The 144,179-nt window shown below is 46.2% G+C and overlaps 2 protein-coding genes across 4 annotated transcripts in view; both read left to right on the top strand.

Annotated features, from left to right (window-relative positions):
• SNRPF (small nuclear ribonucleoprotein polypeptide F) overlaps positions 1 to 13,208 on the top strand; it is a 15,476-nt gene extending 2,268 nt beyond the window's left edge. Inside the window, exons 2-4 of the mRNA XM_063927588.1 lie at positions 1 to 82; positions 12,700 to 12,764; positions 13,040 to 13,208. The exon at positions 1 to 82 is cut by the window's left edge and continues 44 nt beyond it. Coding sequence (XP_063783658.1) covers positions 1 to 82; positions 12,700 to 12,764; positions 13,040 to 13,106 — 214 coding nt within the window. The 3' untranslated portion in view covers positions 13,107 to 13,208. The remainder of the gene's footprint in view (positions 83 to 12,699; positions 12,765 to 13,039) is intronic.
• Positions 13,209 to 45,642: 32,434 nt separating this feature from the next.
• Positions 45,643 to 114,968, top strand: AMDHD1 (amidohydrolase domain containing 1). 3 transcript variants are annotated; one of them, XM_063927587.1, is made up of 10 exons: positions 45,643 to 45,925; positions 46,276 to 46,382; positions 50,680 to 50,744; positions 52,589 to 52,866; positions 55,019 to 55,244; positions 61,637 to 61,761; positions 65,994 to 66,087; positions 72,302 to 72,462; positions 113,539 to 113,594; positions 114,307 to 114,413. In XM_063927587.1, the coding sequence occupies exons 1-10, from the start codon at positions 45,789 to 45,791 to the stop codon at positions 114,318 to 114,320; spliced, it is 1,263 nt and encodes a 420-aa protein (XP_063783657.1). In that variant the 5' UTR covers positions 45,643 to 45,788; the 3' UTR covers positions 114,321 to 114,413. The 3 variants fall into 3 exon arrangements, with proteins under 3 accessions (XP_063783657.1, XP_063783656.1, XP_063783655.1); XM_063927586.1 differs by having other exon boundaries at positions 113,524 to 113,594; XM_063927585.1 differs by lacking the exon at positions 113,539 to 113,594 and having other exon boundaries at positions 45,651 to 45,925; positions 114,307 to 114,968.
• Positions 114,969 to 144,179: the final 29,211 nt, after the last annotated feature.

Here is a 144,179-nt window from a genome sequence, read left to right as displayed (position 1 = left end):
TAAACCGGTAATGGTAAAACTGAAGTGGGGTATGGAATATAAGGGTTACCTGGTCTCTGTGGATGGATACATGAACATGCAGGTAAGCCTTTTCCAAGTGTATGATGTGGTGCACCATATAACTATTGGTAATCCTATAACAGTGGTGAGCTGTTAGTACCCTATTCAAATGTAAGTCCAAAGTGGCATACAGCTGGTTCCTTAAAGATCTTATGATTTGTGTTAAGATTAATGTTGTACAATCCTGTAATTACAATTCTGTAGTGTTGGCTTGACCTAATGCTGGGTACACAATTGAAAATTATATACTTATTGTTTGAGTGATGAACGATTTTTCTCTGACGTCCTAAGTGGATGCTGGGGACTCCGTCAGGACCATGGGGAATAGCGGCTCCGCAGGAGACAGGGCACAAAAGTAAAAGCTTTAGGATCAGGTGGTGTGCACTGGCTCCTCCCCCTATGACCCTCCTCCAAGCCTCAGTTAGATTTTTGTGCCCGGCCGAGAAGGGTGCAATCTAGGTGGCTCTCCTAAAGAGCTGCTTAGAGTAAAAGTTTTGTTAGGTTTTTTTATTTTCAGTGAGTCCTGCTGGCAACAGGCTCACTGCATCGAGGGACTTAGGGGAGAGAAGTGAACTCACCTGCGTGCAGGATGGATTGGCTTCTTAGGCTACTGGACACCATTAGCTCCAGAGGGAGTCGGAACACAGGTCTCACCCTGGGGTTCGTCCCGGAGCCGCGCCGCCGACCCCCTTGCAGATGCCGAAAAGTGAAGAGGTCCAGAAACCGGCGGCAGAAGACTTTTCAGTCTTCATAAGGTAGCGCACAGCACTGCAGCTGTGCGCCATTGTTGTCAGCACACTTCATAGCAGCGGTCACTGAGGGTGCAGGGCGCTGGGGGGGGCGCCCTGGGCAGCAATGATAGTACCTTATTCTGGCTAAAAATACATCACATATAGCCCCTGGGGGCTATATGGATGTATTTAACCCCTGCCAGGTCTCAGAAAAACGGGAGAAGAAGCCCGCCGAAAAGGGGGCGGGGCCTATTCTCCTCAGCACACAGCGCCATTTTCCCTCACAGAAATGCTGGTGGGAAGGCTCCCAGGCTCTCCCCTGCACTGCACTACAGAAACAGGGTTAAAACAGAGAGGGGGGGCACTTATTTGGCGATATGTATATATATAATAAAATGCTATAAGGGAAAAACACTTATATAAAGGTTGTCCCTGTATAATTATAGCGTTTTTGGTGTGTGCTGGCAAACTCTCCCTCTGTCTCCCCAAAGGGCTAGTGGGGTCCTGTCCTCTATCAGAGCATTCCCTGTGTGTGTGCTGTGTGTCGGTACGTGTGTGTCGACATGTATGAGGACGATGTTGGTGAGGAGGCGGAGCAATTGCCTGTAATGGTGATGTCACTCTCTAGGGAGTCGACACCGGAATGGATGGCTTATTTAAGGAATTACGTGATAATGTCAACACGCTGCAAGGTCGGTTGACGACCTGAGACGGCCGGCAAACCAATTAGTACCTGTCCAGGCGTCTCAAACACCGTCAGGGGCGTTAAAACGTCCTTTTACCTCAGTCGGTCGACACGGACACTGACTCCAGTGTCGACGGTGAAGAAACAAACGTATTTTCCTTTAGGGCCACACGTTACTTGTTAAGGGCAATGAAGGAGATGTTACATATTTCTGATACTACAAGTACCACAAAAAAGGGTATTATGTGGAGTGTGAAAAAACTACATGTGGTTTTTCCTGAATCAGATAAATTAAATGAAGTGTGTGATGATGCGTGGGTTTCCCCCGATAGAAAATTATTGGTGGTATACCCTTTCCCGCCAGAAGTTATGGCGCGTTGGGAAACACCCCTTAGGGTGGATAAGGCGCTCACACGCTTATCAAAACAAGTGGCGTTACCGTCTCCAGATACGGCCGCCCTCAAGGAGCCAACTGATAGGAGGCTGGAAAATATCCTAAAAAGTATATACACACATACTGGTGTTATACTGCGACCAGCGATTGCCTCAGCCTGGATGGGCAGCGCTGGGGTGGCTTGGTCGAATTCCCTGACTGGAAATATTGATACCCTTGACAGGGACAGTATTTTATTGACTATAGAGCATTTAAAGGATGCATTTCTATATATGCGAGATGCACAGAGGGATATTTGCACTCTGGCATCAAGAGTAAGTGCGATGTCCATATCTGCCAGAAGATGTTTATGGACACGACAGTGGTCAGGTGATGCAAATTCCAAACGGCACATGGAAGTATTGCCGTATAAAGGGGAGGAGTTATTTGGGGTCGGTCCATCGGATCTGGTGGCCACGGCAACAGCTGGAAAATCCACCTTTTTACCCCAAGTCACATCTCAGCAGAAAAAGACATCGTCTTTTCAGCCTCAGTCCTTTCGTCCCCATAAGGGAAGAAGACTGCAGCAGGCAGCCCATTCCCAGGAACAGAAGCCTTCCACCGCTTCTGCCAAGTCCTCAGCATGACGCTGGGGCCGTACAAACAGGTGCGGTGGGGGGTCGTCTCAAGAGTTTCAGCACGCAGTGGGCTTACTCGCAAGTGGACCCCTGGATCCTACAAGTAGTATCCCAGGGGTACAGATTGGAAATTCGAGACGTCTCCCCCTCGCAGGTTCCTGAAGTTTGCTTTACCAACGTCTCCCTCCGACAGGGAGGCAGTATTGGAAACAATTCACAAGCTGTATTCCCAGCAGGTGATAATCAAAGTACCCCTCCTACAACAAGGAAAGGGGTATTATTCCACACTATATTGTGGTACTGAAGCCAGACGGCTCGGTGAGACCTATTCTAAATCTGAAATATTTGAACACTTACATACAAAGGTTCAAATCAAGATGGAGTCACTCAGAGCAGTGATAGCGAACCAGAAAGAAGGGGACTATATGTGTCCCTGGACATCAAGGATGCTTACCTCCATGTCCCAATTTGCCCTTCTCACCAAGGGTACCTCAGGTTCGTGGTACAAAACTGTCACTATCAGTTTCAGACGCTGCCGTTTGGATTGTCCACGGCACCCCGGGTCTTTACCAAGGTAATGGCCGAAATGATGATTCTTCTTCAAAGAAAAGGCGTCTTAATTATCCCTTACTTGGACGATCTCCTGATAAGGGCAAGGTCCAGAGAACAGTTGGAGGTCGGAGTAGCACTATCTCAAGTAGTTCTACGACAGCACGGGTGGATTCTAAATATTCCAAAATCGCAGCTGTCTCCGACGACACGTCTGCTGTTCCTAGGGATGATTCTGGACACAGTCCAGAAAAAGGTGTTTCTCCCGGAGGAGAAAGCCAGGGAGTTATCCGAGCTAGTCAGGAACCTCCTAAAACCAGGCCAAGTGTCAGTGCATCAATGCACAAGGATCCTGGGAAAAATGGTGGCTTCTTACGAAGCGATTCCATTCGGCAGATTCCACGCAAGAACTTTTCAGTGGGATCTGCTGGGAAAATGGTCCGGATCGCATCTTCAGATGCATCAGCGGATAATCCTGTCTCCAAGGACAAGGGTGTCTCTTCTGTGGTGGCTGCAGAGTGCTCATCTACTAAAGGGCCACAGATTCGGCATTCAGGACTGGGTCCTGGTGACCACGGATGCCAGCCTGAAAGGCTGGGGAGCAGTCACACAAGGAAAAAATTTCCAGGGAGTGTGATCAAGTCTGGAGACTTCTCTCCACATAAATATACTGGAGCTAAGAACAATTTACAATGCTCTAAGCTTAGCAAGACCTCTGCTTCAAGGTCAGCCGGTATTGATCCAGTGGGACAACATCACGGCGGTCGCCCACGTAAACAGACAGGGCGGCACAAGAAGCAGGAGGGCAATGGCAGAAACTGCAAGGATTCTTCGCTGGGCGGAAAATCATGTGATAGCACTGTCAGCAGTGTTCATTCCGGGAGTGGACAACTGGGAAGCAGACTTCCTCAGCACGACCTCCACCCAGGAGAGTGGGGACTTCATCGGGAAGTCTTCCACATGATTGTGAACCGTTGGGAAAGACCAAAGGTGGACATGATGGCGTCCCGCCTGAACAAAAAACTGGACAGGTATTGCGCCAGGTCAAGAGACCCTCAGGCAATAGCTGTGGACGTTCTGGTAACACCGTGGGTGTACCAGTCGGTGTATGTGTTCCCTCCTCTGCTTCTCATACCTAAGGTACTGAGAATTATAAGACGTAGAGGAGTAAGAACTATACTCGTGGCTCCGGATTGGCCAAGAAGGACTTGGTACCCGGAACTTCAAGAGATGCTCACAGAGGACTCATGGCCTCTGCCGCTAAGAAGGGACTTGCTTCAGCAAGTACCATGTCTGTTCCAAGACTTACCGCGGCTGCGTTTGACGGCATGGCGGTTGAACGCCGGATCCTAAGGGAAAAAGGCATTCCGGAAGAGGTCATTCCTACCCTGGTCAAAGCCAGGAAGGAGGTGACCGCACAACATTATCACCACATGTGGCGAAAATATGTTGCGTGGTGTGAGGCCAGGAAGGCCCCACGAAGAAATTTCAACTCGGTCGATTCCTGCATTTCCTGCAAACAGGAGTGTCTATGGGCCTCAAATTGGGGTCCATTAAGGTTCAAATTTCGGCCCTGTCGATTTTCTTCCAGAAAGAATTGGCTTCAGTTCCTGAAGTCCAGAAGTTTGTCAAGGGAGTACTGCATATACAACCCCCTTTTGTGCCTCCAGTGGCACTGTGGGATCTCAACGTAGTTCTGGGATTCCTCAAATCACATTGGTTTAAACCGCTCAAATCTGTGGATTTGAAATATCTCACATGGAAAGTGACCATGATGTTGGCCTTGGCCTCGGCCAGGCGAGTGTCAGAATTGGCGGCTTTGTCTCACAAAAGCCCATATCTGATTGTCCATTCGGACAGTGCAGAGCTGCGGACTCGTCCCCAGTTTCTCCCTAAAGTGGTGTCAGCGTTTCACCTGAACCAGCTTATTGTGGTACCTGCGGCTACTAGGGACTTGGAGGACTCCAAGTTGCTAGATGTTGTCAGGGCCCTGAAAATATAGGTTTCCAGGACGGCTGGAGTCAGGAAAACTGACTTGCTGTTATCCTGTATGCACCCAACAAACTGGGTGCTCTTGCTTCTAAGCAGACGATTGCTAGTTGGATGTGTAGTACAATTCAGCTTGCACATTCTGTGGCAGGTCTGCCACAGCCAAAATATGTAAATGCCCATTCCACAAGGAAGGTGGGCTCATCTTGGGCGGCTGCCCGAGGGGTCTCGGCTTTACAACTTTGCCGAGCTGCTACTTGGTCAGGGACACACCCTGGCTGAGGAGGACCTGGAGTTCTCTCACTCGGTGCTGCAGAGTCATCCGCACTCTCCCGCCCGTTTGGGAGCTTTGGTATAATCCCCATGGTCCTGACGGAGTCCCCAGCATCCACTTAGGACGTCAGAGAAAATAAGAATTTACTTACCGATAATTCTATTTCTCGTAGTCCGTAGTGGATGCTGGGCGCCCATCCCAAGTGCGGATTGTCTGCAATACTTGTACATAGTTATTGTTACAAAAATCGGGTTATTATTGTTGTGAGCCATCTTTTCAGAGGCTCTGCTGTTATCATGCTGTTACCTGGGTTCAGATCACAGGTTGTACAGTGATTGGTGTGGCTGGTATGAGTCTTACCTGGGATTCAAAATCCTTCCTTATTGTGTACGCTCGTCCGGGCACAGTATCCTAACTGAGGCTTGGAGGAGGGTCATAGGGGGAGGAGCCAGTGCACACCACCTGATCCTAAAGCTTTTACTTTTGTGCCCTGTCTCCTGCGGAGCCGCTATTCCCCATGGTCCTGACGGAGTCCCCAGCATCCACTACGGACTACGAGAAATAGAATTATCGGTAAGTAAATTCTTATTATTGGTCAGCAGGTGTGCACCAGATATGTCTGTGAACTATGTTGTTTAAACATAATGGGTATTATTCAATTATTTCTTTCCCAGTTCGCATCCGCCGGCAGCTATTCATTTGTTTCTGCCCATGGGCGCAATATCATAACGTCAGCTCGCTATCCCCAGGGATGGTGAGCTCAAATGCGTGAAAAGTGACCGTTTGGTTCCACAAGCATGACTTTTAGTGATATCGCCCATTAGTTTAGTCTATTTTAGCTGCTTTATGCAGCTAACCTGACTGCTATAGGCACAGTAACGGGGATCAACTGAATATCCTGTCACTTTAGATGGGAGATCAGGTGCGATATAACAATTGATTGACCAAAATATATATTTCTCTGACGTCCTAGTGGATGCTGGGGACTCCGTAAGGACCATGGGGAATAGACGGCTCCGCAGGAGACTGGGCACAATTAAAGAAAGATTCAGGACTATCTGGTGTGCACTGGCTCCTCCCCCTATGACCCTCCTCCAGACCTCAGTTAGATTTCTGTGCCCGGCCGAGCTGGATGCACACTAGGAGGCTCTCCTGAGCTAGAAAGAAAGTATATTTTAGGTTTTTTATTTTACAGTGAGACCTGCTGGCAACAGGCTCACTGCAACGAGGGACTAAGGGGAGAAGAAGCGAACCTACCTAACTGGTGGTAGCTTGGGCTTCTTAGGCTACTGGACACCATTAGCTCCAGAGGGATCGCACACAGGACCCGACCTCGTCGTCCGGTCCCGGAGCCGCGCCGCCGTCCCCCTTACAGAGCCAGAAGCAAGAAGTGTCCGGAAAATCGGCGGCTGAAGACTTCTGTCTTCTCCAAGGTAGCGCACAGCACTGCAGCTGTGCGCCATTGCTCCTCATGCGCACCACATACTCCGGTCACTGATGGGTGCAGGGCGCTGGGGGGGGCGCCCTGAGCAGCAATATTAACACCTTGGCTGGCAAAACTGACACCATATATAGCCCTAGAGGTTATATAGGTGTAAATTACCCCTGCCAGGTTTACACAAACAGCGGGAGAATGCCCGCCGAAAAAGGGGAGGAGCCATCTTCCTCAGCACACTGGCGCCATTTTCCCTCACAGCTCCGCTGGAAGGATCGATCCCTGGCTCTCCCCTGCAGTCCTGCACTACAGAGAGGGTAAAAAAGAGAGGGGGGGCAATAAATTTAGGCGCAGTATATATATAATACAAGCAGCTATAGGGGAAAACACTCTGTATAGTGATATCCCTGTGGTATATAGCGCTCTGGTGTGTGCTGGCATACTCTCCCTCTGTCTCCCCAAAGGGCTTTGTGGGGTCCTGTCCTCTGTCAGAGCATTCCCTGTGTGTGTGCTGTGTGTCGGTACTGCTGTGTCGACATGTATGATGAGGATAATGATGTGGAGGCAGAGCAAATGCCTGTGAATGTGATGTCACCCCCTGCGGGGTCGACACCTGTGTGGATGGACTTATGGAAGGAATTACGTGACAGTGTCAGCTCCTTACATAAAAGGTTTGACGACATAGGACAGCCGGCTACTCAGCTTGTGCCTGTCCAAGCATCTCAAATGTCATCAGGGGCTTTAAAACGCCCGCTACCTCAGATGGCAGACACAGATGTTGACACGGATACCGACTCCAGTGTCGACGACGATGAGACTAGTGTACCTTCCAATAGGGCCACCCGTTACATGATTGAGGCAATGAAAAATGTATTACACATTTCTGATAGTACCCCAGGTACCACAAAAAAGGGTATTATGTTTGGTGAGAAAAAACTACCAGTAGTTTTTCCTGCATCTGAGGAATTAAATGAGGTGTGTGAGGAAGCGTGGACTTCCCCTGATAAGAAATTGATAATTTCTAAACGGTTATTGGCAGCGTACCCTTTCCCGCCAGAGGATAGGTCACGTTGGGAAACACCCCCTAGGGTAGATAAAGCGCTTACACGTTTATCAAAAAAGGTGGCACTACCGTCTCCGGATACGGCCGCCCTAAAGGAACCTGCTGAGAGAAAGCAGGAGGCTACCCTATAAGCTATATATACACACACGGGCATTATATTGCGACCAGCGATTGCATCGGCATGGATGTGCAGTGCTGCTGCTGCGTGGTCAGATTCCCTGTCGGATAATATTGATACCCTGGATAGGGACAATATTTTGCTGACAATAGAGCATATAAAAGACGCTGTCTTATACATGCGTGATGCACAGAGGGATATTTGCCGGCTGGCATCAAAAATAAGCGCAATGTCCATTGCCGCCAGAAGGGGGTTATGGACTCGGCAGTGGTCAGGTGATGCCGATTCAAAAAGGCACATGGAAGTTTTGCCTTATAAGGGGGTGGAACTGTTTGGGGATGGTCTTTCAGATCTCGTTTTCCACAGCTACGGCTGGGAAATCGACATATTTGCCACAGGCTACGCCACAGCAAAAGAAGGCACCGTATTATCAAGTACAGTCCTTTCGGCCCCATAAAAACAAGAGGGCTAGAGGCGCATCCTTTCTGCCGAGAGGCAAAGGTAGAGGGAAAAAACCAGCATACAGCCAGTTCCCAAGAGCAGAAGTCCTCCCCCGCGTCCGGTAAGTCCACAGCATGACGCTGGGGCTTCACAGGCGGACCCGGGTACGGTGGGGGCCCGTCTCAGAAATTTCAGCGCACAGTGGGCTCTCTCACAGGTGGATCCCTGGATCCTTCAAGTAGTATCTCAGGGGTACAGGCTGGAATTCGAGGCGTCCCCCCCCCCCCCCCCCCTGCCGTTTCCTAAAATCTGCCTTACCAGCAACTCCCTCTGCCAGGGAGGCAGTGTTGGTGGCTATCCAAAAACTGTATTCACAGCAAGTGATTGTCAAGGTACCCCTCCTTCAGCAAGGAAGGGGTTACTATTCCACAATGTTTGTGGTACCGAAACCGGACGGTTCGGTGAGACCCATCTTAAATTTAAAATCCTTGAACACATATATCAAAAGATTCAAGTTCAAGATGGAATCGCTCAGGGCGGTTATTGCGAGCCTGGACGAGGGGGATTACATGGTCTCCCTGGACATCAAGGATGCCTACCTGCATGTCCCCATTTACCCTCCTCACCAGGAGTACCTCAGGTTTGTGGTACAGGACTGTCGCTATCAGTTCCAGACGCTGCCGTTTGGGTTATCCACGGCACCGAGGGTCTTTACCAAGGTAATGGCCGAAATGATGATACTCCTTCGGAAGAAGGGGGTTTTAATTATCCCGTACTTGGACGATCTCCTGATAAAGGCGAGGTCCAAGGAACAGTTGTTAGTGGGGGTAGCACTTTCTCGGGAAGTGCTGCAGCAGCACGGCTGGATTCTCAATATCCCAAAGTCACAGCTGGTCCCGACGACACGTCTTCTGTTCCTGGGAATGATTCTGGACACAGACCAGAAAAAAGTGTTTCTTCCAGTGGAAAAAGCCGAGGAGTTGTCATCTCTAGTCGGAAACCTCCTAAAACCAGGACAGGTGTCGGTACAACAATGCACGTGAGTCCTGGGAAAAATGGTAGCTTCGTACGAAGCAATTCCATTCGGAAGGTTCCACGCAAGGATTTTCCAGTGGGACCTGTTGGACCAATGGTCCGGGTCGCATCTCCAGATGCAGCAGCGGATAACCCTGTCGGCAAGGACCAGGGTGTCACTACTGTGGTGGCTGCAGAGGGCTCATCTACTAGAGGGCCGCAGATTCGGAATACAGGACTGGGTCCTGGTGACCACGGATGCCAGCCTTCGGGGCTGGGGAGCAGTCACACAGGGAAGAAATTTCCAAGGGCTGTGGTCAAATCAGGAGATTTCACTACACATAAATATCCTGGAGCTAAGAGCCATTTACAATGCCCTATGCCAAGCAAGTCCCCTGCTTCAAAACAAACCGGTTCTGATCCAATCAGACAACATCACGGCGGTCGCCCATGTAAACAGACAGGGCGGCACAAGAAGCAGGAGGGCAATGGCAGAAGCCACAAGGATTCTCCGATGGGCGGAAAATCACGTGCTAGCACTGTCAGCAGTGTTCATTCCGGGTGTGGACAACTGGGAAGCAGACTTCCTCAGCAGACACGACCTTCACCCGGGAGAGTGGGGGCTTCATCCAGAAGTCTTCCGATTGATTGTAAACCGTTGGGAAAGACCACAGGTGGATATGATGGCGTCCCGCCTCAACAAAAAGCTAAAAAGATATTGCGCCAGGTCAAGGGACCCTCAGGCGATAGCTGTGGACGCTCTAGTGACACCGTGGGTGTACCAGTCGGTTTACGTGTTTCCCCCTCTGCCTCTTATTCCCAAGGTGCTGAGAATAATACGAAGGGGAAGAGTGAGAACTATACTCGTGGTTCCGGATTGGCCAAGAAGAACTTGGTACCCGGAACTTCAAGAGATGCTCTCAGAGGACCCATGGCCTCTACCGCTAAGGCGGGACCTGCTGCAGCAGGGGCCCTGCCTGTTCCAAGACTTACTGCGGCTGCGTTTGACGGCATGGCGGTTGAACGCCGGATCCTGAAGGAAAAAGGTATTCCGGAGGAAGTCATTCCTACCCTGATCAAGGCCAGGAAGGATGTGACTGCAACCCACTATCACCGCATTTGGCGGAAATATGTGGCTTGGTGTGAGGCCAGGAAGGCCCCAACGGAGGAATTTCAACTGGGTCGTTTCCTGCATTTCCTGCAAGCAGGGGTGACGATGGGCCTCAAATTTGGGGTCCATTAAGGTCCAGATTTCGGCTCTGTCGATTTTCTTTCAAAAGGAACTGGCTTCGTTGCCTGAAGTTCAGACTTTTGTCAAGGGAGTTCTGCATATTCAGCCTCCTTACGTGCCTCCTGTGGCACCTTGGGATCTCAATGTGGTTTTGGGATTCCTGAGGTCACATTGGTTCGAGCCACTTAAAACCGTGGATTTGAAATATCTCACGTGGAAAGTGGTCATGTTGTTGGCCCTGGCTTCGGCCAGGCGTGTATCAGAATTGGCGGCTTTGTCGTGTAAAAGCCCTTATCTGATTTTCCATATGGATAGGGCAGAGTTGAGGACTCGTCCTCAGTTTCTCCCGAAGGTGGTATCAGCGTTTCACTTGAACCAACCTATTGTGGTGCCTGCGGCTACTAGGGACTTGGAGGATTCCAAGTTGCTGGACGTAGTCAGGGCCCTGAAAATTTATGTTTCCAGGACGGCTGGAGTCAGGAAAACTGATTCGCTGTTTATCCTGTATGCACCCAATAAGCTGGGTGCTCCTGCTTCTAAGCAGACCATTGCTCGCTGGATTTGTAACACTATTCAGCTTGCGCATTCTGCGGTAGGACTACCGCAGCCAAAATCCGTAAAAGCCCACTCCACAAGGAAGGTGGGCTCATCTTGGGCGGCTGCCCGAGGGGTCTCGGCACTGCAACTTTGCCGAGCGGCTACTTGGTCAGGGTCTAACACTTTTGCTAAATTTTACAAATTTGATACCCTGGCTGAGGAGGACCTTGAGTTTGCTCATTCGGTGCTGCAGTCATCCGCACTCTCCCGCCCGTTTGGGAGCTTTGGTATAATCCCCATGGTCCTTAAGGAGTCCCCAGCATCCACTAGGACGTCAGAGAAAATAAGATTTTACTCACCGGTAAATCTATTTCTCGTAGTCCGTAGTGGATGCTGGGCGCCCATCCCAAGTGCGGATTGTCTGCAATACTTGTAAATAGTTATTGTTCCACAAATCGGGTTGTTATTGCGAGCCATCTGTTCAGAGGCTCCGTTGTTATCATACTGTTAACCGGGGTTCATATCACGAGTTGTACGGTGTGATTGGTGTGGCTGGTATGAGTCTTACCCGGGATTCAAAATCCTTCCTTATTGTGTCAGCTCTTCCGGGCACAGTATCTTAACTGAGGTCTGGAGGAGGGTCATAGGGGGAGGATCCAGTGCACACCAGATAGTCCTGAATCTTTCTTTAATTGTGCCCAGTCTCCTGCGGAGCCGTCTATTCCCCCATGGTCCTTACGGAGTCCCCAGCATCCACTACGGACTACGAGAAATAGAATTACCGGTGAGTAAATTCTTATTTTTCTTTTTTGAGTCTATGTACAACACATGTAAAACAGTCTTTTACATGCAGCAATAGCAGAATTACAGGTGCTCTGTTAATTGGGTCCTAGATAATTCTATATAACACCAAAGGTAAAACACGCGTGTCTGTTTGCAAAGCTATAATATTGAATTCTACAGTTAAAGCCTTACATTAGTATGTAAAATGAAACACAAGGAGGCCTTATTATAAAGCCAGTTTTTCATTATGAGACAAACTTCAATGTATCCTGGCTATGTAACAGCAGTCTAATGCAGGAGATTTCTGCAGAAGGCTCATTAACGCTGCACACTATTATCAATGAGGACTACGATCTGACCCCTATGAAGCAAACTCAGGAGTTTGATCCTGCTGGCATATACCATTTTCAGGTGGTGTAAACTGCATTATGCGTGTTGAGGTATATTTAGAAGAAAGGGATCTTCCTCTGGAAAATGACACTAAGTGTGGTGTCAGTTTACAGGAGGTAACGTAACACCCCCCCCCCCCCCCCCCCCCCCCAAATGTGGGGGATGTAACTCACAGGGGAAGTGGTTACTGTACATAGCAGGGATATTCATGTAAAAAATGTAACCTCACTGCAATGTACAATGAAAATGTCACTTCTGTTAGATTTAGTACATAGGGCTTGGATATTTTATTAATGAAATGAATAAAGTGAGTATTGGTAAGCTGAGTGTTTTTAGGTATCAATGTTTCTTAGTGCAGAAATCTGACTCTTCCCCACCCCCCCTCTAGCTTGCAAATACAGAAGAGTATGTAGATGGTGCATTGTCTGGACATCTGGGAGAAGTTTTAATACGGTAAGATTTTGGTGTATTCTGTTCCTTGCATTGTGTATTTCTCATGTCCTTTGGAAAAAGCTCAGTTATAACAACTAGTTTTCTATGCAAAAAGATAGGTTTTACCTCTATTGTACAGTTAACTTGCTAGTAAATACTGGTAAGAATATATTGGGGTTGGTGAGTAAATTGTTTGTAATGCACTTTTAATATACATTTTATGTGAAGATGAGATTTGTCTATTGAACTGCATAGAAAAGAAGCATTTTATTGCATGTAACACTTTATCTTTACAGATGTAACAATGTGTTATATATACGCGGTGTAGAAGAGGAAGAAGAAGATGGTGAAATGAGAGAATAAAATTATTTGTACATTTTCATTTTTTTTTCTTTGTTTATTTTTTTATATTTTGTTGTTGGCCATGTTCTGTTGTGTGAACAATAAACAATGTTCTGTTTTTCACTTTAGGAGCCATTTGTCAGACTAACAATAAAATGGTAGAGATCCCCATTTCACTCCTTTTACATTATCCATTGGAAGATTACCCAGCAATACCTGGGCACATCCAAGTAAAGAAATATCACTGCATGTGTATCTTTGGAGCATTCTTGTCATTGTCCCTCTCCTGATGCCTTTGAGGCCCCATTCTCACACCCTAATGCATGGGATTAGGTGACTTCTCCAATGGTAAGTGTCAGGAGTGCTCTAGTTAAGGTGCGCCTGGCACTTGCGACCAGCCCCAGAACTCTCCTTTACTCAGATTTCTACTTGCATCTCGGGAGGATGCAAGCTGAAATCTGCAATAGGTGCATCCTCAGCACTTACTGCCCAAAACAGTTGGATTAGCTCCCAGCCACTTTAGATGATTCTTTTGTGCAATTAATTCGTATTTTATTTTATTGGGCCTCATTTAGAGCAGCCCACAAAATTGCAGCTTAATTTGTTTTGTGTTGTACATATGTTTGCAACATAAAATACAGTAAGCATAAGAAGGTTCAAGCAGGAGTTTGGGTACTTTAAGAAATCTGACATGTCTGAAAATCTATCCTGCAGCATGCTGGGATTCAGGGGGAGATGTATGAACAGTGGATAAGCTGCTCATGGCAACCAATCAGCTGCTATGTAGAACTATAGAAAGCACTTGGTAAATGTTACTTCGAAGCTGATTGCTTACTATGGGCAATTTCTCCACTAGCTCATTTCTCCACTCTTCTCACTGCTTCATACATGTCACCCTCAGTTATTTCTTAACCAAGCTCCATAACCCAAGTAACCAGGGCAAATAAAGAGAGCTTTCTGCTCCAAGATTTTTATTTTTTTTGTCTTATTATTGGAGTGTATACTGAGCAAGGCAATATGAAATCCTACATGTCCAGTCATTACCATATAGAGCCTAATTCATGTTTGTATGCAATTGTGATTTGCAAGGCCAGGGATGGGGGACCTTTGGCCCTCTAGCTGTTAAACTACACATCCCAGGATGCCCTGCAACAGTTTTAGCATGGCCAAATTGCAAAACTGTAGCAAGGCATTCTGGTATGTGTAGTTCAACAAATGCTGGAGCGCCGAAGGCTCCCCACCCCTGCTCTAGGCTGTGGAACTGCTAATATTAGCAAGTGAAGCTGCTGCCATGTATTTGCAAGTATGATCATGCAGCACTTAAAAGGTACACTCCCTGAAAACTGCCACAACACGCCTGCGTTTTCCCAACCCCCTACCCTTAATGGGAAGTTTAACACCTCCAAATGGCCACTTCCTGTCAATAACTGCAACAATGTTCTCAGTGTGACCGGGATCGCAGTAATACCCTTGCACATTGTGACTGCAGCACAAGTGCAGTTTGCTGATAATCACTCAGTTGCACGATAATTGCCCATTGTGTAGAAACATGAATTAGGCCCATGCAAACACAATGAATGCATAGCTACAATGTACATAAAGACCAAAGGGTAACAATGGATGCATAGGGACGCAGTAAATTTCCCGGTAGTCAAAATACCAACGCCGGAAACCCGACCCCCGCTACCCCCCTCTGAAATTGTGGAACCTCCACTTGGGTGGTGGTCCACACGACCCCCCAATGGGTATAGATTAGTGTGGAGACTGAAGCATGCGTGTTGGGATCCAGTGTCGTTATTTTGACTGCCAGGATTTTATACTGAATCCGGTACAGGTGGCCACAGCCATTTCAACAATAAAATAGCAGAAACTAATAACATAGGAGAATGAGGGTCAGGTGATAAAAGGTTAATGGTCAATAACCTGCCCCACCCAAAAAAAATAAAAAAAAAATACTAGTGCAGGTCCATAGAGAGTACAAAGTAAAGATTAATTAGGAAAAATGGTTGGGGGATTGCTCTTGGTTCCAAGACTGCAAGATGCATTTTCTCATAGCCACACAAAGAATTGGGTGTGGATTATTAGATCTACACTAAAAAGCTCTACAGTTAATGGGGGAGGGGAATGCAATTAGTTCCAATCGTTTCGAAGCTAGTGAATTTGCCCCACATGAGTATTCAATTAGGGTCGTTTGGAAGGTATTTTCGCCAATGCCTTTTCACCTTTTTTATTAAGTGAAAAGGTGTTGGAGAAAAATGCCTCAAAATCGGCAAAAATGGTTCACATTTTCGATGGGAAAATAAGTGGATTCGCCGATCGACGTATTGTTCGCCTAGGTGAAAATCCGGCCCTGCTGTTCCATAGGGCGAATCTCCATTCGAACTAAAAATAGTGAAAAAGCTCTGTTATACCCCCCAATAGGTCTACCACTAATGGTAGATATGCATTAGGTCAACAGTGTCAAAAGGTTGGCATGGAATAGGTAGACAGGGTCAAATGGTTGACACAATAAATGTAGATGCAGTTTTTTTGTTGGTTTTTTTTTTTTTGGGGGGGGGGGGGGGGGGGGTTGTTTTGTAATTTTTCTGCAACAAACAATCCCCATTAGTGTACTGAGTCCCCTTGGCTCGCTTCGCTTTGCCCCTGTCGACCTAATGCATGTCTGCCTTTAGTGGTGGACCTATTGACTGTACACCTTTTTAGTGTAGATTTATAGTCCAGATACCGAGAGTATTAAGGGCCCCATACACTACAACGATTCAGCATGATTTCATGCATTTCCGACCTTTTGGCCCGATATATCGTATGAAAACTGTCAAATCGTATGTGTTTTCGATCCGATGCGCGGTCCTGTGAGTGTCTGATCGGATCCCCTAGATTGCTAGTGCTGCACGATTGATTTATCAGAATCGGGTGGAAAATGGTGTTCTTTTTGTGCATGCGACATATCGCACATGTTTGACTGGCATTCTCCAGGACACTCCCAGACCCCCTACTTCTCTAATCCAGCCCATCAAATATATCTTATGGTACAGTTGTATGCCATACGATGTATTGCACGTGATTTATCGCATGCGATCTATCTTATACAAAAATAGCACAAAAGTACAAAACTGTATGCAATCACTCCTGGGAAGGTCCTGGGGGCGTTCAAGGGAAAGCGCATCTGACTTCCACCTCAGACATATTGTTGTAGTGTATGGGGCCTTTTAGAAGCTAGCAACTGCCAGTGTGTGAAACAGACCGACCAGCGACACACAGGATAACCCACTCTGCATACAGGACTGTAACAGCAGGTGAGTGGAAATATTTGGGGAGAAAAAGAACCCCTGTGAAAAATGAACATCTGATACGAGCTAGCAGGCAAGAATGGGAGATAATTTTGAGTATCTGTTTCAAAGATCGTGTGAGAAAACATCCAACCAATGAGAGAGGCCAGATTACAGAATCAAGACTAATCAAAATGGGAGAACATACAAATAACCAAGTAGGTTTAGTGGATAGCCTGATGGACAGCAAAGGAGTGTGTAGGTGGAAGATCAAGCATATCTACTATTTAACTGGCTACCATGGGATATGCTTACTGGGTGTGTTATAACAGATAGTGTCTAGTTAGACAGTCATTAGATAGGCACCACGTTTAGACAGTCGAAAAGTAGACTACAAAGGGTTGACGGTCAAAAGGTCGACATGAAAATGGTCAACAAAAAAATAGACGTTTTCTCTCTTACGTCCTAGACTTAGAGGATGCTGGGGTCCACATTAGTATCATAGGGTATAGACCGGTCCACCAGGAGCCATTGGCACTTTAAGAGTTTGACTGTGTGGGCTGGCTCTTCCCTCTATGCCCCTCCTACCAGACTCTGTTTAGAAAATGTGCCCAGAGGAGCCTGTCACAGCTAGGTGAGTTCTCCAGAGCTTTTCTTGTAAAAAGTTATTTTAGAGTTTTTTATTTTACAGGGAGGCTGCTTGCAACAGCATTCTGTGTGGGACTAAGGGGGGGGGGGGGGGGGAGTAGTGTCCACCCTGCGGGGTCTGAGCCTCTTACTCCGCTGACAGGACACTGAGCTCCTGAGGGGATAGATTGCTCCCCACCACAGGGGATCGCTCACCCCAGCAGCATGCCGCCAACCCCTTACAGAGCTGAAGATTGTGGCGAGTAAGACACCGACCCCCCTTGGAAGCGGGGGGCCGGTGTGAAGATGGCAGCAGGGTAGGAGCGCAGTATTAACCGCTCCCGGATGGCTCAGCGGTAAATAGTGAGGGGCGCCCTGGGCCAGCGCTTACATCCTGGTCACAAAGCCTGTCGGGGTCCCAGGATCTCAGCCAGCATCAATCCTCTGGCCAGTATGATCAGATGAAGAACGAGAAGACAGCGCCATTTTGAGGGCGGAGCTTCTCAGAGCGGACCCAGCAGCGTTCAGCACCATTTTCCTGCCTGCACAGCGCTGATCAGGAGAAAGAAGGTCCCTCCACAGCAACTCCAGCTATCTCTCATGGTACCAGGGGGTTGTAGAAGGGGAAGGGGGGGGGGCTGCAATAAGACTGTGTATCCTATTAAGGTGCACAGTCAGCGCTGACAAGGGGTCTCCCTTTTGTTAAAAGCGCTGTGTGTGGGTTGGCTCCAATCTCTGTCTCTCTTACCATTCTTGGTGGTGAAACTCTGTCTGCCCTCCCCTGTGTGTGTGGGGTGTTTTGTGGTCTCCTTTAGTTATGTCCAGGGACACTCATATGCTGCGGAGGATATGTCCTCCCAGGATGATCCCATTCCATGTAATCAGGATAGCACTGGTTTAGCACAGATTCCAGCAAGGGAACCTGAGTGGTTTTCCTCTATCAATTCTTGGATTTCTCAGATTTCAGATAGGGCTGCAAGTAATGAATCTACAACCCAGGTATTACAAAACTCTATGGCAGTGTGGCCCAATTCTGGTACCTCAGGACGCTCCGCTATATAGCCCCACAAACGTGCGCTTGTTCATGTCATGCAAGATGACACGGATACCGATTGTGATACCACAGACGCTACTGGGGATGTGTTGCGGGGGTCTGCCTCTCTTGCAAAGGGGGTGCAATTGATGATAGAGGCTATCAGGGATGTATTGAATATTAATGATACAACACCTGAGCAGGTTGAGGAGGCTTTTTTCGCTCAAAATAAGAAAGCCTCGCTAACCTTCCCTGCGTCAAAGGAATGAAATGCTATATTTGAGAAAGCATGGGAAAACCCTGAGAAAAAAATTCAGATCCCTAAAAAGGGTCCAGGTGGCGTTTCCTTTCCCTGAGGAGGATAGGAAAAAATGGGAAAGCCCGCCAATTGTTGACACATCTGTGTCCAGACTCTCAAAAAAAGGTGGTTTTACCTGTTCCGGGATCTACCGCCTTAAAGGAGCCAGCTGATCGAAAAATTGATAATACACTTAAATCAATGTACACTGCTTCGGGGGCCATGTTACGTCCCACTATTGCTAGTGCATGGCTTGCAAAAGCTATAGTAAAATGGTCAGGCACCTTACTTGAGGATTTGGATACAATGGATAAGGGTGATGTTGAATTGTTTTTGCATAACATTCACGATTCAGCAGGTTTTATGGTAGAATCCATGAAAGACCTGGGTTCCATGGCTGCGGGGATCTCTCCCATGTCTGTTTCAGCTCATCGGGGACTGTGGCTGCGCCAGTGGTCGGCCGACACGGAATCCAGGAAAAGTGTGGAGTCCCTACCTTACACAGGTCAGGCTCTCTTTGGGGAAGCTTTGGATGTGTGGCTATCCACGGCTACAGCGGGTAAGTCTCCGTTCCTTCCCTCAGCTGCACCTGCTCCGAAGAAATCCTTCTCTTCATCTGCAGCACAGTCCTTTCGGTCTAACAAGCCTAGAAAAGCCAAACCGTCCAATACCTTCTTTAGGGGAGGTCGAGCTAAATCCAAGAAATCTGCTGCGGCAGGTTCCCAGGAAACTAAGCCTGCTTCCAGTACGCCAAAGTCCTCCGCATGACGGTGGACCGCGCGGCCTGGAGGTGGGGCCAGTGGGAGTGAGGCTCAGACAGTTCAGTCACATCTGGGTATCGTCCGGCATGGATCCCTGGGTGATAGATATTGTGTCCCAGGGATACAGGTTGGAATTTCAAAATCTCCCTCCTCACCGATTTTTCAAATCAGGCTTGCCAGTTCTGCTGGCGGACAGGACTGTCCTACAAGCAGCGGTCCAGAAGTTGGTGGAGGCACAGGTCACTGTGCCAGTACCTCCTCATTTGAAAGCCTTTTCATGGTACCAAAACAGGATGGTTCGGTCAGGCCCTTTCTGAACCTAAAATCACTGAACCCTTTTCTGAAGGAGTTCAAGTTCAAAATGGAGTCTCTCAGGGTGGTGATATCAGGTCTGGAAGAGGGGGAATTCCTAGTATCTCTGGATATCAAGGATGCGTACCTCAACATTCCGATTTGGCTACAGCATCAGGCTCATCTCCGTTTTGCATTACTGGACTGTCATTTCCAGTTCCAGGCCCTGCCATTCGGCCTCTCTACAGCACCAAGGGTGTTCACCAAGGTGATGGCGGAGATGATGGTTCTACTCCGAAAACGGGGTAAACATTCCATCTCTGGACGATCTACTGATAAAGTCATCGTCCAAGGAGGAGCTGCTGCAGTCTATTGTACTCACAACCCGCCTACTCAGAGTCCACGGTTGGATTCTGAACCTTCCAAAATCTAATTTGGAACCAACCCGGAGGTTGTCTTTTCTGGGGATGATCCTCGACACGGAAGTGCAGAGGGTGTTTCTTCCGCAGGAAAAGGCGTTGGTGATACAAACAATGGTCCGGGATGTTCTGAAGCCAGCCAGGGTGTCTGTTCATCAATGCATTCGCCTTTTGGGGAAGATGGTGGCCTCTTACGAGGCTCTCCAGTACGGGAGGTTCCTACCAACTGGATCTCCTGGACAAGTGGTCAGGATCTCATCTACACATACACCAGAGAATTCGTCTGTCGCCAAAGGACAGGATTTCACTCCTTTGGTGGCTCCAATTGCCTCACCTTCTGGAGGGCCGCAGGGTTCGGGATTCAGGACTGGGTCCTTCTAACCACGGATGCGAGCCTTCGGGGCTGGGACGCAGTCACTCAAGGGGAAATCTTCCAAGGAAGGTGGTCAAGTCTGGAAGCCGGCCTGCCGATCAACATCCTGGAACTAACAGCCGCCTACAAGGGTCTTCTTCAGGCAGCCCATCTTCTAAGAAATCAGGCCATTCAAGTACAGTCGGACAATGTAACGACTGTGGCTTACATAAACCGACAGGGCGAATGAAGAGCAGAGTTGTGATGTCAGAGGTGACAAGAATCATCCTCTGGGCAGAAAAACACGCGTTGGCGCTCTCTGCAATCTTCATTCTCGGAGTGGACAACTGGGAAGCAGACTTCCTCAGCAGGCACTCCATCTGGGGGAGTGGGGTCTCCATCCGTAGGTGTTCAGGTAAATAATAGACCTTTGGGGGTTACCCCAAATAGACATGATGGCCTCTCGTCTCAACAAGAAGCTTCGACGCTATTGTTTCAGGTCGAGGGACCCACAAGCAGTGGCAGTGGACGCCCTGGTGTCTCCGTGGGTGTTCCAGTCTGTGTCCGTGTTTCCACCACTCCCAGTCATTCCAAGAGTTCTAAAGCTCGTAAGGAGAACAAGAGTTCAAGCAATCCTCATTGCTCCAGACTGGCCAAGGCAGGCTTGGAACGCGGACCTTCTGAATCTCTTGCAGGAAGAGCCGAGGCCTCTTCCTCTTCGGGAGGACCTGTTGCAGCAGGGGCCGCTCGCCTATCAAAACTTACCACAGCTACGTTTGACGGCATGGAGGTTGAACGCCTAATACTTGCTCAGAAGGGCATTCCGAAGAAGGTCATTCCTACCCTGATACAGGCTAGGAAAGGGGTAACGTCTAAACATTACCATCATATTTGGAAGAAATAGGTCTCTTGGTGTGAGTCCAAGAAGTTTCCTGCGGTGGAGTTTCAACTGGGACGTTTTCTCCTCTTCCTGCAAGCAGGTGTGGATATGGGCCTGAGGTTGGGATCTGTGAAGGTCCAGATTTCGGCCCTGTCCATTTTCTTCCAGAAACAATTGGCTGCCCTCTCTGAAGTTCAGACCTTTTTGAAGGGAGTTCTGCACATCCAACCTCCCTTTGTAACTCCTGTGGTGCCTTGGGACCTAAACGTGGTGTTGCAGTTTCTCCAGTCGGACTGGTTTGAGCCTCCACTGGAGGTTGAGGTCATATGTCTTACATGGAAGGCTGTCACGTTGTTGGCCTTAGCTTCTGCTAGACGTGTGTCAGAATTGGGGGCTTTGTCCTGTAAAAGCCCTTACTTGATATTCCACGAAGATAGAGCTGAGCTCCGGACACGTCAGCAGTTTCTTCCAAAGGTTGTGTTGGCATTTCATATCAACCAGCCTATTGTGGTGCCAGTGGCTACTGACTCCTCAATTTCGTCAAAGTCCTTGGATGTTGTGAGGGCTTTGAAAATCTATGTGAAGAGGACTGCTCGTCACAGGAAATTGGATTCTTTGTCCTGATCCCAAGAAAATTGGGTGTCCTGCTTCAAAGCAGGCTATATCTCGCTGGATTAGGTTCACTATCCAGCATGCTTATTCTACAGCAGGATTGCCGTGTCCAAAATCTCGGCGTTAAAATTTTGCCGAGCGGCAACTTGGTCTGGGTCGAACATGTTTGCTAAGTTCTACAAGTTCGATACTTTGGCCTCTCATGATATGAAGTTCAGTCAGTCAGTTCTACAGGAGCTCCCTCTCATTCTGGGAGCTTTGGTACATCCCTATGGTACTAATGTGGGGGTGTGGTTCGTTTTATCGGCAGTATCTAGGTCGACCATGTTTAGGTCGACCATGTTTAGGTCGACAGTCACTAGGTCGACATGGAAGGTCGACAGGGTTTCTAGGTCGACATGTGCTAGGTCGACAGGTCTAAAGGTCGACATGAGGATTCTTTTTTTTTTGGTGTCGTTTTCTTCATAAAGTGACCAGGATCCCAAATTAGTGCACTGCGTCCCCTCGCATGGCTCGCTTCGCTCGCCATGCTTCGGGCATGGTGCCTTCGCTCCGCTACCGCTTCGCTCGTCACACTTTACCGTTCCAATCGTAGTCCACGTGGATCGTTCAGTATGAAAAAATCCAAAAAAAAAAAAAAAATGTGAAAAACTCATGTCGACCTTTAGACCTGTCGACCTAGCACATGTCGACCTAGAAACCCTATCGACCTTCCATCCATGTCGACCTAGTGACTGTCGACCTAGACACTGTCGATCTTCAGACCGGATCCCCTAATGTGGACCCCAGCATCCTCTAGGAAGTAAGAGATAATAGGATTTTGGTTACCTACCGGTAAATCCTTTTCTCGTAGTCCGTAGAGGATGTTGGGCGCCCGCCCAGCGCTTCGTTTTCTTGCAATTGTTATCTGGTTCAGTACAACTTTGTTTAGTTATGTACTGCATTGTTACCTGGTAAGTAATGTTTCAGCAGTTGCTGAGTTTTTCAAGCTAGTTAGCTTGATGTGCCTTGTATGTGTGTGCTGGAATGAATCTCGCCACTATCTGTGTTAAATCCTTCTCTCGAAGATGTCCGTCTCCTCGGGCACAGTTTCTAGACTGAGTCTGGTAGGAGGGGCATAGAGGGAGCAGCCAGCCCACACACTCAAACTCTTAAAGTGCCAATGGCTCCTGGTGGACCCGTCTATACCCCATGGTACTAATGTGGACCCCAGCATCCTCTATGGACTACGAGAAAAGGATTTACCGGTAGGTAACCAAAATCTTATCTTTTTGCATTTTTGTTGGGTTTGTGTGGATAGTTTTGTCATCTGGGACCCCCAATTGTAGAAAGGCATCCGCTCGCCATGCTTCGGGTTAGGTGGTTCGCTGTTTATTACCAACTCTATGCCAACATGGATAGAGAAAGTATGAAAAAGTCCAAATACATGTGAAATTGGAAAAAATCATCTTGTCTACTATTTTCATGTCGACCTTTTGACCCTGTCGACATTTTGTACTATTTACCTTTTTCATGTTGACCTTCTGACCCCGTCGACCTAATGTCTGTCTAACATATGGTGTCTATCTATTGACTCTAACTAGACACTGTCTATCATCCGGATATCATGTTTACCAATGACTTTAGGTTGGTAGTCGCTGTTGCTCCTGTCTGTCTCACACCTCTGTCAGTTCTATCTCCCACATCTGTGTGTCCCCAACCCTTTTAGTCTCTCATCTCTGTCCCATACCCTTCATATTTATCTCTCATCTCAGTTCCCCACTCCCAATCTTGTTCATCCCTGTACCCCCTTCCTCTCACTAAGCCGGTAACAGATAAAGCAAAAAAGAAGTTAGTACACTACTGTCCACACCTAGCCACCCTACAGGAGAAGGTTGCGGAATAGGTGGGGTGTAAGGGTTTGTGGTGCTCTCAGAAGGGTACAGACCTCCATTCTCCGTTCATTGCTCCTGGTGCTCTGTCCTCCATTTACTGCTCTTGGTGCAAATTAGCGGGGTGGGTTGTCTTTCGCCTTCTGACCCTAGCAGCCAGAGAGTTGTGACAAGGCACACCAGTGCGCAGTACTAGACATACATTTAAGATTAGATTATAGATCATGGCCACTTTTATGAAGAAATTTGTATCCTTGTGCGTTCTCTTTCATTTGGATTTGCTATTTTTTCAACAATTCTAGTGCCTGAGACAGCTGCCAAAGTGTGTCATGATGAGGAAACCCCTACTTAAAACTACAGAGCTGGAACTATACCTTCCTTTCCATTATATTAATGGTATAACTGATGACATCATCACATTCCCCAATATTGTGTAGACTAGTCAGCAGTAATTGCCAGCTCCATTCACGGAACTAGAGCAGTTGGTTTTCTCCCTGCCAACAGGAAATATGCAGCTTGACTGCAGTGATGTCACAATTATCACTTTTTTGTAGCACCAGCATACTCCGTTGCGCTTTACATTGGAAAAACTAATAAAACAACAAGGTTGGGTAATAACAGATATGGTCAGTTGCATGTATTCACTATTATACCTGTCCGGAAAGTACGGGATACATCTGCATTCATATGTAACCTCATACATCTTTGCTGCAGTCACGCCAAACTGATACTCTTAGCATGCCAGGTCCCGTGAGGCTGCAGATTTTTTGCTGAAAGTATCTAAGTCACAATGCAATGCGACTAGGACAAACCAGGAGACTGTGCCATAATTGTCTACTTAATGGCTGCTCTCTCCGGGAGGGAGCAGCAGGTCGCACAGGAGGGGGTGGTGCATGGCCATTGAGATGAGATTGCGTCATCGCCCCGCCCACTTGCCCTGTGTGAGCGGATGGAGCCAGGGGTGAGTGGATGAAAATGGGTGTGCAGGAGACTTGCCCACTTTCCCAGGGGGGATTGGGAGTGGCACTGGCCGTTTCAAGAGTAGGCAAGTATGGACTGCTGATTAATTTGATATGCGACACTTGCATATCCGCATCCGACTGAAGCTATGAATCTATGTATGAAGTGGTACGATATAGCAGCCGTGGCTTTATTCCATGCCAAGTTCCGTTGTGCTCCATATACAGGGGGTAATTCAGATCTGATCGCTTGCTAGTGTTTTTCGCTGCGATCAGGTCAGAACTGCGCATGCATATGCACTGCAATGTGCAGGCGCGTCGCACAGGTACAAAGCGGATCGCCGCTCAGTGATGGGTTTGTGCGAAGAATCCATTTGCACGGGCGATCGCAAGGAGATTGACAGGAAGAAGCCGTTTGTGGGTGGTAACTGACCATTTTCTGGGAGTGGTTGGAAAAACGCAGGCGTGTCCATGCGCTTGCAGGGAGGGTACCTGACGTCAATTCTGCTCCCGGACAGGCTGAAGTGTTCGCAGCTGCTACTAGGCTACTCAGAGACAGCACAAGATCTGTTCGTACAGCTCTGCTACACATGCGTTCGCACACTAGCAAAGCTAAAATACACTCCCCTATGGGCGGAGACTACCTGTTCACAGCAGTGCAAAATACCCCTAGCGAGCGATCAGGTCTGAATTAGGCCCACAGACTCATGTACACGTGTTGCATATCAAATTAATTAGCACAGTCTTCCGGTGTGTGTTCGGCAGAAAAAAATGTCAGACATTAACAGAGTTGCACGGAACCTAGCGGCTCACGCTGGGTATCTCCTGCTGAGTGGCGTATCGAGGCTAGATGTATGAGAACACATTGTAGTAAGGGCAATTATAATAAAACACCAGAGCACACTAACATCATTGCTATTTCGGGAGTTGATGCTTTTATTTATTACCAGTTATTTATATAGCGCACACATACTCCACAGCGCTTTACAGAGAATATTTGCCCATTCACATCAGTCCCTGCCCCAGTGGAGCTTACAATCTATATTCCCTATCACATGTACACATTCGGGTTAATTTTGTTGGGAGCCAATTAATCTACCGGTATATTTTTGGATTGTGGGAGGAAATCGGAGTACCCGGAGAAAACCCACGCAAGTACGGGGAGAATATACAAACTCCACACAGTTAGGGCCATGGTGGGAATCGAACCCATAGCCTCAGTGCTGTGAGGCAGTAATGCTAACTATTACACCATCAGTAATGCTAACCATTACATCATCCGTACTGCCTTTTATTGCTGGAGCTACTGTTTGGGCCTGCAAAAAGGAGCCAGTGTGTTATTACAACTAGTTTAAACTTCCAGCGATTATCACTTTGAAACTGCGCTTTTACTGTACATTTTGGGTTTTTTATTTTCTTTTTTTTTATCGTTGACCATCTTTTTCTTACACTTGAAAATGAGTAGTAGAACGAGTATAACCGCATATAGAGGACCGTAGAATGTGAATATGTCAATATGGAAATCTTGGTAAGTGAAACATTTAGGGAAATAAAGCCAGTATAAGGATTTTCTTTCTAGAGCAGTTGTCTTTTGAGAGAGGAATTTACACAGTCATCTTAAGTTAAGGTGTGTACACACGGTGAGATTCGGGCTAAACCCTTATTCTCACTATGCGATAAGGACTAGGGGTGTCATTCAGACCCGATCGTACTAACTTTTTTTTGCAGCGATGCGATTGGGTCTGAACTGTGCATGCGTTGCTTCGCAATGCACAGGCGCGTCATACGACGGGTGTCGCCGGACAGCGATTGATTTAACCAAGAAAGCAATCGTACCGGCGATCACAAGAAGATTGACAGGAAGAGGCCGTTTGTGGGTGTCAACTGACCGTTTCTCGGGAGTGTCCAGAAAAACACAGGCGTGCCCAGCCGTTTGGAGGGAGGATTCCTAACGTCGGCTCCTGGCCGGAACATCGCAGCGGCTGAGTAAGTCCTGAGCTGTGCAGAGACTGCACAAACGTTCGCACCCTTACACATCAACTACCCCCTCCCCCAGTAGGCGGCAACTACCTGATCGCAGTACTGCAAAAAAAAACTGCGTGCGATCAGGTCTGAATCACCCCCTAGGTCGGTATCGCAAGCAAAGATAACTGTGCTTGCTATACTGGCTTTGTATGATTTTGGCTAAGTGTAAATTTTGACTATCTTTTATACTGGATAGTCAAAACTGACTTGCCTGCACAGTCTATCTGGGCTTGCGATACTGACCTCGCAGGCCCACACATCGGGATTGCAAGGTGACTTTTGTGCCCAAGATCAGAATAGATATGAATGTCAAATCGAAAAGAGTATAGTGACCATCAAGCTTGGCGTGGATTCATTCACTAGGTAGATATAGAAGACTTTTATGGTCAGTAAAGATAGTCTCAGGGAACCAAGCTCCTCCTAAAAGATGTATCACTCCTCTAAAGCTAGTTTCATAGCCAACACTGCGGCCTCCTGCGAGGGAGTCTTAAGAAATGGGGTTGCTGCGGCCGCAGAAGAGAAATTTCAGGCTGCTACCATCCTGCCAGAGCCGAAGTTCAACATAACTTTTATTATATACATGTAAATGCATTACATTAAAATTAGTGAAATAAAGAGATAGATGTCTATATGTACAACACTATGACATCTATCCTTTTATTTTGCTGATTTTAATATAATGTATTTACAATTCTTTCTCTCTGGGGGAGATGTATTAAGCCTTGGAGAGATGGGAATCCGAAAGCACGCTCTGGCGGGCAGAGCCGGCCATAACCAATATGATGCCCTAGGCAAGATTTTGGCTGGTGCCCCCTAGCACCACCGCTAGTTCCGCCTCTGACCCTGCATCCCTTTCCCAGCACCATCACCCCTTACCCATAGCAGTCCTCATTTTGGTGCTCCTACCCACTATATTTCAAATAGGAACACTGTGCACATTCGGTGCACAGCCCAAAAAGGGGTGTGTTCTTGCTGGGAACGGGCATGGCCACACAATATTACCCCCAATTCAAATTACGCCACACATTGGTGCAACTTTATTCACAGTTTATCATGCGATAGTGTCTTTAATTCACGATACATCACACAGTAGTACCACTTTGCCTTATATACATTACTCCTCACAGTAGTGCCCCTTATTCACATTATATAACACTGAATTGCTCCTTATTCACATTACACCACACCATATTGCACATTAGACCACACAGTAATGCCACTTTATATACGTTACTCCTTACAGAAGTGCCCCTTATTCACATTACACCACACTGAATTGCTCCTTATTCACATAACACCACACCATATTGCTCTTTATTCACATTAGACCACACAGTAGTGCCCTTTCTATACGTTATGCCACACAATAGAGCACCTTATACACATAATGCCACACATTAATAATGCCTTTATACACATAATACCACATAGTAATGCCCCTTACATCCATGACATACATTATTAATGTCCTTATAAAGATAATGGCCCTCATTCTGAGTTGTTCGCTCGTTCTTTTTCATCGCATCGCAGTGAAAATCCGCTTAGTACGCATGCGCAAAGTTCGCACTGCGACTGCGCCAAGTAACTTTACTATGAAGAAAGTATTTTTACTCACGGCTTTTTCTTCGCTCCGGCGATCGTAATGTGATTGACAGGAAATGGGTGTTACTGGGCGGAAACACGGCGTTTCAGGGGCGTGTGGCTGAAAACGCTACCGTTTCCGGAAAAAACGCAGGAGTGGCCGGGGAAACGGTGGGAGTGCCTGGGCGAACGCTGGGTGTGTTTGTGACGTCAACCAGGAACGACAAGCACTGAACTGATCGCAAAGGCAGAGTAAGTCTGGAGCTACTCCGAAACTGCTAAGTAGTTAGTAATCGCAATATTGCGCATACATCGGTCGCAATTTTAAGAAGCTAAGATTCACTCCCAGTAGGCGGCGGCTTAGCTTGTGTAACTCTGCTAAATTCGCCTTGCGACCGATCAACTCGGAATGAGGGCCAATGTGCCTAACATATTATGTCAATCTTTATTAATGCCCTTATACACATAATGTCCCTTACACATTTGCCGCACATTATAAATGCCCTTGTACACATAAGTACACACATAATGTCCCTTACACATTATGCCAACCTTTAGTAGTGCCCTTATACACATAATGCCCCTTACACATATGCCACACATAATGAATGCCCTTATACACATAAGTACACACATAATGTTCCTTACACATATGCCGCACATTATTAGTGCCCTTATACACATAATGACACACATAATGTCCCTTACACATATGCCGCACATTATTAATACCTTTATACACATATAATTACACACATACCTCCCCTTACACATATGCCTCACATTATTAATGCATTTATACACATGACACACATAATGCCCCTTACACATATGCTGAACACTACTGCACAACCGACCAACCCGCACACAGCACTCACATGGTTGCTAACACTGACCTCTGCCTCTGCTTGGATAGAGGTGTGTCCTCATATATCGCCTCAATACGCAATGTAGCAGGAGATACTCAAGGCCAGCTCTGCTAACGTCGGGCACCTTGTTTTGATGAAAATGCACCTTATTTGCATTACTATGTGGCTAGGATGCACAGGCAGCTTCTGCTGATTAAAATTATATGTGGCATGCCTATATTCTGTGTGCGACTGCGGCTGTATCTGCATATGAAATGCTACGTTACACTGATTTCCAGGAATACACTGTAATGTAGCATTTCGTATGCAGATACAGCCGCAGTCACACACAGAATATAGGCATGCAGCATATCATTTTAATCAGCAGAAGCTGCTTGTGCCCCTAGGCATACCAAATGCCCTAGGCATTTGCCTAGTTTGCCTATACCTAGGGGCGGCTCTGCTGGCGGGACTCTATCTGCACTCCGAACTGGATGAGGCTGTTAGACTGGAATGCTGAAGAGTGTCCGGGACTCTTACACATGCGCATGTCTGATTGCACTGAGACCAAATCCAATCTGCTAGGCTTGCAGACTTTGAGCCTAATTCAGACCTGATCGCTGTTGTGCAAAAACGCATAGCGTCTGATTATCGAATCGTATGCACCGCAATGCGCACGCACGAGCCCAAACAGCGACAGAATGGTGTGAATATTTTGATCGCTAGGTGTACGCAAGGTGATTGAAAGGAAGCGGATGTTTGTGGGTGGTAACTGCCCGTTTCCTGGGAGTGTCAGGAAAAAATAAGATTTTACTCACCGGTAAATCTATTTCTCGTAGTCCGTAGTGGATGCTGGGCACTCCGTAAGGACCATGGGGAATAGCGGCTCCGCAGGAGACTGGGCACAACTAAAGAAAGCTTTAGGACTACCTGGTGTGCACTGGCTCCTCCCTCTATGACCCTCCTCCAGACCTCAGTTAGGATACTGTGCCTGGAAGAGCTGACACAATAAGGAAAGGATTTGGAATCCCGGGTAAGACGCATACCAGCCACACCAATCACACCGTATAACTCGTGATATTATACCCAGTTAACAGTATGAAATATAACTGAGCCTCACTAACAGATGGCTCATAACAATAACCCTTTAGTTAGGCAATAACTATATACAAGTATTGCAGACAATCCGCACTTGGGACGGGCGCCCAGCATCCACTACGGACTACGAGAAATAGATTTACCGGTGAGTAAAATCTTATTTTCTCTGACGTCCTAGTGGATGCTGGGAACTCCGTAAGGACCATGGGGATTATACCAAAGCTCCCAAACGGGTGGGAGAGTGCGGATGACTCTGCAGTACCGAATGAGCAAACTCTAGGTCCTCCTCAGCCAGGGTATCAAACTTGTAGACTCTTGCAAAAGTGTTTGAACCCGACCAAGTAACAGCTCGGCAAATTTGTAAAGCCGAGACCCCTCGGGCAGCCGCCCAAGAAGAGCCCACTTTCCTCGTGGAATGGGCTTTTACAGATTGAGGGTGCGGCAGTCCAGCCGCAGAATATGCAAGTTGAATCGTGCTACAGATCCAGCGAGCAATAGTCTGCTTAGAAGCAGGAGCACCCAGCTTGTTGGGTGCATACAGGATAAATAGCGAGTCAGTTTTCCTGACACCAGCCGTCCTGGAAACATATATTTTCAGGGCCCTGACTACGTCCAGTAACTTGGAGTCCTCCAAGTCCCACGTAGCCGCAGGCACCACAATAGGTTGGTTCACATGAAAAGCTGATACCACCTTAGGAAGGAATTGGGAACGAGTCTTCAATTCCGCCCTATCCATATGAAAATCAGATAAGGGCTTTTGCATGACAAAACCGCCAATTCTGATACACGCCTTGCCGACGCCAAGGCCAACAGCATGACCACTTTCCACGTGAGGTATTTTAGCTCTACGGATTTAAGTGGCTCAACCCAATGCGACTTCAGGAAATCCAACACCACGTTGAGATCCCACGGTGCCACTAGAGGTACAAACGAGGGCTGAATATGCAGCACTCCCTTAACAAAAGTCTGAACTTCAGGCAGTGAAGCCAGTTCTTTTTGGAAGAAAATGTACAGAGCCGAAATCTGGACCTTAACGTAACCCAATTTTAGGCCCGTAGTCACTCCTGACTGTAGGAAGTGCAGAAATCGACCCAGTTGAAATTCCTCCGTTGGGGCCTTCCTGGCCTCACACCAAGCAACATATTTTTGCCATATGCGGTGATAATATTTTGCGATCACATCTTTCCTAGCCTTAATCAGCGTAGGAATGACTTCCTCCGGAATGCCTTTTTCCTTTAGGATCCGGTGTTCAACCGCCATGCCGTCAAACACAGCCGTGGTAAGTCTTGGAACAGGCAGGGCCCCTGCTGCAGCAGGTCCTGTCTGAGCGGCAGAGGCCATGGGTCCTCTGAGATCATTTCTTGAAGTTCTGGGTACCAAGCTCTTCTTGGCCAATCCGGAACCACGAGTATAGTCCTTACTCCTCTCCTTCTTAGTATTCTCAGTACCTTGGGTATGAGAGGCAAAGGAAGGAACACATACTTTCTTTTCTAGGAGCTCAGGAGAGCCCCTAGTGTGCATCCAGCTCAGCCGGGCACAAGATTCTAACTGAGGTCTGGAGGAGGGTCATAGAGGGAGGAGCCAGTGCACACCAGGTAGTCCTAAAGCTTTCTTTAGTTGTGCCCAGTCTCCTGCGGAGCCGCTATTCCCCATGGTCCTTACGGAGTGCCCAGCATCCACTAGGACGTCAGAGAAACACAGGCGTTCCCGAACGTTTTCAGGGTGGCTGTGTGACGTCAGTTCCGGCCCTGATCAGCCTGTTTCTTTTGCACTGTCGGAGTAAGTCCTGTGCTACGAACAGACTTCAAAGAATGGGAAAATCATTTGATGGTGAGTGAGTTGCGAACGGGTTTGCCGATGTCTGCTGTCTGGCAAAGTTTTCGCACGGCGTACGCATGCATTCGCACACTTGCATGGAGCGGGTTTTCATTCTCTATGGGCGCGGCTATCTGAACGCAGAGCAGCGATCAGGTCTGAATTAGGCCCTTTATAAAGAGGAGCCTTTCTTTATAATTTTTATGCTTTTTTAATGTTTTTATTAAACTTGTGAAACAGTATCACATTATGTGATTTTCTGTTATTGCCATGCATCTATGAATACTGTGCTATGGGGAATAAAATCTAAAAAGAAGACTGTGGTGTTGCTGTTTGCCCTGCATGGAATCTATTTATGCTGATTAAACCTCATTTATGAGGAATTTATAAAGGTAAGCCCCGTACAAACGGGAAGAGATGTGTGCTGAGCGATCTGTCACAGACCGCTCAGTGCACATCTCTTCCCCGCACAGCACACAACGCAATGTGTGCTGAGCGAGGGGGGGACACTAATTTCACTGGCGGTGAAATGAGCGACCTGCTAGATTGTGCCTGCATGCAGGCCAATCTAGTGTCAGTGATTGCGACGCGCGGGGCCGCACATCGCTATCGCTTTGGGGCGTACACATGGAGAGATTCGTACTTAACTTTTAAGCAATCTAGTCACAATGCTTAGAATTTAAGCACAGATCTCTCTGTGTGTACACCTGTAACCTCACTACAAGAGGGGCTTTTGAGAGGTGTTTTTTCTGAATACATTGTTTTGGTTTGGTTTGGGCTGTCCTATAAAAGCACTACTTCCAGGGATCATAGTATTTGGTACTAAGTGATTTAATCCTCTATGTTGAGGACAACTTAAAGGTAATCATAGTACCAATGGGGAGAATGATGTACGTTTTCCACTAATTATTCTGGGATCATTTCACCATCTTTAAAAGAGTGGTTCATATAAGGTGGGTATTCTAATTATCAAGCATTCTACACTGAGAAGTACTTCTGTTTCTCTCGAGGAATATTTGAACACCAAGAAAGCGCCATTCATCAAAGAATCTATTGTTTGGATAATCTGTAAACAGTCTCTGCTGCTCTGCTTCATGTGTGCAGTCATCTTGGACTGTATCACGACACTGAATAACCAGTCCCCGGCACACTTTGGTCACTTGACGCAGCCAGCCTATCAGTGTGCCCCATTTAAATCAGGAACAGCTGACTGCTCATTGCCAGAACAACTCTGGGATTGGTCTCCTGGTTCTGTTCCTGACTGCAGAATCTCCTAACAACAGTGGCGTAGCAAGTGGGGTGCAGGTGGAATACGTGTCAGTGGGCGCCATGGCAGGGCCAGCAAAGTGGGGTGCTGCCGGCCCATGCTTCTCCCCCCGGGTCATTTCTGTCCCTTTTTAAAAATATAAACAGAGAGCAGCGGCACAATGAAGGGGCCCGCATTAGCACTGTCAGGTAGCGCAATGGCAGCAAGAGGAGGTGGTCCAGCTGATCGAGCCCCTCCCCTTTCCTTCCCCTCTCTGACGCTGCTATTGCTAGGGCTTGACGTCACAAAGAAAGGACCTGGGGCCTAATTCAGACCTGATCGCAGCAGCAAAATTTTTCTCTAATGGGCAAAACCATGTGCACTGCAGGGGGGGCAGATATAACATGTGCAGAGAGAGTTAGATTTGGGTGGGGTGTGTTCAAACTGAAATCTAAATTGCAGTGTAAAAATAGAGCAGCCAGTATTTACCCTGCACAGAAACAATATAACCTATCCAAATCTAACTCTCTCTGCACATGTTAGATTTGCCCCACTTGCAGTGCACATAGGGGGTAATTCCAAGTTGATCGCAGCAGGATTTTTGATAGCAATTGGGCAAAACCATGTGCACTGCAGGGGGGGCAGATATAACATGTGCAGAGAGAGTTAGATTTGGGTGGGGTGTGTTCAATCTGCAATCTAATTTGCAGTGTAAAAATAAAGCAGCCAGTATTTACCCTGCACAGAAACAAAATAACCCACCCAAATATAACTCTCTCTGCAAATGTTATATCTGCCTCCCCTGCAGTGCACATGGTTTTGCCCAATTGCTATCAAAAATCCTGCTGCGATCAACTTGGAATTACCCCCATAGTTTTGCCCATTAGATATTTTGCTGCTGCAATCAGGTCTGAATTAGGCCCCTGGCTTGCTGCTGGCGCTTATGGAGAGGGGGATCTACCACTGCCGGAGGTACACAGTGCCACTTGTACTAAAGGGAAGGGGGGGGGGGGGTGTATTGGAGGAAAACAGTGAAGCTTGTACCAGGGGACAGAGTGAGGTACACAGTGGCACCTGTACTGGGCAGGGATTAGGAGGTACACAGTGATGCCTGTCTCAACCCTTTCACACATCCCTCTCTCTTGCTCTCTCCACTGCTCTCTCTCTCCCCCGCACTCCTCTCTCTGTCTCATCTCTCTTTCTCTTTGTCCCTGGTCTCTCTCTTTATCCTCCCTCTCTCCCCATGCTCCTCCCCTCTCCCAATGCTTCCACCCTCGCTCTTTTCTTCCTCTCCCTCTCTCCCCATGCTTCCCCTCCCCATGCCTACAAATGGAGCCACGTTTATCTTGGCCTCTCTGCTGCGCCTAGGCACACCATGGTTTATTAGCATAAACCCTTCATATATTGTTCTCCGCTACAATGCAATACAGAGAGAAAAATACATCAGGGGATTAAGTCATTACAGCAGGGAATTAAGTCTGACTGCCCTGGCTCAATTAATCTTATTAAAGATTAAGATAAAGATGGCTCCATCTGTATCTCTCTCACAGTTACTTACCAAAAAATTGAAACCACCCGCAGTAGACCACACCTCTTTTCCGGAAGCGCGCGCAGGGGTACTGGGTTTTATTTTTTGGGAGGGGGGGCGCCGTTCGTCATCTTGCCCAGGGAACCAAAGACCCTAGTTACACCTCTGCTTACCAGTATTACCAAGTGCTCTGTTCCTGACTGCAGTATCTCCTACCAGTATTACCAAGTGCCATGAAACTGACTGGAGTATATTCTGTGTGCATCACCAAGTGGCTCTAGTGCTGTCCATGGCATCATCGGCCTGTAGCCATCTCGCACACTCCATTGTGGGCTCAGGGCCTGATTCAGAGATTACGTAAATACATTCACAGCTAAGAATGTGTGAAATATGCAAATACCACAGTCCCAGTGCCTGTGTACAAAGGCTTGTTGCAGATCAGTCAATTATTGAACTGAGTAACCCTATGGTCACGCATCATGGCCACAGGATGTAATATGCTGGAGCCATTGCAGCTGCTTATGAGATCACAGGCTGAGGCATGGGCAGAAAGTGGTTGTGACATGCCTGCGCTTTTGTCACCACTATGCCTAACCTCCCCCAAATGGTCTCTCATTGTCAATTACTTTGTGAATAAATCCTCTCTTGCTTGACCAGGTCCCAGTTTTTGAGTCTCCTGTGGATCATTCCAGCTCTGAGTTTCCTGTAGTAAGTTCCAGGTCTGTGCATATACTGTATGTTCAGGTTTCAGCCCTGAGTGACCCATGACCAGTCGCAGTCCTTAATTTGCAGCTGCAGATTCCAGCCCTGAGTTCTCTGTGTCACAGTCCAGGCACGGCAGATATTATACTTACCCGTCCACCGTTCCATCTTGATCGTGATCGGGTTTGGAGCCTCCTGATTCTGTAATGGTGATGTCTCCCAGTCACTGGGCATCCTCCATGTGGCAGATCTCTGCCGGCTTCGGTCCATGGGTTCCGCCATCTTCCATGCAGGTCAGCTGACTAGTGTGACCAATGGCTGAGCTCCAGCTTGTCATGTGACTCGCATCACCAATGGCTCACAGGCGGCAGTTTTAAAAGCTAAATCTGCATGGCAAGCTGGCATCTGAACAACATCGCTTCCTGCAATGCTTCCAGGTTCCAGTTGTCCTGTCAGCGGCTCCAGAACAGCAACTGTCTATCCGTACGGCCAGCAGTTCGTTCCAATACCAGCAAGTCCAGCATAATTCCAGGTCTGGCCTGGTCAGCCTGTCCTGGTTCCAGCCAGTCCAGCATAACTCCAGGTCCAGCCTTTCAGTCTGTCTCAGATCCAGCCAGTCCAGCATAATTCCATGTCCAGCCTGGTCAGTCCATCCCAGTTCCAGCTGGTTTAGCATAACTCCAGGTCCAACCTGGTCAGTCTGTCCCAGTTCCAGCCGGTCCGGTATAACTCCAGGTCCAGCCTGGTCAAGTTTATCCTGATGCCAGCTGGTCCAGTATAATTCCAGGTCCAACCTAGTCAAGTCCGTCCCGGCTGGTCCAGTATAATTCCAAGTTAGCCTAGTCACAGACTCTCCATTACCAGACATTCCAGGCTCAACCTACATTCAGTCGTACCAGTACTGTCAGTCCAGCTCTATAAATCCAACCAGTCTCTCTTGTCAGCTAAGCTACATGGTGCAGTAATCGCCATTGTCTATGCGATAGACCTACATTCGTCCACCTCAGATCCTACCCTCCAGTTCCACAACTCCTGCTGCATTAGGAGAACGTTCGGGAACAGCAAATCCTAGTCCCATGACACTCTGGTTCAGACGCCAATTCTGAATTTCGAATGTCTCATGCTACCAGTACACACAGTAACCGTGTCACTGTACAGCAGGGGAAAGGCTTGATGATGAGCCCAGGAACTTCCTCAAGACTCCCGGCTTCAACTACTCTTTTTCTAAGCCAGCTAACCCCACAAAATTCAGACTGCATGCATTTCACCATAATCTGTATGTCTATCTTACTGTCTATCTTGCTGTCTATCTATCTATGGTAAGGGTAGTTAAATCTATTTTTGATTTCTTTTAAAAGGCAGAGAGGATAAAATGCACTCATTCGTCAAAATATAATAAGATGTGGCTTATGGCCCATACACACTATGCAATATCGTTTACAATCTGAACGATATTGTTCAGTCCTAAATGATGTTATATAATGTGTATGCTTGATCCGACGTACAATGCGTGCTCCCGCGGGTCGCATGCAACCTCGTACATCGGACTGCATGCAGTGTTGATGAGGCGATATTGTGTGGTTTTGAACTCCAGTGATGACTTTGTTTCTAGACTTCGTTTGACATCGTTTGTAGTGTGTACACACGATCCGATCTGATAAGATTTCTTTATACAATATCATACAATATTGTATCGTATGGGGTCGCATAATGTGTACAAAGCATTAGAGTCCTGTTTTTTTCCTGGTTTATATTTGTATATGATTTGTTCTCTGGTATAGTAAATATTTGCTGTAACACAATCTAGCAGCAGAGGGCGCAGCATGCAATCTTTTGAAGGTCTCATGTCTCGGAAATACAAGTTGATGTTGATAGTTATACACCACCATCATCATCATCATTATACATAGATAAATGTAATATAAATGCCTATACTAACATAATAACTCAAAGTGAACAAAGCTGAAGTTAGCTTCTTATTCGGCCAGCTTCTTTTCACTTCTTATTCTTGCTACAGCTTATTCACTTCTTACTCGAGCTCCAATTTCTTTTTCAGAGCATGGTAAACAATTAACAATTAAATCAAGTTAGATCACTCAGTTAACATTGTATTAACAAAAAAACATATGCCTTACAAAAATGTCAATTGTATTTTGCCTGTGCCAACAAAGTTTTGGGCATGAAATAAACTGGCAACGTCAGCACAGGTACCATATTTTACCATTTTGAATAAGTAGTTTTGCAATGGTTAAATAGGGGTGGTCTTCTGTTTGCCGGCGGTCGGGCTCCCGGCGCTCAGTATACCGGCGCCGGGAGCCCGACAGCCGGAATACCGACAATTATTTTCCCTCGTGGGGGTCCACGACCCCCATAGAGGGAGAATAAAATAGTGTGGCGAGCGTAGCGCGGCGAGCGCAGCGAGCCCGCAAGGGGCTCATTTGCGCTCGCCAAGCTGTCGGTAAGCCGGCGGTCGGGCTCCCGGCGCCGGGATGCTGGTCGCCGGGAGCCCGACCGCCGGCCAGCCGTAGTGAACCCGTTAAATAGACTTGGGCTACAAATTTGATACCTTAAACCAACAACAGAGGGCGGTCACTTACATATGGTCCACTTGTATTTTGCCTGGTCTAACACAGTTTTGGCATTTTGTTTCCCCCAGCACCCTGAATGATAACAGTAACCAGATTTAAATCCCACACAATATTAGAATTTAGAGATCTCGGTTACATATATTTGCGCAAATGTATGAATAGGCCCCAAAGCCTCATCAAGGTGTCTCTGTATATTTGGGGTCCCTATCGCTATATCTAGGTGCAGGGTGTGGCACCCCAAAACACCAGCATAAGCCAGAAAGCCCAGGGCAGCATACCAGTGAAAAAACTGGTGTATATATATATATATATATATATATATATATATATATTGTAACACTGTAGGGGTGCAAGGTGCCTTTTCCTGGGGAATATGGCAGCACGCAGCAGCTGAGGAACAACACAAGTCCAGTTTCTGGTACAACTGACCCCGGCCAGTTTTATTGAAACAGAAAATAAAACAAACCCCAAAATAAAAATACCTTGCCTGTCCGGCACTAACTAAACATAAGATATTCCTAACTGTCACTAAACAAAACACAGAGTTCTTCAGTACATACTGTATAGCTCACTTGCATCAGAAAGCGTGTCTCTCACACACAGATCCTGCAGCCTTCCCAGGCAGTCTGCCCATACTAATCAGGTTAGAAGCACTATATCACTCTTACACAGCTGAAACCCTGATTAGCCCTCTGTGAGGCCAAAGACCCGAACTGGGCCCAATGTCTAGAACTCGCCTTATCTCTCTCTCAGAGCCTTTACCCAGCTTTTACAGCAAACTGAAAAGGTTCAGACAAAACAAAAAGCATTTTTCCTAGAAGTTAACATTTTCTAAAACATGTAAGACAAGAACCTGGGACAAATATACCTGCCCTCAAACACTATCCCAGTGTTCTTGTCACATATCCCCCTCCCCTGTTTCGACCTAGGGGCCGGAACACTTGTAGCCCCCAAACAGAAGATGCGAGACAATGCATCTGCGTTGGCCAATTGTGTTCCCGGTCTATGTTCGACAGTAAACTTAAAGTCCTGCAACGCTAGAAACCATCTAGTTACACGAGCATTCTTGCCTCTATTTACATACATCCATTTTAAAGGGGCATGGTCTGTCACTAGTCTGAATTGTCTACCCAAGAGGTAATATCTCAAGGTATCTAGTGCCCACTTAATGGCCAAAGCCTCCTTTTCCACAATGGCATACCTTTTTTCATGCTCATTGAGTTTCCTACTCAAATAAATGATAGGGTGTTCGTCCCCATCTCTGGTTTGGGACAGCACAGCACCTATCCCTACCTCTGAGGCATCTGTCTGTACCACAAATTCTTTTGAAAAATCTGGTGTTATCAACACCGGTTGTGAACACAAAGCCACTTTTAACGCTTGGAACGCCTTTTCTGCATCAGGGTTCCATTTCACCACATTTGACTGCTTCCCTTTGGTAAGGTCTGACAACGGCACCGCTGTGGTCGCAAAATTAGGAATAAACCGTCTATAGTACCCAGTAATTCCCAAAAAAGCCCTTACCTGTTTTTTATTCACTGGACGAGGCCAGTTTTGAATAGCATCAACTTTATTCAATTGGGGCCTAATCAGACCTCTGCCTATGGTGAAGCCCAAGTATTTGACCTCCTCCATTGCGAGGCAGCACTTCTTTGGGTTAGCAGTTAACCCTGCCTCTCTGATTGAGTCCAGTACTGCTTGTACTTTAACCAAATGGGACCCCCAGTCTGTACTGTGAATTACCACATCATCCAAATAGGCAGCTGCATATTTTCTATGGGGCCTCAAAATTTTATCCATCGCCCGTTGAAAGGTTGCTGGAGCCCCATGCAACCCAAAGGGTAACATCTTATACTGGTACAGCCCCTCCGGAACCGAAAAGGCTGTTTTTTCTTTGGCGCTATCAGATAAAGGTATTTGCCAGTAACCTTTGGTCAAGTCCAATGTGGTGAGAAACCTGGCTGTTCCCAGCCTTTCTACAAGCTCATCCACACGGGGCATGGGGTATGCGTCAAACTTGGACACCTCATTTAACTTACGAAAGTCATTACAGAAGCGTATGCTACCGTCGGGCTTCGGGATGAGCACTATGGGACTGGACCACTCACTGTTAGACTCCTCTATGACTCCAAGTTCTAACATGGTTTTAACTTCCTTAGAAATAGCTTCTCGCTGAGCTTCAGGAATCCTATATGGCTTTAAATGAACCCTGACCCCTGGTTCTGTGACAATGTCATGTTTTATTATGGTCGTTCGGCCAGGCAGCTCTGAAAATACCTCCCTATTTTGGATGAGAAATTCTTTAACCTGATTGTTCTGATCAGCTGATAATGTCTCTGACACCTTCACTGCGGGAAGCAACCGGGGTGAAGACACCGAAGGGCAAGGCTCCGCTGACAGAGACAACATATCTTTCCAGGGTTTGATTAAGTTAACATGGTAGATCTGTTCGGGTTTTCTCTTTCCCGGCTGGTATACTTTGTAATTAACCTCATTCACTTTTTCCCTAATCTCAAATGGACCCTGCCATTTAGCTAGGAATTTGCTTTCCACAGTGGGTACCAAAACAAGAACTCTATCCCCAGGAGCAAATTCCCGTATCTTGGCACTCCGGTTATAGACCCTCTGTTGAGCACTTTGGGCCTGTTCCATGTGCTCTCTGACAACAGGTACCACGGCTGCAATCCTATCCTGCATTTGTGTTACATGCTCAATAACGCTTCTATAAGGAGTGGGCTGTCCTTCCCACGTCTCTTTGGCAATATCCAACAGCCCTCTGGGGTGTCTACCATACAACAAATCAAATGGAGAAAACCCCGTAGAGGACTGAGGAACTTCTCTGATGGCCATTAACAAGTAGGGCAACAAACAATCCCAGTTTTTCCCATCTCTCTCAACAACCTTTTTTAACATACTTTTTAATGTTTTATTAAACCTTTCCACCAACCCGTCAGTTTGGGGATGGTAGATGGACGTCCTGAGGTGAGTGACCTTAAATAACTTGCACAATTCTTTCATGATCCTTGACATAAATGGAGTACCTTGGTCAGTCAAAATTTCTTTTGGTATTCCCACTCTACTAAATACCTGCACCAGCTCCCTAGCTATCGCCTTGGTTGTGATAGTGCGTAAAGGGACAGCCTCAGGATATCGAGTGGCATAGTCCATAATTACCAGGATATACTGATGGCCCCGAGCAGACTTTAACAAGGGCCCCACGAGATCCATGGCTATTCTGTCAAACGGGACCTCTATAATAGGCATGGGAACTAGTGGGCTCCTGAAATGGGGTCTAGGGGAATGATACTGGCATTCAGGACAGGAAGAACAATATTCAGACACTTCTTTATAAACCCCTGGCCAAAAGAACCTTTGTAAAACTCTTTCAGTGGTTTTTTCTGCCCCTAAATGTCCTGCGGTAACGTGACTATGAGCTAAATCTAGTACCGTTCTAGCCCCATTGGCCTGTTTCCAGGGCCAGTGTTTACAGTCTCTCCAGCCTTGCGTTCTCTTAACCGCCCAGCAACGTTTTCCCACGGAACAGTCTTACCAGTCTTTACTGAAGGGCGCTGTCGAGGATCTATGGGTTGCTGGGTGGTCATCAGTAGTTCCTCTGCTGCCAAATACCTCTCTACCATGTCCACTAATTGGTCAGCAGTACCCGGGTTTCCATGGCTCACCCACTTGCGCAGGACCATGGGCAAAGATCTCAAGTAGCGGTCCATGACGACTCTTTCCACCATCTGGGGACCAGTTAATGTCTCTGGCTGTAGCCATTTTTTTGTTAGCTGAATAAGGTCGTGCATCTGGGAGCGCGGAGGCTTCTCCATGGCGTACAGCCAACGGTGCACCCGTTGTGCTCGTACTGACAGCGTGACTCCCAGGCGGGTCAGGATCTCAGTCTTTAGTTTATCATAGTCCCGAGCCTCAGCAGGGCTTAAATCAAAGTAAGCTTTTTGGGGCTCACCTGACAGGAAAGGTGCCAGCAGACTGGCCCACTGTGCTTTCGGCCAGTTCTCACGCTCTGCAGTCCTTTCAAACGTGGTCAGATAGGCCTCCACATCATCAGCCTCTGTCATTTTCTGCAGGAAGTGACTGGCTCGTATAGAACTAGAGCTGGTTGGAGCACTGACGGCCACATCTCCAACCCGAGCTGCAAGTCTCTGCACCACTTCTGCTAAGGCCTCTCTATCCTGACGCTGTTGCCTGTAAAGTTCATCAACAACTGCCTGCTGTTGTCTCTTATTTTCCTCCATTGCCACCTGCTGCTGTCTTATATTTTCCTCCATTGCCACCTGCTGCTGTCTGTTGGCCTCCTGCTGTAGTCTCCAATTTTCCTCCATTGCCACCTGCTGCTGTCGGTTGGCCTCCTGCTGAGCCGCTGTAGCTTGCAGCAAGGCTTTAAGCAGATCCTCCATGTCAACAGATTTTTCAGGCGGCTTTGTAGCTGCTTTCACCCAGGACATATATCAAACCCTCAGGGGTGAGTCTCAGTAACTTCACACTGGGCTGTATCTGCATAAACCACCGTTTTCTGCAGGCCTCACAAAGCTGCTGCTTTCACTTATGCGCAGAACGGCCTGCTCGCATTCTCCACCAAGTTGTAACACTGTAGGGGTGCAAGGTGCCTTTTCCTGGGGAATATGGCAGCACGCAGCAGCTGAGGAACAACACAAGTCCAGTTTCTGGTACAACTGACCCCGGCCAGTTTTATTGAAACAGAAAATAAAACAAACCCCAAAATAAAAATACCTTGCCTGTCCGGCACTAACTAAACATAAGATATTCCTAACTGTCACTAAACAAAACACAGAGTTCTTCAGTACATACTGTATAGCTCACTTGCATCAGAAAGCGTGTCTCTCACACACAGATCCTGCAGCCTTCCCAGGCAGTCTGCCCATACTAATCAGGTTAGAAGCACTATATCACTCTTACACAGCTGAAACCCTGATTAGCCCTCTGTGAGGCCAAAGACCCGAACTGGGCCCAATGTCTAGAACTCGCCTTATCTCTCTCTCAGAGCCTTTACCCAGCTTTTACAGCAAACTGAAAAGGTTCAGACAAAACAAAAAGCATTTTTCCTAGAAGTTAACATTTTCTAAAACATGTAAGACAAGAACCTGGGACAAATATACCTGCCCTCAAACACTATCCCAGTGTTCTTGTCACAATATATATGTTTATTGTGAGAGGCAGAGAGGTTTCTGCATTAGGAGGATTTGCAGGCCCTGACATGCCATATGGAGCATTATGGGGTTGCTCCAAGGTAGGTAGCTCTTAGCTTAGATATAATTAAATAAGGAGTCGTTATCATGTGGCTCCTTGCTGGTTAATCATAGACCCATGCCATCATGTCTTCTTGAGGAACTCCCCAAAGACTTGTCACCTCTGTGAAGACTTCTTGGTGGAGGCCCCACTCTCCTGGATGGAGATCGTGTCTGCTGAGGAAGTCTGCTTCCTATTTATCCACTCCTTGAATGAAAATTGATAACAGAGTTCTTACATGTCTTTCTGCCCAGAGGCGAATCCTTGTCACCTCTGCCATTGCCGCTCTGCTTTTCGTTCTGCCTTGCCTGTTTATGTACGCGACTGCTGTTACATCGTCCGACTGGATCTGCACGGGATGATCTTGAAGAAGATGTACCGCTTGTAGAAGGCCGTTGTAAATGGATCTCAATTCCAAAACGTTAATGCGAAGGTAGGCTTCCTGACTTGACCCTTTTCCTTGGAAGCTTTGCCCCTGTGACAGCTCCCCAGCCTTGGAGACTTGCATCCGTAATTACCAGGACCCAGTCCTGAATCCCGAACCTGCATCCCTCTAGTAGGTGAGAACTGTGTAGCTACCGCAGGAGCGAAATCCTGGCTTTGGAGGACAGGATTATCTTCCGGTGCATGTGTAGGTGGGATCCGGACTACTTGTCCAACAGGTCCCATTGAAATACTCTGGCATGAAATCGGCCAAACTGTATGGCCTCGAAGGCCGCTACCATTTTCCCCAACAACTGAATGCATTGATGGATCGACATGCTTGTTGGTTTCGGTAAGTCATACTGAACCCGTTTAAATTATCCTTACATTGTATGCACACAAAAATAGGACAGAATCAGAAACTCGATTTGGGATATTTTGTTACAACATTTTTACATTCTGGGGCATTCAGACTTGGCATCTGTGCTAAGGGTCATCAGTAGCACTTTAAATATGACCATAAACAATCTTATTTAAAGCAATACTGTCAACACAGTTAAAATACTTTAACGTTAGAACAATGGGGGTCATTACGACCAGTTCGCACGCAGCGGTTCTTTGCTGCGGGGTGAACAGGGCGGAACTGAGCATTGCGCATGTGCGTCATTGCCCTGCGACATCCATTGCCGGGCAACGATGTGCACAGTGAAAAAAGAAGACGCAGCGCCGATCGCATGAAGATTGACAGCGGAGAGGCGTTCCGGGGCGGATTCTCACCGTTGGATGTCGTTTTCGAGGAGTGGTCGTCCGAACGCAGGCGTGTCCAGGCAAACGGAGGGCAGATGTCTGACGTCAAAGCCGGGAGGAACGTCGCTGGATCCGTCGCACAGGGTAAGTAGCACCAGACTTACTCTTCAACTGCACAAAACTTTTTACGCTAAGCAGGGCTGCACAAGTGAACGCAGCCCTGCTGAGCTAAAATACACTCCCCCATAGGCAGAGATTAGTTGATCGCACCAGCAGCAAAAAGTTGCTGGCTGCGATCAACTCGGAATGACAAAAGAACTGGTGATACTGCGCTCTCTTTGTAACAAAGGTGACCTATAAGGGATATGCAGCTGGGGGCGTGGCTGCATTACATCAGCCCTCTTATGGTAACAAGGAAAATGGAAACTTGCTCCCTGCACATTACCAAAATAGGAAAAAATAAGTAGACTTAATAGTAATGATTTTCAAAGAAGGATTTTTACAATAGGGGAAAAAATAATAATAAAACACTGGGTAATAACAGACAAAGAAGTAGGAGGGTCCTACTCCCATGCTTACAATCTATAGATCTGCATCCATGCAATTTCTAAGGGATATTTTACACAACTGCTGAATCCCGGCTCACAGGGGCTACTCCCACTCGTGGGTGTCCGTGACACCCGTAGAGTGGGAATAGAACCTGTAGCGAGCGCAGCTAGCCCACAGCTAGGCCAGTGCTTGACGGCCGGCATCCTGACCGTCAGTAATACATACATACCCTCCCACTGTACATTTTTGGCAGGTACAGTACCTTTTTTTTTTATGGTCTGTACCGATTTTTGGCTCTCCAAACTTCCAATGAAAGTATAGGAAAAAGGCCACACCCCCTTTTGGAGTTTGTACCGATTTTTATGTGTAAATTGTTGGAGGGTACAATATATACTGATCCCCTTCCCCCCAATAGCCGCTGGGGATCCTTTCGGGATACAACCGCATTTTGAAGGGTTGCGCACTGTGGCCAGCCCCAAGTCCATTTAACCATTACAATACTACAGCTACGTATTCATATCAGTAAAATTAGTATATATGCCCACTTTGCTAGCCTATTTCATGCCCAAAAGCTTGTTGGCACTGGCAAAATACAATTCAAATTTTGATAGCATTTCCGTGTATACAATGCCGTAGAGATCCAACTTGATTGAATTGCTTTAATACGTGTTCTGAATAATAAGGGAATTCGGTGAAAGCCGGACCGGACACATAATAAGCTCGCTCGAATAAGAGGTGAATAAGAAGTTAGCCAAATAAGAAGCTAACGCACCAACATAAATATAAGGGAGGTTACACCTGCCCCTCGTTATCCGTCGCTGCTCTCCCTGCCTGCGTGTGAGCTGCTGCAGCTGCACAGTGAGAGGTCTGACTGCAAGGAGGGAGCACCACCGTCCGGGCTGCCGCTGTCACAATGTCGGCCACCTGTAAGCTCCTACTGGAGAACGCGGCGCAAATGGTTCTTGTCTGCAGCAAGGAAGAGGAGTTCCTGCTGCAGGAGGGAATGCGGCACTTGGCGGTACTGGAGAACGCCAGCCTGGTGGTCGGCAAGTAAGTCAGATTAAAGTTGTGGTTCCAGCTCTCCATGTAACACAATAACAAGCCTGAAGAACCTGTTGATGGGCAAACAAAATTGTCACTTATTGGTACTAATCACACACAGTATTTAATGAAATTATTGAAGTTTTGGATATTTTATCCTTATTATCATATGGTGCCACAGACTGTCACTAGCCACAGTAAATGAAAGTATCTGCCTCTCTAGGAATAAAATCAGTTCTAGTTATATACATGTGTATGCGCTGAGTGATCACAAACAAACATAAAAAGTAAAGTATTCTATTGCTCTTCTAGACCTCTAGTCAATGTCTAACATACTGTATTATCCATGTTGTTTATAGTGATGGCTATATAAAGGCTGTCGGACCCACGGAGGTCATCCGTAGTGAATTTTCTCACGTGTTATTTGAGACTGTAATTGACTGTTCTGGAAAGTGTGTTCTGCCAGGTAGGTGATGTTACACTAGGCCTACATTATTCTATATAAACCAGAGTGTTTTTCCTGAGGATCTGGGATAAAGGGCCTGACGCAGTGGATGGATAGTACAATTTGTAGTATCTGCACCCGCCTACGGTACTGCAGAACACTCAGAGTCCCACACATCCCTGCTGCATTTCCACATGTGGGTCAAAGGTGCATACACACTGAGCGCTTTTCAGCCCAGTGATGTCAGCAGGGCAGGACTCTATGGAAAGCCGCTCACCCCGCCGTTCATCTACTGGTAATAACAGTAGATGAACGCCGGCCGCCAGCGATGATGCGGGAGCGCCCATCAGTGCTCATCGTTTGGCCATACACACTGGGCGGCTTTGAGCTGTAAGCAGCTCAACACACCAAAAGTGATCTGCTTTCAGCTCAAAATCGCCCAGTGTGTATGGGCCTGGTGCCAACAGATGTTCACACATAGGATTTACATGAAGACAGCATTTCCAGGCATTCAGAAGTGTGTGTACTCTGAGTTCTGGTTGATTTCAGATGGATGTCCTGTGCCAAGAATAGGGTTGGTGCAAATGGTTGTGATAACTCCTACTTTCACAAGCAGATGTAGTGGGGCAGTGTATTAGCATAAACACAGCCAAACCTGAATACAGGGAATAATGGTATATTTTTCCATGAGTCTGCAATGTGGACACATTTGCGGTGAATCACGTGTGACTCTGAATCAGCCCCAAAGTGTGCAAAACATTGGTATTATTAATTATGCTATTTGCTTTTGTCCAAATTGTATCCGTATAAAGATTGTTTGACTTCATTCTTTCCATGTTCTTGATGAAGGGAAGAGTACTTATAGCTATTGACATGCGTCTAGGGTAGGGAGGCCAATCCCGGGCCTTTTTTTCAATCCCGGGTATCCGGATTGAAGAAAGGTCAATCCCGAGGATACCCAGGATTGGGTTGAACACCAGCCCGCACCACCCCAGCCTAGGTCACACGGTCACCACCCCAGCTCAAACAAATACCATCGTGGGTGGGAGCCGGGCTGCGGATGTCAAGGCGTGGGCGGCTGGCGTCAGACTGCGCAGCATGACCTCTGACATCATGTCACGCTGCGCAGTACATAATGCCGGGGGACTGGGAGGACTGAGCCGGGCAGCGTTTGAACCTCCTGAGGATGCTCAATGCTGCCCGGCATTAAAAAAACAAAACAAAAAAAAACAATGGGGTAGGTAAATACCGATTCCCCTGGATTGGAGCTTCCAATCCCGGGATTGAATCCTGGACGGTTTTTTTTTTTTTTTTTGTTTAAATCCAGGTATCCCACCGACCCCGGGATTGGCCTCCCTAGTCTAGGGCAGTATTTCCCTACCTCTGTGTATAAGGCACAACCACAGTGCAGGTTTTAAGGATAGCCATGCTTGAGACTTGGGGGGAGATGTGTGCAGCAGCAGTGGAGAATTGGACCAGTGGAGATGTTGGCCATGGCAACCAATCAGCTTTAAAGTAACATTTATCAAGTGCATCCTGTAAAATTATACGTAGCAGCTGATTGGTTGCCATGGGCATCTCCTTCACTGGCTCACTTCTCCGCTCTTTTCACTGCTCCTGACATCTACCTTTTGATCAATACCTCAATTATTTTAATTTAACCATGGATAGCCTTATAATCTGGATTGTTAATGTGCCTTGAGGACCGAGGTTGTCAAGGCAGCGGAAGAGTGCTTTATCTATATAGGAACTTTCTTCTAGCTCCAATGTTCCTGGCCCTCACTTTCAGATCTGTCAGTTCTCCTTACATGCAAAGGAAATATGTATTTAATGTAAAGACTTTATCATTATTTCCTTTGATACTAACATAAATAAAATGTTATCACAATACCTACCCAGTTAGTAGGGACAGCATGTAGCTCTGGTTAAGTGGGTAGACATTATGCAATTTTTAGCCCGACATGACTGGGTTCTATTCATGAAAAGTGAAAAGTGTGGAAAAGTTGCCCATGGCAACCAATCAGCATTGAAGTAACATTTATAATTTGCATACTATACAATTATACGGAGCAGCTGATTGGTTGCCATGGGTAACTTCTCCACAGGCCATAGACCTCTATATCTGACAGATAGGACCTATAATTGTGTAGTACTGGATACGCAGCACCAGAGCCCAACCGTTGGTCAAAAAGAGGTTGTTTCAGCTCCAGACATAATATAGTATGTTTTCATCATTTAGGTATCGTTCAGAAAATGCAGTGTGTATGAACCTCGGCCCAGTGTCAGCCAATAGTCTATCATGCACACATCTCGCTTGTGAGCGTTTCTATTTAAACCACCAATGACATGACTACCCTTGGCTTGTCAGTAGGCGAACATTATGGGCGGGATTCAATTCTTTTCACCCCTTTCCACACTCGCTCTGTTTCTGCCCTCAGGGACGTTGTATCATTATTTCAGCTCGCTACCCGTGGAGTAGTGAGGCACCCAACCCTTTACACAGTAAACCTGATTACCATGGGCGCAATATGCGCAATAACGGAGATCATTTTAGAAAGGAAATTGGGCGTGATATATCATTTGAATCTCGCCCTGTGTCTGTAGCCCAGGGGAAGGTAGTGTGCCACAGAACTACACATCTTAGCGTACACTGTAACATGGCAGGGCATGCTGGCATGTGTACAGTAGTTCCACAATAGCTGGAATGCAATTAGTTGACTACTCACCTTGCAGATGGCAGGAGTGGTAAGAACGGGCTGGGTTCGAAATGCCGGTGGTTGGGATGCCGGTGGTCAGAATACCGACCACAGCTTCAAGCCCCTCCCCGCAGCCTAACAATAACCCTTCCCACGCAGCTTAATCGTTCCTCGCACCAAGAGACCTATCTCCGCCAGATATGATGATACTGTTTTGACATCACAGGTTTTCTGGCTTGCACTATAGCGGCAATGACCTTTTTGGAAAGCCCTTTGTGAGCAAGGATGTTCTGCTCAACTTCCATGACGTCAAACGAAGGCGCTGAAAGTCCGGGTAGACAAACTGTCCTTGTTGAAGAAGATCCCTTCTTAGTGGTAGAGGCCAAGGGTCCTCTACGGACATGTCCAGGAGAGCCGCGTGCCACGCTCTTATGGGCCAATCCGAGGCAATGAAGATTGCTGCCACTCTTTGATGTCTGATCCGCTTAAGCACCCTTGGGATCAGCGGAATCGGAGGTAACGGGTAGACCAGCTGGTAAGACCAAGGCGATGTCAGCGCATCCACTGCGCTCGCCTGAGGGTCCCTGGTTAGTGAGCAATAGCAGCAAAGCTTCTTGTTGAGACGAGAGGCCATCAAGTCGATCTGTGGGCAACCCCACCTGTCGATCTGTTGAAACACCTGAGGGTGTAGTCCCCACTCCCCCGGGTGGTGGTCGTGGCGATTTAGGAAGTCCGCTTCCCAGTTGTCCACTCCCAGAATGAAGATTGCGGGCAGTGCTCTTGCATTTCGTTCTGCCCAGAGGAGTATTCTGGACACTTCTCGCATGCAGGCCCTGCTTTTTGTCCCTCCTTGTCGATTTGATGTACGCCACCACCGTGGCGTTGTCCGACTGTATTAGGTCACCTTCCTCAATGCCACCGCTACTTTAATCATAAGTGGGAAGGCATTGCTTCCCTTGTGTACAGTGGATTGCTCTGAGACCTTTTTGCTGCTTTGTGGTCTTTCTTTACTCCTATCTGTTCTATATTAATCTCTCCTGTTTACAGCCTTGAGAGCAGGTGTTCTAATCCAGTGGTAAGAACTAGAAGCCTTTCAGTGGCTCTGAGTCCCTGACCTACTTACACAGGCATAAAGGACTTGCTGGGAGGCAAGTTGGAGTTTGGTGCCCCCCTAAAAAAAAAAAAAAAAAACCCCACACACACTACTTACATAATTCTATAGCCAGTCTACAGGACCAGAGCTCATCGTGAATTGGCAGGGCTCCAGCTACGCTGTGCATCATGCAGAATCAGCGTTCACAGGTGGCTCACATCTCAACAGTCCAGCAGCAGTGGCGGGTGCACCATTGCTTGCTGCAGCGCAGGCTGAGCAGTACCAGACGGGGGCCATCTTGTCCCCTTTTGTAGGGCTCCTGGGATAGAACTGATTAACGCTCCTTCAGCAGCAGTGGGTGCGCCGCAGAGCTCCATTGGAAGAGCAACGGTCACACTTTGGATCCCGTTGTGACCCACGCAGATGCTGCTGTACATGCAGGTGCCCATTCAGGGCTTGGAGCCGAAGGCAGGCGTCTCCATTGCCTCTGGGAGTTATGCCCGTCTTTCATATTTTCTTTGTTTTCCAGGATTTGTAGATGCGCACACTCATCCTGTCTGGGCTGGTGATCGAGTGCATGAATTTGCTATGAAGGTAAGTTGGTAAATGGTGTATTATATTTTTTTTATTTTTTTTTTCTCTTTATTTGTAATGTCTGTGCCACAAAAGGGTTACTGTGGGGTATATTCAATTAGGGTCGGATCCATTCCAACATGCGTTTGTCGGAATGGATCCGACAACCCCTATTCAATCTCATCTCAATTCGACTTTTAAAAAGTCTAATTGAGATGAGGGACCCAGAGGAGGAGGGGACGCAGGGAGACCAGCGGGGATAGCCGCGGGCAGACGGAGGAGAGCAGCGCTACAGTAATGCTGCAGGAGGATGTCACACAGCCACCAGACTTCACGGCAGTGTCCACCCGGCTCCAGCAAGCGTGAGCTCACTTGCTGGAGCCGGGTTGACGCTGCCGTGAGCGGTGCGGCTGTGAGACATCCTGCTGCAGCGCTGTGCTGTAGCGCTGCTATCCCCTGTCTCCCTGCAGCTCCCCCCCCCCCCCCCCCTCTCCTCCGCTGGGTCCCTGCAGCTCTCCCCCCTCTCCTCCGCTGGGTCCCGCATCTCATTCCGACATTTTTTTATGTTAGACTGAGATGGTCGGAAACGGGGCCAAATCCTGTCGAATTTGGCCCCGTTTCACTCAAAAGTACATGAATCTGCAGCTATACCGCCGATTCACGTACTATTCGACAAGTCGAATTCCACGACTTGTCGAATAAAAACTGCCGGGACTGAATAGGTCGAATCACGATTCGACCTTAAAGTCGAAAACTGCCGTCTTTTCGACAGACGCCAGTTTTCAACACCAATTGATTATTCCCCTATATTTGAAAGCCCTAAGGTTGCCCATGGTTGGCAATAGGATTTGTGCAATCTGTGACAATTGGGTCCACTGAAAGGGATTTTAGTTGTGTATCTGCAGGGTTTCAAATTTTGCCAACAATATTATGGAATACTTGAAAGTAATGCGTTCTACTCCCCATTTCAGCACATTCTTGCTTGTCTCCTATTCACTAGTATGTATCTGTCTGCATCCCTCTATCCTGGCTGAACTTCGTGGCTGTGGAGGAGACCACATATTTCATTATATATCACAGAATTGGTTGTTTTCCCTTTGGGATTATTAAGAATAACTTGGCAGATCTCTACTAAGACCATCTATATTTCAGATAGGTTCATATCTCCTTTCCTTCCGTGTGTGGCAGCCCTTTATTTATGCTTTAAATTCATATTAAACTTCCATCAATCCCTCTTCCATATACTGCCCCTTATTACATAACTGTTCTGATCTCTAAATATAATTTTTCCAAAGCTTCGCATTCCAACAGTAATTTTGCGCTCTAATTTCCCACATGACTTCTTTCAATGCTCCAAGACCTTTCCTGCGGAGCACCCAACTTGCTGCTCTATACCGCACATTTAGCCACATCCCGAGATCTCCTTAAAGCCAAGCTCTGTAGAGAAGCTTATTCTATTCCTGACTTCTCCACCTCTTATACCCCTCATAGATCCAATTTTAAACTCTCTCCTACTCATCTAGGCCTTGTCGTATTAACTACCTCATAATATCTACCTAAACAGTCTTTTCTACCATGTTTTTACAAATGTATGTTATTTTGTAAGTGTATGTCCTTTACTATAGTCCCCTCAAATGTATAGGGTTACTGAATATGTCTGGTTCGTTTAAAATAAATGATAAGCTCTGCCTCTTTATACCGGTTGTTGTATTTCCCTGGCCTAATTTATATTGCTGTGTACGATTGGTTAGGAATTGTAGTTTCTATTGTATGTTTGACTTCTAAATAATACACTTAAAATATAGGAAACTGGTGTCCGTTGGATGTGTATGAGCACCCCCTTCACATGTGTTACATGTTACTAGCTTGCAGGTGCCACGTACATGGATATCCATCAGGCTGGAGGTGGGATCCATTTCACAGTAGAGCACACAGAAGCGGCTTCTGAGGAAGAGCTATTCTGCAGCTTTAGGCAGCGCCTGGACCGCATGCTGAGATGCGGAACCACTTTAGTTGAGTGCAAGAGTGGATATGGCTTGAAGCTGGAGACTGAACTGAAGATGCTGAGAGTGATTGAGCGAGCACAAAGAGAAATGGATATTGGCATCTCTCCTACATACTGCGGGGCACATTCTGTACCAAAGTAAGGAGGGTTGGATTTTCCATATCTGGGCACATCTTGTATACAATGGAAAATGAACACTTGGGTTCTTACTAAGTTTACACACTGACCTAATCCACTAACTGTACAGTGCAATATTATGCACCACATATACAGGTCCAAGTCAGGGCTGGAATACCTGCTAGTTTACTTAGGGCACAATGGTGCTTGAGGGGGGCCCAGACTGTAGGGACAGACCATCCAAAGTCTACCTTCAGGCCTCTATCTGCATATTTTAGTGGGCAGACCTAGCATCTAGACTTACAGCGGAGGGCTTTCCTTGCTGGCACTTCTGTTACTATATCAGAACTTGGAACATGTTTCTCTTAGGGCATGCTGCCTTGTGCTTGGGGCCCTGGCTCACAGTGAGCTGAGCACCAGGTCTTAATCCTGATCTGAGCTAAAGTGGAGCAAGTCTGCACACGATCTCTAGCAATGTAAGCAAAGCAGAACATTTATTAATGTTTTGCAATTGTAGTAATGGAGTGGAAAATAGTGCTTTATGCTGCAGTCATCCCACCTCAACTAAACTATCATCTGCTTTTCCGTAATTTCCTCATCTTATTTCTATTTGCTGATTTAAAAAAAGAATAGGTTTGTCATGTGGGTTATGTAAAGAAAAAAGTCCAACTGAATCAATTATTATGCTAAGTACTATCTAATATTTCTGCCTAGTGACCGGGATCAGTGCAAGGTTCCTTGGCACCCTAGGCAAGACTTCAGCCCACTGTAACCTGCCCCCCCAACCCACAAACCAGTATGCCTCTCAGACATTAGCGTATCTATAATGGGTGCAGGGTGTGACATGCACACAGGCCCCTGGGTACAGGGGGGCACACACTGCACCCATATAAATATATTTACCCTTCCGGAGTCCTTTAGCGGCCGGCACTGGTGACATAAATCACTTGACGGACAGTTTCCTGTTGATTCATGCATTCACTGTAGATATGTCCCCTGGAGTAATGCGCAGGTGCAATTTTCCATGAGTCCTGTACACGCACTGTCCACAAGGAGCCTGCACATGGGACCCCTCCTCTCTTCATCAGCCCCTGCCCTCAAATGAAAGTACTGTATGGAGGTGGCATCTTAGAAGTTTAACAACCGCCACCTCTATTAAGTTCAAGATGCCCAATAGTTTATCATGTCAGACTTATGAGGAAAGCATTGCAGACAGTCTCCATGTCCACTCCTCCTTCCTGTCACTATGGTTTCCCGTGTCTGATGGGTGCGTAGGAGTAGTGAGTAATGGTGACTCAGAACAACGCTGACATTTCAGTGCAATAACTAATTTATTACAATAGACTCAACTTGACTCGCAACCTTCTCTGAGCTGCTGTCCGGCATTTCTTTTTTTTTTTTTTTTTCTTTTTCTTTTTTTTTTCTTTAATTGTTAATTACTATGGTAATACTATGGTAATACATCTTTTATCACTGTAAACAGTGTCAATAACTGATAACAGGGAAAAATAAATGGATACCTTTCTACTAAAACTTTCTCTTGTAGTGTAATATTATTTTTCACATTATGTTGAGAAGATTGTGTGTGTTATCATGTAGGTTCTTTATCTTTAGTGTTAAATATATAGTGACTTTAAAGTAGTAAAGGTATGGTATTTTGAGGTTCTAAATAAACATGTTAAATAGTTTTCCTCTGTTGCTTAGAAAGAACCCTGAAGACACGGCCACATCCAGACCTGTTCTTTAAACATTTAGTGCCAAATGTAATAGAGTGAGAGTTTCAGAAAGTGAGAGATTTGGTAAGGGTTTTTCAGTTTTTGTTTTTTAAAAGTGGCAATCATTTACACTGCAAAACCCATGTTGATCTTGCTCTGTGTTTGATTGCCACTTTAAGAAAAACTGCAAAACCTTACCAAATCTCTCACTTTTTGAAACTCTCACTCTATTACATTTGGCCCATAGTGTCTGGTCACCGCCTACTTTATATATTGGGGTGCTTTCCATGGGAAACCCTGCTTATTACACAGAAGGAAATGTAGTACAGATAAAATAAAATAAATGTCTCTTGTAAATAGAAAACAGTTCTGTGCCTTGTATATTGCTGATGGATTTTGCATACGCTAAGGTAGTGACATAATCCCATTTATTACTGTACTGTTTCCATTATAATAAGGGGAAAGACAGTAGAAGAAGCCACCAATGACATCATTGAACATCATCTCCCTGCTCTGAAGCGAATGGCAGTGAATGGTGAAATTCATGTAGATAATATTGATGTGTTCTGTGAAAAAGGAGTCTTTGACTTGGAGTCCACAAGAAGGATTCTACAGGCTGGGCAAGCTATAGGTTTACATCTGAACTTTCATGGCGATGAACTGAACCCCATGAATTCTGCTGAGGTACTTTGCTATCTGTGTGTGATATAGAGTGTGTGTATGTAATCATGACATGCCATACTACACCCGTCCTGGCAGCTTGGGACACTATCAGGTGTTTTAAGCTCAGCTGTTGTTTTAACTGAACCCCACAATACCCTTTTACCTGGTCTATTTACTAATAACTTTCCTTATCTGTAAATGCTGTGGACTGACTCCTCCTATAAGCCTTTCAGAGGTCTCTGGGGCTGTCAAGTTGGTGGAGGTGGGGCATGGAGGGAAGGAAGCAGAGGCCAGCCATCCCGTAGAATAGGAAAGCCTGGGCCCCACGCCCAGTCTCTTCCTAGCTGGTGGTGGCTGGAAAACAGAAGTGGAATCGTCACATTCTTTCGGGCTGGCCTTGATGGCTATCAATAAGGAGTGGGATGTCTAACATGCACCTGTACCACCAGCCCAGCCGGCACTTGTACTCAATAACCAGATTTACCTGCAGTCCCAATCCTTAATCAGATGTTGCTATGGATAGCCAGTGATTCTGCGTTACTACACAACTAGTTTAATGTAGGCTGACAAAAAGTCTACATATTATGACCTTTTTTATTTACAGGAGCATTGGATGTCTCACAGATTCTAGTTAAATGAATAGCGAGAGGAGTATAAGATAAAACCTGTGACCACGATCCTTTTATAACAAATTGTGTTGAGCTGAAGATTTTAGCTGGGAAGTAGATGAGTTAGATGCAATGTTTAATATATGCTTATGTGTCAACCAAATGAGAACAGAAAGTTACCTGTTGAGATTCTAAATGGTATTCTGACTTGTTTAACAATTGTAAACCAGTGTGGCACTAAATGTTCCATACTTCATTTGTGTTTCAAAACTGTGCTGCCCAGGCAAAAAGAGTCACTTTAATCATTGGTCGACTAAACTACTCTGGTCAGTGTGTGTGTTGTGTGGTTTGTTTTTTTCTTTTTATTTTTTCTTGTAGTTTTTTATGATCCCCTGTATAATAGTTTTGTCCTGTATCATTGCACATTCATGTGTTTGTTTTCTTTAAGCATAACATCTAATCTATCCCCTTGACCTTTTTGGTTATGTTGACTTTTCTTATCATGAGCTTGTTATGTCTGTGTCAATGAAAGACTGAAGAACCATACAGCAATTATGGGATGATCCAATTAATCTATAAATGTACTAAATTAGTGCTGGTTAATCCAGAGCTCAAGTAGATTTCACAACATAGCTATTACAATGATTAGGTGTAGTAGAAGTGTATTCTACAGTGCCACATCTGTTTAACCAATTCCTTCCGTATACACTTTCCTGTAGTAGAGATGCAAAGCAAACAAAAAAAATATATGCACATTTGCAAGGTTGTACTACAGGAGTGGCACATTCCTAATAGGAACAGATGGATTTAGATTTGGGATGGGGAAGGGGCGCTGTCCTCAATCGGGATGAGGTCAGCATCCCGGCGGCCAGGATGCCAGCGGCGGAATCCCGGACACCACACGGAATCCCAACACCGGAACGTCGACATCTTGAAGGTAAGTATAAGGGTTAGGGCCTGGAATGGGAGAGGTTAGGGTGAAGCTCTAGAGGGGGAGGTTGTCCCTAGCCGCCACCCCCTGTGACTTGGGGGTCTATTCAATTGAAGTCGGAACTGCTGTCTAGTCGGAAAGACGTCAGTTTCCGACTTTTTTAGGTTGAATCATGGCTCGACCTATTCAATGGACTTGTTGGAAAGCACGTGGATCGACGTATTAGCTGCGGATCTACGTGTTTTGTCGGATTTGCAGCCAAATCCAACAGGTTTTAGTCCCGTTTTTTTTGACAAAGTCAATCCGACTTTAAAAAAAAGTTGGATTGGCATTGTCGAAAACGGGCAAAACCAGTTGGATTACAAATTACATATTGCATTGTCAGATCCTCTCCATTGGAGAGGATCCGACATGCATTGAATAGACCCCTTAGCAGGGACCCCGGGTGGGTTAGGGTAGGTGACAGGGGAGGGGTAAAATAATTACCCTGTCCCCTGTTGGCTTTCTAATTGTCGAGATGCCGGGGTCTGTCGCCAACTTCCCGACTGCCGTGCTCCTGTGGCACAACCCCTCAATCGACTCATTGTAAAAATACAGCTGCACAGTATTTGTGATACGTGCAAAATTGCATTTGCACCCCTTGCATCGTAATATCTTTTTGTCCATGAGTAAATTTGCACTTCTTTTGCTTTGCTTCTGATTCCAAATGCAGCGCATAGAACACAAGTGGTTTTGGACTTAAAGCATGTGCAATGTGTGGCAGTTATAGAGTTTTCAGCCTCCATATTAAGGGGTCTATTCATGAAGCAGTGAAAAGAGTGGAGAAGTGAGCCAGTGGAGAAGTTGCCCATGGCAACCAATCAGCTGCTCTGTATAATTTTATGGTATGCAAATTATAAATGTTACTTTAATGCTGATTGGTTCTACTCCACTAGCTCACTTCTCCGCAGTTTTCACTGCTTCATGAATAGACCCCTAAAAGCTTCACTTTGGATTTGAAAACGGCATCCATTGTGTGACATGTAACCACTGCTTAATACACTTACCCCACTGTCTTTACCACCCTGTGGCATAACAGGGAGTCAGGATCTCTAGGAAACAGAGCACAGCATTTTAAACACTGTTGATAATGCACATAGAAAATGGTTGGGATGCCTACTATGTCAGACTGTCTGGGAGACTCCTTAAGGCCCGTACACACTGGCCGATATATCGGCCGTTCTCTTGAATGGCCGATATATCGCAGGTCCGTCGGCCAGTGTGTACGCCCGATATGTCTGTGAACTCCGTCGTTCACAGACGTATCGCGTCGGCCCCGCAGCACAGCCGACGACCAATATATCTCCCGATATATTGGCGCGTCGCTGTGTGTGTACGGGGCGGTCTGCCGACAGCCCGTACACATGCTGCGGCAGCCGGCGGTGATTGACCGCTGAACTGGGCGGGCGTGTGCACACGCCCGCCCAGTTCATGACGTCGGTCCCCGACGGATCGGGCAGTGTGTATGCTCAACACACTGCCCGATCCGTCCATAGATATATCTGCAGATATATCTTTCCAGTGTGTACCCACCTTTAGTCTTGTGGCGCTTTCCCGGGACACTTAGAAATTGTAGGCAAGTCTCGCTGAGTCAAAGAAGAAAGAGCATTGAACAGCGCTGCGTTCATACAGTGTATAAATGCTGATTAAAGAAATGTTAGCGTAGCTATGCTAAAAAATATATGTAATTTTAGTAAAGAACAAATATGAGTACAATGATATTAAGAAAAAAATAAGTAAGTGGATAAAATTAAAAGCATTTCAAAATGTAAATGGTGACAATCGATGGCATAATGATGTTTTCTGGAATAAGGTGCCTTTTAAGGACCACTATGTATATGCAAAAGGTGTTGATAACATGGAAATAAAATGAATGTCCAGTGATATCCTCACCACGACACAAATGGGTTTTGTAACTGGTAGACATGCGGTTAAGGCTATCTGCACAGCTCTGGCGGTGTCCCAGGCTCCGTGCACAGACTCAAACATGCTTCTTAGCCTCTATGCTAATAAGGCCTTTGATATGGTATTATTGCCACATCTGTTTACCGTATTGGAGAGAAGAGGGTTTGACAGGAGCTTTATTAACTTTATATGATACCTCTATACTGCTCCATCTGCCTCTCTTCTAATTAATGGGATCAGAGGTCAACGATTTTTTTTGGAGCGGGGTACCCGTCAGGGATGCCCTCTATTGCCCCTGCTATTTCATTTGGCCCTCGACCCGTTGCTCAGGACACTACAGGATTGGCCTGTCTTTAGAGGCATAAAAGTGGGTGGTCAGGAAATTAAACTTTCAGCTTTCGCTGATGACATCCTTCTTTATGTATCAGACCCTGAACATTCCCTAGCTCAGATCTTAAACAAGATTCAATTATTTGGCCGTATTTCGGGTTTCAGTATTAATATGGACAAATCTAAAGCTTTACTGTTGAGGGGCACTGTGACGTGCCTGACTTGGGCCACACGCTTCCCCTTAAACTGGGTGTCCACATATATTATATACTTGGGTGTCATAGTGCCACGTTATATCTCGGAATTATACAAACTTAATGTACAGAAGGCCATACAAACCCTGACTGATGACATTAAGAGGTGGGAGCGGCTCCCATTGTCATATCTTGGTAGGGCTAACCTCTTAAAAATGGTGGCTATACCGCGCATACTATACCCCCTCCAAATGCTTCCCATTCTGTTGACTAAACAGGACTCACAACAGATTAATAGACTTATTAGAACTTTCATATGGAAGGGTGGCCGAGCACGTATTGCTCTTCGAAAACTTGCTCAACCTAAATCCAACGGAGGTATCAATTTTTTCAGAAGTAGTGGTTTACAATCATGCCGCTCTTTTGAGACATTTAAGGGACTGGCTGCAAGGCAGCTCTACTTACACGAACACGTCATTGGAGCAGTGCTTCCTACCGACTGTAGCTTTGACAAGTTTCCTCCACCAACATGACTGGGCAATACCTGATCACATTCGGTCTAACCCCCTTTTATGGTCTACTAGGAAGCTGTGGCACATACTACGACATGACGCAAAATTGAACCCCTATCAATCCCTACACCTACCCCTAATTAAAAACCCTAACTTTTTGGACGGCATGGCTGCCCATCCTTTCAAATTGTGGAAAGAGGATGGTATAACGTCAATTCGCTCACTGGTATCAGTGGAAAACCACAGTCTGCTCACCCTTTCCGAGGTTTCAACGAGGCATGCTGTGATTGCCTTGTCTCCCATTCCACTTTTACAAACACAATTCTATGTCAGGCATGTTCTAACACACTTTGCGGATGGAGATTGGGCCAACCCTTTGGATAGCCTCCTGACACACCCTGTACCGAGTCACAAGGCCATTTCCGTTCATTATACTTTTTTGAGAAAAATATTGAATCATGCCACTGTGGCGGGTGGTATGTCCTCCTGGTTGGCTCACTTTCCTGCCCTGACCATACCAACTATGGAAAAAACACTACTTTACTCCCGAAAAGTCCTCCCTGCAAGCATGTACACTGAGTTGTTCCTTAATATATATCACAATACCTACCTGTCCCCATTACGGCGCTTCCATATGGGAGCGACTGAATCGCACTCTTGCCCAAAATGCCACCAGAGTGAGGCTGATACCTTTCACTGTCTGGGCATGCCCGATTGTGCAATATTTCTGGCACTTAGTTAGGAGATATGCGGAGGCTAACCTAATAACCTATGTGCCCTTTACCCCTGAATGGTCGGTTCTGGGTATCCTTGATCCTGCTCTCCGCATGCCATTGGAATGTAAAAAACTATTGATAGCCTTAAGTGCGGCAGGGAAAAAGACTATTCTACAGGGATGGATAAACAGCACGCCACCACAGATACCACTATTTTTAAGTAAGCTAAATCACATTTTTGGGATGGACTGGGTGGAGGCTATAGTAGATAAAGATAAATTCGTAGAACGATTCTTTAATCTTTGGGAATCCTATATCTCCACTTTGCCCCTTAATACACGCCTACACATTCACAACAGCCTCAAGAACACAACATGGTACCTGACTAGATTGGCTGCACAGGACCAACCTATTTCATTGGTCTAGGATTGGACGGTGGTGGCGGCTTCCCCCTGGGTTGCCCACACCATGTATAATGGCGTCGGCGTAATAAATGTCGCACTCCCGCAAAGCATAGGTCTTTATCATTGGAAACAAAAGAAGGATCGATGTGCGGTTTCATATCACCTTGTTTACTCCTTATGTATGATTACTATACGATTTCTATACATCATACTCTCTGTTGTGATTATCCATGATGTCTCAATAAAAAATTGTTTTAAAAAATAAATGAATGTCAAATCATTTGTAAATCCACTGTGGGTGATATCAATTGCTGTATGAAATGATGTGGCATTTACAGGATCAAATGAAATGTGGCATATAGTTTTAGTGGGTCCAATGAGGGACATGTCAAAGATCCAGCACTTTCTGAAACAATAAGGATGTAAGGTGAAAGCTTCCAAAATCATGTACACATTAAAAATAGTGGATGTCCTTGAACCCTCTATGAACATACAAAGGGAAACATGAATGTGCCACATTAGGATGGTAAGATCAGCAGCCCGTGATAAAGTGGATAAGCTGTGCTATGTTGGTAAATGTCAGAGTGATGTAAAATCAAAGTAGAATGCTTACAAATGCTATGCTTCTCTTCATGTGTAGATGTACACTTGTGACTATTGTTGTAAATAAAGCACTGCCAGACTTCATTGGTCACCATTTGCCCATGCATTCCTTAGTTTACTCTGCCAAGTAAATGGTATTTTCAGAAGTGACCTTTTATTTGTATTTTCCAGTTAGGTGCAGACTTAGGAGCTCATGCCGTGAGTCACCTAGAGGAAATAAGTGATGAAGGCATTGCTGCATTAGCTGCTGCAAAGTGTTCTGCCATTTTGTTGCCTACAACTGCGTACATCCTAAGGTAATTATTTGTGTCTCCAAGGAATTGCCGTTTACTGGTAGTCTTTGTTTTTAATGAACCCCGTTTTCATTGTAATACCTCACTTTAAACATGCAGACTGAGCCAGGTTAGTAGGAGAATGTACAACAATATGAATTATCCACAGTACACAACAAAGTCCAGTAGCCCCTCTAATACAAATCACTAAATCCCCAATAGGACAAAGTACAAATCAATAATGGATAGGTGCTAAATGCCCTAATGGATAATATATGGTACAGATGTCTAACTGATTCAAGATAAAGAGCCAGTACCGTCACCAACACATTTACAATAGTTGGTAATTATGCTAGATGCATCATTGCTTGAAGAGTGATAAAATGGAGAGAGAAAAAGTACCAGCCAGTCGGCTCCTGTCATTTTTCAAACACAGCCTGTAAAATGGCAGTATTAGTTAGTATTTTAACTCTCTCCACTTTATCACTCTCCATGCGATAATGCATCTAGCCCTCCCAACATCCAACTTACTTAGAACCTATCCTTCTCCATGTCAGCCAAAACAGAGTTTCCAAAACCTGATACCTTAAAGTGACATCCAATGCAGGTAACACAGGATACTGTACATCTGGGCATATATATCCTGTTGCTGAGATTAGGGGCGGGATGCACTAATGGGAAAATCTGGTAAAAACCCTGTTCTCTGGGTTTTGCCACATTTTCTGTATGCACTAACCCCCGGCCGCCGTAGTTTTTCGATGTTTATGGGCTTCTCTCCACATTGGATACTGTCAGAGGGATCCCTCCCAGCATGCCCCAGGACTGCTGCGTCTCGGAATCCAGAAGTCCAGGGACGGGAGCACATCACAAAGGACAGCTCTTATTGGAATAGCTGTTCTTCACAATAACATTTGCATATGTTAGTGCATATGTGATTGGTATCGGTGCGATGTCTGGCGGTATGTACACCACAAGGTTAGTACGTCCCGCCCTAAGAATACCGGCTGCAAGAGAAAAGGTCTCTAGGAGAAAATGATTTAGAAGTTGCTGAAAAGCAGGAGAACTGTTCAGTAATTGGGAGACTAATGTACAAACAAACACAGATTGAGCCCATGTCCCCTACCATCTCTGCAAAGTTTGAACCACCCTGTGATATTGGTGAAAGTTTTCTCTCCGTGGGGCATATTCATCATCACTTAATTTCTTCAAAAGTAAGTGAAAATTAAATTTTTCCCTACTTTTGTAAAAAAAAAAAATAAGTTTTGATGCCATTTATCATAAAGGTAACACTGGAGATATCACCAATATCACCTGCTTACCTTTCACTCCCGGACAGCCCACTAGTATGATGGGGACTTCATTCATCACGCTCTGAAAATACTATATTTATGGAGCTTGACTGCAGGAGCATTTGCCATCTGCACATGGCGTATGCTCCTGTACCCCCGCTACTTACCTATGGAAGCAGCCCTGGCTTGCAAACAGGGATCCTTCTGCATCCTTCCGCCCCCTGTCCGGCTTCTTCTGCCAGGCATCGGGGGTTTTGTGCGCCTGCGTGTACCCTAGTTCACACAGTCGCACTAGTACTAGCACTGCCAAATGTATCCATTGCTACAAAAGTAGCAGTGAAAGATTAGTGTAGTTTGTTGATTTTCGGATTAGCTGTCTCCACGCCGAAGCAATTCATCGTTGCAGAGAGTCAGAATGTTAATTATTGGGGTCTGCCCAGCCCCCGATAATTAACATGATGAATATGCCTCCATCTACTGTATCTGTTTATACAATGTGTATATCTGGAAAGTTAGCTCCATAAAAAAAACTACATATTATGAGGATTCCAACGATAAAATCATTGCCCTTTTTAAATTTACAACCTGATGCTTCATAAATAAACCCCCAAATGACTTATAGGATCACTTTACACCTATTTAGCATAGACTAATATTTTGATATTAAAAAGGATACACCAGTAGAGCTTGCAGATTGCTCTGCAGGATACAACCACTCTACCCATTGCTGAGTGAAAGAGGTTTGATACCTGCTACTGTAGATACATTTCCTGTTGTAACATTATCTGGACCAGATTTTTTTATTTTCTAGGTTCTTTTAATTTTAGCTTTTCAAGCCATTTGCATTATAAGATTGTAAACCTGCTAATCCTGGAATCCCTTTTAACTAGAGATGTGTGCTGGGCCATTTTTGCTGGACTTGGATTTGGTTCTAATTCGTCGTCCGGCTTTGGATTTGGATTTGCCAAATCACAGTGACTGGCTTTGGATTTTTTTTTTTTTTTTAAATGTACAAAAAAAAGCGAAAATCACTTAATTTGGGCCTTTTTTTTGTCCCTAGAGTATTATTAACTTCAATAACATTAATTTCCAGTCATTTCCACGCAATTTTGACCTCCTCACAGCTCACAATATTGTTTTCACCAATATTGGCTAAAGGCTGGCTGGCTAAAAGCGATATACAATGTGGGTTGGATACTGTGCTGGTTACTGGTTGGATACAGTGCAGGATACACTGCGGGTCGGATACAGTGTGGGTCGGATACAGTGCTGAATACAGTGCTAGTCGGATACAGTACGTGTTGGATATAGTGCGGGATACAGTGTGGGTCAGATACAGTGCAGGGCAAATACACCAAGAGTGCACTTACAGTGACAGGGGATGCCGGTAGTATCCTCAGTGTGGGAGTGTCGGCAGTGCAGGGGTACTGGCAGAGTTCTCATTGTGGGGTTTCCGGCGGTGTCTGTACTACTGTGGTGTCCTCCGTGCAGAGTTGCTGGTTGTGTCGGTACTGCTGGATGTGTCGGCAGTACAGGGGTGCGAGGGGTATCCTTACTGCAGGAGTTTTGGCAGTGCTGTCAGTGTCCTGACTGTGGGGTTGCCAGCGGTATTTGTACTGCTGGGGTACTGGTGGTGTTGGCAATGTTGGATTGCTGATAGTGTCCTCAGTGCTGGGGTGTGTTAGCAGTGTGGGGGTGCTGGCAGAGTCAGCCGTGCGGGGGTGCCAGTTGTTTCATCAGTGCCGATAGTGTTGGTACTGGGGTGTGTCAGCAATGTGGGGGTGTCAGCTGAGTCAGCAGTGCGGGGGTGTCGGCAGTGGAGGATTTCCAGCGGTGTCCTCAGTGCAGGGGTGCCGGCGGTGTCCTCAGTGCTGGGGTATGTCAGCAGTGTGGGGTGCCGGTTGTGTCTGCAGTGCAGGAGTGCTGACTGCGTCCTCAGTGTGGGGGTGTTGGCAGTGCGGGAGTGCTGGGGGGGTATCCTCAGTGTGGGGCTGTTGGAAGTGCAGGTGGCAGTGTCGGCAGTGTGAGCGGTCATCTTTATTTATTAAAGTCTATGGGGAAATGCTGATTGGCTGAGAGAGCCTGTCATCAGTGGTCATCCCCATAGAATTTTGAAATTGGCGCCCCAAGGTGAACACGTAAGATCCAACAGCGGGATCTCACGTGTTCGCATCGGGCCGGGCTGAGGCACCCAGGGCAGATCCGAGCCCCGGGCTCGACTGCCCGGATAGGTGATGATCGGAGCGGTTCATATTTCCCCAAATCCGAACCTCTCTTCTCTACTTTTAACCATGAAAGAATCATATGAACACATAACTGATATCTCTCTATTCTCTCCACCATTTGTTACATTAAAATTATATGCTGGACACCCAGTCCTGAAAATTGATACCTTGCCTACATTGTAAATTTTCAAGCTACCTTCTTGACCTTCCTAAAATATTTGATACAATTAGTACCCCTTTATGCAGTTTGTGCAAAATATAGATTTAACCTTTCTATACTCAAACAGCCTGCTGACTCAAACCAGCTTTGCTGTATGGTTGGATAATATAGCCCCACAAAGCACTTTTTCAGGAGGAAACCCATGCAAGTATGGGTAGAACATAAAAGGTCCACACAAATTGTGCCTTGGCCAAAAATAATCTCCTGAACTCGGGACTGTTAGCAGTGCTAACCACTACTACAACTGTGCCGCCCAATTTTCACTGTGGCATTTAGTCTCCTGTATTCATCTACATTGTAGGATTATTAGCTCCTTCTTACTGCATTTTCCATCTTGAAACAGTCCTCTTTTATTCATGGTCTTCTCAATTTTAATGCGCTGTGAAGAATTTTTGCCTTTATATAAATGAATGTTAATAATAGATACTGTACTGTATGAGTTTGTCTTCTCTTCCATTTTGCTTCATAATGGATAAAAAATATATATTAATTTATCCTAATCTGATATTTTCCTTTTGTAAGACTTAAACAACCCCGAGCTAGGGACATGCTCAATGCTGGTGTAATAGTATCTTTGGGCAGCGACTTCAATCCAAATGCTTACTGCTTTTCTATGGTAAGTGTTTCAGTTAAATGACCCTTTGATTGCATGATTCACGTCTGTTGTAAGAATACTTAGAAAATACAGCTAAACCTTTGATAGGCAGTGCTGTAATCTCCTCACCCTAATAATTTGACGGACTCAACTTGCAATGTTTCCAGAACATATTTGAAAATCTAAGAATGCATTTCTTCCTGGTAAAATATATATGCGTGTATGTATGATTACATACTGTATACACAGTATAATATAATATTCCAAGTTGCAGTGCACACACATTATTAAGCATTTGCTGGGGTGCTCTTCCAAAAATTTGCTCTGAAGGCATTAGTCTTCAGGCTATTCAATATGCGCAGTAAATTGAGGGTCTCAGCAGTTTGGAGTGAATATAAACTCAGAATTATTGACCATTGGGCCTAATTCAGATCTGTTCGCTTGCTAGCGTTTTTCGCTGCGCAGCGATCAGGTAACTACTGCGTATGCACCGCAATGCGCAGGCGCGCCATACGGTCACAAAGCGGATCGTTGTTGTGCACTGGTTCTAGCGAAGAAACCATTCGCACTGCCGTTCGCAAGGAGATTGACAGGAAGAGGGCGATTGTGGGTGGCAACTGACCGTTTTCAGGGAGTGGTTGGAAAAACGCAGGCGTGTCAAAGCGTTTGCAGGGCAGGTGTCTGACGTCAATTCCGGGCTCGAATAGGCTGAAGTGATCGCAGCGGCTGAGTAAGGTCATAGCTACTCAGAAACTGCAAAAGCTGTTTTTATACAGGGCGGTTGCACACGCGTTCGCACACTTGCAAAGCTAAAATACACTCCCCCATAGGCGGCGTCTCTATCTGTTCGCAGCGCTGCAAAAAATAGCGAGCGAACAGATCTGAATTAGGCCCATTTATAAGTGTCTGCACAACTGTCATTACATTCTAATTTTAGATACTTTACTCAATTCTGGCGAGTGTCCTCTATGTACTGTGAGCAGCAGATTAGCATAGGTATTTGGTCGTGGTCCTTCTAACGCAGCCTTCGTAGTAATTAAATGGAGTGTAAAGCCGCAAGGTGAAGTTTCTGAGCGGCTCTGCACATGGAGAGTGAGGAGAAACAGAAGCCAGTTACCATAAAAGTAGGGGAGAAAACTCAACTGAAATCCGAAATGGGGAGAACATACAAGCTCTATACAAAAATGCCAGATTTATGTGGATTTTATTTCCCTATGCTATTACAACAGTGAAATCACTGATTTTAATATTCAACTCCATAAACCATGATGAAAATGTCTGTTCAGGAGATCCTCTCTGGCCCCTTCACTGCTCCTGAGTTTTAATCTTAGAGCTATGTCTAACGCTGATGCCGAGATGGCCTCACTGCTGTAAAAAAAATAAAAAAAAATAATGATAAACTCTATGCAGCACATAAAATAGCATAGGTTGGCTACACCCACATGCTGAGGTGTACTCTACTCAAGATGCTTCCATCTCTTCACCGCTAACACGAGCGCCATGTGTCTGCCAGGCATACTTACTCTCAGAGGTATCCGGACTCCGGGTCGACAGCACTTAGTCGACACATCTTATGTCGATGCCTATTGGTCAACAGTGACTAGGTCGACACCGGAAATAGGTCGACATGGTAAAAGGTTGACATGAGTTTTTAATTTAATTTTATTTATTTTTTTAACTTTGTCATACTTTACGATCCACGTGAACTACAATTTGGGAACGGTAACTGAGCGAAGCGAACCATGCGAGGGGACACGGTGCACTAATTGGGGTTCCCGGTCACTTTACGAAGAAAATGACACAAATAAAACCTACAAAACTCATGTCGACCTTTTTCCATGTTGACCTTGTTCATGTTGACCTAATGGCCAGGTTGACCTATTTCCTGTGTCGACCTACTCACTGTTAACCTACAGGTGTCGACCCTTAAGGGGGGTACTCACGGAGTGATAATCTAAGCAATCTGACTAGATTGCTTAGATTGTAAGCATGATCTGTCCGTGTGTACCCCCCACAGCGATAGAGATGCGCGGCTCCGCGCGTCGCTATCGCTGGTGCTAGATTGAGCCTGCATGCAGGCCAATCTAGCAGGTCACTCATTTCACCCGCTGGGTGAAATGAGCGCTCTTCCCCCGCACGCTCAGCACACATCGCACTGTGCGGAGAGGAGGGGAGAGATGTGTGCTGAGTGGTTCGCTCAGCACACATCTCTGGCCACAGAATACGGCCCTTTAGTCCCAGATCCCTCTCAGATGTACTCCTACACACATCCAGGTCATAAGAACAATGGGGGGTTTTCACGTTTGATAGCGAAAAATGCTTTGACTATTATGTTTAATTTCTATAAAAACCCTCTATAATACAGCAGGTATAATACTCCCTCTTGCGTATGGCTGAAGTGGCAAATTTATTTTAACCATTTAACTAACACCGTGAACTCCCTCAGTATGTAGAATACATTCCCTCATTGGTAATAAGCCCCCTGGAGCATTAACACCCCCCCCCCCTGTAACTATTGCCCCCTATCTGAGGTTACTGATGCCTTCTCCCACCCTTCATGCAGAGCACAGCCGAGTGGGTCACTGCTCTCTGAGCACTGTTGCCGATCTTTGCACTCTGAGAACAGAGTTCAGTACCCCCTTTTGCACCAGATTTTAACTGTACCTTTTGGAGCATGCGCTCCAGAAGTCGGTAGTGATGTTGGCAGACACAGACTGCTAAATCACTGCCATGGTACTGGATTTGACAATGCTGGAGGACAGCGCAGCAGATAACTGTTGCAGGAGATGCAACCACAGTAAAACACTATGGGGACTATTCATGAAGCAGTGAAAAGTGTGGAGAAGTGTGCCGGTGCAGAAGCTGTGTGGCACCCCACCAAAAGAACCTTCTCCACAAGTACTTTTACTGTGGAGTGTCTTATTTATATCTATTCTGTATGTATGAACGCGTAAGATGCCCTGTATGTTATGCCCCTTATACATTGGTGACAGTGGGGTATGTCGCCAGCCATCCTGTGGCACAACATGCATTGGTGTCGGTGTATAATAAGGGACTAAGCACCCAGTGAAGCCAGCACGTGTGGAGAATGTGGCACCCCATCATATCTGCCACGAGCTGTAGTGTGATTTCTGTGTCCCTTTCCCGGCTGAATGCATCCCTGACTGGGCACTAGTAAACCTACAGCAGGGATAGGGCAACCTGTGCCTTGAGTGCTCTCTGGCATGGGGACACTGACCAATAAGCAACAGGCGTATTGATCCCAGAGAGAGACAGTTTGTGCAGTGGCAGTTGCAGCCATTTTCAGAGACAGTTGGCAGTTGGGCAGCAGCCATCTTAAGGGCCACATACACTACTGCGACATGTCCATCTGACATGTCGCTGGTTGGTGATCGCAGGCAATCACCCTGGCAGCCTCCCGGGCGGAAGAATCACCCAAGATACATCATATGATGTCCTTTTGCATACAATATATATTGGGTGATCCCAGCCATGCCTGCGGGGTCCGACATATCGCGAGTGCAGCACATTCAATCTGGAGGATCCGATGCTCACGGGAACTCGGATCAGAAACCCCTCCAAAATGCCAGATTTCACCCGATCTATCGGGCCGAATGCCCGAAATCGTATTAAATCGGACATTATCGTTCTAGTGTATGGGGCCCTTTAAAGGGCAGAGGCAGCTGCTGATGTATGACAGGAGTGCTGTACAGCTTATGTAAAGCCAGCTTGTGAATGGAGATCATCACTGTAGCATCAATCAGTAATACCAGCCTCCTGTGGAGAAACCACTGATTCCATTGGTACTGGTTGACAACCATCTGACAGAGCAGAACAGTGATGGGCTCTACTGACTGTGGCTGGGAACTAGGGTCTTCATTCCGAGTTGACCGCTCGCCCACGGGGGAGTGTATTTTCGCTTTGCAAGAGTGCGAACGCCTGTGCAGCCGAGCAGTACAAAAACATTTTGTGCAAAACAAGACCAGCACTGTAGTTACTTATTCTGCGCGATGATTGCTGCGAAGGTCCCGGAATTGACGTCAGAAACCCGCCCTTCAAACGCCTGGACACGCCTGCGTTTTTCCAAACACTGCCAGAAAATGGTCCGTTGACACCCATAAACTCCCACTTCCTGTCAATCTCCTTGCGATCGGCTGTGCGTATGGAATCGTCTCTAGAAGCAGTGCAAAACAACGATGCTCTTTGTGCCCGTACGACGCGCGTATGCTTTGCGCCGCATGTGCAGTTTTGGCATTTTTTTTAACTAATCGCTGCGCTGTGAAAATCGGCAGCAAGCGCTCAACACGGAATGACCCCCTAGGCCACACAGCCTACCCTCCCTTTTGAAGGACAGCCCTGGAGGTAGCCCTGCTTCGGAGTAACAGACGGTGGGAGGAGCAGAGACAGTGTCTTGCTACAGACAAAGGACAGGACACAGGTGGAGTGCACAGGAGCTTGTGAGAAAATACTGCATTACCCTTTCATGAGGGCTCCAGTTATTAGTTTTTACTCACACCCAGGAAAGAACTTAGAAGAGAATACTCTACCAGCAATTCTCCCCCTTCTACCTTTATTAACCCTTTAGTGCTGCAGTTTAGGGGTTAAATAAGTTCAATAGTGTATATCTGCTGTGCTGCTGTGATACTTTCAGTCTTAGGTACTGCACTGTCAGAGAGGTTCAAGGACGGAGACCTTAGCCGTATAGAGGCATATTGGTTGCCAACAGACCCTTCTAGATCAGTACTCGGAAGAGAGCAGCAGCCACTGCGTAGCTACTGTACTAATGTGTTACATATTGACAGGAAAATTTGAGTATCCCCTGCAGGAAGGAGATAGTGTCAGCTGTGCAGATTCTGTCTGTGAGACCACAGAGTAGGGACCGTGAACAAGGATCTGGAGACTGTTTCCTCTAATTCATGTAATTCCCCAGAAAGAGCGGTCAGACTTAAAAGCGAATTAGCTGTCCCCTCAGGAGCAACACTAATTCATAGGATAGACTGCATTTTCAAGGGATACCAGTCAGGAACAATTAATTTCTGTTTCCACCTTACCCAGGCAATAAACAATACGAGAGCTCTCATTAATATACATTCAGCCGTGCACGTGTTCTAAGTGACTTCTTACCTTACTGACTTAAGCCGGTTTACTTATATACCTTGGTTCAGGTAGGAAGGGAATTTACTGTATAAAGTGCTAGCTTTGCAACCAATGCATATTTTGTGGATAATTTGATGGTTATTGTGAAGTTTATATTAGTCCATAGTCTATTTAACCAGGTTAACTAACTGTTCACCATGTATAGCATTCTGTATTTACATTAGTATTGATTTTTGCACCGTTTGCGGAAGAGGTTAATTCTTTTTCAGGCACGCAACACAGACTGAGAGACCACAACCATCATCCAGTTCCTGTACAATAAACAGACCTCCCGTTTGATGTATTAATTCCCAATGGTTAAACTATCATACTGCATGCCATTGAATGTTACTAGTTGTATGTAATCATTTCTTCAGAGGATACTCAGAATGTGATAATAACCATTTGAACCAGTAAATTGTGCCCTCTCTTACAACCCCTGTATGGCTTACCTGAACCAATCTTATATATTTGATTCTCATCGACGGAAAGGTAAATCGTCACACATCCAGGTGGTTACCTCCAAACTAGATAACTTGGCACAACCCTAGGTTGTTACAGCTGCACATGGCGACCAATCAGCATTGATGTAACATTTATAATTTGCATACTGTAAAATTATACAGAGCAGTCGATTGGTTGCCGTGGGCAACTTCTCCACTGGATCACGTCTCCACTCTTTTTGCTGCCTCATGAATAGACCCCTATGGGCCTTATTCAGCTTCAGTAGCAGTTTCTAAAATGGCTAAACTGCTGCTGCTTAATATCGCATGTTGGGGGCCGGCCAGCATGTTAACCCGCCGCCAAGCGAGGCAATTGAATTGTGATCACATCGCCACAATTAGTGGTAGCCCCCTGCATACACAGCCCAGCTACGTATGCAAGCGTACCGCCGCCACATTTCCTGTCAAGTTTTCTAGACCCCTACCCCCCCCCCCCAATGCTGAGCCACAGCCCCCGAATGCCTACGCAACCTTCTGGGATGCCCATGCACGCGCACCGTTTGCGATTTTATCTGTTTAAAAACTGGTACTGAATGAGGGCCTATATTTGTTGCTTTCTGTTAAAGTATTTCTAAATTTCTCCAACCATTTTCCAGCCTATGGTCATGCACCTTGCCTGTGTTAACATGAAGATGTCTCTGAAAGAAGCGTTGGCTGCTTCAACAATTAATGCAGCATACTCCCTGGGGAAATCTCACACACATGGTTCTCTGGAGGTTGGAAAACAAGGAGATGTTGTGATCATTAATGCCTCACGGTTTGTGTTTCCTACCTTCATTTTAACTAATTTTTTACAATATGAACATTATAAGGGGACAAAAGTATCACTGGGACTAGTTGATCATTCAGAGAACTGACTGCTCTGTTTCCTGTATACCCAGTAAAAAGCATCTGGCCCAAGAGATACATAGCTATAGATGGGATGTAGTTATGAGACCGCGGTCTCACATTACCTCCCCCTACATCCCGCACCCTCACAATCCCAACAGTCGGCATGCTGACCAACAGAGACTATTCCCACTCGTGGGTGTCCACGACACCCTTAGGGCGGGATTCAATTCTTTTCACCCCTTTCCACACCCATTCTGTTTCTGCCCTCAGGGGCATAGTATCATTATTTCAGCTCGCTACCCCCGGAGTAGCGAGGCACCCAGCCCTTTACACAGCTAAACCTGATTACTATGGGCGCAATATGCGTGATAATGGAGATCATTTTAGAAAGGAAATTGGGCGTGATATATCATTTGAATCCCACCCTTAGAGTGAGAATAGAACCCATGTTGCCACCGAGCCCGCAGTGTGGCGAGCGCAGCAAGCCCGCAAGGGGCTTGTTGCACTCGCCCCCTCCGGCATTCTGCTGCCGAGATGCCGGCTTAGGTATGCTGACTGGCAGTCTTGCAATACACACCCCTATAGATATGTATTTTCTGCAGCAGGTTACATTGGTTTCCACAGGGAAACATCGGGGTTGTAGAGTGGATCTTGATCCAGAGGCACCAACAGGCTAAATCTTTAGGCTGTCCCAGGATGCATTGGGGCCACCTCTATAACCCCGCCTCCAGGCACTGTGAGCTCAGATTCGAGGTGGTGCCTGCAGCAGCAGGTCACTTAACAGGGGGGCTGCACTGGGCAGCCCTGAAAAGCTTTCTCAGAAGACTTCAAGGGCCGTCAGCACTGTATGTCAAAGTGACATTCAGTGCTGCGTCTCCGTCACCTCACAAGCGGCATCGCATACTCTCGCGGCCTGTTCCCGGGTACTTGCGGCAGAGACGCTCTGGCTTTAGGCACACGTCGCAGTCGCTCTCCTGGTTGGCGTGGCTGCTACGGGGAGGAGGCAAGAGGGTTTCCCGGCACTGTCATCGAGCAGGGACCCCACTAGACACACCGGGGGGTATTGAGTGCAGGTCGGATGTATAACACCCCATTTAATAAGGCTCACAGTACCCGGGTGGAAGTCCAGCATAGGGGAGCCGGCGCTTGACCTGTAGCCCCTCCCCCGGCACAGGGCGCCATCTTCTGCAGATTTTCCGCCCTGGAGCTGCCTCACACTCTCACTCACTCCCTGACTAAGACGCTGGGTACCATCTTATAAGCATAGTTGCAACTGGTCTCTTACTGCAGGGCCAGGTCTCCCTTGTAAAGTCGCCTGTATACAGTGCTGTGACTTCACAAACACTTGAGTACTTGAGTATTCTACATGTCTTTATACAGACAACATTAGTTATGAAGGAGTATACCTATTACTGGATATATTGTATGAGTATTCTGATATATAGGAGCGTGTTGTGTTATAATTCTCTCTCTCTCTCTCTCTCTCTCTCTCTCTCTCTCTCTCTCTCTATCTATATATATATATATATATATATATATATATATATATATATATATATATATATAAAGCGCAGGTGCGGCACTCGGATTCACAGCAGCATAAAAACAGATGGAGACTGTAATCTTCAATCAATCAACGTTTCAATATAGAAATATTGTCATCAGGATTACAAAAGATAGTCAAAACTATACCTTTATAGGTGCTCACCAAACAGGAAGACGCCGGCTCCCGGGCTGGGACTGCACACCCGCCCCGTCGCCGCACCAGTGATGACGTCATAATAGACGCACAGAGAAATGTGTACCGTTACCATGGTACCCAAAAACACGGAAGGTAGTGAGCAAACCAAGCAATGTAGTCTACAAAATGACAATACAGAGTGTTACATAATACAAATATTGTATAACAACCTGAAAACTTAGGTTAATGGAAACACAGTTTCATCGTAAACTTGCAAAAGAAATGCTTTCATTCAACCCATAAGGGGAAATAACATTTAACCTATAGATCCATCGCGCTTCACATTTCAACAGACGTGTAGAGCGGTCACCTCCCCTAGCCGACACAGGAACAGTGTCAATCATTCTATACCTCAAACTAGAAATGGGATGATGGAAATCCGCAAAATGACGGGCCACCGGTTGCTCACTCACCCCAGATTTTAGGGCAGCCCGAATGGCACTTCTGTGATTACCCATACGCTCCTTAAATTTACTTTCGGTTTTACCGATATAACTCATACCACACGGGCAAATAATTTGATAAACAACGTATGAGGAATTACAGGTAAAATGATGGAGGATCTTATAAGTTTTTCCTGAGTGAGGATGTTGAAACGTGTCACCTGTAAGGAGGAACTGGCACGTAGTGCATGTGCATTTAAAACAACCCCTACGGTAACCTCCAAAGATGGAGGGACCGCTGATGATAATAGGAGATGTATCCGTTTTTACCAAAATATCTTTCAAATTACGGCCCCTCGTATAGCAGGACATCACTTCATGATCACCTAAGTTAAGCTTAGCATAATTTTTCACTATAGCCCATAGTTGTTTAATTGTTCTATTAATTAGCGGGGAAGCTACATTGAAGTTGTTAACCCATCTTAATCTATTACTAGATGCCTCTGGTGAAACAGATACCTGGAGTAACGAAGCTCTGTCTAAAGAGAGAACTTTATTTTTGCAAGCTAACAGCAAATCCTTGCTGTAGCCACGTTCTAAGAACTTCTTGATCAATAAATCAATCTGGATCTCAGACCTCTCTCTATCACTATTGATACGGTGAATACGGAGCATCTGTGAATAAGGTAAACCGTTAATTAACGGTTTAGGATGACAACTCTGGGCTTTTAATAACATATTTCTGTCAGTAGATTTAGTAAATAGACTCGTATGAATTTTTCTATCGATGATGGAAATCTCTACGTCAAGAAAATGAATTACTTCCCTACTAGTAGTATAGGTGAATTTGATGGGGTGATCTGTGTTATTATGATCATCAATTAACTTGCTTAGGACTTCAATATCACCACACCATAATAATAGCAAGTCGTCTATATAACGTAAAAATAACACAATTTTAGAAGAGATTGATTCCTCAGAAAAAAATAGCAGCCGCTCAACAAAAAACATAACAATATTGGCATATGCCAGGGCCATAGAACTGCCCATGGCACAGCCTTTTACTTGCAAATAAAAAATTGTTATGCAAAATAAGTGTACATAAATCGAGCAGAATGGGGGTCAAACCTTCCAATTGTAGGGCAATTGCGTACCCTAAATCCGCGTGGGATCTTCTTAGATTTATAATAGTCACTAAGTGACAAGCCGTGTAAATAGAAATCCGTTTCTTTCTTTTCTAATCGCAGAAGGTCCCTATAGATGATTTCAGGTGCAGTAGCTTCCGCCTCATCTTTCATACCTGTATCATACAGGATAGCCTCTACCTCCGACTCAGAAAAGGTATGTGTGTCCCCTACAGGGAATTGAAACTGTGCAATCATGCCATCGGTGTCCTCACCCCCTTCCGCCATTACGGTACCAGCTAAAGCTGCAGAAAGTTAAAGTGATGAATTGTCTTTAGTGCCAGCTAATTGTTGGCTGGTAACCATAGACGTAGTTAATTTATATACTTCCATCCCGCATAATCTGGGTTTACAATCATTACGTCGATTTTTGGTTGAAAGAGGTGATTTTTCCTCGGATAGGATTGGCATTCTGCTCGATTTATGTACACTTATTTTGCATAACAATTTTTTCTTTATGAAGGTAAATTTTATTTGCAAGTAAAAGGCTGTGCCATGGGCAGTTCTATGGCCCTGGCATATGCCAATATTGTTATGTTTTTTGTCGAGCGGCTGCTATTTTTTTCTGAGGAATCAATCTCTTCTAAAATTGTGTTATTTTTACGTTATATAGACGACTTGCTATTATTATGGTGTGGTGATATTGAAGTCCTAAGCAAGTTAATTGATGATCATTATAACACAGATCACCCCATCAAATTCACCTATACTACTAGTAGGGAAGTAATTCATTTTCTTGACGTAGAGATTTCCATCATCGATAGAAAAATTCATACGAGTCTATTTACTAAATCTACTGACAGAAATATGTTATTAAAAGCCCAGAGTTGTCATCCTAAACCGTTAATTAACGGTTTACCTTATTCACAGATGCTGCGTATTCACCGTATCAATAGTGATAGAGAGAGGTCTGAGATCCAGATTGATTTATTGATCAAGAAGTTCTTAGAACGTGGCTACAGCAAGGATTTGCTGTTAGCTTGCAAAAATAAAGTTCTCTCTTTAGACAGAGCTTCGTTACTCCAGGTATCTGTTTCACCAGAGGCATCTAGTAATAGATTAAGATGGGTTAACAACTTCAATGTAGCTTCCCCGCTAATTAATAGAACAATTAAACAACTATGGGCTATAGTGAAAAATGATGCTAAGCTTAACTTAGGTGATCATGAAGTGATGTCCTGCTATACGAGGGGCCGTAATTTGAAAGATATTTTGGTAAAAACGGATACATCTCCTATTATCATCAGTGGTCCCTCCATCTTTGGAGGTTACCGTAGGGGTTGTTTTAAATGCACATGCACTACGTGCCAGTTCCTCCTTACAGGTGACACGTTTCAACATCCTCACTCAGGAAAAACTTATAAGATCCTCCATCATTTTACCTGTAATTCCTCATACGTTGTTTATCAAATTATTTGCCCGTGTGGTATGAGTTATATCTGTAAAACCGAAAGTAAATTTAAGGAGCGTATGGGTAATCACAGAAGTGCCATTCGGGGTGCCCTAAAATCTGGGGTGAGTGAGCAACCGGTGGCCCGTCATTTTGCGGATTTCCATCATCCCATTACTAGTTTGAGGTATAGAATGATTGACACTGTTCCTGTGTCGGCTAGGGGAGGTGACCGCTCTACACGTCTGTTGAAATGTGAAGCGCGATGGATCTATAGGTTAAATGTTATTTCCCCTTATGGGTTGAATGAAAGCATTTCTTTTGCAAGTTTACGATGAAACTGTGTTTCCATTAACCTAAGTTTTCAGGTTGTTATACAATATTTGTATTATGTAACACTCTGTATTGTCATTTTGTAGACTACTTTGCTTGGTTTGCTCACTACCTTCCGTGTTTTTGGGTACCATGGTAACGGTACACATTTCTCTGTGCGTCTATTATGACGTCATCACTGGTGCGGCGACGGGGCGGGTGTGCAGTCCCAGCCCGGGAGCCGGCGTCTTCCTGTTTGGTGAGCACCTATAAAGGTATGGTTTTGACTATCTTTTGTAATCCTGACGACAATATTTCTATATTGAAACGTTGATTGATTGAAGATTACAGTCTCCGTCTGTTTTTATGCTGCTGTGAATCCAAGTGCCGCACCTGCGCTTTTCCTACATGTTTAATGTGAGGGCACCGGCCAAAGTTGCTACTTGGTGGATGGGAGTGCCGGACCTTGGACACATATATATATATATATATATATATATATATATATATATATATATATATATATATATATATATTAGTGTGGAGTAGTCCGGCACTCACTGGATGCAGTGTGTAATAGTCCTGGGTGCCCTCTGTGGTAGTGTTGATAAGAAAAAGGAATCAGCGGCACTCCAGGTTTTGTTCAATCAAAATAGTTGTATTTAAAGCATCACAAGATACAAAAGTGAACCGACGTTTCGGGGCCCAACGCCCCTTCTTCAAGGTGTATGTGATGTATGTGCAAAGGGCTTACCTTATATACCGTGAGATCCCGCCAACCACCCGTGAAGACGGACGCCACCGGCCGCTCTGTCTCCCTCGCGTTCCCTGGACTTCCGGGTCCGCTCTGGATGACGTCACGCGTCCTTGCGTCGGGTTGCTATGGCAGCAGCCGGCGCACAGGATCGCGCTGGCCGGGGCTGTCAGAAAAAGTGAACAGTGAAGTTAGAATAGACGCACCCGTGCACGATCTATCTACATTATGTTGCAGTAGTGTAATCTTTAACAGAATGCAAGCAAAGAAATAGTGGCATTACATGGGATTGCAATAAATATAAAATGTATGCACATATAAAGTACTAGTTATTTAATGCTGGGAAGCCGTAATGCCTTACTTGAGAGACATGTTGATAGCCATAAATTCAGTATAGTGCCTGCCCAAGAATTAGAGTAGGAAAAGTGGAATCCATTGTGGTAACACCGTGGATGCAAGGTGTCTCTTAATCTACATAATCTATTGGCAGACACTAGTACCCGCTACTTTGTGGTGTGTAAGGTCATTTGAATAATGATAATAATAATAGTAGGAAAAGTCCAGCCTTATGCATCCATCTGTATTCAATACAATGTTACTGCAGGGAGTTCCAAGCAATGTTCTCATTTAAGCCCCTAGGGCTTATGGTGTTAAGTTTAAAAATCCATCTTGCTTCAAGCGTGAGAAGTTTGTCCCCTCTGTTTCCCCCTCGGATGGTATCTGGTACTTGATCTATGAGGATATGTTTGAGCGAGCTCAATGGGTGTCTTTTCTCAGCAAAGTGTCTGGCAACAGGTTGGTCGATCTTTTTCCCTGATAGTGCTTGACTGATTGCAGACCTGTGGAGGGCCATGCGTTCCCTTGCTGTCCTGATGGTCTTCCCTACATAGCCTATGCCACATGGGCATGTTATGAGATAGACTATGAATTTAGAGGTGCAAGTCAAAACTTGTTTAATTTGTCCATTCTTATCGGACAAGGGGAATTTGAAAGAAGATCCAGTCAACATGTGTGTGCATGTCGTGCACCCCAGGCATCTGTAACATCCAGGTTTTTTCTTGAGGAAGTTTGAGGGGGGAGTTGGGGTATCGGTGAATCCTGTTATGTCTGAGTGGACTATACTATCTTTGATGTTTTTACCCCTCAGAAAACACGCCATGGGTCTTTTAGACCTGAAGCAATTGAGATGTTCATCAGTTCGCACTATGGGCCAGAGAGCTCTCACTGCTCTCTGGACCACTGGGCTGGTAGTAGTATATGTAGTTTTCCATGGGATTATCTGTTGAGTTGGATCCGTGCGTTCAGCGGATGGAATATGTCGGGTGTTCATGGATAGAATCTCTTTCTTCTGTTGGTTTAGTAGGGACTTGTCATATCCTCTTTGGGCAAATTTGTTGACTAGAGAGTCAAGTTGGATTGCCAACATAGTGTTGTCGCTGTTGATCCTAGCTAGTCTCAACATTTGAGATTTAGGTAGGCCCTTGATTAATGATCTCGGGTGATGACTGTTAGCCCTCAAGAGGTTGTTCTTGTCAGTTGGTTTAGTGTAAACTGACGTGGACACAGTGTGGTTGAAACAAGTCACATGAACATCCAGGTAATCTGCCTCTGTAGTGCTGGTTTTGAATGTAAATTTAATTGGTGAGTTGGTAGAATTGATGTGTTGCATCAGTTGTATAAACAGGTCTTCACCTCCAGTCCATAGCATGAATACATCATCTATGTATCTGGTGTATAATAGAATGTGCTCCGATATCTTGTCATCCAGGAAGAAGAACTTCTTTTCTTCCTGGAACATGAAAATGTTCGCATATGACGGAGCGACAGAACTCCCCATCGCACACCCCGACTGTTGTTTGTAAAATTTCCCGTTAAACAGGAAATAATTCCTCCGCAATGTCAGTTCCAGTAGTTGTAGAAACAACTCATGTCTAATGCTTTGGACATCTTCCTGGATCAAAAACCTCTTCATTGCCTCCAGTCCCTCTGTGTGGGGGATGCTTGTGTATAAATTACACACATCCATTACACATAATAGTGTGTCTGAAGGGATGACTTGGATATTTCTTAGGGCTTTAAGGAATTCAGTTGTATCCTTGATGAAGGTAGGTTGCTTTTGGACGAGGGGTTGAAGGATAAAGTCCAGAAACTGTGAAATTGGTTGGTATAAAGAATTTCTTGCGGAGATGATGGGGCGTCCAGGGGGGTTCTCCAGATCTTTATGGATTTTTGGTGTGGTGAATAAGACTGGTACAACCGGAAATTGCTGTGAAAGGGTTTTAAATAATTTGTTGGAAATTTCTAGATCCTCCTTGGCTCTGTCCAAGATGTCGTCTAATTCCCGTTTGTATTGGACAGTGGGATCCGTTGGTAATATGGAGTAGGTATTTGGGTCTGCTAGTTGTCTGTCGATTTCTCTGATGTATTCAGATAGGTTCTGAATAACGATCCCCCCGCCTTTATCCGCTGGTCTAAATACCACATCAGTATAGTTACTGAGGTCTTTGAGGGCTGCTTTCTCTGCCCGAGACATGTTGAAGTGAATTTTGTTTGATGCTTTAGAATACTTGTCGACTGAGGTATCCAACAGTCGTATGAAAGTCTTGATGGAGGCGTTTGTTGAGGGGGGATCAAAAGTAGAACTCGATCTGCTGTTAAAGAATTCAGAGAATGTATCCGGTGTAGGGTCAGGTGGTTTATTTTGATAGAATTCTTGTAGGCGTAACTTCCTTGCAAAACGGTGGGACTCCAAATTCCACCTAAAATTATCATGTTGGTTTGTTGGCACGAAGGAAAGTCCCTTGTTTAGGACCGCCATCTCGGTGTCATTGAAAATCCTGGAGGACAAGTTGTAAACTAGAGTTTCTTTTTGGCAACTAGATTTCTGGTGCCTTTTGTTTTGGCCACCCCTGCGGGTGGGAGATCTTTTGGGAGGCTTGATTTGGCCGCTCCCTGTGCTTTTTCTAAAGGGATGTCGGTGGTCTGTGATGGATCTTCTGAGTCCCCCGCCGCGAATTCACTATCGCTGGTAGTGGAGGTTTTTCTAAGCGATTGACCTTCTCTTCGCCTCCTCCAACTGGGGTTAAACTTAGATTGTCTTTGGCCTGGAGCAGATCTTTCACCTCCCATGATCCATTTATAAACTTTGTTTTCCTCATAGTCGGTTTTGACTAGATCCAATTTATTGTGCTTAAAGCGGATCAATTCACGCTTATAGGTATCGCACTGGTTTTTCAATCTGGGGATCCAGTCCTGAGTTTGGTCCTGTTGGAGAATGGGTAAATGTACTCGTTCAAACTCAGATATCTTGTCTTTGGTATGTTTCAACTCCCGACCTACCTCCTCTATGACTAAGAGTATGAGGTCCATACTGCACTTATTTAGAATACCAATCCATTTTGCACAAAAATCTGGATTGTGTCGGCCCAATGTGGGGATATTTTTAACTCTGAAGCCCCTAGGGATCATGCGATCTCTATGGTAATCCGATAGTGATATACCGTGCAGTAAGAAGTCAGTTTCTTTTTTCTTTAACTTTAAGAGTTGTTGGTAGATATCCTTCGCCTCCAATATTGATTCTGTGGGAGGTAAGCACTCCTTGAATCGTAGGCGGTCAGCGTCCTCCTCCGTAAAGCTGTAGGTGTCCCCTTTATTAGTAATTATTCCCCTGGAGCCACTTTGATCACTGCTCTGTTGTAAAGTGCTTGGTGTTTCCATGTTTGTAAAAGTGCACTGTGCCAAATTAAAGTGCTGCGTGAAGTAGTGTCCAGTGGTAAAACGAAATTCCACCTGAAGGATTTCAGTAGAGATGCAAGCGGTGCCTTGGCTCGGGAGAAGCAATGGAGCCTCAGGTTTATATAGTGTGGAGTAGTCCGGCACTCACTGGATGCAGTGTGTAATAGTCCTGGGTGCCCTCTGTGGTAGTGTTGATAAGAAAAAGGAATCAGCGGCACTCCAGGTTTTGTTCAATCAAAATAGTTGTATTTAAAGCATCACAAGATACAAAAGTGAACCGACGTTTCGGGGCCCAACGCCCCTTCTTCAAGGTGTATGTGATGTATGTGCAAAGGGCTTACCTTATATACCGTGAGATCCCGCCAACCACCCGTGAAGACGGACGCCACCGGCCGCTCTGTCTCCCTCGCGTTCCCTGGACTTCCGGGTCCGCTCTGGATGACGTCACGCGTCCTTGCGTCGGGTTGCTATGGCAGCAGCCGGCGCACAGGATCGCGCTGGCCGGGGCTGTCAGAAAAAGTGAACAGTGAAGTTAGAATAGACGCACCCGTGCACGATCTATCTACATTATGTTGCAGTAGTGTAATCTTTAACAGAATGCAAGCAAAGAAATAGTGGCATTACATGGGATTGCAATAAATATAAAATGTATGCACATATAAAGTACTAGTTATTTGATGCTGGGAAGCCGTAATGCCTTACTTGAGAGACATGTTGATAGCCATAAATTCAGTATAGTGCCTGCCCAAGAATTAGAGTAGGAAAAGTGGAATCCATTGTGGTAACACCGTGGATGCAAGGTGTCTCTTAATCTACATAATCTATTGGCAGACACTAGTACCCGCTACTTTGTGGTGTGTAAGGTCATTTGAATAATGATAATGATAATAATAATAGTAGGAAAAGTCCAGCCTTATGCATCCATCTGTATTCAATACAATGTTACTGCAGGGAGTTCCAAGCAATGTTCTCATTTAATGCACATACATCACATACACCTTGAAGAAGGGGCGTTGGGCCCCGAAACGTCGGTTCACTTTTGTATCTTGTGATGCTTTAAATACAACTATTTTGATTGAACAAAACCTGGAGTGCCGCTGATTCCTTTTTCTTATATATATATATATATATATATATATATATATATATATATATATATATATATATATATATATATATATATATATATATATATATATATATATATATATATATATATAAATCCCTTATCCAGAATGCTTGGGACCAGAGGTATTTTGGATATTGGATTTTTCCGTATTTTGGAATAATTGCATGCCATAATGAGATGATATGGTGATGGGACCTAAATCTAAGCACAGAATGCATTTATGTTTCATATACACCTTATACACACAGCCTGAAGGTCATTTAAGCCAATATTTTTTATAACTTTGTACATTAAACAAAGTGTGTCTACATTCACATGTCAAAGTCAGAAAAATATCATACTACACGTTGCCATATATTCACCTCATGCGCGTGCCTTCTGCACGTGCACATTCTCTCCCGTGCGTGCGGATACTCGCAGCCGCGTGATGGCGCCTCGGCCATGCGCTCGAGCGCGTGGTATGTGCATTTACGGTAGAGTTTGTGTGCGTCTAGCGGGCGACTCAATCGTTAAATAATAACACCAAATAGTATGTTTTATAGATAATGTTCCCCTTAATGACTGTAAGTTTGTTTAATGTAAATGGTCGCTGGACAGAGGAATTCCTCTTTGTATGGTACGAAGGGTCAGACAGGGTTTGAACAGCTGTGTCTGGTACCTAACTAAAGAACATTTTAATAGCAACAATCCGGTGTTGGTTAGGTAAAGATTAATCGCTCCTGCGTATAGTTATGGCCATTAGTAGATTCTGGACATTTCATATATTTGCGATTCATTACCCATGCGGCGGGAATCTTCAGATTCCCTCCCACCTGAGCAGTTTGATATAGTCACAGCCCACCTGTTCAAACTAACCTATGACCTTTTGTTATGATGCGAGGAGACATTCCTGTGTTCAATGAACAATGAGATTATAGGTCCCTTTGTAGTATACTGTACTCAGTGTATATAAGATCAGCCAGCCTGGGCAGCTCTCTCACTCTCCACAAACGGTTTTCATATTGACTAACTCGGAGCTGGTACCAGGCTGCGCAGCGATCATTCCCAGTGTGTGTAAGTAATTCTCTGCAAACCAACTTATTCTCTGTTTGTATTGGCCATTCCCTCTCTCTGTTATAGTATAAGTTTGTGACGCTATTGTATATTTTCTGTCTAGATATTCTGTTAGAATTATATGTTAGCTTGTAGTGTATGACTTGTAACTGTTTCCCCTTTTCAATATAACTAAAAGCTTGTTAGTAAAGGTGTTGGAACCTTAGCACGGTATCGTGTGTTCATTACATTGCAGAGGGTAATAGGAGCGTCTCGATCGCTCAAACAGCTTTAGTGTTAATCAGGTTAAGCAGCGTTACATCGCTACAGTGTTTCAGAACAAAGTTTACAGCATAAGAGTATCCTTTCTGTGTGTTACATTCAAGGTTTACTGATTGTCATCTTGTGAGCGCCTGCGCCGCTCGTGATCTCCTCGTGGTCTCGAGCGTCCGCTACGCTGGTAGCGTAGCATTACGGTAGTCGCTCGCCTATAGCGTTCTCGACACCAAGCGTAAGCTGTGAGCGAGCGTGCCGCATGTGCGTCTCGATCACGGCCGAGCGTATGCTACGCTAAGTGCGTACCCTTACGGTACCCCATACGCCAATTGCGTATTAAGTCTCTTACCCATATAGTGAAGGTGATAAGGTAATCAAAATCAGCATTATCAATTGGCGGCTCGTCCGTCCTCCACATATACGCACTAGCGAAAACAAACGTTATCTGTCAGCAAGGGCGGAAAGGCAGTATCCCTTCGTATCGGGATACAGTAGTGCTGGCTAGATAAGCGTCTGTTTCGCTACGTTGAAGGAGTGCTGGTGGAATCCGGAACCGGAGGTAAGAACAATACGCTAGTGTCTTTTAAAACTGTTTATTTCTGTTTTGCGTACACACGCACGCACACACCTGTATTTCTTTTCACTTGTGTATTTTCACATATCACTTTCCTGGTTGCCATTTCACAATTGATAACGTGCTGAGAAAGATTTGTTGCTATTGGTAGTTAAAGAGTAAAAATAATACGTTAAGGAGTAATTTGTAATACACGCGCACGGCTTGCCTAAGATATAAGGAAGTTTGGTGTGGTGTTCAGTAGATGATTACAGTTAAAGATCATCTACATTGATATAAACGTGTTAAATTGTATTTCTGTGGATATACCTGGCTGGCGTACACGTGTCTCTAACAAAGGGCAGAACGAGTGTACGCGACGCAAGGGCCGACGCACGGAGCGTATATTACGCAACGGAGCGAGTGGGTACGCCCACATAATACAAATCACACAATAGTATTGTTTTAATTAGGCGATAAGGAGGCAACGCGATAATAGCGCAAATCGATCTCAGTGTCCAAAATTTTAAGCTAATAGATCCTTCTCTAGTTGTAACTCCTCGGGATTAGCCTGCGATACTGAATGAAAGGGATTTCTGCGCAGAAACGAAAGTAAAGAGTATATGAGGTGAAAGAGTGTGTATACATATATATAAGTTTCTAATTTTTGGGGTTGAACCAAGGAAATCATCGAGTTCTCGTGAAGGTACATACGTGTAAGTGACTGCATGGTGGCTTGGGAGGCATCCCTTGTTAAACATTTAAAAAAAGAGCATTAGAGTATAGAGGACCAGGAGGTCTACTGTAGCACAGACCAGGAGGTCCAGACAGACCAGGAGGTCCAGGTACAGCAGACTAAGAAGTCCGCTATAGATAAAGAGTAAAGGAGCACAACACCAGGAAGGGTTGGTGCGGTACCCATATAGGCCATTAAGCTCAGGCTGAAGGAATTCGCAGCCACAATTTTCGATTCCACTAGTCGCTCCGCACATAAGATTAGTTGCTTATGTGCAGAACGATTGTACCGCACGTAATTGTGTGCATTAGTTAGTAACTTGACCCAGTACCATTTGCGTACGCTAGAGGGGTCATAAACGCTATTTGTACATTCTAACGTGATTTGTGTAATTTTTTATTTTAAGGGAAGTTCGCTAGTCACTTGGGAACTATCCAACAACCAATAGTTACTGGAAAGGGTTAAGTGCTCTTCGGATCACACCCACATGTTCCAGTAAATAGAGGTTCAGGTCGCAGGGGCCCTAGGTCGAGTACGCCAGCGCTAGAGCAGTGTGTGGGCGTATTGGTCGACGTGGGCGAGTGAGTGGAGTACTCGGTAAACTGCCACCGCCGGCCTACCCCGGACATCTTGGTTTTTGTAAGGGTTCGCTGAAGACCCTGATTTGAAGGTCAGAGGTAGTGAAAGCAACACCTGCAAAGATGGGGGCCAGTTGTTCAGGTAGTGGGCGATCAACCTCGGTTCGGGTTGACTTAGTAAACCGACCAATCGGGTCGGCAAGGTATGTAATGTGTGATAAATACGGTTCACACACACAAGTTTTGTGCGATGAATGGGAAAGAATGACTGTGCACGATGGGGAAAAGTTCCCACGGGTAGGCAGTTTTAGTCCCGAGGTGTTACAGAATCTAAGGAGAAGGATATGTCTCATTAAATCTGCAAAGAGACGGATCAAACATTATGATTATTTACAGTTATGGCAACAGGAAGGTGAAATACAAAGAGGATTGGCTCAAGCGGGTGGATCTAACCCTATCAGAAAACTGATAGCCACCGCGCCACCACCACCATACATAACGGGAGAGAAGGTGGTTGCAGAGAATGGCACACTGGTGAATGATAAACATGCACTTAGTTACTGTATAAATGTTAAGCCTAATGTAACCAAGATTGTTGATGCTAATGTTAACCCGTGCAAGCTGTACCCTGTTTTAAACTTTCCCCAGGATTGTGACCAAGAGGATGAACCAACAACAATATCGGCACTCTCTCTAGCAGCCACCATAGCAGAAACAACAGTGGGCACGGCCCAACCCGTAAGATTAGTATCAAAGGCCCCTAGTGGAGGGACAGGTGAGATCGTATCAGCTGGTAAGTACGGCACCATACAATATACTGAAACCATTTCACCACATGCTGTAGAATCTACTCGGAATGATGTTATTGGACTTAATCCCGTTAGGGTAATTGCAGTGCCAAATGGGAAAACTGACACTTCAGGAGTCACTCCTCTCAGACACATTGCCATGCACTGCCCCTTTTCCCGAATGGAATTAAGATCAATGGTGTCTGAATTCCCTGATCCTAGGAAAGATCTAGTTGCAAGCCAGGAATACATTAGAGAGCTAGGAAATACTGTGGAGCCCAATAACAAAGACTGGCAGATATTGCTGAGGGCATGTTTACCCTCCAATGTCGACTCAGCGAAATTTTTAGCTGACTGTAAATTAGATGAGGATGTACCCCTTACGGATGTGTACAACCAAGATAATGTAAAGAGAATAAATTTACAGTTAAAATAGTATTTTCCAGCTGTTGTCAAATGGAACAAAATTTTCTCCATCAAACAGAGGGAGAAACAGCAGCTGATTATTTTCATCGGGCACTACAGGATATGGCTAAGTATACAGGCATAGAAGACATTAAGACAAATGTGAATCATAGAGAAGTAGCAGTATCTGTGTTAATGGATGGTTTAAAGGAAGGATTGAGGACGAGGGTACAGACCACCCAACCATGTTGGCGAGGTCTGTCGGTGGCTACTTTGAGAGAGGCCGGTATTGATCATGATCGGAATATCACCAGACACAGGGAGTCGCAGAGTGATAAGTTAATGGCCGTAAGTATACAGGCCCTGACCACCAGGCAACCTCTGTATAAATCTCCGACCCCTCTGGGTAAGTCAAAAGTGGTAACTTGTTATTACTGTCATAAAGAGGGACATTTTGCACGAGACTGTAGATCAAAGAATGCACAAAAATCATATCAACCCCCTAGACAACGACATGACACGAAATTGGGATCAAGGACCGCAGAGACGGAGTTATGAGCCACACGCAGGGGAAACAAAAAGGTATCCCCCAAAAAGAGACTGGCAAGTCACTGATAGATCCCATTTACCCCCTTCACAGGTAATAGCTGCCAGCGCAATGCAGGGAGGCCACCACGCACCATAGGGGCGAGGCCACACCTGTAATCTGCAGCCAGTGAAATTAATTGCGAACCTTGGAAGTGAACCCGAGGTCACAATTGATGTAGCTGGTAAATCTCTAAATTTCCTTGTAGATACGGGGGCGGCCAAGTCAGTGATAAATTCGACCGTGGGCATGAGAACCACTGGTAAAACAATTCCAGCCATGGGAGTAACGGGAGTAGTACAGCACTACCCTTTAAGCAAACCTGCAGAGATTACGATAGGGCCTTTGCATACCAAGCATTCTTTCCTGCTGGCTGCATCGGCTCCGACTAATCTCTTAGGGAGAGATTTACTGTGCAAAATGGGATACGTCATATACTGTACTCCTGAAGGTGTGTTCTTGGATATACCCGAAAACCACGCTCAGGAAGCGCAAGATATGCTAGACTCCCCAACAAGATTAATGTCACACACTGTTGTTGTAAATAGGTGTCCGTCCAAGGTAGAGGAAATGATTTCCCAGATACCGGAATCACTTTGGACCAAGGATGGACAAGACACTGGATTGATGGCAAACGTAGCCCCAGTAGTTGTGCAAGTAAAAGATGGTAGGATAGCTCCAAAAAATCCCACAATATCCTCTGAAGCTAGAGGTGGAGTTAGGAGTTTTTCCTGTAATAGAGCGCTTGCTACAACAGGGCATTCTGGTAAGGACGTCCAGCACTGCAAATAGTCCCATCTTCCCTGTTAAAAAGAGTGGGGGGAGGGGTTACCGATTAGTGCAGGATCTAAGAGGGATCAACAAAATAGTTGAGTCAATTCCCCGTAGTACCAAATCCAGCTGTCATCCTTATGCAAATCCCTCCCACTGCCAAATTTTTCACTGTGATTGACCTCTGCTCCGCTTTCTTCTCGGTACCTCTGCACCCTGACAGTCAATACTTATTTGCATTTACATACAGAGGAGTTCAATATACATGGACTCGCTTACCACAAGGTTTCATAGACAGTCCAAGTATTTTCTCACAAGCTCTGCATGATTGTTTACAGTCTTTCCAACCAGAGAGTGGATCAATATTGATACAGTGTTATGAACCACAGGTAGTGGTTCATTCCTATTTTATGTTTATTTAGTTGTCTTGCATGCCAGGATTTCCCATTGCTCTGTTTTGGATTACTCTTGTCTGCTGCCGCTGGTGAGTCTGTGCAATTGCAGCTTGTTCCCATGTGTTCAGCCTCATCTGGCTGCTGATTGCATCTTGTCAGCTTAGTCGTGCAGCAGGCCAGCTGCAAGAGATAATTAATTAGGCCTCTCTGATATATGCTGGCTCTCTGCAGTTAGCAGATGCTGATGATATTCCTTGGTTTGCAGTCTGCTTTAAGTTTGAGCTGGTTCCTGTCAGTCCCTGTGTGGATTCCTGTGTCAGTCCCTGTGTGGATTCCTGTGTCAGTCCCTGTGTTGATTCCTGTGTCAGTCCCTGTGTCTGATCCCGTGTCCTACCCTGAGTTCCAGTGGATTCTGCCTGTCCTCCAGTTCTGAAAGTCGGTGTCGGCAGCTTCCTGTTTGCCTATGTCAGTTGCAGAAAGTATCCAGTCCTGCTCAAGCCGGTTGTTCCTGTCCTCAGTGGTCCTGTACTCAGATTTGTCATCTTTTCCTGGAGTCTGACTGAGCACCTTTAACATCCTGTGGTGTTCGTGAGTCACGGCGCAGCCGTGTGTTGCAGCTTGTCCGCTTACTGTTTATTATTTAGTATATTTGTGTCCTGGAGCTTTTGCGGAGGATTTCGCTCTCCCTGATCCACTCTGGTATCCAGCGGTGCTGGATAGGAGTACGGATCAGTGGATCTTTGGTTGTCCTTTTCCCTGGCGGCTAGTCCGCACATACCTTTTGATTTAGTTAGTTAGCTTGTAACCCCTGGCCTGGTTGCTTAGTCAGAGGGCCCCTTGTTATCACCCTGTCTCGGATTTCCCTTTGTCTCCCATTAAGACCTGAGGGGGCATCGGGGTTGGGCAGACATAATCCGCCCTTCGAACGCGGCTGCCATGGGCTCAAGCAACCATAGTCTCGCAGGGGATTTCTGATAACACGGGCGAGACAACGGAGTTAGGGTGCCAGGGGTTACTAGGCTTTCCTGCTCCCACAACCAGCATATCTTCCCAGTACTCTGACCTCAGCCATACGATCTCCTCTGGTCTGGAGTACGGGAATCATAACATTATCATCAGCCATACCACAAAAAAGAAATAAAACTTTTTTTTTTCTTTTTTGGCCCAGTCCAGTGTCTAGTCTAGAATCCAGTCCTGTCTAGAATTCAGTGTGCAGAATCCAATCCGGTGTCAATAATCCAGTCCTGTCTAGAATTTGGTGTTTAGTATCCAATCCAGTGTTTAGAATCCAGTCCGGTGTTTAGAATCCAGTCCGGTGTTTAGAATCCAGTCCGGTTTTAATAAAAAAAAAAAGTCTTGTTTTGTTTAGCAAAATTTAGTCTTGCCTTGCCTTGTCTTGCCTTGCCTTGTCTTGCCTTGTCTTGTCTTGTCTAGTTTTAAATCCTCCTATGTCTACTATGCAAACCCTGCAGGCATCTCTCGCAGCCCTGAACTCTGTATTCAGTGCTTTGAGACCAGAGCGACTAGAAGTTTTGCAGCAATCCCTAAAGCAACTGCAAAACCTTCTGACTAAAATCTTGCTTATTTTGCCAGAAGTCGTTGAGAGTACATCTATCTCTAAAGAGACTCTTGTTCACAGTATGGTGACAAGAGAATCCTCTGGTTTAATTGAAGAGAAAAAGTTTAAAAGTTTTCTGCGGCCCAGGCTCTCAGAAGAGGAGCGTCTGCGTCGCAGAAACTTAAACTTATGCCTATATTGTGGGGGTTTAGGCCATTATCTGCAGACCTGTGAGTTGCGCAAGCCAAAGTGTGGTGACGAGTCTTGCCCTCTGGCCAAGTTGAGTCATGATACAAGACCTACTCCTGTCTCTACTGTGGCAGAGGTACTTGTCACACAACCCACACAAAAAAACTCTCTGTCCTATAATTGGGGTCCTTGGGCAAGGGAGCCCCATTATAGATTCTGGAATCAAAAGAGAATGTTTCTCTCCTCTCTTGAGGTTCCTGTGGAAGCGGAGTTGCAAGTCCCTGGAGTGGTGCCCGTAGCCCAGGGTCCTGGAGTGGTGCCCGTAGCCCAGGGTCCTGGAGTGGTGCCCGTAGCCCAGGGTCCTGGAGTGGTGCCCGTAGCCCAGGGTCCTGGAGTGGTGCCCGTAGCCCAGGGTCCTGGAGTGGTGCCCGTAGCCCAGGGTCCTGGAGTGGTGCCCGTAGCCCAGGGTCCTGGAGTGGTGCCCGTAGCCCAGGGTCCTGGAGTGGTGCCCGTAGCCCAGGGTCCTGGAGCGGTGCCCGATGCCCAGAGTGCTGGAGCGGTGCCCGATGCCCAGAGTGCTGGAGCGGTGCCCGATGCCCAGAGTGCTGGAGCGGTGCCCGATGCCCAGAGTGCTGGAGCGGTACCCGATGCCCAGAGTGCTGGAGCGGTACCCGATACCCAGAGTGCTGGAGCGGTACCCGATGCCCAAGCTTATAGAGGGACATCAAATATTGTAGCTCAGGTTTCCATACCAGAAGGGGTCTCAGAAGCTGTTACCCCAGGTAGGGACTTGAGGAGCGCAACCTCAGAAAGGGTATCTAAAACCATAGTTCTTGAAGGGAACTCGAGAAGCAAAACCCCAGAAGGGATCTTTGAAGTAATATCCCCAAGTGGGGTCTCGAGAGACGCAGCCCCAAAGAAGGGTCTAGAAGTCGCTTCCCCAGGAAAGAACTTAAGAAGCATAGCATTAGTGGAGGATCTGAACGTTATTGCTTCAGCAAAAGTCCCGGAAGTCATAGTCCCGGGAGAACTTTCGATTATTATCGACTCAGAGAGGGAGGCCGATGGCCCGATCCCAGTCAGGGAGGCCAACGACCCGGTCCCAGTAAAAGAATCCGAGGTGCTGGCCCCAGCGGGGTTCCCGGAGGCCACTGCCCCAGCGGGGTTCCCGGAGGCCACTGCCCCAGCGGGGTTCCCGGAGGCCACTGCCCCAGCGGGGTTCCCGGAGGCCACTGCCCCAGCGGGGTTCCCGGAGGCCACTGCCCCGGGTGGGGTTCGGAAAGTCACTGCCCCGGGTGGGGTTCAGAAAGTCACTGCCCCGGGTGGGGTTCAGAAAGTCACTGCCCCGGGTGGGGTTCAGAAAGTCACTGCCCCGGGTGGGGTTCAGAAAGTCACTGCCCTGGGTGGGGTTCAGAAAGTCTCTGCCCCGGGTGGGGTTCAGAAAGTCTCAGCCCCGGGTGGGGTTCAGAGAGTCTCAGCCCCGGGTGGGGTTCAGAGAGTCTCAGCCTCGAGTAAGGTCAATAGTGACCAGGTCCTAGCAAAGCACTCCAGTCAGTCAGATGAGAAGGAAACAGATCCTGACTCTGATATCTCAACATCCATAATCTTTGATGGGGACTTAGCCCAATTTCTGGCGCTTTACAAACACTATTACATTATTATGTTGTCTAGACCATTTCTGGGCATCACTCCAGAGAACCTTGTGCTCTATCTTATTTATTCTTTTAGAGGAGAGCCTTTTGAGTGGGCGACCAGCCTAATGAAAGCTGAAGATCCCATTCTTCAGGATCCCCCAGCATTCAGTGATGCAATTATTAAAAGATATGGTTCCAAAGAAATTGGTTCAGGTTCCTCTAAGTCACCCGTCTTGTCTGCTGAGAGTCCACAAAATACTGTAAACTCGGCACAGGAGTCTCAGCCCGTTGTTGTGACTGCAGGATGTGCTTTTCTGACTACTTCTTCTAATAATAGTACTTTACCAGAAAGTTCAGCTCCCAAGGGTAAGAGACCTGTCTCTGATTTGAACGCAGCCTTGCTGGGTGGTACCATCAGTTCAGACAATGTTTGGGGAATTACCTTGGTCAGACCTAAAGAGCTTTGTAAAAAGAAGAAGAAGAAAAAGAAATAATTTTTTGACTCTTGCCTTGATAAAAAAAAAAAAAGATTTTTTTTTCCCTTGTCTTGTGTCCAGTGGCCACCATCAAGGGGAGGGCACTGTTACAAGCTGTGGTTGCAGCTTGTTTCTGTTTTCGTGTCTGTTAGACCAATGTGTCAGGTTTTTTTTTTTGTATCCCTTGTTCTGGATAGTCTGAATTTTGGGGTCTTTTGACCCCTCCTCAAGGGGGGGGGGGTACTGTTATGAGCCACGGCTGTGGCTCATTCCTGTTTTGCAGTTTTGTTCTGTATTTCATGTTATACTTCTGTTTATGTTCCCCGTGGGTGTCATGGGGTGCTCGGAGCTCACCCTTAAGGAGGGGATACTGTTATGAACCACAGGTAGTGGTTCATTCCTATTTTATGTTTATTTAGTTGTCTTGCATGCCAGGATTTCCCATTGCTCTGTTTTGGATTACTCTTGTCTGCTGCCGCTGGTGAGTCTGTGCAATTGCAGCTTGTTCCCATGTGTTCAGCCTCATCTGGCTGCTGATTGCATCTTGTCAGCTTAGTCGTGCAGCAGGCCAGCTGCAAGAGATAATTAATTAGGCCTCTCTGATATATGCTGGCTCTCTGCAGTTAGCAGATGCTGATGATATTCCTTGGTTTGCAGTCTGCTTTAAGTTTGAGCTGGTTCCTGTCAGTCCCTGTGTGGATTCCTGTGTCAGTCCCTGTGTTGATTCCTGTGTCAGTCCCTGTGTCTGATCCCGTGTCCTACCCTGAGTTCCAGTGGATTCTGCCTGTCCTCCAGTTCTGAAAGTCGGTGTCGGCAGCTTCCTGTTTGCCTATGTCAGTTGCAGAAAGTATCCAGTCCTGCTCAAGCCGGTTGTTCCTGTCCTCAGTGGTCCTGTACTCAGAGATTTGTCATCTTTTCCTGGAGTCTGACTGAGCACCTTTAACATCCTGTGGTGTTCGTGAGTCACGGCGCAGCCGTGTGTTGCGGCTTGTCCGCTTACTGTTTATTATTTAGTATATTTGTGTCCTGGAGCTTTTGCGGAGGATTTCGCTCTCCCTGATCCACTCTGGTATCCAGCGGTGCTGGATAGGAGTACGGATCAGTGGATCTTTGGTTGTCCTTTTCCCTGGCGGCTAGTCCGCACATACCTTTTGATTTAGTTAGTTAGCTTGTAACCCCTGGCCTGGTTGCTTAGTCAGAGGGCCCCTTGTTATCACCCTGTCTCGGATTTCCCTTTGTCTCCCATTAAGACCTGAGGGGGCATCGGGGTTGGGCAGACATAATCCGCCCTTCGAACGCGGCTGCCATGGGCTCAAGCAACCATAGTCTCGCAGGGGATTTCTGATAACACGGGCGAGACAACGGAGTTAGGGTGCCAGGGGTTACTAGGCTTTCCTGCTCCCACAACCAGCATATCTTCCCAGTACTCTGACCTCAGCCATACGATCTCCTCTGGTCTGGAGTACGGGAATCATAACATACAGTACGTGGACGATTTACTACTGTGTTCAGATTCACTGGAAGCATCCCTGAGAGATACGAAACAGCTCCTGTTTCATCTTTCAGACACAGGACACAAGGTTTCCAAAGACAAGTTACAATTATGCCAGACCCGTGTGAAGTATTTGGGACACTGTCTAACACAAGGACTGAGACACCTTACCGCTGATAGAATTCAAGCAATTCGTGACATGACCCTGCCACAAACCCAGCAACAGATTAGAACGTTTTAAGGAATGTGTGGGTATTGCCGTAACTGGATCCCAGGTTTTTCCATACTGGCCTTACCTTTGCAGGAGATGGTCTCATCAAGCAAACCTGATCGGATTTCGCACACAGACGAATCTGAGATGGCATTTGAGAGACTTAAACAGTGCCTAACGCAGGCACCAGCATTAGGTATGCCAGACTATGGGAAACCCTTTGAGCAGTACGGAACAGAGAGTGCTGGGTGCGCAGCAGGTGTCTTAACCCAGAAGCATGGTGATGCCAGCAGGCTGGTAGCTTACTACAGCGCTCAGCTAGATACGGTAGCGCGATCCCTCCCCACATGCTTGCGAAGTGTTGCAGCAATAGCATTGCTAGTCACAAAAAGCGAAGATGTAGTGCTAGGACACAACCTCACAATTCATACACCACATGCAGTGTCAGCCTTACTAAATTCTGCCCAAACCAGACACGTCTCATCAGCGCGGTTTACAAGATGGGAATTGGCATTGATGGCCCCCGTAAACATCACCATAAGGAGATGCAGCGCATTAAATCCTGCAACGTATCTCCCAGGTGTGCCTGGAAAGGCACAAAGGGTGGAGGATGAGAGTGATGGTGAAGGAGGATTTAATACAGGGGATGACATGCATGATTGTATGGAATATTTGACCCAAAATTTCACGGCAAGGCCTGACATCAGTGACAACCCACTGGAAGATGTAGATTTTACTTTCTACACTGACGGTAGTTGTCACAGACAGACGGACTCGGGAGACTTGTGTACTGGATACGCAGTCGTAGATGACCAAGGTACCATAGAAGCAGAACCGCTAGGCCCACCTCACTCAGCACAAGTTGCTGAACTGGTTGCCCTAACCAGAGCATGTGAATTGGCTAAGGGCAAGTCAGCCAATATCTACACAGTTTCTAGGTACGCCTTCGGAGTAGTCCATGATTTCGGAGCCCTATGGCGCCTCAGAAATTTCATGACGGCAGCTGGCACACCCGTAGCGCATGCAGCCCACATCAAAAGACTTCTAACAGCGATACAGGAACCCGACAGAGTGGCTGTTATCAAGTGTAAAGCTCACACGTATAGCCAAGACCCGGTATCACTTGGTAACAGCCGAGCAGACGAAGCTGCTAAATCAGCAGCTGGTAACCCCATACAAACAGATAGTACACGACTGATGGTATTTAATACTGTAAACACACAGAAATTGTGTGAAATGCAAAATTTGTGTTCCCCGCTGGAAAAGGCAGTTTGGAGGTCAAAAGGATATGGCCAGGAGTCCACAGGACTCTGGACAGATGGACAGGGTAAACCAGTAGCACCCAGAGCATACCTTCCAAGTCTAGCGGAAGCAGCACATGGGCTGACTCATCTAGGCAAAGAAGGAATGTGTAAGCTAGTAAGAGCTTATTGGTGCGCCCCAGGATTTTCTTCCCACGCGGGTAAAAGAGCGATGACATGTCTCACCTGCTTGAGGAAGAATATCGGAAAGGCAATACCGACAGAGCCATCCCATATCCCTCCGACAGATGGTCCTTTCCAGGTAATACAGATTGATTTCATACAATTGCCACCTTGTAGAAATTTAAAGTATGTTTTGGTCTTTATTGATGTGTTCTCAAATTGGGTTGAAGCATTTCCTGCGGCCACAAATACCGCTGTATTTACGGCAAAGAAAATTGTGCAGGAATTTGTGTGTAGGTACGGTATCCCTAGAATAATTGAAAGTGATAGGGGTACCCATTTCACAGGTGAAGTCTTTCAAACAATGTGTAAGTTGATGGGAATTAATAGTAAGCTGCATACTCCGTACCGCCCCCAGGCGAGCGCGAAGGTGGAAAGAGTAAACAGCACTATTAAAAATAAATTGAGCAAGGTAATGACTGAAACAGGACTGTTATGGCCTGAAGCTTTGCCAATCGTATTATACAGCATCAGAACCACCCCCAGGTCCCCTCTTAATCTGTCTCCTTTTGAAATTCTGTTTGGTCGACAACCCCATGTTATGATTAACCCCCAGGATGATTTGAAATGTAACAATGAAGTAACCGTAAAGTACTTGGTTAAGATGAGTAAGCAATTGAGGAATCAGAATGATAATCTAAAGTTGGTGATTCCTGATTTGCCAGACAGTAATTGTCATGACATTGAACCTGGGGATTATGTAATGATACGGAATTTTCTACGCTCAGGTTGCCTTATTGACAGATGGGAAGGACCATATCAAGTCTTATTGACCAGCACAACTGCTTTGAAGGTTGCCGAGAGAGAGACTTGGGTCCATTCGTCTTATTGTAAAAAGGTCACTGACCCAGAGAGGTCCCGTGATAAAGAACAGACGGTAGAGGTTGTATCACTAGAGTGTCTGTTCAGGGAGGATTGAGACGACACCTGAGCGCTGAGAATAACAAGACCGGAAGCTTGTCGAGCCAGATTTCTTTTTCCCATTTGTTATTTTCTCCAGTTCCCACCTCCCTCCTATTTCCTTTCCCCCTTCTTATTTTTCTCCTTTTACTCCTCTAAGATGGACTTGCCCCAAGAGACTGTGATCCGGATTTTCCTGTTGACCATGATGTTGACCAGAGCAGTCTGTTTCGGTGAGAGTACCATGGAGGTCGAGAAAGGATCGGGAATGGGTTCTGATGACCAGGATGCAGGCGTAGATTTCCAAGAACAACATAATCTCCGAGTAAAGGCGAGTATCAGAAAACGATCTGGTAGCATTGACAATAGAAGGAATTGTGAAGGATTGTTAGCTGAAGAGAACTGCATCTGTAGGCATTGTGACAATATAGTTGAGGATGGGTGCATAAAGAAATGTCAGTCCAGTTTTAATGTCCACATGGACCGGCATCCATTGAGTGACTATCACTCCTTAGTGGGTAAAGTGTTAAATCAGACAGACTGTTGGGTATGCTCTCAAGTACCTCAAGGCCATAGCAAATCAGGACTAGTACCATTCCCTTTAACTGTAGGAGAGGTACTTGAGCTAAGTGGTGGGAGGCCGGTGGACAAGAGGTTTAATATCTCTAGTCCTCCTAGTTTGAAGCTCCACCAATATCATGTGGATAGGTCCTTAGTGTGCTTTAACATTTCCAATCCCTGAAAGTCGGGAAATTGGGAAGTGTCATGGAGTAATCAAACCATGACATTCTCACATAGAGCCGACAGATTGCCCATAGACACAGAACTTATACGCCAGATAGCCGACCATAGGAAATTCTTTCGGTATAGGTACACCTTAGGAAGTAGGATCATGCGAGTTGGAGAAGTATCACCAGGATACTGTGCACAGATCGTACAAACTGATACGTGTACTAAACAGATGGGAGAATTAGGGTTAGGAGAGTTCACATGGAAAATTTGTAATATGGTTATGTCACACTCCGTCCCATATGTTCTCCCCGATGATGCATATTTCATATGCGGGAGGAAGGCGTATAAGTGGCTTGCCCCAAACTCAGAAGGGTTATGTTATATTGGAAAAGTACTGCCTGAGGTAATGACTGTATACCACACTAAAATGAAAGATATTCACCGCAGTGCCCAAGCTCCTTAAACTCACACTCATTACGAGCACATCGTTAAACGGCACCTGATAGAAAGAACAGAGCATTCGGCCTCTGACCTGATCCATGAATCCACCGGGATTCAATTCCTACTCGCGTTAGATATCACTCGTACCGCCAGAGGAGTGATAAATTACAAATATATATCTGCGCTTGCAAATTTATTAGACAATATCACCGAAATGTATGACGACACATTCAGGTACACTGGGAAAGAGTTACAAGCCTACAAAACAGAACTGGTTCAGCATAGGATGATTCTCAATTACCTCACAGCTGTGACAGGCGGGTATTGTGTTACCCTAGTGACTCAATATGGAATAAAGTGCTGCACGTACATTACAAACAGCACGGAGGACCCAGCCGAGGTCATAGACCAAAAGATGGATGACATTTTACAATTAAAGTGGGAGTTTCGAAGGAAACACAATCTCACATTCGCTGCTGTGGGTAATGAGCTGACCAGTTGGGTGTCATGGTTGAACCCACGAAATTGGTTCTCTGGTTTAGGAGAATGGGCCCAAGGTATTATCATGGATGTAGGGAAGTTTCTTTTGTGTATTCTGGGAGTCGCCATATTGGTTGGCCTGATATTTAGATGCGTTCGGGTTTTAGCGAAGCGTAAAAGTAATACCAGGGTGATGAGTCTAAGGAGCGAGGACACTGTACTAACAACAACTAATTTGATGTATGACCCAACGATAGAGACAATGTTGTGATGAAAATGTGATTCCACTGTCCGTTTCTTTCACCCGTTTCTCCTTTGTTTTCCTCCAAGGTACAAAGACATCCGCTTGGAAGAAGAATTTGACAACCTTATATACAGACCACTGATGGACAATGCCATAGACCCCCAATATCCCTAGTGACTTTAAAATTTTACGATAGCCCAACACTTTAAAGATTGTATGTCTATGGACATTGAGAAAGCTTTTTGCTCAAGCAATTATAGCAAAAGCATCGGGAGACTACAGTCAACATGTACATCGAGACAAGACACAAGACAAGACCTCAATCAACAAATGTATATTAAACTCGCATAGTTTATGACTGCATTTACCATAATTGCTTCTTATCTTCATTTCTACAACCTTCAGGTAATGACACACATAGTCGATAGGGAATATAGGCACAGATATCAGCACTCACATATCCCCCCATTCATGTATCATCAACTAAAATGTGCTCCCCCATTTTGTTGCAACCAAAAGCCGAAAAGAGCTCTGTAAAGTTTGACAGCCCATCCACAGGCCCGTAATACGGGATAAGAAGGAATTCAAATGTATACTTCACAATACCTCGAAGCTTGATTTAAAACACGTACGGCACGATGATACATGACCCCTCAAACATGGACTCATACACACATGCTTCTACTATCTCACTAGGTCATACCTTTTTCCCACCTTCTTCTCTTCTCCCTTACCCAATCATAGAAATGTATTTTCTCTAACGTCCTAAGTGGATGCTGGGGACTCCGTAAGGACCATGGGGAATAGCGGCTCCGCAGGAGACTGGGCACATCTAAAGAAAGCTTTAGGATTAACTGGTGTGCACTGGCTCCTCCCCCTATGACCCTCCTCCAAGCCTCAGTTAGATTTCTGTGCCCGACGAGAAGGGTGCACGCTAGGGGCTCTCCTGAGCTTCTTAGTGAAAGTTTTAGTTTAGGTTTGTTATTTTCAGTGAGACCTGCTGGCAACAGGCTCACTGCATCGAGGGACTAAGGGGAGAAGAAGCGAACTCACCTGCGTGCAGAGTGGATTGGGCTTCTTGGGTACTGGACATTAGCTCCAGAGGGACGATCACAGGTCCAGCCTGGATGGGTCCCGGAGCCGCGCCGCCGGCCCCCTTACAGAGCTAGAAGAGCGAAGAGGTCCGGAAAAATCGGCGGCAGAAGACGTTCCTGTCTTCAATAAGGTAGCGCACAGCACAGCAGCTGTGCGCCATTGCTCTCAGCACACTTCATACTCCGGTCACTGAGGGTGCAGGGCGCTGGGGGGGGCGCCCTGAGACGCAATAAAACATGACAGAAATACCTTACATGGCAAAAAATACATCACATATAGCTCCTGGGCTATATGGATGCATTTAACCCCTGCCAGAATATACAAAAAACCGGGAGATAAGGCCGCCGAAAAGGGGGCGGAGCCTATCTCCTCAGCACACTGGCGCCATTTTCCCTCACAGCTCAGTTGGAGGGAAGCTCCCTGGCTCTTCCCTGCAGTCACTACACTACAGAAAGGGTTAAAAAAAGAGAGGGGGGCACTAATTAGGCGCAGTATTAAAACATACAGCAGCTATAAGGGGAAAAACACTTATATAAGGTTATCCCTGTATATATATATATATAGCGCTCTGGTGTGTGCTGGCATACTCTCCCTCTATCTCCCCAAAGGGCTAGTGGGGTCCTGTCCTCTATCAGAGCATTCCCTGTGCGTGTGCTGTGTCGGTACGTTTGTGTCGACATGTATGAGGAGAAAAATGATGTGGAGACGGAGCAGAGTGTCTGTAACAGTGATGTCACCCCCTAGGGGGTCGACACCTGAGTGGATGTACTGTTGAAAATTACGTGACAGTGTCAGCTCTATATAAAAAAACAGTGGTTGACATGAGACAGCCGGCTACTCAGCTTGTGCCTGTCCAGACGTCTCATAGGCCGTCAGGGGCCCTAAAGCGGCCGTTACCTCAGATGGCAGATACAGACGCCGACACGGATACTGACTCCTGTGTCGACGGTGAAGAGACAACCGTGATTTCCAGTAGGGCCACACGTTACATGATTGAGTCAATGGAAAAATGTTTTTATACATTTCTGATAATACGAGTACCACCAAAAAGGGGTATTATGTTCGGTGAGGGAAAAACTACCTGTAGTTTTCCTGAATCTGAGAAATAAAATGAGGTGTGTGATGATGCGTGGGTTTCCCCCCGATAACAATTGATAATTTCTTAAAAAGTATTGGCTGCATACCCTTTCCCGCCAGAGGTTAGAGTGCGTTGGGAAACACCCCCTAGGGTGGATAAGGCGCTCACACGCTTGTAAGAACAAGGGCTCTACCCTCTCATGAGATGGCCGCCCTTAAGGATCCTGCTGATAGAAAGCAGGAGGGTATCCAAAAAGGTATTTACACACATACTGGTGTTATACTGCGACCAGCTATCGCCTCAGCCTGGAGGTGCAGTGCTGGGTTGGCATGGTCGGATTCCCTGACTGGAAATATTGCCTATAGAGCATTTAAAAGATGCATTTCTATATATGCATGATGCACAGCGGAATAATTGCCGACTGGCATCAAGTATAAGTGCGTTGTCCAATTCTACAAGTAAAATGGTCAGGTGATGCGGATTCCAAACGGCATTTGGAAGTATTGCCTTTGAAAGGGTGGCCACGGCAACAGCTGGGAAATCCACGTTTGTACCCCAGGTCGCCTCTCAAAATAAGACGCCGTATTATCAGGCGAAGTCCTTTGTTGGCAAGCGGACAAAAGGTTCCTCTTTTCTGCTCGTGACAGAGGGAGAGGAAAAAGGCTGCAGAGATCAGCCAGTTCCCAGGAACAGAAACCCTTTCCCGCCTCTGCCAAGCCCTCAGTATGACGCTAGGGCTTTACAAGCTCAGGCACGGTGGGGGGCCCGTTCTCAATGAATTTCAGTGCGCAGTGGGCTCACTCGCAAGTAGACCCCTGGATCCTTCAGGTAATATCTCAGGGGTACATATTGGAATTCGAGACGTCTCCCCCTCGCCGTTTCCAAAAGTCGGCTTTACCGACGTCTCCCTCTGACAGGGAGGCAGTTTTGGAAGCCATTCACAAGCTGTATTCCCAGCAGGTGATAATCAAGGTACCCCTCCTGCAACAGGGAACGGGGTATTATTCCACACTATTGTGGTACCGAAGCCAGACGGCTCGGTGAGACCGATTCTAAATCTAAAATCTTTGAACACTTACATACAGAGGTTCAAATTCAAGATTGAGTCACTCAGAGCAGTGATTGCGAACCTGGAAGAAGGGGACTACATGATGTCTCGGGACATCAAGGATGCTTACCTTCATGTCAAAATTTACCCTTCTCACCAAGGGTACCTCAGGTTATGGTACAGAACTGTCACTATCAGTTCAGACGCTGCCGTAGGGATGGTCCACGGCACCCCGGGTCTTTACCAAGGTAATGGACGAAATGATATCCCTTCGAAGGAAGGGAATTTTAGTTATCCCTTACTTGGACGATTCCCTGATAAGGGTAAGATCCAGGGAACAGTTGGAGGTCGGTGTAGCACTATCTCAGGTAGTGTTGCGGCAGCACGATTGGATTCTCAATATTCCAAAATCGCAGCTGGTTCCGACGACTTGTCTTCTGTTTCCTAGGGATGATCCTGGACCCAGTCCAGAAAAAAGGTGTTTCTCCCGGAAGAGAAAGCCAGGGAGTTATCCGAGCTAGTCAGGAACCTCCTAAAACCGAACCAAGTCTCAGTGCATCAATGCACAAGGGTTCTGGGTAAAAATGGTGGCTTCCTACGAAGCAATCCCATTCGTTAGATTCCACGCAAGAACTTTCCAGTGGAACCTACTGGACAAATGGTCCGGGTCGCATTTTCAGATGCATCAGCGGATAACCCTGTCACCAAGGACAAGGGTATCCATCCTGTGGTGGTTGCAGAGTGCTCATCTTCTAGAGGGCCGCAGATTCGGCATTCAGGACTGGGTCCTGGTGACCACGGATGCCAGCCTGCGAGGCTGGGGAGCAGTCACACAGGGAAGGAATATCCAGGGCTTAGGGTCAAGCCTGGATACATCACTTCACATAAATATCCTGAAGCTAAGGGCCATTTACAATGCTCTAAGCTTAGCGAGACCTCTGCTTCAGGGTCAGCCGGTGTTGATCCAGTCGGACAACATCATGGCAGTCACCCACGTAAACAGACAGGGTGGCACAAGAAGCAGGAGGGCAATGGCAGAAGTTGCAAGGATTCTTCGCTGGGCGGAAAATCATGTGATAGCACTGTCAACAGTATTCATTCCGGGAGTGGACAACTGGGAAGCAGACTTCCTCAGCACGACCTCCACCCGGGAGAGTGGGGACTTCATCCAGAAGTCGTCCACATGATTAAAAAACTCGACAGGTATTGCGCCAGGTCAAGAGACCCTCAGGCAATAGTTGTAGACGCTCTGGTAACACCGTGGGTGTACCAGTCAGTGTATGTGTTCCCTCCTCTGCCTCTCATACCCAAGGTACTGAGATTGATAAGATGGAGAGGAGAAAGCACTATATTCGTGGCTCCGGATTGGCCAAGAAGGACTTGGTAACCGGAACTTCAAGAGAGGCTCACGGAGGATCCGTGGCCTCTACCTCTAAGAAGGGACCTGCTCCAGCAAGGACCCTGTCTGTTCCAAGACTTACCGCGGCTGCGTTTGACGGCATGGCGGTTGAACACCGGATCCTGAAGGAAAAAAGGCATTCCGGATGAAGTCATCCCTATCCTGATCAAAAGCCAGGAAGGATGTAACCGCAAAAACATTATCACCGCAATTGGCGAAAATATGTTGCGTAGTGCGAGGCCAGTAAGGCCCGACGGAGGAAATTCAACTGGGTCGATTCCTACATTTCCTGCAAACAGGAGTGTCTATGGGCCTGAAATTGGGGTCCATTAAGGTTCAGATTTCGGCCCTGTCAATTTTCTTCCAAAAAAGAACTAGCTTCAGTCCCTGAAGTTTAGACGTTTGTAAAAGGGGTACTGCATATACAGCCTCCTTTTGTGCCTCCAGTGGCAATTTGGGATCTCAATGTAGTTTGGGTTCCAAAAGTCACATTGGTTTGAACCACTTAAATCTGTGGAGTTAAAATATCTCACATGGAAAGTGGTCATGCTGTTGGCCCTGGCCTGGGCCAGGCGCGTGTCAGAATTGGCGGCTTTATCCTGTAAAAGCCCTTATCTGATTTTCCATTCGGACAGGGCGGAATTGAGGACTCGTCCTCAGTTTCTCCCTAAGGTGGTTCCAGCGTTTTCACCTGAACCAACCTATTGTGGTGCCTGCGGCTACTAGGGACTTGGAGGAATCCAAGTTGCTGGATGTTGTCAGGGCCCTGAAAATATGTTTCCAGGACGGCTGGAGTCAGGAAATCTGACTCGCTGTTTATCCTGTATGCACCCAACATGCTGGGTACTCCTGCTTCTAAGCAGACTATTGCTCGTTGGATTTGTAGTACAATTCAGCTTGCACATTCTGTGGCAGGCCTGCCACAGCTAAAATCTGTAAAAGCCCGTTCCACAAGGAAAGTGGGCTCATCTTGGGCGGCTGCCCGAGGGGTCTCGGCTTTACAACTTTGCCGAGCAGCTACTTGGTCAGGGGCAAACACGTTTGCTAAATTCTACAAATTTGATACCCTGGCTGAGGAGGACCTGGAGTTCTCTCATTCGGTGCTGCAGAGTCATCCGCACTCTCCCGCCCGTTTGGGAGCTTTGGTATAATCCCCATGGTCCTTACGGAGTCCCCAGCATCCACTTAGGACGTTAGAGAAAATAAGAATTTACTTACCGATAATTCTATTTCTCATAGTCCGTAGTGGATGCTGGGCGCCCATCCCAAGTGCGGATTGTCTGCAATACTTGTACATAGTTATTGTTACAAAAATCGGGTTATTATTGTTGGGAGCCATCTTTTCAGAGGCTCCTCTGTTATCATACTGTTAACTGGGTTCAGATCACAAGTTATACGGTGTGATTGGTGTGGCTGGTATGAGTCTTACCCGGGATTCAAAATCCTTCCTTATTGTGTACGCTCGTCCGGGCACAGTATCCTAACTGAGGCTTGGAGGAGGGTCATAGGGGGAGGAGCCAGTGCACACCAGTTAATCCTAAAGCTTTCTTTAGATGTGCCCAGTCTCCTGCGGAGCCGCTATTCCCCATGGTCCTTACGGAGTCCCCAGCATCCACTACGGACTATGATAAATAGAATTATCGGTAAGTAAATTCTTATTTATACATGACATATATTTTTCTCTTTTTGAACTGTTTTAGGAAGTGGCAGTTATTGATGACTGCCAAAGGGTGGACTGTCAAAGTCAGAAAAATATCATGCTACACGTTGCCATATATTCACCTCATGCGCGTGCCTGCTGCACGTGCACATTCTCTCCCGTGCGTGCGGATACGCGCAGCCGCGTGATGGCGCCTCGGCCATGCGCTCGAGCGCGTGGTATGTGCATTTACGGTAGAGTTTGTGTGCGTCTAGCGGGCGACTCAATCGTTAAATAATAACACCAAATAGTATGTTTTATAGATAATGTTCCCCTTAATAATGACTGTAAGTTTGTTTAATGTAAATGGTCGCTGGACAGAGGAATTCCTCTTTGTATGGTACGAAGGGTCAGACAGGGTTTGAACAGCTGTGTCTGGTACCTAACTAAAGAACATTTTAATAGCAACAATCCGGTTTTGGTTAGGTAAAGATTAATCGCTCCTGCGTATAGTTATGGCCATTAGTAGATTCTGGACATTTCATATATTTGCGATTCATTACCCATGCGGCGGGAATCTTCAGATTCCCTCCCACCTGAGCAGTTTGATATAGTCACAGCCCACCTGTTCAAACTAACCTATGACCTTTTGTTATGTAGCGAGGAGACATTCCTGTGTCCAATGAACAATGAGATTATAGGTCCCTTTGTAGTATACTGTACTCAGTGTATATAAGATCAGCCAGCCTGGGCAGCTCTCACTCTCCACAAACGGTTTTCATATTGACTAACTCGGAGCTGGTACCAGGCTGCGCAGCGATCATTCCCAGTGTGTGTAAGTAATTCTCTGCAAACCAACTTATTCTCTGTTTGTATTGGCCATTCCCTCTCTCTGTTATAGTATAAGTTTGTGACGCTATTCTATATTTTCTGTCTAGATATTCTGTTAGAATTATATGTTAGCTTGTAGTGTATGACTTGTAACTGTTTCCCCTTTTCAATATAACTAAAAGCTTGTTAGTAAAGGTGTTGGAACCTTAGCACGGTATCGTGTGTTCATTACATTGCAGAGGGTAATAGGAGCGTCTCGATCGCTCAAACAGCTTTAGTGTTAATCAGGTTAAGCAGCGTTATATCGCTACAGTGTTTCAGAACAAAGTTTACAGCATAAGAGTATCCTTTCTGTGTGTTACATTCAAGGTTTACTGATTGTCATCTTGTGAGCGTCTGCGCCGCTCGTGATCTCCTCGTGGTCTCGAGCGTCCGCTACGCTGGTAGCGTAGCATTACGGTAGTCGCTCGCCTATAGCGTGCTCGACACCAAGCGTAAGCTGTGAGCGAGCATGCCACATGTGCGTCCCGATCACGGCCGAGCGTATGCTACGCTAAGTGCGTACCCTTACGGTACCCCATACGCCAATTGCGTATTAAGTCTCTTACCCATATAGTGAAGGTGATAAGGTAATCAAAATCAGCATTATCACACAATTCATTTATGTTTCATATACACCTTATACACCCAGCCTGAAGGTCATTTAATACAATATTTTTAATAACTTTGTGTATTAAACAAAGTTTGTGTGCATTGAGCCATCAAAAAACAAAGGTTTCACTATCTCACTCTCACTCAAAAATTCCGTATTTCGGAATATTCTGTATTTCGGAATATTTGGATATGGGATACTCAACCTGTATATATATCTCTATATATATATATATATATATATATATATATCTCTATATATATCTCTATATATATATATCTCTATATATATATATATATCTCTATATATATATATCTCTATATATATCTCTATATATATATATATATATATATATATATATATATATATATAATCTGTGAAAATATATATACTAGTCCAGTGCAGTTTTATTGTCATAATAATTATCTGCATTACCTGTGACTGTGTGTGCCTGTATCTGCTGTATGGTTTCACTTTCAGTGTTTCCCAGATCTACCTATCACTTTATTCTGTACCCTAAGGGACTAGGTGTGTCAGGGTCATATATATAGTGCATCACAGTATTTACCCATTACGTGTATTCTACTGTGCACTCAGTCACATAATACCAGATTTATTTGCAAGTGTTGTATACTGTGTGTTCAGTCACATACTAACAAATTTATTCGCAGGTATTGCACTCTGTCTGGCTTTATCAAACTAAGTCGCTCTTTTGTTGCATTTGTGTACAATGTCTAACAAGAAGGGCAGTAAGTCTGTGGACGCTCCTGCATCATGCAGAGCATGCGCCAAAGGTTTACCAGAGGGGGAAGTTTTGTATGATGGTCTGTGTACTATGTGTCCTATATCTCCCAGTCAGTCTGCAGCTCCTGTAACCAATCAGGAGCCACCCTGGACTGCATTCACAAACCTACTGGGTACTCTGGTGGAACGCTTTATGCCCCCTAGGGGACCACCTGTACCATTACAGCCACAAATTGTCCCTATGGTTAATCCGCCTTGGGCGGAAAATTTGTCTAACCAGTTGCAGCAATTAAATCATTCCTTGGTCAGACAAAAATCTACTCCAGGTCACTCCCGTGTCTCTGGGTCATCTAAGCGGGCTGCTTCCTTACAATCCACGAATGTTTCATCTGAAGAGGAGGGGGAGCACACTGTCCTGTCAGACACTGAATCTGCTGTTTCTGACGAGGATTGTCCATTGCAAATTGATGTCCCTGCCCTTGTTGCTATTAAGCAAATCCTACAAATCGCTGATGATGAGGACTCCACTACTATGGCTAAGAAAACTGGTATGTTTAAATTGCAGAAGGTGGTTAAAAATCTATTACCCTATTCTGACCACTTGGTAGACATCAGGCAGGAACCCTGGTCTAATCCAGGGAAGAAATTACCTCTGTCTAAATGGGCCTTGTATCGTTATCCTCTCCCTGCAGAGTTAGGTAACAAGTGTGAAAATTCACCGCCGGTGGATTCTCATGTCACCCGCCCAGAGGTGTCGTCCACTCTGCCTGTCACCACTGTCACTTCACTAAAGAAACCGACAGATAAGCATGTGGAGGGATGCCTGAAATTTATTTAGTCCCTTACAGGCGCTGTACATAGACCCACTATTGCGGCCTCTTGGGCTGCAAAATGAATTGAATCATGGGTTCAGGCACTAGAGGAAGAGCTGCCGGAGGATATATCTGACTATGCCAGACAATACCGGTCTCATATTACCACCGCAGCCTATTACATGCAGGAGGCATCCTCTGAGGCAGGTCATGGAAGGTGGACCTAGACTCCAAAAAGACCTTGGAGGTACTCCCCTTTAAGGGGGACATTTTGTTTGGGGAAGACCGAAATAAAATTGTGTCTGAATTGGCGGCTGCTAAGACTGCGGCCCTTCAGCCTGATTATAAAACAGACAAGCCTGCTGCATGACGGGGCGGGCCTCCCCCTGGGGGACCCCAGGGTGGTAGGCCGACTTCTGCAGTTCACCCATTCCTGGTTAAGGACAACTTCAGACACACGGGTGTGGGAAGTTGTCTCCCAGTTTTGCACCACAGTTATCCCTTCGGATCAGTTAAAGACGCAAGCTCTGCAAAAGGATGTGAGTTCTCTCCTCAATACAGGATTCTTAGCGCCAGTTCCTCTGTCCCAGAGGGGCAGAGGTTACAACTCAACCCTGTTTCTAGTTCCGAAACCCAATGGGTCTTTCCAGCCTATACTCAACCTCAAATCACTGGTCAAGTTTGTGATAGTGTCCAAGTTCCATATGGAAATGCTGCACTCAATTGTACTGGCTATGGAACCCGGAAACTATATGGTATCCCTGGATATACAGGATGCATACCTGCATATACCTATTGCCATGTCGCATCAGCAGTATCTACGGTTTGCTATTGGCAACATCCACTATCAGTTCCAGGCTCTGCCATTTGGACTGGCTACGGCTCCTCGGATCTTCACCAAGGTCATGGCCATAATGACAGCCTATCTCTGTCGCCAGGGAGTCAGGATCCTGCCGTATCTGGACGACTTGCTGATTCTGGCAAACTCCCATGATGTCCTCCTCTGTCATCTGCAACTGACGATAAGTTTCCTACAAGCCCACGGGTGTCTCATAAATTGGAAGAAATGCTTGTTGGTCCCAGCTCAGAGCATGGTGCACCTGGTGGCACTCCTGGGCACACACAATCAATGACTGTTTCTGTCTCCAGAAGAGTCCTGAGACTTCAAGACAAGATAAGATGCTTCCATTGTCGCCCCACACTCAGCGTTGCAAGTACTTGGCCTGATGGTGTCGGCATTCAACATGGTAGAGTATGCTCGATTTCATTCCTGCCCTCTGCAGAAGTTAATCCTTTCCAAGTGGGATGGCCTACCTCATCGGATCAGATCTCACATGATCACTTTGGCTCCGGATTCATCTGTCGCTGACCTGGTGGCTACAGGACCAGCAATTGAGAGGGGTCGTCCCTTCTGGATCCTGCTGACAACAGATGCCAGTTTGAGGGGATGGGGTGCTGTGTTGGAGCAACACTCTTTTCAGGGTCGCTGGACCAAGGAGTAGTCACTCCTCCCAATAAACATTCTGGAGTTGCGGGCGGTGTTCAGTGCATTGACTCTCGCCCTGCTTCTGGTACAGAACAGGCCGGTTCAAGTACGGTCAGACAATGCCACTACGGTGGCATAAATAAACCATCAAGGCGGCACTCAAAGCCGCATGGCTATGATGGAAGTCTCAAAAAACCTTTGTTTGGCGGAACGCCATCTTCCAGCAATATCGGCAGTGTTCATTCTGGGCATCCTAACTGGAGAGCGGACTTCCTCAGTCGCCAGGACGTGCACACCGGAGAGTAGCGTCTTCATCCAGAAGTCTTTCAACTCCTAGTGGACAAGTGGGGCCTACCAGATGTAGACCTAATGGCGTCTCGACACAATTACAAGGTTTCGGTCTTCGGATCAAGTGCCAAAGATCCTTAGGCAGCATTCGTGGGCGCACTAGCAATTCCATGGAACTTTCGGCTGTCCTACGTGTTCCCTCCACTTTCACTCCTGCCCAGTGTCCTGCGGAAGTTCAAACAAGAAGAAGGCTTTCTACTTCTAGTCGCTCCAGCGTGGCCCAGACGGCATTGGTTTTCAGACCTGCAGAGTCTATCGACAGAGTGTCCTCTTCTACTTCCTCAGCGCCCAGACCTTCTCGTACAGGGTCCTTGTCTTTATCCGGACCTGGCCAGACTGGCTTTGACGGCGTGGCTTTTGAAGCATCACCCCTGAGGGCCAAAGGATTCTCTGAGGCGGTCATCCAAACTATGTTGAAAGCCCACAAACCGGCATCTGCTCGGATTTCTTATCAGGGTCTGGAATTCTTACTTCACCTGGAGTGCTGAGAAGAATTGTGATACATTCTGTTTCAGAACTTCCAGAATTCTGGCTTTTCTGCAATGAGGCCTTCGCCTGGCCTCCCTCAAGGTTGACATATCTACCTTGTGTTATGAACCACAAGTAGTGGTTTATTCCTGTTTGCTTTCCGTTCATGTATTTTGTATTATAGTTCTGTTCTACATGCCAGGATTTCCCCTGTACCTGTTTAGAACACTCTTGTTGGCCACCGGTGGTGAGTCTGTGTAATTGCAGCCTGTTTTCTATGGGTTAATTCTCACCTGCAGGTGTTTGTGCAATTACCTTGTGCCTGGCTTCCAGCTATCCTGATTGGGGCGTGTTCCCTTATTACCTAGCTAACTCTGCAGTTCTGGGCTGGTGATAGATGTTCTGTTAAGATACCTGTATGTTCCTGATTAGTGTCTTGTCCAGTATTGCATCTGTGTCCAGGCCTTGTCTGATACTGGAATCCCGTGTACTCAGCTCTGTCAGAGTCCGGAGCTTCTTGTGACCTGCTTCCTGTCCTGGAATCCTGAATTACAGTCTACCTTTGATCCTGTAATCCTGAGTCCTGGTGTCCTGTGGCCTGTTGTTGGAATTCTTCCAGCTTTCCATTCCTGTGATCCTGTGCCTGCGGTCTCGGGGTTCCCGACCACCTGCCTGTATTAGCACCGGTGTTGTGAGTAGCAGCTTTGCCGCACCTTACGGCCTTGGCCGTATCTGTCTGTTTTTTTCCTTTGGTGTTTTCTGCAGAGGGTTCTGCATATGCTGTCACCGCCGGTACACAACAGTATTGTGTCGGCGTGTGGACAGCATTTCCTTTGTTGTTGTTTGTCATGGCGGCTGAGCCGCACATACTTTTGTTTGAGTTCTGTAGTTGCCCCTAATTCGGGTTTCTGTTTAGTTAGAGGTTCCCCTCGTTCTCGTCCTGTCTCAGTTTACGCCTTGTCTCCAACTAAGACCAGGGGGCATCGGAGTTGGGCAGACATAATCCGCCCTTCAAACGCGGCTGCCGTGGGCCAAAGCAAACATAGTCTCGCATGCGTAGACTGTCCACGCGGGTGGAACAACGGAGTCAGGGTTCTGTAGGGGTTGCTGCTGAACTCAATTCCCACTCCAGCATTACGTTCCTGTACTTGGGGCTCATCCGCCCAGTTCCTGGAGTATCCAGTACAGTGAACGTAACACCTTGTCGGTATGGATTCAGAGAAAAATTGCATCTCTACCTGACGTTCATATAATCACTCAGGGTGTCTTACGGATTCAACCTCCCTATGTCCCTCCTGTGGCTCCATGGGATCTGTCTGTTGTCTTGAATTCCCTACAAGAGTCTCCATTTGAACCTCTTGAATCTGTGGACCATAAATATCTTAAGCTTAAGGTTGTGTTTCTGCTGGCTATTGCCTCTGATAGGAGAGTGTTGGATTTAGGAGCTTTATCCTGTTGTCCGCCCTTTCAGATTTTTCACTGTGACCGGGCATTTGTCCTGAATGCCCTGCAAAAGTCTCCATTTGAACGTCTTGAGTCAGTGGACCTTAAATGGCTCATTGCCAAGGTCTTGTTTTTACTGGCTTTTGCCTCTGCAAGAAGGGTGTCAGACTTCGGCGCATTGTCCTGTCGTACACCCTTTCTGATATTTCATTGTGACCGAGCAGTTCTTCGAACTCGTCCAGGTTATTTACCTAAGGTGGTGTCATCTTTTCACCTTCACCAAGAGATTGTGGTTCCGGCCTTGATCTCTTCTGATTTGTCATCCAAAGAGCGGTCTTTGGTTCTGGTACGGGCTTTCCGTATATATGTGGAGAGGACTGCCTCTATCAGGAGGTCAGATTCCCTTTTTGTTGTGTTTGGTTTTCACAAATGTGGCTGGCCTGTGAACAAGCAAACCTTGGTCAGATGGATTAGAATGGTGATTGCACAATCTTATGCGCGGGCTGGACTCCCAGCTCCTGCTGCTAGTACAGCCCTTTGTACTCGGTCTGCTGGATCTTCTTGGGCGGCCCGCCGTGGCGCATCCGCAGAACAATTGTGCAAGGCGGCTACGTGGTCCTCTGTGAACACGTTTATTAGGTTCTATGCCTTTGATTCTTCCGCCTCCCAGGATGTTTCCTTTTGGATGCCGGGTTCTTATACCTGCTGAGGCGTGTCCCCTCCCTTGAGGAACTGCTTTAGGACATCCCCGATGTTTCCCTGTGGAAACCAATATAACCTGCTGCAGAAAAGGAGAGCTATGGTAGACTTACCATTGTTAACACTCTTTCTGCGAGGTACATTGGGTTCCGCAGGGTGCCTACCCTGACGCACCTAGCTTCTAAGGGTTTGTATGGCATTAGCCACTGGCCCCTTCTCCTGTCGTGAGAATGTGGTTCTACGTGACTAACATCTACCTTTTCTCTTACCTGTTCCTGCATTGGACAGGTTAACAAAACTGAGCTCACAGTGCCTGGAGGCGGGGCTATAGAGGATGCCCCAATGCATCCTGGGACAGCCTAAAGCTTTATCCTGTTGGTGCCTCTAGATCAAGATCCACTCTACACCCCAATGTTTCCCTGTGGAACCCAATGTACCTCGCAGAAAGAGAGTTAATAATGGTAAGTCTACAATAACTCTCATTTTATCTATCTATCTTATAAATATAATATTTAAAAGCAGAGCATTACATCTAAACCTTCAAATTCTAACTAGTACTTTTACACTACTGCCCAAGTTCTGCATGCAACTTCTAGAGTGACCAGATGTATGTTGTGCTGTGCTCTTTAAATGTCAATAAAAAATAATATGTTCAGTTTTATGGCACGCAGAATATGGTGGCCACGAACCAGGAGTCTTCTGTCTGCAATAGCCTGGAACTACAGAGGTGACTAGCAGCTGTTATGGATGGTCTCTGACCATGTGTGTTCTGTGCAAGAACAATGTATTTCTCCTTCCTGTACTTTCCACCTGGATACAGTGTACTCACAGCTGACCCCTTGTAAAATAGAGGAGCTCTTTGGGTCTAAGAACACCAGGTTCGCTCTCATAATAAACGTTTTGTATATTTTTTATTTTATTTTTCTAAAAGTTGAGTTGTTTGTTTCCTCTGATCTGGAGCTGGTAAATAAGTTGGAAATAGAACAAAGAAACAGTCATTGTAAACATTACAAATCTAATTGTAATTCCCCACCAAGGCAATTCAATGAATGTGAAGTTCTAAACCCCACACACGTCTCATCCCTATACCCAGGGGATGCCAGGATCAAAGTTGGGACAAGTCTAGCCTTGGGAAGGTGATGATGATGGTGGGATTGATTGTTTAGAAACGATGAGTATAATTGTGCAATAAATTATGTTAATGAAGTCTTATTTGTTACGAAAAATTATACAAATTGCTGACACAAAATTCCATACACAAAAAATGTGCTTTTAATCTGCACATAACAAAACTACTACAATGCCTGGTCAATAAGGGGCTAGCCAAATTGTGTTAGTTCTTTTTAAAACTGGATCTGACAATTGTCTTCTGCTTTGTTAAAGTATGCATCTAGTTCTGACAGTAACAATTCTTTCTCCTTCCCCTTTGTGTGTTATAGATGGGAACATGTGATCTATCAGTTTGGGGGTCATCAGGAGCTCATTGAGTATGTTGCCATAAAAGGCAAAATTGTTTACCAGAATGAAAGAGTTCTCAGTCTATAACAACAGAACTCTGAAACATTTCCAGGACTTGGACAAGTAAAGAGGACCTGTTTCTCTGGCCATTAATGGGCTTTCCCAGTTATTCCACCACTCTTACCACAGTATTAAAAATGTGACTGCCCCAAAGATGGCACGGTGCTTTTGCCATGCCATGAAGACATAGCTGAGCAAATACATACATCTGTCAGGACATGAAGATACTCATTCATTGGTCTGCTCATCAGTATTGTGTAAGCTAAAGGGCTAATAATTCTATCTCCAACAGTATTTTCTTGAATGTAAACTGTAATTACTTTAGGAGAGTACTGCAATCCAATAATAAAAAATAATGACCAACTGTCACAATAAGCCTTCCAATTTGTGTAATTAAGGTTTAAAATATTTAATCTGTCTACATCGTTTGTATAAATATCAATGAATATATTTAGTATTACATCCAATTTACTGACTTTCAATATAAACTTTACATTATTACTAATCTCATTTATACAAGCATAATGTATTTGTCAGTTCTTCCCATAATAAATGGTAACACAGTGTGTGTGTTTTATATACAGTTGTCGCATGGATAGTCCTTTTATACAGTAGTTTATGCAGTTCTGTTTATTTATTTTTGTTATATTTTCTGTAGACTTGGAAATTTAAAGGATAATTTTAATCTACATGTTGTAACACTCACCTCAATGTAACAGGCCCTACACACTAGCCGAAGTTCCTCAAAGATATGAACGATCTCGTTCATTAATGAACAAGATACTGTTCATATCTTTTGAGTGTGGAGGCACCAGCAATGAACAATGCGCGGCCCCGCACTCATTCATTGCTGGTGCCTCGTCGGCTGTGCATGCAGGCCAATATGGACGATCTCGTCCATATTTGCCTGCACTTCTATGGAGCCATGTGACGGGGGAGTGAAGTAACTTCACTGCCCCCCCACCGCCGGGTTGCCCGTCGGCCGTATCTGCCGTCGGGCAGCTCGGCGGCGGATCTTTCATTGTGTAGGGCCCTTAACAAACATTCAGCAGCGTTGCAGCACCTGCTTCTACCATTAACAACCCAAATCTTTTCACAACTAATCACTCTGTTAGTTGTTAGGACACACTGATTAGACAGAGCCACGGATCTATGCATTGGTGTTCAGGGCACACTCTACATGCCTGTCACTGGGGAATCATTTGGACAAGATTCTTACACTCTGTGGGTGCTTCAAATGATAGTGCAGTGGAATTTTATTTATTAAAAATAAAAAGGATCTAAAGTGCTTTTTAATAAGAACCCCACAATTTAAATCCTCGCAAAGGACATTTAGCAGGTCAGTCATCCTTTGTTTCCCCTCAATCTACACATAATTTTCAGTCAATTCAGGATTACAGTTGACCATTTTATTGAAATACATTGATATTACTCACTCTCCATCATACCTCTTCCAAAAGTCCTGGGCAAAAAAGTATTGTAGTCATGATCTGTACACATAGGACCCATGTAATGAAAAAATGAGCGGGTTCGGTTCCTCGGAATCCGAACCCCCCCGAACTTCAGCCTTTTTACACGGGTCCGAGGCAGACTCGGATCTTCCCGCCTTGCTCGGTTAACCCGAGCGCGCCCGAACGTCATCATCCCGCTGTCGGATTCTCGCAAGACTCGGATTCTATATAAGGAGCCGCGCGTCGCCGCCATTTTCACACGTGCATTGAGATTGAGAGGGAGAGGACGTAGCTGGCGTCCTCTCCGTTTAGATAGAGAGTGAGACACTTGATTTACTAGTAATTTAATTTTAGTAATTTTGGGGAGCATTAGGACTGGAGTACTCAGAGTGCAGAGTTTTGCTGATAGTTATACTAGTGACCACCAGTTTTATTTATTATTTAAAATCCGTTCTCTGCCTGAAAAAAAACGATACACAGTCACATACCATATCTGTGCTCAGCCTCCGTGTGCTGCATGATAATATCATCTATGTATATCTGACTGTGCTGAGTGCTCACTGCTCACACAGCTTAATTGTGGGGGAGACTGGGGAGCAGTTATAGCAGGAGTACATAACAGTGCACACTTTTGCTGCCAGTGTGACTGACCAGTGACCACCAGTATATTGTCTGCCTGAAAAAGTTAAACACTCGTGTGGTGTTTTTTTTTTTTATTCTATAAACGCATTCTGCTGACAGACAGTATCCAGCAGGTCCGTCATTCATTATATTATAATATATACCTGCAGTAGTGATATATATATATTTTTTGTATCATTATCATCCAGTCTATACTAGCAGATGCAGTACGGTAGTCCACGGCTGTAGCTACCTCTGTGTCGGCAGTGCTCGTCCATAATTGTATACCTACCTGTGGTGGTTTTTTTTTTTTCTATCTTCTTCATACTAGTAGTTTAGGAGTCTGCTGACAGTGTCCAGCAGGTCCGTCATTATATAATATATACCTGTCCTGCAGTAGTGATATATATATATTTTTTATATCATTATCATCCAGTCTATACTAGCAGACGCAGTACGGTAGTCCATGGCTGTAGCTACCTCTGTGTCGGCAGTGGTCGTCCATAATTGTATACCTACCTGTGGTGGTTTTTTTTCTATCTTCTTCATACTAGTAGTTTAGGAGTCTGCTGACAGTGTCCAGAAGGTCCGTCATTATATAATATATACCTGTCCTGCAGTAGTGATATATATATATTTTTTATATCATTATCATCCAGTCTATACTAGCAGACGCAGTACGGTAGTCCACGGCTGTAGCTACCTCTGTGTCGGCAGTCGCTCGTCCATAATTGTATACCTACCTGTGGTGGGTTTTTTTTTCTATCTTCTTCATACTAGTAGTTTAGGAGTCTGCTGACAGTGTCCAGCAGGTCCGTCATTATATAATATATACCTGTCCTGCAGTAGTGATATATATATATTTTTTATATCATTATCATCCAGTCTATACTAGCAGACGCAGTAGGGTAGTCCACGGCTGTAGCTACCTCTGTGTCGGCAGTCACTCGTCATCCATAAGTATACTAGTATCCATCCATCTCCATTGTTTTAGTTGTGCCTATTAAAATATGGAGAACAAAAATGTTGAGGTTCCAAAAATAGGGAAAGATCAAGATCGACTTCCACCTCGTGCTGAAGCTGCTGCCACTAGTCATGGCCGAGACGATGAAATGCCATCAACGTCGTCTGCCAAGGCCGATGCCCAATGTCATAGTACAGAGCATGTAAAATCCAAAACACCAAATATCAATAAAAAAAGGACTCAAAAATCTAAAATAAAATCGTCGGAGGAGAAGCGTAAACTTGCCAATATGCCATTTACCACACGGAGTGACAAGAAACGGCTGAGGCCCTGGCCTATGTTCATGGCTAGTGGTTCAGCTTCACATGAGGATGGAAGCACTCAGCCTCTCGCTAGAAAAATGAAAAGACTTAAGCTGGCAAAAGCACAGCAAAGAACTGTGCGTTCTTCGAAATCACAAATCCACAAGGAGAGTCCAATTGTGTCGGTTGCGATGCCTGACCTTCCCAACATGCGCCTTCCACCATTTGCACGCCCCCTGCAAGTGCTGGAAGGAGCACCCGCAGTCCAGTTCCTGATAGTCAGATTGAAGATGTCAGTGTTGAAGTACACCAGGATGAGGAGGATATGGGTGTTGCTGGCGCTGGGGAGGAAATTGACCAGGAGGATTCTGATGGTGAGGTGGTTTGTTTAAGTCAGGCACCCGGGGAGACACCTGTTGTCCGTGGGAGGAATATGGCCATTGACATGCCTGGTGAAAATACCAAAAAAATCAGCTCTTCGGTGTGGAAGTATTTCAACAGAAATGCGGACAACATTTGTCAAGCCGTGTGTTGCCTTTGTCAAGCTGTAATAAGTAGGGGTAAGGACGTTAACCACCTCGGAACATCCTCCCTTATACGTCACCTGCAGCGCATTCATCATAAGTCAGTGACAAGTTCAAAAACTTTGGGCGACAGCGGAAGCAGTCCACTGACCAGTAAATCCCTTCCTCTTGTAACCAAGCTCACGCAAACCACCCCACCAACTCCCTCAGTGTCAATTTCCTCCTTCCCCAGGAATGCCAATAGTCCTGCAGGCCATGTCACTGGCAATTCTGACGAGTCCTCTCCTGCCTGGGATTCCTCCGATGCATCCTTGCGTGTAACGCCTACTGCTGCTGGCGCTGCTGTTGTTGCTGCTGGGAGTCGATGGTCATCCCAGAGGGGAAGTCGTAAGACGACTTTTACTACTTCCACCAAGCAATTGACTGTCCAACAGTCCTTTGCGAAGAAGATGAAATATCACAGCAGTCATCCTGCTGCAAAGCGGATAACTGAGGCCTTGGCATCCTGGGCGGTGAGAAACGTGGTTCCGGTATCCATCATTACTGCAGAGCCAACTATAGACTTGATTGAGGTACTGTGTCCCCGGTACCAAATACCATCTAGGTTCCATTTCTCTAGGCAGGCGATACCGAAAATGTACACAGACCTCAGAAAAAGACTCACCAGTGTCCTAAAAAATGCAGTTGTACCCAATGTCCACTTAACCACGGACATGTGGACAAGTGGAGCAGGGCAGACTCAGGACTATATGACTGTGACAGCCCACTGGGTAGATGTATTGACTCCTGCCGCAAGAACAGCAGCGGCGGCACCAGTAGCAGCATCACGCAAACGCCAACTCTTTCCTAGGCAGGCTACGCTTTGTATCACCGCTTTCCAGAATACGCACACAGCTAAAAACCTCTTACGGCAACTGAGGAAGATCATCGCAGAATGGCTTACCCCAATTGGACTCTCCTGTGGATTTGTGGCATCGGACAACGCCAGCAATATTGTGTGTGCATTAAATATGGGCAAATTCCAGCACGTCCCATGTTTTGCACATACCTTGAATTTGGTGGTGCAGAATTATTTAAAAAACGAGAGGGGCGTGCAAGAGATGCTGTCGGTGGCCAGAAGAATTGCGGGACACTTTCGGCGTACAGGCACCACGTACAGAAGACTGGAGCAACACCAAAAACGCCTGAACCTGCCCTGCCATCATCTGAAGCAAGAAGTGGTAACGAGGTGGAATTCAACCCTCTATATGCTTCAGAGGTTGGAGGAGCAGCAAAAGGCCATTCAAGCCTATACAACTGACCACGATATAGTAGGTGGAATGCACCTGTCTCAAGCGCAGTGGAGAAAGATTTCAACGTTGTGCAAGGTTCTGCAACCTTTTGAACTTGCCACACGTGAAGTCAGTTCAGACACTGCCAGCCTGAGTCAGGTCATTCCCCTCATCAGGCTTTTGCAGAAGAAGCTGGAGACATTGAAGGAGGAGCTAACACTGAGTGATTCCGCTAGGCATGTGGGACTTGTGGATGGAGCCCTTAATTCGCTTAACAAGGATTCACGGGTGGTCAATCTGTTGAAATCAGAGCACTACATTTTGGCCACCGTGCTCGATCCTAGATTTAAAACCTACCTTGGATCTCTCCGGCAGACACAAGTCTGCAGGGGTTCAAAGAACTGCTGGTGAGAAAATTGTCAAGTCAAGCGGAACGCGACCTGTCAACATCTCCTCCTTCACATTCTCCCGCAACTGGGGGTGCGAGGAAAAGGCTCAGAATTCCGAGCCCACCCGCTGGCGGTGATGCAGGGCAGTCTGGAGCGACTGCTGATGCTGACATCTGGTCCGGACTGAAGGACCTGACAACGATCACGGACATGTCGTCTACTGTCACTGCATATGATTCTCTCACCATTGAAAGAATGGTGGAGGATTATATGAGTGACCGCATCCAAGTAGGCACGTCAGACAGTCCGTACGTATACTGGCAGGAAAAAGAGGCAATTTGGAGGCCCTTGCACAAACTGGCTTTATTCTACCTAAGTTGCCCTCCCACAAGTGTGTACTCCGAAAGAGTGTTTAGTGTCGCCGCTCACCTTGTCAGCAATCGGCGTACGAGGTTACTTCCAGAAAATGTGGAGAAGATGATGTTCATTAAAATGAATTATAATCAATTCCTCCATGGAGACATTCACCAGCAGCAATTGCCTCCACAAAGTACACAGGGAGCTGTGATGGTGGATTCCAGTGGGGACGAATTGATAATCTGTGAGGAGGGGGATGATGAGGTGGACATCTTGCCTCTGTAGAGCCAGTTTGTGCAAGGAGAGATTAATTGCTTCTTTCTCTAACGTCCTAGTGGATGCTGGGGACTCCGTCAGGACCATGGGGAATAGCGGCTCCGCAGGAGACAGGGCACAAAAGCAAGCTTTTAGGATCACATGGTGTGTACTGGCTCCTCCCCCTATGACCCTCCTCCAAGCCTCAGTTAGGTTTTTGTGCCCGGCCGAGAAGGGTGCAATCTAGGTGGCTCTCTTAAAGAGTTACTTAGAAAAAGTTTTTAGGTTCTTTATTTTCAGTGAGTCCTGCTGGCAACAGGCTCACTGCATCGAGGGACTTAGGGGAGAGATTTTCAACTCACCTGCGTGCAGGATGGATTGGATTCTTAGGCTACTGGACATAGCTCCAGAGGGAGTCGGAACACAGGGCTCGCCCTGGGGTTCGTCCCGGAGCCGCGCCGCCGACCCCCCTTGCAGACGCTGAAGATGAAGAGGTCCGGAACCAGGCGGCAGAAGACTCTCAGTCTTCATCAGGTAGCGCACAGCACTGCAGCTGTGCGCCATTGTTGTCAGCACACTTCACACAGCGGTCACGGAGGGTGCAGGGCGCTGGGGGGGGGCGCCCTGGGCAGCAATGTATAATACCTGTATGGCGAAAAATACATCACATATAGCCCTTGAGGCTATATGGATGTATTTAACCCCTGCCAGATATCTAAAACTCCGGAGAAGAAGCCCGCCGAAAAGGGGGCGGGGCCTATTCTCCTCAGCACACAGCGCCATTTTCCCTCACAGAAAGGCTGGTGGGAAGGCTCCCATGCTCTCCCCTGCACTGCACTACAGAAACAGGGTTAAAACAGAGAGGGGGGGCACTGATTTGGCGATATGTATATATATTAAAATGCTATAAGGGAGGAACACTTATATAAAGGTTGTCCCTGGATAATTATAGCGTTTTGGTGTGTGCTGGCAAACTCTCCCTCTGTCTCCCCAAAGGGCTAGTGGGTCCTGTCCTCTATCAGAGCATTCCCTATGTGTGTGCTGTATGTCGGTACGTGTGTGTCGACATGTATGAGGAAAATATTGGTGAGGAGGCGGAGCAAATTGCTTGTAATGGTGATGTCACTCTCTAGGGAGTCGACACCGGAATGGATGGCTTATTTATGGAAATTACGTGACAATGTCAACACGCTGCAAGCCGGTTGACGACATGAGAGGGCCGGCGAACAAATTAGTATCTGTCCAGGCGTCTCAAACACCGTCAGGGGCTGTAAAATGCCCATTTACCTCAGTCGGTCGACACAGACCCAGACACGGACACTGATTTCAGTGTCGACGGTGAAGAAACAAACGTATTTTCTTTTAGGGCCACACGTTAAGGGCAATGAAGGAGTTGTTACATATTTCTGATACTCCAAGTACCACAAAAAAGGGTATTATGTGTGAGGAAAAAAAAAAAACTACCTGTAGTTTTTCCTGAATCAGATAAATTAAATGAAGTGTGTGATGATGCGTGGGTTTCCCCCGATAGAAAATTATTGGCGGTATACCCTTTCCCGCCAGAAGTTAAGGCGCGGTGGGAAACACCCCTCAGGGTGGATAAGGCGCTCACACGCTTATCAGAACAAGTGGCGGTACCATCTACGGATAGGGCCGTACTTAAGGAGCCAGCTGATAGGAGGCTGCAAAATATCCTAAAAAGTATACACACACATGCTGGTGTTATACTGCGACCAGCGATCGCCTCAGCCTGGATGTGCAGAGCTGAGGTGGCTTGGTCGGATTCCCTGACTAAAAATATTGATACCTTTGACAGGGACAGTATTTTATTGACTATAGAGCATTTAAAGGATGCATTTCTATATATGCGAGATGCGCAGAGGGATATTTGCACTCTGGCATCAAGAGTAAATGCGATGTCCATATCTGCAAGAAGATGTTTATGGACACGACAGTGGTCAGGTGATGCAGATTCCAAACGGCACAAAGATGTATTGCCGTATAAAGGGGAGGAGTTATTTGGGGTCGGTCCATGGGACCTGGTGGCCAGGGCAACTGCTGGAAAATCCACCGTTTTTTACCCTAAGTCACATCTCTGCAGAAAAAGACACCGTCTTTTCAGCCTCAGTCCTTTCGTCCCTATAAGAGTCATATCTGCCCAGGGATAGAGGAAAGGGAAGAAGACTGCAGCAGGCAGCCCATTCCCAGGAACAGAAGCCCTCCACCGCTTCTACCAAGTTCTCAGCATGACGCTGGGACCGTACAGGACCCCTGGATCCTACAAGTAGTATCCAAGGGGTACAGATTGGAATGTCGAGAGGTTTCCCCCCTCGCAGGTTCCTGTAGTCTGCTGTACCAATGTCTCCCTCCGACAGGGAGGCAGTATTGAAAACAATTCACAAGCTGTATTCCCAGCAGGTGATAATAAAATTACCCCTCCGACAACAAGGAAAGGGGTATTACTCCACACTATAGGGTGGTACTGAAGGCTAGGTGAGACCTATTCTAAATCTGAAAAATGTGAACACTTACAAGGGTTCAAATCCAGATGGAGTCACTCAGAGCAGTGATAGCAAAGAACAAGGGGACTATATGGTGTCCCGGGACATCAGGGATGCTTACCTCCATGTCCCAAAATTTGCCTTTTCTCACCAAGGGTACCTCAGGTTCGTGGTACAGAACTGTCACTATCAGTTTCAAGACGATGCCGTTGGATTGTCCAAGGCACCCCGGGTCCTTACCAAGGTAATGACCGAAAGGAGGATTCGTCTTCAAAGAAAATGGACGACCTCCTGATAAGAACAAGGTCCAGAGAACAGTTGGAGGTCGGAGTAGCACTATCTCAAGTAGTTCTACGACAGCACGGGTGGATTCTAAATATTCCAAAACCGCAGTTGTTCCGACGACACGTCTGCTGGTCCTAGGGATGATTCTGGACACAGTCCAGGAAAGGGTGTTTCTCCCAGAGGAGAAAGCCAGGGAGTTATCCGAGCTAATCGGGATCCTCCTAAAACCAGGAAAAGTGTCAGTGCATCATTGCACGAGAGTCCTGGTAAAAATGGTGGCTTATTACGAAGCGCTTCCATTCGGCAGATTTCACGCAAGAACTCTTCAGTGGGATCTGCTGGACAAATGGTCCGGATCGCATCTTCAGATGCATCAGCGGATAACCCTATATCCAAGGACAAGGGTGTCTCTCCTGTGGTGATTACAGAGTGCTCATCTTCTAGAGGGCCGCAGATTCGGCATTCAGGATTGGATGCTCGTGACCACGGAGGCCAGCCTGAGAGGCTGGGGAGCAGTCACACAAGGAGTGTGATCAAGTCTGGAGAATTCTCTCCACATAAATATACTGGAGCTAAGAGCAAATTTATAATGCTCTAAGCTTAGCAAGACCTCTGCTTCAAGGTCAGCCGGTATTGATCCAGTGGGATAACATCACGGCAGTCGCCCACGTAAACAGAAAGGGCGGCACAAGAAGCAGGAGGGCAGTGGCAAAACTGCAAGGATTTTTCGCTAGGCGGAAAATCATGTGATAGCACTGTCAGCAGTGTTCATTCCGGGAGTGGACGACTGGGAAGCAGACTTCCTCAGCAGGCACGACCTCCACCCGGGAGAGTGGGAACTTCATCGGGAAGTTTTCCGCATGATTGTGAACCGTTGGGAAAGACCAAAGGTGGACATGATGGCGTCCCGCCCGAACAAAAAATGGGACAGGTATTGCGCCAGGTCACGAGACCTTCAGGCGATAGCTGTGGACGTCCTGGTAACACCGTGGGTGTAACAGTCGGTGTATGTGTTCCCTCCTCTGCTTCTCATAACCAAGGTATTGAGAATTATAAGACATAGAGGAGTAAGAACTATACTCGTGGCTCCGGATTGGCCAAGAGGGACTTGGTAACCGGAACTTCAAGAGATGCTCACAGAGGACTAATGGCCTCGGGAGCTAAGAAGGGATTTGCTTTCAGCAAGTACCATGTCTGTTCCAAGAGGAACCGTGGCATCGGCCTTTAAGAAAGGACCTGCTCCAGCAGGGACTTTGTCTGTTCCAAGACTTACCGCGACTGCGTTTGACGGCAGGGCGGTTTGAACGCCGGATCCTAAGGGAAAAGGCATTCCGGAAGAGGTCATACCTACCCTGGTCAAAGCCAGGAAGGAAGTGACCGCACAAAATTATCACCACATGTGGTAAAAATATGTTGCGTGGGTGAGGCCAGGAAGGCCCCACGAAAAAATTTCAACTAGGTCGATTTCTGCACTTCCTGCAAACAGGAGTGTCTATGAGCCTCAAATTGGGGTCCATTAAGGTTCAAGTTTCGGCCCTATAGATTTTCTTCCAGAAAGAATTGGCTTCAGTTCCTGAAGTCCAGACGTTTGTCAAGGGAGTATTGCATATACAGCCCTTGTGTGCCTCCAGTGGCACCGTGGGATCTCAACGTAGTGTTGGGATTCCTCAAATCATATTGGTTTGAACCACTCAAATCTGTGGATTTGAAATATCTCACATGGAAAGTGACCATGCTGTTGGCCCTGGCCTCGGCCAGGCGATTGTCAAAATTGGCGGCTTTGTCTTACAAAAACCCATATTTGATTTTCCATTCGGACAGGGCAGAACTGCGGACTCGTCCCCAGTTTCTTCCTAAGGTGGTGTCAGCGTTTCACCTGAAACAACCTATTGTGGTGCCTGCGGCTACTAGGGACTTGGAGGACTCCAAGTTGCTAGACGTTGTCAGGGCCCTGAAAATATATATATATATATAATTCCAGGACGGCTGGAGTCAGAAAGTCTGACTTGCTGTTTATATTGTAGGCACCCAAAAAGCTGGGTGCTCCTGCTTCTAAGCAGACTATTGCTCGTTGGATATGTAGTACAATTCAGCTTGCACATTCTGTGGCAGGCCTGCCACAGCCAAAATCTGTAAATGCCCATTCCACAAGGAAGGTGGGCTCATCTTGGGCGGCTGCCCGAGGGGTCTCGGCTTTACAACTTTGCCGAGCAGCTACTTGGTCAGGGGCAAACACGTTTGCTAAATTCTACAAATTTGATACCCTGGCTGAGGAGGACCTGGAGTTCTCTCATTCGGTGCTGCAGAGTCATCCGCACTCTCCCGCCCGTTTGGGAGCTTTGGTATAATCCCCATGGTCCTGACGGAGTCCCCAGCATCCACTAGGACGTTAGAGAAAATAAGATTTTACTTACCGATAAATCTATTTCTCATAGTCCGTAGTGGATGCTGGGCGCCCATCCCAAGTGCGGATTGTCTGCATTACTTGTACATAGTTATTGTTACAAAAAAATCGGGTTATTATTGTTGTGAGCCATCTTTTTTAGAGGCTACTTCATTGTTATCATACTGTTAACTGGGTTCAAATCACAAGTTGTACGGTGTGATTGGTGTGGCTGGTATGAGTCTTACCCGGGATTCAAGATCCTTCCTTATTGTGTACGCTCGTCCGGGCACAGTACCTAACTGAGGCTTGGAGGAGGGTCATAGGGGGAGGAGCCAGTACACACCATGTGATCCTAAAAGCTTGCTTTTGTGCCCTGTCTCCTGCGGAGCCGCTATTCCCCATGGTCCTGACGGAGTCCCCAGCATCCACTACGGACTATGAGAAATAGATTTATCGGTAAGTAAAATCTTATTTTTTTGGTGGGGGTCCAAACCAACCCGTCATTTCAGTCACAGTCGTGTGGCAGACCCTGTCACTGAAATGATGGGTTGGTTAAAGTGTGCATGTCCTGTTTATACAACATAAGGGTGGGTGGGAGGGCCCAAGGACAATTCCATCTTGCACCTCTTTTTTCTTTCATTTTTCTTTGCGTCATGTGCTGTTTGGGGAGTGTTTTTTGGAAGGGCCATCCTGCGTGACACTGCAGTGCCACTCCTAGATGGGCCAGGGGTTTGTGTCGGCCACTAGGGTCGCTTAGCTTACTCACACAGCTACCTCATTGCGCCTCTTTTTTTTCTTCTTTGCGTCTTGTGCTGTTTGGGGAGTATTTTTTGGAAGGGCCATCCTGCCTGACACTGCAGTGCCACTCCTAGATGGGCCAGGTGTTTGTGTCGGCCACTTGGGTCGCTGAGCTTAGTCACACAGCTACCTCATTGCGCCTCTTTTTTTCTTTGCGTCATGTGCTGTTTGGGGAGTGTTTTTTGGAAGGGCCATCCTGCGTGATACTGCAGTGCCACTCCTAGATGGGCCAGGTGTTTGTGTCGGCCACTTGGGTCACTTAGCTTACTCTCACAGCTACCTCATTGCACCTCTTTTTTTTCTTCTTTGCGTCATGTGCTGTTTGGGGAGTATTTTTTGGAAGGGCCATCCTGCCTGACACTGCAGTGCCACTCCTAGATGGGCCAGGTGTTTGTGTCGGCCACTTGGGTCGCTGAGCTTAGTCACACAGCTACCTCATTGCGCCTCTTTTTTTCTTTGCGTCATGTGCTGTTTGGGGAGTGTTTTTTGGAAGGGCCATCCTGCCTGACACTGCAGTGCCACTCCTAGATGGGCCAGGTGTTTGTGTCGGCCACTTGGGTCGCTGAGCTTAGTCATCCAGCGACCTCGGTGCAAATTTTAGGACTAAAAATAATATTGTGAGGTGTGAGGTATTCAGAATAGACTGAAAATGAGTGGAAATTATGGTTATTGAGGTTAATAATACTATGGGATCAAAATGACCCCCAAATTCTATGATTTAAGCTGTTTTTTAGGGTTTTTTTAAAAAAACACCCGAATCCAAAACACACCCGAATCCGACAAAAAAAATTCGGTGAGGTTTTGCCAAAACGCGTTCGAACCCAAAACACGGCCGCGGAACCGAACCCAAAACCAAAACACAAAACCCGAAAAATTTCAGGTGCACATCTCTACTGATAAGTGCACCCAGGGGCACTGAAAGGGCACTCTGTAGGGTCAGGAATCATAGGGGAAGTGTAATCCCCCCCCCCCCTCCCCAACCCTACCCCTTGCAATGCTATGATCACATCCCCCAGGGTACTGCCCAGTTTTGACCAGCTCAAATCGGGAGTATTGGATTGTGCAACACTGATCAAATTATACGAAGGTCCAAATAGTTCTGTAGTTATGTATGACTTAAGCCCCGCACTGGGCGATTTTGAACTCAAAGTAGCTCACTTTTGGCATTTTGAGCTCAAATTCGGCCAGTGCGTATGGGTGGGCGGTTAGCGCTGATGCACGCTCCTGCATCGTCTCTGGCTGCCGCCATCCATCAGCTTGTTTTACAAGCTGAGTGAACCACTTTCTACAGTCTCCTACTGTGGAAAGTGGTTCACCCCCGTGAACATTGTTCGGCCGGGGTGAAAATCGTTCAGTGTGTATGTACTGAGCTATATTCCTGCCAGCGATGTTCACATCATCACTCTGCATACACCCTGGGCAGAAACGCCCAGTGTGTATGCACCTTTGCAGACTAAAACTAGGAAAGCATTTGTACTGTACTTAACACCATTTCTCATACGTCCTAGAGGATGCTGGGGACTCCGTAAGGACCATGGGGTATAGACGGGATCCGCAGGAGACATGGGCACACTATAAGACTTTGAATGGGTGTGAACTGGCTCCTCCCTCTATGCCCTTCCTCCAGACTCCAGTTAAATTCTGTGCCCAGGAGTGACTGAACACACACTAGGGGAGCTCTACGGAGTTTCTCTGGAAAGACTTTATGCTAGGTTTTTTATTTTCAGCGAGACCTGCTGGCTACAGGCTCCCTGCATCGTGGAACTGAGGGGAGAGAAGCAGACCTACTTCTGTGAGTTAAAGGCTCTGCTTCTTAGGCTACTGGACACCATTAGCTCCAGAGGGTTCGATCACTTGGTGCGCCTAGCTGCTTGTTCCCGGAACCGCGCAGTCAACCCCCTCACAGAAGACAGAAGCCGGGTGAGTATTGGAAGAAAAGAAGACTTCAGTGACGGCAGAAGACTTCAGGACTCTGAGGTACCGCGCAGCGGTCGCGCTGCGTGACTTTGCTCCCACACACCAACGGTCCTACAAGGGGTGCAGGGCGCAGGGGGCACCCTGGGCAGCAATATACCTCTTCCTGACACTGGCAAAAAGATGTATACAGTACATAGGCACTGTATACGGACCCCCGCCAGTATAAATATGAAAAATATTAGCGGGGCTGAAGTGCGCCGAGAGGGGGCGCAGCTTAGCCCTCACAACTTGTTACAGCGCCATTTTCTCCTCATGTCCCCGCCAAAAAGCACTGTTAGGCAGCTAACGGTGAAAAACGAGGGGGGGGGCAAGGTGATTTTAGTGCAAAATGGATAAATATAGCACTATATATTATAATGTGCGTGTTAGTTAATGAGTTGTGATTGTGTTCTGTGTTTCCCTGTCACATATACCCATGATAGCTTTATAGTACACATGTGTCGACGTGTGTGTGCTCTGCCACAAACTGGCTATGGGAATCCTTCTGTCGGCATTGCCGACTCCTGATGGTACTTGGGTCTGTAGATCAAGTGTCAGCAGATCGGTAGTTGTATGCTTTTTTCAAAGGTGAACACTGTAGGGGTGACACAGTAGTATGTGGGTGACCTGTCGGCGCCAACTGTTATTACTGGGTGTAAATTAACATGACGTCAATAACCTATGTCTGTGTAGGGTACGGTTCTATGGGTCTGTAGCTCTAGCACAGAGGTGGTTTTATTTGTGGGGGAATGATATTACATTTAAGAGTGTATACTTCCCTCGTGTTGTCGACAAATACTATGTTTTATGTCGACCATATGGTTTCCTGGTCAGATCCACAACTTGGGCATTCAGTACATGGTCGTACACATTCAGCACACATTAATGTCACTAGGGACCCTGGGGTTCTAGATAAAGTACTTATATGTATGATATATATATATCTCTATATATATCTCTATATATATATATATATATATATATATATATCTATATATATATATATATATATATATATATATATATATATATAGGAGATGTGTGTATATGTGTATTTAAATATGTATATTCATATTACAAGTTCTAATGAATGCTGAAGTAAAATTATGCCTTCTCATGTGCTGGTCGCTCTGTTGATAAACCTCTAGGTCAGCCGTGATGAGTTGGTCTCAGATCCTCACGAGGAGTCCGAGTGTTTATTCTTTTCCTGTCATGGATAGAATACAGTGAAAGTCAACTTCTGGTCTGCACGGGGCCCTGTGACAAAGGATCGTATACAGAAAGCTAAGTGATATTTTAATTTTATGCTTTGATGATATTTGCATTACATGCGCATGGGGGAGTGCTTGCATTCAGAAATGGTCGGTTACCTTGGCATCCGATAGAATTACCCTAGAGAGAGAGAGGGGATGTTTCTTATGTTGGGTCTTCTCTATAACATTGCAGCAGGCTGCCGTGCGACTACAGGAGGTTTGGCCAAGGGAATGCTGAGGCTGACTCCGAGAGATACTGGAGTTTTTCCCTGTGACGGTGTACCACTGTTTGGGGAGGCCTCAGTTAAGTCACTCTCTGCGGATACCACTGATAAGTCTACCTTCGTGAGTTAGATTTCCTCACAACGGTTGGTGACGCATTCTTTTGTGGGATGCAGTCATTTTAACCGGTTCGATACCATTCTTTTTCCCTTTCTGTGCAGATAGTGGAAGGTGAAAAGGTAAGAGTTCTGCAGCCTTGTTAGGTTCGCAGAAGCGGGTATCGTATTCTGTTTCTACCACATCCACCCCATGTCGCTGGGTCTATCTGGCTGGAGCCCACACCGGTGGGAACTCGTCTAATACTCTTCAGTCAGTCCGGGAATGGACTTGGACCTGTGAGTTAATAATAGAATCCAAAGGGGGACATACTGGAGTTTACAGATGATTCCCCTCACTGTTTATAAAATAGATCTTACCGATTCTGTAAACGCTGGTTTACTTACAGAACTAAAAAGCATATACCTTAAACACATTTGATAAACTTTAATATTGAGCCGCTGCAGCCGCAGTAATTAACCTTTCACCTTTTATGTTATTCACAAACCTTACGTACACAAAGTCGCACAGTGTACGCACTCTGCGTACGTACGCCTAAAGGGCGTAGTGACTACACAGTTTGCGTACACAGGCCTATACGCTCTTAGCACAATGCAGCAGCCCAAGTGGCTGAAAATACACTCTAATACCTTAGCAGGGAAAGGAAACACGACACCAGTTTGTATTTAAAATGCCGGGTTCTGACACCACAACATATTATTACTGAAAGGGAGTTACAATAACAAAGCAATACAATACAATAGAATAATGGCTACAGTCAATGGTACATACTTGTTTGGTTTTTCGCCTGCGCTACCCAGTCTAGTCTTCAGTCATCTGGATAGATAACCTTTAGAGTCTGTGATAGTGACCTGGCATGCAGCTGGCTCTTTATACAGTAGATCAAAACATAATACAATAGACACTGTGTGCTCTTCCATTGGTTCGGGGGTGGGACATATCCTGTGCACCGGGGATCATTGGTCAGCTCAAGAAGTGGGCGATGGCTAAGACTTGAGATGTGATTTCTGTTGTTTGCATCCGAGTTCCCGCCCCATGACCAGTTAAACCCATCACATTAATCATACATAAATCTGGTATTATTAATAATTTAATGTGGTAATATATGATAATATCCTTATTCCCACCAGATTAATGTTTACGTGACTGAACAATATGATCCCACACATGATATGATTATCTATTTCCATCCTCAAGATATACATATATCCACTATATATATATATATATATATATATATATATATATATATATATATATATATATATACATACATACATCTCCAAGAGTTTAGACTATGAATGTTAATACCTCAGATTTCTAAATGTTTGGTTTGTATTTTTGTTAGCTATTGCTAATTGAGTTTCTCCTCAACCTAGGTTCCTGGGTATTGTCTTTTTGTTTGTCTTGTCTTCAGGTAAGACACTGACAATCCAGTACTTATTGCTTTCAATAGAAACTAGGCTACCCTAGGATAATAGGAGTGAACAAAGGTATTTGCCTTCTTCATAGAATTTCAAAGCTTTGTGTAAATAAGGCCATTGTATTTTAGTCTCTGGGAGTTTAATTTATGTGTGACCGATCTTCATGCTATTTAGAAGAGGAAGCAGACAGTGGGGTATTTATGCAATATATGGATTAGATATATGATATGTCTTTTGTGGCTTTGCCATGCGAGTACAAACTCCACTGTAATTACTCATACCACGCTCTAATGCGCAGGACCGCGGAAGCGACCATACGCAAATTGCGAATATGTGCACGCACGGCTGAATACGTACGCACACCGAGGCCATCTATGTGGTGTTTGTACGTAATGTGTGTGCTGTAATATTTTCTGACTTCGACAGTCCACCCTTTGGCAGTCATCAATAACTGCCACTAACTAATGAAACAGGAAAAAAATATTACCTATACAATATATACAAAAGCTTGGATGATCGGGGAAGAGTTGTAGGTGGGAAATGTATGACCTAGTGGGATAGTAAAAAGCATGTATGTATGAATCCATGTCTGAGGGGCATGTATCATCGTGCAGTATATGTTCTAGATAAGCTTCGAGGTATTGCGAAGTATACATTAAATCCTTCTCATCCCGTATTAAGGGTCTGTAAATTGGCCAACAAACACTACCGAGCTCTTTTCGGCTTCTTGTTCCAACAAATGGGGTGCACATTTAGTTGATGATACATGGAGGGGGAACATATGTGAGTGCTAGTATATGTGGATATCACCTGTCGACTATGTGTGCCATTAACTGGAGGTTGAAGAGATGAAGATAAGACACATATATAAAAATACATTCACATAAACATTTTGAGTAGGGCTGACGTCTTTTCCAGTTGGATGTATCTGGGCAGAGGGGGAGACAAAGAAAAATGGGTGAAAGAAACAGGCCATGAAATTCATTTGCAATCCTTATCATAACACTGTCTCTATGGATGGGTCGTAAATTAAATCTGCTGCTATAACAGCGCCCTCGCTCCTTAGACTCATCAAATTTGTGCCGTGCTTGCGCCGCATTAGAATTTGAACACACCTAAATATCGAACCAATAATTATGACGACTCCCAGGATACAAAGGAGAAACTTCCCCACACTCATAATGACATTTTGAGCCCACTCTCCTAAACCTGAGAACCATTTGCGTGGGTTCAACCATGAGACCCAGCCGGTCAGTTCATTACAGTCGCTAAGGTAAGGTTGTGCTTCCTCCTGAACTCCCACTTCAACTGCAAGATATCGTCCATCTTTTGCTCGATAATCTCCGTTGGGTCGTCAGTGCTGTTTGTAATATAAGTACAGCACTTCACACCATATTGAGTTACCAGGGTAACACAGTACCCACCTGTCACGGCTGTGACATAATTAAGGACCATTCTGTGCTGAATCAGTTCCTTCTTGTAAGCTTGTAACTCCCTTCCCGTATACCTGAAGGTGTCGTCATACATCTCAGTGATATTATCTATCAAGTTTGCTAGCGCATGGATATACCTATAATTTATAGTTCCTCTGGCAGTACGGGTAATGTCTAATGCGAGAAGGAACTGAATCCTGGTGGATTCGTGGATCAAATCAGAGGCTGCGTGCTCTGCCCTATCTATGAGGTGTCTCTTGATGATGTGTTCATAGTGAGTATGAGTATAAGTAGCCTGAGCACTCTGGTGAACGTCTTTCATTTTATCATGGGTTATGGTCATGACCTCTGGTAGTACTCTCCCAATATAACACAATCCCTCTGAGCTCGGGGCAAGCCACTTGTACGCCTTCCTCCCACATATGAAATAGGCATCATCTGGGAGAACATAGGGGATAAAATATAACATCACCATATTGCAAACTTTACAAGTAAAGAAACCAATCCCTAGTTCTCCCATCTGCTCAGTACAAGTATCGGGCTGGATGATATGGGCACAATACCCTGACGATAGATCCATTTCGTTAGGGGAAAGAAGGAAAATAAGAAGGAGAAAAGAAAGGAAAATACAGGGGGAGGTGAAAAAATAAAATGGTGCGACAACCGTTCTAGATCTTGTTGCTCTCTGTGCCCAGGTGCCTTTCAACAGTCCTGACTCTCAACTTTCCTGGAACAAACACTCTAGTGTCTCTTTGCCTTGCTCTTTGAACACACAGTTCACTTTGAACTCACAGTTACCAAACTACTTTGTCACGAGTTCCCTCCGGGTCAGCGACCTTCTTGCAGTGGGACGAGTGGACCCAAGTCTCTCTTTCGACGACCTTTAATGCTGTCGTGCTGGTTAACAAGATTTGGTACGGTCCTTCCCACCTGTCTATGAGGCAACCTGAGCGTAAGAAATTTCAAATCATCACATAATCCCCAGGCTCAATGTCATGACAATTACTGTTCGGTAGGTCAGGAATCACCAGCTTTAAATTTCTTTGTTGATTTCTCAGCTGCTGGCTCATCCCAACCAAATATTTCACAGTCACTTCATTATTACATTTCAAATCATCCTGGGGGTCTATAATTACATGAGGTTGTCGACCAAAAAGAATTTTAAAGGGTGATAAGTTAAGTGGAGACTTGGGAGTGGTTCTTAGAGATGAGCGGGTTCGGTTTCTCTGAATCCGAACCCGCCAGAACTTCATGTTTTTTTTCACGGGTCCGAGCGACTCGGATCTTCCCGCCTTGCTCGGTTAACCCGAGCGCGCGTACGAACGTCATCATGACGCTGTCGGATTCTCGCGAGGCTCGGATTCTATCGCGAGACTCGGATTCTATATAAGGAGCCGCGCGTCGCCGCCATTTTCACACGTGCATTGAGATTGATAGGGAGAGGACGTGGCTGGCGTCCTCTCCGTTTAGAATAGATTAGAGAGACACTTGATTTACTAATTTTGGGGAGCATTAGGAGTACTCAGTACAGTGCAGAGTTTTGCTGATAGTGACCACCAGTTTTATTTATAATCCGTTCTCTGCCTGAAAAAAGCGATACACAGCACACAGTGACTCAGTCACATACCATATCTGTGTGCACTGCTCAGGCTCAGGCCAGTGTGCTGCATCATCTATTATCTATATATAATATTATATATATCTGTCTGACTGCTCAGCTCACACAGCTTATAATTGTGGGGGAGACTGGGGAGCACTACTGCAGTGCCAGTTATAGGTTATAGCAGGAGCCAGGAGTACATAATATATTATATAGTGAGTGACCACCAGACACACAGTGCAGTTTATTTAATATATCCGTTCTCTGCCTGAAAAAAGCGATACACACAGTGACTCAGTCAGTCACATACCATATCTGTGTGCACTGCTCAGGCTCAGGCCAGTGTGCTGCATCATCTATATATATTATATATCTGTCTGACTGCTCAGCTCACACAGCTTATAATTGTGGGGGAGACTGGGGAGCACTACTGCAGTGCCAGTTATAGGTTATAGCAGGAGCCAGGAGTACATAATATTATATTAAAATTAAACAGTGCACACTTTTGCTGCAGGAGTGCCACTGCCAGTGTGACTAGTGACCAGTGACCTGACCACCAGTATATATAATATTAGTAGTATACTATCTCTTTATCAACCAGTCTATATTAGCAGCAGACACAGTACAGTGCGGTAGTTCACGGCTGTGGCTACCTCTGTGTCGGCACTCGGCAGCCCGTCCATAATTGTATATACCACCTAACCGTGGTTTTTTTTTCTTTCTTTATACATACATACTAGTTACGAGTATACTATCTCTTTATCAACCAGTCTATATTAGCAGCAGACACAGTACAGTGCGGTAGTTCACGGCTGTGGCTACCTCTGTGTCGGCACTCGGCAGCCCGTCCATAATTGTATATACCACCTAACCGTGGTTTTTTTTTCTTTCTTTATACATACATACTAGTTACGAGTATACTATCTCTTTATCAACCAGTCTATATATTAGCAGCAGACACAGTACAGTGCGGTAGTTCACGGCTGTGGCTACCTCTGTGTCGGCACTCGGCAGCCCGTCCATAATTGTATATACCACCTAACCGTGGTTTTTTTTTCTTTCTTTATACATACATACTAGTTACGAGTATACTATCTCTTTATCAACCAGTCTATATATTAGCAGCAGACACAGTACAGTGCGGTAGTTCACGGCTGTGGCTACCTTTGTGTCGGCACTCGGCAGCCCGTCCATAATTGTATATACCACCTAACCGTGGTTTTTTTTTCTTTCTTTATACATACATACTAGTTACGAGTATACTATCTCTTTATCAACCAGTCTATATATTAGCAGCAGACACAGTACAGTGCGGTAGTTCACGGCTGTGGCTACCTCTGTGTCGGCACTCGGCAGCCCGTCCATAATTGTATATACCACCTAACCGTGGTTTTTTTTTCTTTCTTTATACATACATACTAGTTACGAGTATACTATCTCTTTATCAACCAGTCTATATATTAGCAGCAGACACAGTACAGTGCGGTAGTTCACGGCTGTGGCTACCTCTGTGTCGGCACTCGGCAGCCCGTCCATAATTGTATATACCACCTAACCGTGGTTTTTTTTTCTTTCTTTATACATACATACTAGTTACGAGTATACTATCTCTTTATCAACCAGTCTATATTAGCAGCAGACACAGTACAGTGCGGTAGTTCACGGCTGTGGCTACCTCTGTGTCGGCACTCGGCAGCCCGTCCATAATTGTATATACCACCTAACCGTGGTTTTTTTTTCTTTCTTTATACATACATACTAGTTACGAGTATACTATCTCTTTATCAACCAGTCTATATATTAGCAGCAGACACAGTACAGTGCGGTAGTTCACGGCTGTGGCTACCTCTGTGTCGGCACTCGGCAGCCCGTCCATAATTGTATATACCACCTAACCGTGTTTTTTTTTTCTTTCTTTATACATACATACTAGTTACGAGTATACTATCTCTTTATCAACCAGTCTATATATTAGCAGCAGACACAGTACAGTGCGGTAGTTCACGGCTGTGGCTACCTCTGTGTCGGCACTCGGCAGCCCGTCCATAATTGTATACTAGTATCCAATCCATCCATCTCCATTGTTTACCTGAGGTGCCTTTTAGTTGTGCCTATTAAAATATGGAGAACAAAAATGTTGAGGTTCCAAAATTAGGGAAAGATCAAGATCCACTTCCACCTCGTGCTGAAGCTGCTGCCACTAGTCATGGCCGAGACGATGAAATGCCAGCAACGTCGTCTGCCAAGGCCGATGCCCAATGTCATAGTACAGAGCATGTCAAATCCAAAACACCAAATATCAGTAAAAAAAGGACTCCAAAACCTAAAATAAAATTGTCGGAGGAGAAGCGTAAACTTGCCAATATGCCATTTACCACACGGAGTGGCAAGGAACGGCTGAGGCCCTGGCCTATGTTCATGGCTAGTGGTTCAGCTTCACATGAGGATGGAAGCACTCAGCCTCTCGCTAGAAAAATGAAAAGACTCAAGCTGGCAAAAGCAGCACAGCAAAGAACTGTGCATTCTTCGAAATCCCAAATCCACAAGGAGAGTCCAATTGTGTCGGTTGCGATGCCTGACCTTCCCAACACTGGACGTGAAGAGCATGCGCCTTCCACCATTTGCACGCCCCCTGCAAGTGCTGGAAGGAGCACCCGCAGTCCAGTTCCTGATAGTCAGATTGAAGATGTCAGTGTTGAAGTACACCAGGATGAGGAGGATATGGGTGTTGCTGGCGCTGGGGAGGAAATTGACCAGGAGGATTCTGATGGTGAGGTGGTTTGTTTAAGTCAGGCACCCGGGGAGACACCTGTTGTCCGTGGGAGGAATATGGCCGTTGACATGCCAGGTGAAAATACCAAAAAAATCAGCTCTTCGGTGTGGAGGTATTTCACCAGAAATGCGGACAACAGGTGTCAAGCCGTGTGTTCCCTTTGTCAAGCTGTAATAAGTAGGGGTAAGGACGTTAACCACCTCGGAACATCCTCCCTTATACGTCACCTGCAGCGCATTCATAATAAGTCAGTGACAAGTTCAAAAACTTTGGGTGACAGCGGAAGCAGTCCACTGACCAGTAAATCCCTTCCTCTTGTAACCAAGCTCACGCAAACCACCCCACCAACTCCCTCAGTGTCAATTTCCTCCTTCCCCAGGAATGCCAATAGTCCTGCAGGCCATGTCACTGGCAATTCTGACGAGTCCTCTCCTGCCTGGGATTCCTCCGATGCATCCTTGCGTGTAACGCCTACTGCTGCTGGCGCTGCTGTTGTTGCCGCTGGGAGTCGATGGTCATCCCAGAGGGGAAGTCGTAAGCCCACTTGTACTACTTCCAGTAAGCAATTGACTGTTCAACAGTCCTTTGCGAGGAAGATGAAATATCACAGCAGTCATCCTACTGCAAAGCGGATAACTGAGTCCTTGACAACTATGTTGGTGTTAGACGTGCGTCCGGTATCCGCCGTTAGTTCACAGGGAACTAGACAATTTATTGAGGCAGTGTGCCCCCGTTACCAAATACCATCTAGGTTCCACTTCTCTAGGCAGGCGATACCGAGAATGTACACGGACGTCAGAAAAAGACTCACCAGTGTCCTAAAAAATGCAGTTGTACCCAATGTCCACTTAACCACGGACATGTGGACAAGTGGAGCAGGGCAGGGTCAGGACTATATGACTGTGACAGCCCACTGGGTAGATGTATGGACTCCCGCCGCAAGAACAGCAGCGGCGGCACCAGTAGCAGCATCTCGCAAACGCCAACTCTTTCCTAGGCAGGCTACGCTTTGTATCACCGCTTTCCAGAATACGCACACAGCTGAAAACCTCTTACGGCAACTGAGGAAGATCATCGCGGAATGGCTTACCCCAATTGGACTCTCCTGTGGATTTGTGGCATCGGACAACGCCAGCAATATTGTGTGTGCATTAAATATGGGCAAATTCCAGCACGTCCCATGTTTTGCACATACCTTGAATTTGGTGGTGCAGAATTTTTTAAAAAACGACAGGGGCGTGCAAGAGATGCTGTCGGTGGCCAGAAAAATTGCGGGACACTTTCGGCGTACAGGCACCACGTACAGAAGACTGGAGCACCACCAAAAACTACTGAACCTGCCCTGCCATCATCTGAAGCAAGAAGTGGTAACGAGGTGGAATTCAACCCTCTATATGCTTCAGAGGTTGGAGGAGCAGCAAAAGGCCATTCAAGCCTACACAATTGAGCACGATATAGTAGGTGGAATGCACCTGTCTCAAGTGCAGTGGAGAATGATTTCAACGTTGTGCAAGGTTCTGATGCCCTTTGAACTTGCCACACGTGAAGTCAGTTCAGACACTGCCAGCCTGAGTCAGGTCATTCCCCTCATCAGGCTTTTGCAGAAGAAGCTGGAGGCATTGAAGAATGAGCTAAAAGGGAGCGATTCCGCTAGGCATGTGGGACTTGTGGATGTAGCCCTTAATTCGCTTAACAAGGATTCACGGGTGGTCAATCTGTTGAAATCAGAGCACTACATTTTGGCCACCGTGCTCGATCCTAGATTTAAAGCCTACCTTGGATCTCTCTTTCCGGCAGACACAGGTCTGCTGGGGTTGAAAGACCTGCTGGTGACAAAATTGTCAAGTCAAGCGGAACGCGACCTGTCAACATCTCCTCCTTCACATTCTCCCGCAACTGGGGGTGCGAGGAAAAGGCTCAGAATTCCGAGCCCACCCGCTGGCGGTGATGCAGGGCAGTCTGGAGCGACTGCTGATGCTGACATCTGGTCCGGACTGAAGGACCCGACAACGATTACGGACATGTCGTCTACTGTCACTGCATATGATTCTCTCAACATTGATAGAATGGTGGAGGATTATATGAGTGACCGCATCCAAGTAGGCACGTCACACAGTCCGTACTTATACTGGCAGGAAAAAGAGGCAATTTGGAGGCCCTTGCACAAACTGGCTTTATTCTACCTAAGTTGCCCTCCCACAAGTGTGTACTCCGAAAGAGTGTTTAGTGCCGCCGCTCACCTTGTCAGCAATCGGCGTACGAGGTTACATCCAGAAAATGTGGAGAAGATGATGTTCATTAAAATGAATTATAATCAATTCCTCCGCGGAGACATTGACCAGCAGCAATTGCCTCCACAAAGTACACAGGGAGCTGAGATGGTGGATTCCAGTGGGGACGAATTGATAATCTGTGAGGAGGGGGATGTACACGGTGATATATCGGAGGGTGAAGATGAGGTGGACATCTTGCCTCTGTAGAGCCAGTTTGTGCAAGGAGAGATTAATTGCTTCTTTTTTGGGGGGGGTCCAAACCAACCCGTCATATCAGTCACAGTCGTGTGGCAGACCCTGTCACTGAAATGATGGGTTGGTTAAAGTGTGCATGTCCTGTTTTGTTTATACAACATAAGGGTGGGTGGGAGGGCCCAAGGACAATTCCATCTTGCACCTCTCTTTTCTTTTTCTTTGCATCATGTGCTGATTGGGGAGGGTTTTTTGGAAGGGACATCCTGCGTGACACTGCAGTGCCACTCCTAGATGGGCCCGGTGTTTGTGTCGGCCACTAGGGTCGCTAATCTTACTCACACAGTCAGCTACCTCATTGCGCCTCTTTTTTTCTTTGCGTCATGTGCTGTTTGGGGAGGGTTTTTTGGAAGGGACATCCTGCGTGACACTGCAGTGCCACTCCTAGATGGGCCCGGTGTTTGTGTCGGCCACTAGGGTCGCTAATCTTACTCACACAGCTACCTCATTGCGCCTCTTTTTTTCTTTGCGTCATGTGCTGTTTGGGGAGGGTTTTTTGGAAGGGACATCCTGCGTGACACTGCAGTGCCACTCCTAGATGGGCCCGGTGTTTGTGTCGGCCACTAGGGTCGCTTATCTTACTCACACAGCGACCTCGGTGCAAATTTTAGGACTAAAAATAATATTGTGAGGTGTGAGGTATTCAGAATAGACTGAAAATGAGTGTAAATTATGGTTTTTGAGGTTAATAATACTTTGGGATCAAAATGACCCCCAAATTCTATGATTTAAGCTGTTTTTTAGTGTTTTTTGAAAAAAACACCCGAATCCAAAACACACCCGAATCCGACAAAAAAAATTCGGTGAGGTTTTGCCAAAACGCGTTCGAACCCAAAACACGGCCGCGGAACCGAACCCAAAACCAAAACACAAAACCCGAAAAATTTCAGGCGCTCATCTCTAGTTCTGATGCTGTCCAACAGTAGTGGCAAAGCTTCTGGCCACAACAATCCAGTTTCAGCAATTAATTTGCTCCGCTTGTTCCCATCAGTTTGCACATGACCTGAAAGACTTCACCTGTAAAATGGGTACCCCTATCACTTTCACTTACTCCAGGGATACCATATCTACACACAAATTCCTGCACAATTTTCTTTGCAGTGAACGTAGCAGTATTTGTGGCAGCAGGGAACGCTTCTACCCAATTGGAAAATACATCAATACAGACTAACACATATTTCAAATTCCTACAGGGTGGTAACTGTATGAAATCGATTTGTATTACCTGAAAAGGTCTGTCTGTAAGAAGGATATGGGATGGCTCTGTTGTTATTGTCTTTTCAATATTCTTCCTCAAGCAAGTAAAACATGTCATTGCTCTCTTACCTGCATGAGAAGAGAATCCTGGCGCACACTAGTAGGCTCTCATCAGCCTGCACATACCCTCTTTGCCTAGACGAGTCAGACCGTGTGCCACCTCAGCTAGACTTGGAAGGTATGCTCTGGGGGCTACTGGCTTACCGTTTCCACCTGTCCACAGTCCTGAGGACTCCTGGCCATACCCCTTTGTCCTCCAGACTGCCTTTTCATGTAGGGAACACAAATTTTTTATTTTAATTTACTATCGTGTTATCAGTTGTGTGAAGTAAACCGTCTCTGGATGAGAGGATAGAGAGGAAAAAGAAAATGTCAGGTTTGGAAATGTCAGGTCTGGTATTCACCAACAGGCTGTCACACCATCATGCATATCAGTGTCTGTGCACAGTCTCCCTTCACCAGTATTCTCATTCTCCACCCTTTGTGCATGACCAGGCACACTACATTAATACTGGTGTCCTTATGTCCTTATGCTGGTGAGATATACTGGATTTGGGCAGAGCTCTGAAGGACCACGTAGGCATGTGGCATTTGAACTGTGATCGGGTCCATGTATTGTACCCTCCTGTCGGTGAACGTAAGAAATGAGGAGGAAACTTTGAAGGACAATCACATAGAGGTTAGTAACAGATAAGTTTGTAGAGGCAAAGAGGATTTTATAAAATTTGACAACTGGATTGGGCACTATGGGGAAGTGATTCTCTACTGTCTATACCCCTAAAAAAAAATTATATGTGTCATATCTCTACTGGGACTATCCCATCCATCAATCCAGTGTCCTGTCCATCCTAAGTTCATAGGGAACCCGGTATCTGTGAGAAAATTTTCTCTACCTGTGATGGACATGCATCTAGAACAGTAGAATGCGACATTGGCCTTTGAGGGGTGTCTAGTATATCTTGTACTTCTGGAGCATGGTTCTCAGGTATATCCAAGAAGACACCCTCAGGAGTACAATATATGTGTTATGATTCCAGCACTCTGGTCAGAGGAGATCTTGTGGCAAGGACCGGAGCACTGGAACGGAATGCTGGGGAAGGGAGCAGGACAGGAAAATAGCCCCTGGCGCCCTAACCCTGTTGTCTCACCCGTGTTGTCAGAAATCCCCTGCGAGACTATGGTTTCTTGAGCCCTTGGCAGCCGCTTTTGAAGGGCGGATTATGTCTGCCCAACTTCGATGCCCCCCGGTCTTAATGAGAGACAAAGGGAAACCCGAGACAGGGTGATAACAAGAGGCCCTCTAACTAAACAACCAGGCTAGGGGCTAAGCAAACTCAAAACTATAATATGTGCGGAGAAACCGCCAAGGAAAAGGACAACCAAAATATCCACTTGTCCAATTCTCGTACCCGGCACCGCCGAGTACCAGAGAGGACTTGTGGAAGCGGAACCCTCCGCAAATGCAACAAACACAAAATATAAAAGGTAAAGCGGCTGAGCCGCAACACACGGCAGAGCCGCAACTCACGAACACCACTGGATCTAAAACGGTGATCAGTCAGGACTCCAGGGACGAGATGGTAACTCCCGAGTACAGGACTTCTGAGGACTGGAATGACCGGATACAGCAGGACTGGAAACAGACTCTCAGCAAACAAAGGCAGCATGCAGGAAGCTATTACCGGCGTCTGTGAGAAGCCCTGTGAGTGTACTTAACAGGGAGTCCTCCAATCAGCTGTTTAGAGGCTGATTGGACTAAATGCCGTGCAGCTGCCTTGCTGCACGGCCAGAGAACAGGTGAACGCATTAAATCCTAAAACCCAGCAACGGGGAACGCGGTCCGCCAGTGGCGTCCCCGTTGCTAGGGTCCGTGCGGCTTCAGCGCGCCCGGCGTCTAGCGTTGCTAGGGAGCCGGCGGCTGTACGTGCACGGCGTCCCTAGTTGCTAGGCGCCGGGTCGCGTGGACAAGCGGACCCCGGCGCCTAACAGTACCCCCCCCCTTGAGGAGGGGTCAAGGAACCCCTAAAGCCAGGTTTCCGAGGAAATTCCCGAAAAAATGCCCTCTTGAGCCTCGGGGCATGAAGATCCTTATCCAGGACCCAAGACCTTTCCTCCGGACCATAGCCTCTCCAGTGAACCAGAAAATAAAGCCGCCCCGGGACAATTTGGAATCGAGAACCTTCTCCACCAAGAACTCCTGTTGTCCCTGTACATCCACCGGAGATCTATCCTGAGAGATCCTCCGAGGAAATCTACTGGAAGAAACGTATTGTTTCAACAGGGAACAATGAAACGTATTTCCAATCCTGAGAGATCTTGGTAAACGTAACCGAAAGGCAACTGGGTTAACTCTTTTAATAATAAGAAATGGCCCAATAAATTTGGGTCCCAATCTAGCCGAGGATTGTCGAAGCCTGATGTTACGAGTCGACAACCATACCCTATCTCCCACCTTAAAAGTGCAAGGACGTCGGAGCCTGTCAGAAAATTTCTTCTCTCGAAAGGCCGCTTTTCTGAGAGCAAGGTGCACTTTTTTCCAAATGGCTCTGAGATGGGAGGTTAAGGTTAGCGAGGAGACTGAGGAATGATGAAAAAAAGAATTAGCTCTGGGGTGAAAACCAAAAACTGAAAAGAATGGAGACTCCCTAGTGGAGGAATGACAAGAATTATTGTAAGCAAACTCCGCCAACGGAAGAAACTCGGACCAATCATTCTGGAGTTTGGCAGAATACAAGCGCAAATACTGTTTCAATGATTGGTTAACTCGCTCGGTTTGCCCGTTGGATTGTGGGTGGTAACCGGATGTTAACGACCATTTCATCTTTAATGAGGCACAAAAACATTTCCAGAATTGTGCGATGAATTGTGGACCCCGATCAGAAACAATATCAGTAGGCAACCCATGAAGTCTGAAAACATGGCGGAGAAACAAAACTGCTAACCCTTGGGCAGAAGGCAATCGGGGGAGAGCAATAAAATGAGCCATCTTGCTAAAACGGTCCACTACCACCCATATGACTCGGAATCCGGCTGAAAGGGGAAGGTCAACCACAAAATCCATGGAAATATGGGACCATGGCCTGAGAGGAACATTTAAGGGCATAAGTTGCCCGATAGGCAAGGAACGGGG

This window comes from Pseudophryne corroboree, chromosome 6 (assembly GCF_028390025.1).
Source record: "Pseudophryne corroboree isolate aPseCor3 chromosome 6, aPseCor3.hap2, whole genome shotgun sequence".
Taxonomy (NCBI): Eukaryota; Metazoa; Chordata; class Amphibia; order Anura; family Myobatrachidae; genus Pseudophryne; species Pseudophryne corroboree.
The sequence above is the reverse complement of the archived record's forward strand: the minus strand, read 5'-3'. Positions and strand labels throughout refer to the sequence as shown.

What these genes read in the sequence shown, in the direction of transcription:
- AMDHD1 (XM_063927585.1), top strand. Translation starts at nt 45,789, where the DNA reads ATGTCGGCCACCTGTAAGCTCCTACTGGAGAACGCGGCGCAAATGGTT. An exon ending in ACCCCATGAATTCTGCTGAG is followed by an intron (nt 55,245 to 61,636) that starts GTACTTTGCTAT and finishes TGTATTTTCCAG; the next exon opens with TTAGGTGCAGACTTAGGAGC. An exon ending in GTGATCATTAATGCCTCACG is followed by an intron (nt 72,463 to 114,306) that starts GTTTGTGTTTCC and finishes TGTGTGTTATAG; the next exon opens with ATGGGAACATGTGATCTATC.